The sequence below is a fragment of the Erigeron canadensis genome, chromosome 9 (genome assembly GCF_010389155.1).
Source record: "Erigeron canadensis isolate Cc75 chromosome 9, C_canadensis_v1, whole genome shotgun sequence".
Classification (NCBI taxonomy): domain Eukaryota; kingdom Viridiplantae; phylum Streptophyta; class Magnoliopsida; order Asterales; family Asteraceae; genus Erigeron; species Erigeron canadensis.
The window spans coordinates 9,973,670-10,117,848 of NC_057769.1; the positions used below are offsets into that span (position 1 = coordinate 9,973,670).

Sequence of the window (144,179 nt, forward strand, 5' to 3'; positions counted from 1 at the left end):
TTCTATTGGTATAGTAAGGAAAATCATTTCTTAAAGCAACTGTTTAAGGTCTGATTCACTCATCAAGAAAGCTAGCAGCTTGTAGGAAGCTTTTGATCGATGTACTTTGGCCCGTGACTGTTTTAGCTTAACCATTCCTTCTTCAACTCCCCACGATCCCCGAATTGTTTGGCACGTTCATTTGTGAAGAGAGATTATTAATGGCTTGACTACTAATTAACCTAAAATCAGCCGCTAACCTCAAATCATATTGACCACAAAACGAGGTTCTAAACATTGGGCAGATTAATGACGTTGGTTCTGAAATTTGTCATCAGACTATTAATGATTGAGAACAAATGAACCAATGCAAGGATGTGACTGAGAACTTAGAAAGAGTTGCATCTACGGGTCTGGGCATTGAGTACCCGGACATCTTGTGTTTCCTACGTGTGCATATATATATATATATATATATAGGCCTCCCATCCAATAGAAACACCTTAGAAATGAGAATATGTGAGAACAATCATGAGCCTTTGATCTTTTTCATCTACGGTTAAGGGAAAACTGCCTAATTTTAAATTAAAAAAAATTAACAAAGGGTACTATTGGAATAAAAAAACACACGGATCCCATAAATCTAAATCATTGTTACCTCGTTTCCTAATTACTTCCCCAGTTGCATCTCTCTTTTCTTCATGAAACCACTTTATTTTCTTTTTATCTCCCTTTCTGATCCAATCAACTTTGTTGCTGCGGTGGTTATATTTATCGAAATCGAAGTTAATGTGTTCTGGCGACTACAATTTTTTGGGCATTAGAAAGTGCATCTACAAAAAAACTATTTTTTTCAGCAACCGGATGCACCATTCTTTTTTCTTATGCATCAAAATTCCTTTCTTTTTACAGCAACACGATGCATCAAATCTCATTTTTCTTTTATAACAATAATAGGATGCACACAATCTTTTTCTCTTTTGGGACAGCAAAAGGATACACAAAAATTCTTATATTTTTCGGATAATAATTGGATGCACAAAAAATCTTTATAAAACAACAGTTGGATGCAAGACACTACAAAGTGGATGCAAAAAACATCTTTTTTTTTATATAAAGCAGCAATGGGATGTGAGAGACTACAAAGTGGATGCACAAAAAATCTCATATCCCATCATGGGTCAAGCCATCCTAATCGGTGCATTTAAGTCAACACCGGGTATAGCCAATTTTTATTTCACCTAACTACTTCTCTTTCTCTTCCCTATGATTTTCAATGTTGATAGGCTAGAAAAATGGTCTTGGATGCTCAATTTTTATATTATTGTATTTTTATTTTTTTAATCTTTTTATATCCATTGTTTTATTTTAATTTTCTCATTTATATTGACAAGCATTGTAATTCTCTTTAATATGTATTAGATGAAGAAATTATTTGGTGGCCAATTTTTTTTATATGGATGCAATAATATGTATAAATTTGTGCATCCATTTCAATTTTTCTCGAATGTTAACGAAACGGTAATCGAATTAAAGAGCATCAAAACCTGAGTTTGATGATGAATTTTATTAAAATTAACATGCATCCATTTTTGTGATATGTTCAATTAAAATTATCTGGTGTAAAAGTTTTTTAAGTGATAAATTCGTGACAGAAGAAAGAGAAAAAAAGAAAGGAACGAAAATTACTGTTGTACCCCTGGTTCGTACTGTTTGTATTTTAACCCTGTTATATACGTATAGTATCAATAGATAGATGGCAGCAGAAGGATCAATGATTAAGATACAATATTTAGTAGTAATTAATGGTGTAACTAGAAACGACGACAGCATTAAGCATTAAATTAAGCTCCAAAATAACATGAAAAGTATGGTAATTAAGTAGCTAGGTCCAACAACATGCATGGATGATCAAAGTTTGACACAAGATTACTAAAAAAACACACGAGCAAGCAATTAAGCAGTAGTTATAATCAGCCTACTTATGTTTCTTAATAATAATACTCGTAATTATTAAGAACCAATTAATGATTTCAAACTGCAGGCTTATATGTTATAGACCATCCTCCTTCTGCTCATAGGGGTCCTCATTGGGGTCGGGTTTCATGTACTTGAACATTTTTTGATAACCTTCATCCAAGAGCCATCCTGCGCCGACGGGTGGGCGCTGCACCTCCTCCTCAGAGGACCAACCAAGCCATGCATTAATCTCAGCCACCCGCTTCTTCTCCTCCTCTATCCGCTTCTGCCTCTCCTTGTCCTCCTTGTCCTTCCTCTTGGCTATGTTCTCCCTAACTTTGGGCATATTTTCTTTCCAATTAGGGGGTAGACCTAATGCCTTCCTTAATTCTTCAAGACTTTCAGGGGTGAAGGTTCTCTCCACCTTGCCCAGCTTCTTCTCGCCATCCACCTCATAATATCGGTTCCTGTTATAATTATTATACTTGTCGATAATACGAAGAGCCTCCTCCTTGGTGACTTTCCTACCATCAACGTCTCTCCCTTCGTTTTCAAGCAAATCATAAAAGGTTCCCTCTTTCATCTTCTCCAGTGAAACCCTATGTCACATCATCCAACACTCGGTGCTTCAAACATTAGCCAGCCACAATGATATACACCTGTTTAACCAAGTACATCACTCTTTACTTTTGAGTTTAATAGTGAAGTAAACGGAGAACATAAGTTGCCAATTCTTCATCACACCTAGTCACTCTCCTCAAAAGAAGAGCTGATACAATGTAAGAAAGATGACCCGAATATAAGTCATCTGACGCATTTCGGCAGTTATATTCATCATAAAGTGAATACAAGCATTTCCAAAAAATGACTAGGCTCGAGGTGAACATAAGTCAAAGGCATGTTTGACAATTTATTCTTCTGGAAGATTCATTCTATAGGGAATCTCATTCATTTTAACATTAGCATATCTAAAAGTACTGGTTTAAAAAATAATTTTGTAATCCATTTCTAATATTTGCAGAAACCTACACCTGCTTAGAACTAGTATTTGCTTATCTAGGACTCAAATAATCAGGTTTCACCTTTAAGTTACCCTTACTTTATCAATCTACTACCACTTAGTATAAGCAGAACTAACTTGCCAAACAACTACCTGACATCGCAGCAAAATATCCACCCTTAAGTTACCACATCTTATCACAAACAATTATATTATTCTTATTATCCAAGATCGCAGCATATCCAAATAACTACCTGGCATCGCGGGATTTCAATTTTACTCTAGAACTCCTTATTAAAGTTTAGTCCACATAAGGTGTCATATGCAGTAAGCCATTCCATGGTGGACCTGCAATAAAAGTGTGCGGGACAGTTTCTTCATGATTTAGGTATCTCTTCTCTGTAATATAGATAAATTTGTAAATTCTGGTTCATAAGAATAGAAGAACATTCTTGGCAGGACAGTTTCCTTTTCTAAAGAAGACGAAGACGTAAAGTGAAGAATATATGTATTGTAGTTAATAGCTACTATATTTAAAAAAAATTTGGAACATTTAAAAAATCATATTCATAGCTACTATATCGCTTACAAAATTCTGTTAGCTGAACTTGTCTTTTAAAAACAATTCTTGTCCGGCTTTTAAAAAGATTGACATGAAAATGCAGAAAAAAAAAACAACCACAGAAAATACTGCCAAACAGTGCCCTGGTTTTTCAAGTATTTCCCCTGGCACGACAATAAGCAATTGGTGTGGAAAAACTTATTGTATCACAACGACATGCTATCACAAAGAATGACAAAGTCATGCATTGTCACTCCCTCAGATGACCAGAACAATGATAGATATTTGACCAACAAGCAGTTATTACCTCCGTACAGGGTGTCGTGGATCCCCGTAAGTGTTTATGGGAAAAACACGGTATAGGTCACCCCATGCACAGCGCGTTCATAGACCTCAACAACTTTGATATATCCAAGCCGCGCTTCATGATCAGCATTTTCTTCCAATAGCCGCAACACAGGAAATTCGGGTGAAAAGGGCATAGTAAAACTTTTCAGATCTTCAAAATGAGCTGTTAAAAGAACAAGACCTAATTAATGCCCAAAAAAATCAACAGCACCAGCAGGCAGTCCATTTAATCAATTTGGAATAAGCCTACCTCACCTCGGGTGTTTTTTTTTCAGTCTCGTATATTAGAAATCTGATGTAAAAATTGGTATTTAATTGCTATGCTCCAGAGTCGCTCTTCTTCAGGAGGTAAAGGGCCGCCATACAAAAGACACGGTAATCATATGAAATCATTTCCCTAGAGATCAATATTACAACGAAATAAAAGTGACAAGAATAAACCAGGACCAAATCCATTCTCACTAACACCAGCATCATCTGTAAGTACCCGGTTTCAATTTGTTGAGATTGATCCCACCCTTAATCAAACTCTCAACCATCAATTCCCTGGTTCCCATCCAACCGTAAACTCCTTCCCCCATTGCTTATCTTAATTTAATAAATTTCGATCTAGGGTTTCAGATTTCCTTTTTCCATCCATCGTATCGTATCTATATATATACACACACCTAATATAATATTACACTCATCATCCCCCTGCTTTGTGCGGATTCCATTATCCCCCCTCCCTGGTCGTCCAACATATTTTCTCTTTTTTTTTACTTCTTTTTACGGGATAACTTATACCATTTGTCTTAACCTGTTTCAAGCCCGCTTCACGCAACAGTAACTCATTATCCCAAACCATTTCCAAAGTCAATTTAGCATCCACGTAACATGCCTTCGATTCTTTTTTCCTTTTCCTTTTATGGTAGTGCGACATAGATGGCAACTGCAAGAGTATAAACCAACCGACACAATCTTATGTTTAAATAGCACACCATAATATCCATGTTATCTATCTACCAACCTTTTAAAGTCATCAATCTCTAACTCATGACTCCAAACATAATACGCTCTTGCCACATGATTTCTTCCAGTTTATCAAGAAAAATTCGACTCATAATCAACCCAGTTATCCATTATTTACCATCACAACCATCTTGTCCTTTGTAAAATCCCAATCATTATTATATATAATATAATATGGACAAAAATACAAAATTTAATCAACCATTCGAGGTTTTGAAAAAGCGTTGGAAAATTATTAGTTTTTCCTCACGGTTTTGAGACAAAGAAAATATGCATGACATGATATATATGTGTATTATTTTACACTGAACAACTTGATATTGTTAGATGAAGGTAAAACCGTTTATCAAGACTTCAACGATGAATACCCAGCCCTATACCCGAAATATTGGTAACAAGAGACGCCAATGGAGCAACGGATCGCAAAAACTTTTGGAGACGACAAATGTCGTCTCCAAATCTTGGTCACCTAATGTTTTTCGAGACCACTTTGCGACGACATAAAGTGGGTCCCACGAACAAAAAAAGAAAACTGGAAAAGGAAATTAAAAACATTTGGGGACGACATTTGTCGTCTCTAAAAGTTTTTCAAAAAAAAAAATTAATATACAATATACATACAATATGTAAAGATATATATATATATATTGTATTTATATTGTATATATACCGTATATGTATCTTTGTATATATCTATTTTATAAAAAAATATACATATACTTTTTTAAATACATAAATTCATATTAAAAATATATACTAATATTACATAAATTTCATCCAAAATATACCTAAAACTAAAAATATAGCCAAAAATTCAATAAAATTTCATAAATTCAAATATAAAATATACAAGCAAAAATAAAATCATACAATTATAATAAATTCCATAAAAAAAAAAAAAAAAGTTAACAAACTACACAAATATAATTCTAATTAAAATTATATAAATATTACCATACCCAAAATTAAAATAACAAATTTCATACTAACGTATACATAGTTAAATAAACTATATATCTACATATACAAAAACAGAAAGAAAAAAGGAAGGTGGGAAAGAAAAAAAATGAAAAGAAAGAAAAAGCGGCAATGGATGGTGGCCGGCGGCAGTGGATGGTGGCCGGTGAGAGCATAGTCGCTGGTGGATCTTGAAACCTGTGACCAAGGACGGTTTGTACCCCAAAAAGAAGGGCTTTTCTCGCAGCCAACCGCTTGTTAATTTTCCGGCGAGATATTGCGGCTTTGTCCCCAGTTTCCGACGAGCAAGAAAGGAAGAAAAAACGATAAGAGGGGAAGAATAAACTAGATCTAGAGATATTTATGTGTGTGTTTGTTTGAGATGTGTGATAGAGGGTGGTTATTCCGTTGAAGAGATGTTCACGGCGAGAATTCAGGCAACCCACGTGGTGGGTTTTCCGGCGATAGGATCCACGTGGTGGAGTTTTCCAGGCGGGGGTACCGGCGGCCGTATGGTTTTCAGGCGGGATTGGGTTTTCCGATGGGTGTGGGTTTGAGAAAGGAGAGAGAAGAGAGGAAGAGTTTGCTGCTTTTTTTGTTTGGTTTCATCTATATGTATATGTATTTAATAGTATGTATGTATTCTATGTGTGTTCAAAATTTTGGGGATGGAAATGGAGGGTATTTTAAAAATTTTGGGATTAGAATAGAGGGTGGGTTGGAAATGGAAGGGATTCCAAAAAATTTGGGATAAAAATGGAAGGGGGTAAAAATGGATGTATTTATAATTTTGTTATTTCAACAAATAAAAAAGGGTCTTATTATTTTTATTATTTATTAAAAATTTTAATTGTTCAATCAATTAAATTTTGTTTAATAAATATATCAATATATTTATATTTGATTATTTAAAAATAAATTTAAGCATAATTTATTTAATGCATTTTCACGATGAAAACTTAATAAAATAAATGGATCATATAAGTATCGATAGAAATCATGATTGATGATGATATCATTTTAATGTTTTACAATGTTTTTTTTGGATGATTACATTTTTATTTGTTATTTATTTTAGTATTTTAGTAGAGAGTTAATTTCTTGTAAGCATGTTTGTATTTATTTATAAAACATGACATGGAAAATTATATACTAAAAAAATAACAAATAACAATAAGAGAAAGTATACATAATTTATTATAATAAAAAGTAATTCTTACATTTTCTTTTATTAACAATAAGAGAAAATATACATAATTTACTAACCTTTTCATTAATCTATGTATATGTGCATCATTCGTGTATATGGCCATATATGTTCGTATTTTTTTCAAATGCGCTTATTAGGTATTAAACTTCGTTTTATTGTCCCATGTGGGTTGGAGTCAAAATCTTGTCTTATTTGTTTTTACTTTAATACTTGTTTTACAATACCTAACCATATAATTATATGTATAAAGTATTAACTTATTATAATTATATATGACATGTGTATATCTGACGTCTCTCTTAGTTTCACAAGTTTCATTGTAGTGTTCGTTTAATTATTGGTACTAGTGGGCCCAGTATTGGTACTAGTTGGCCTAACGGACCAAGTATGTATATAACTTGTCTATTTGGGCATAACGGGCCAAGTATGTATATAATTTGTGTATTTGGGCTGATTGGGGCAAATACGTTCATCAATTTTTTTAAAATGGGCCAAATATGTGGAACACTCACATATTTGTTTTTTAAACCATAAAATTCATGGGGGCCAAACGTTTATTTATTAAAAAAAAATTATTAAAAAATTAGTATGTGAGGGTTCCACATCTAAGTTTAGATATCGGACAGCCTTATATTCACTTTTCCATATATAAATACCACATACACATTTAATACATACGAGTATATTGTATGTGTATTCATGATTGGTATATGTTAAATCATATATCACTCATACATATGAACGTATTGTACGTGTGTAGCGCATATGTATTGATGTATACACCGAAACATGCATATATACTATATTCACACATTTAATATAGGTTCTATATGCATATATATCTAAACTATTTTATTAAAAAAAATACAATTCATTTTTGGAAGTATTGAAAAATATAAAACATCTTAATTTAGCATTGTTAAAGTAATTTCACATACATTATCCTTTAAGATTAATTATTAAGTTAAATCTAAAAAAGTTATAAAAGGTATATGATATCAGCATTTTATCTAATGGTTATAATTAAAAGTTGAGTTCATCTAAGGGTCCAAACTTTTACCTTTGAAATTAAGGTTTCTCTTTTATATATATTTAGACCTGAATCGCCCCATCTATCTTCCTGAGGAGAACTTTGGTTTCAAACCCCGGTTCGAACAGGAGGAGTACATCATGCTAATGTGCCTTTTTATATATATTTAGAGACTAGAGATATTAATAATATTGTTTAAATGAAACTAATGTGTATATATATATATATATATATATATATATATATATATATTAATACATAATGCATTAGTAAATATTATTTTAAATAAAAATCTACATAAATTGTTGTAATATATTATATATTAATAAAATCATATTATAATTATAAGAAATACATACTTTTTAACTTTTGGAGACAACATTCCCCAAATGTTTTTTCCATGATTTTTTTATAATTTCTGTGGGATTTTTTTTCATTAAGAAGGAATTAAAAAACGCATTCTTTTCTTGAAAATCATTTGGTGACGACATTGTCGTCTCCAAATGTTTTTTATTTTTTTATATTTATGGAGGGGATATTTTTCTATTTGGAGGTAATTAAAAAAATACGTATATTTAAAAAAAAGATTTGGAGACGACAATATCGTCTTCAAAATTTTGGTGGGAAAATATTTTTGCTTGTAGGGGATAACAAAAAGTCAAATATTTCATGAAAAATGTCGTCTCCAAAAGTTTGGAGGGAAAATTTTTTCACTTGGTGGGAACAAAAAAAATGTTAAATATTTTCCGAAAAACATTTGGAGACGACATTGTCGTCTCCGAAACTTTAATACTTTTTTATTTTTTATTTGTCTTTAAAATAAATCCAATTGAAATTATATATTTTCTTTGGAGACGACATAGGGACGACAATGTCGTCTCGAAAACTTTTTTGACTAAAAAAGTCAAAAAGCAAATTTTTTTTGTCGTTTAGCGACTTTTGGGGACGACAAAATGTCGTCTCCAAAAGTCGGTGGTCTCCTAAAGTCAAATTTCTTGTAGTGTCTATGTCAAAATTTATATATTTTTAAAAATGTATAAAAATAAAAGCAGTAAAAAACACATTAATCTTTTGTTTTTCATATTTGATGAAAAAAATCAAGAGAAATAAAGCGACCTCCATAATCAATCTTCGGCCACCACCTCAGCCTCATCATCCTTTGGGGAGATGGGGCAATTTCTTCTTCACCAGTAATACCATGTTGCCGCTCATAGTCTTCTCAAATTTAAAGTATCAGAGTTGTGTTCTATTTACTATCTAACTCGCAACTTGATTTTTTATAGTCGTGCTCGGGTCGAGAATTTTGATCTTTAGGCCGAACCGCCAACACTATATCTTTTTAAATAAACTCTACTATAAAATATGACATCCCTTTTTATCCCTATCAAGTAACTCTTTAAATTCTTACAACTCTTTCTTTCTAACATTTTGCAAACATAACGATGGAAACTGTATCACTTGTATTTACTTTCATTTAATGATAATAAAAAAATGAGTGGTGTAGATTGATTATAATTACTTTGTTATGATTATTATTAATAATGATCTAATTTGCAATTTTACAAGTAGGTGTATTATTAACTTATTAGTAACATTGTTTTTTAAATCTTTATACTAAACTTACTTCAACCAAAACCAACCCGTTGACCCGAAAACCCATTAATCGGATTGATTTGGGTCGAGTTTAAGTTGAGAATCCTGACTTGGATTTTTTATGGCCCGGCTTAGGATTAGAAATTTTCAACTTGTCAATCTGACGACACAAGTCGACCCAATTGATAACCCTGTTAAATATATGGGACTCTGGTCCGAGGAAGATCGTAAACTAGTAGATTTGTACAAAAAAAACTCCAGAATACGATTTTAATTGCTATATATCTATGAGGATGTAGTTGCGACCCTTCAGGATGCCAAATCCATTAAGGGTAACTACTGACCCAATATGAAGGAACTAATAAAACAATTGTCACTAAGAAGGTTGCACTAAAGAAAAGATATGAGTCATTTACACTACCCAATCAGTCCCTCCCAGTATCGGACTCACCGATGTTGTGAATCACCTTAAGGCTCTGGTGTGGAAAACGATCCTGAAATTTTACTACTGTTTTTTTTTATTATTATTATTTTGACACCTTAGTAAATGGAAAACTATGATTTTAGTTTCAAGTCAAAGCAAAACCTTGAATAGCCATATTTCCTGACTAAGCATGCCAAGATTAAATAGTCAAATTGAGTTGTACTTATAACAAAAAATGTTAGTTTTATCCAATGATGCATTTAAACTTATCAGTTTATTCTATTATGAGCTCAAAGAGGAATATACAAATTCTTGGGAGTGCATTTTGAAAAAAAGGAAGACAGGAAGCAAATGAAGTAATGGATCTTAAACACAACTTGAAAAATGTAAACGATTGTAGATAAATACAGTAGTTGACATCCAAACGAAAGTGTTGGTTCATACTGCAATACAGAAACTTTAAATTGTGCACGAAAGAGTATTAGTGTAGAATTTGACAATGTAAATAGATCATAAAGCAAGCTTGGAGTAAGCCGTGATACCCAAAGGCAATATTAGCACACTGGGCTGTGTCTCTGGAGAAAAGAGGCCGCTGGCTTGACATATGTAAAACCCTGAAAGAGGTTGGATGACCCATTTGGGCTAGAAGCAGGCGAGTCCAATAGTGGCATGTCGGTCCATCTTTTATCAAAGTTAGCAATGCATTGGTTTCCAGCAACTTCAGGACGAAAGCTAGGCTGGATTCCCCTAGCATCTAGTTTCTTCCAGTTGATTGGCTTGAACCACTTGTGATGCTTTATTTCATCACTTCCCGTTAACCCATTACCAAGCCGCTTGCTTGGATCCTTTTGCAACAACTACATAGTGGCCAAACAATTGAAAACTAAATCACTGGACCATAAAAGTCAAAGATCTTTTATTAAAATGCCAATAGTAAAAAGAACATTAGAAGTGGCAATGTCGATCCGTTTATTTAGCAATGGATCAACTTTAATGTCAAACAGGTAAATGAGCCAAATAAAAAATGATTCGCTAAAAATAGAACCAGTCAAAAGGACCTAACAGGTCAAACAAGTTAAAAATTGCGACAAATGTAGATAAATTACTTTAAAATGAACAAAAAGTGATTCCATGTCGGCAACAAAGGGCCAAATTTAGATCCAAACCTGTGTTTGAACAGTCACCAACCCAACCAACACAGGAATTTCATGGCGATCAAAGATTAGAAATGAGTTAAATGGTAAAACAGATGCACTAACCCCTTTCAGTAGACAGTGTGCTTCGCTCGTCAAAAACGCAGGCATCTTCAATTTATCCTTCACTATTTTTTTCTGTATTTTTTCACGATTCCCTCCATGAAATGGTGGCTGTTCCAAAAGAAAGACCATTGAGTAAGTTAAAGACAGACTTAACAATGTGATTGAAACACTGAATGATGAAACTTGCTAAGTGAAAAACTGTGATCTACTAAGAACTTATTGTAAAGAGAAACAAATCATTGTAGGTGGACATAGTTATGGCACACATAAATAAAAAGAAGTTAATTACATGTATTCCTATCTAGTGTATCAGATATTATTATTACTAAAAATATAGTAGTTGACTTTCTTTTATAAATATATAAATTTAGGAAATTTTTACAATTTCACATATTTAGAGACCTTGGGGCCATTTGACCTGTTCTTTTAAAGCTATATGTTACATCTATCAGTTTAAGCAGTGAGAGACAAAACATTTCATTATACTGACCTACTCATAAGCTTGGTTTTAAAGGCGCACAAAAGCGATAGGGTCCATTTCCGAAGCGCAAAGCGGTGAGCTTTTCGTACGCGATGCGCATACTTATGAAAGAAATTTATAAATTATTAGTATAGTATTTACAAGTTATAACACATAAATACCAAAACACCATCAGTAAGAGCCTTGTTTAAGTACGACTTTGATCAAATTGGGTGTTTGGAAAGAAACCCCCAAAAGTTTGTTGGTCGCGTTGAGGCAGAAGAAAGAAGAGATCAATCTTGTTGAGAAGGAAAAGCTAAGGAAAACTTTTTTTTTTACTTATCTATGAAAAAAATCCTGTTGTGTACAAAAAGCTCACGCTTTTTAACCTGGGCTCACTAAAAAGCCCAAAAAGCGAGCTCTTTTTGTACACCCTACACCTTGGGTACCAAAAAGCTCTAAGGCTTGCGCCTAGCGCTTAAGCGCTTCTTAAAATCAAGCTCACAAGTAAATGAAAAAAAATTGCTATCTCTAAACAGTACTCAAAACATTACACAAATATAATGTGTATCACCTGTCCTGTGAGCATCTCAAACAGCAAAACTCCAACACTCCACCAGTCTGCAGCCTTGTCATGTCCCTTGCCAAGAATAATTTCAGGAGACATGTATTCTACTGTTCCACATAAAGAATTTGATCTTGCATTCTCATCAAATTCTTTTGCTAGCCCAAAGTCGGTAAGCAAAGCCTAGAAATAGGAATACATGTTATTGTGTCATACTACGAGGCATCAGTGGCAAAATCAGAGGGTCAGAAAGTCGGATGCTTGGCTGACATGTCAAAAAGATTAAAGTCGAGATAGGTGCTTTTTTGGTATTAATAAAAACAAGTACGCCGAGCCATTGACCTGAAACACTTAATTGTCCAAAAATAATGAGTGTGATATTCAGGACTATATAAAGTATATTATTTCAACATAAACTTTAAATAAAAAGGCTTGAAGGTTATATGCATTAAAAACACATGTTCGCAACTTTCAACCCCTTTGACCCATTCTTAATTAGATTATTTGATTTGACCGGTTAAAGATTAAAACCCATTCATAGGTCAACGGGTCAAAATTGCCACCTCTATAAAAGGGTGAGGCTGTGAAAAAAAGAACAAAAGAGTACATGGCCATCCACATCAAGTAGTATATTTTCAGGCTTAAGATCCCTGTGCATTATGCCATTTGCATGAAGGTGCGAAACAGCCGAAACAATCTCTGCAGCATATATACGGGCCAGATCCTCTCTGAAAGCATGAACGACGTTAACCTTAATCAGTTTACAACTTTAAACTTAAACGATTTTCAGAACACTACACAAAAATCAGGAAACTTACCGAAATAGCCCATGGTGATATAGCTGGAAGAAAAGATGTCCTCCGTTCACAAAGTCCAAAACAAGATAAAGTCTATATTTAGTCTGCAAACATAAAGATAGATATATGGTTAGAGCTCCCATTGATGTGTTGTGGATAAAAACATGTGTATGTTGTTATACTGCATACAGCTAGGCACCACAGGGCTAACTGTTTCAATGTGCATTTTGAAACTATGTGATACTGAACAATCAAATCAGTTATGATTAAAAAATGTTGCAAGAGATGGTGTTTGGAAGAAGTAATGCTATATCCTCCTAAATTATGTACCTAACTCGTCCTCCTACACATATAAACAATGACAACTGTCTATACTTATTTCACTCGCCTCATCCTATCCATTTATTTTGTCATGTGTCAAGAATCAAGATCACAAGAGTAGGATTAATTGTACACACAAATTGTAGGACTGAGTTTCATTTTTCCTTTTATAAACATGTTACTTGCAATTTCAATAGCCTTTTGACCTTATAGTAGTTTCAATAATATAGGGTGCAAAGTGCTTATAAAAGGGTTAAAGGTGGTGTGAATAGGTAACTTATGTTTTTCTTAAATAACCAATTTTGTTGCAGCTGGTAGTGAACTAGGTAAAAAAACCTGACATCAAAAAACCATGATCAATTTATCTTTCTCCAAGTGCTAAAACTTGATATAGTCAGTTGTTGGTATACCAAAAAAAAGGAAATCTACCTGAAAAGAGTATCGAAGTTGGACAATAAAAGGATGATCAATCTTTGTTAAGATATCCCTCTCAGCTTTCATATACTCTGCATGATTTTTCTCCACAATCTTATCCTTCCTCACAACCTTCATTGCATAAATATCCGAAGTGTCTCTTTTCCTCACTTGATATACTTTCCCAAACGCTCCTTGCCCCACAACTTTCATCACCTCAAAATTTTCAAGCCCGATACTCTCAACCTTCACACACTTCTCATCAGTTTCTGAACCTTCCTCAGCTCCTTCAGCTATAACATCACTAAAATCCTCCATGAGCTCCAATGATTCTTCCGTTTCACATATGGTTAGTTTCCTTAGATTTAACAATTGGCTAACTCTTGGTGTGGGACCAACTAAAGAATGTGATCGGTTGTAAATGACCACTGGGTCATCATAAGAGGTATCGATTGAAATTTCTGAATTTCTGTGAGTCGGAAGAGGACCAAATGTATCAGAAAAGTCGAGTTCAACATTATCCGATATTGTTCCATCGGGGGGGTTCAAAGGGAAGTGTAAATAATTTTTAGAGGATTTGCACGTCTGGTTTTCCATTAGAGTGGTTAACTGAGAAGCAACCATAATGGAAAGTCGAAAGCAAGGCCTGAAGTGCTCGTTTAATATTAGCCTGAAAAAGTATACTATGGATGGAAAGACACTAAGATTCGAGCTGATGAAAGACTTCTACCAATGGCCTTAATTAGAAGGAAGTTCAAGTAAACAGTTGGATTCTTAAAGAAAGTTGAGAAAATGCAAACGGAAGTTGAGTAAGTAGAGTTGTTCTTGTTTCCCGAGTTACAGGAAACGCTAGATGCCACGTTGATTCTTGAATTCATGAAGGTCTGGTTGTCAATTCTGTTCAAAGAACATGCAAGTTAGATAACAATTCAAAGTCTAACTAAGATTAATTTCTTTCATGCTGCCAATAGCTCAACATTCATTCATTTAATATACTTGTTAGATTCATAAGTTTCATTGATTGGTTCTTGTTTCATAGATAACTTCATTTAAGACTAAAAATCTGTGGCCCATAATTAATCAGAGTAAGCTACTTTCAAAATGATTATCTCAAGAATGCGATATTCACTCTAAAGTAAGTATATACTCATATTGTATGAATACGAACACTCATAAATGATTACCAAAAATACAATAATCACATAATCTATCTCAAAACCCAATCCAAAACACCAGCTAACAGATTAAATCTTGTATAAGGCTGCATTTCTGATGAATGAAAAATTGACAAATCCATAATGGAAAATTAATGTTCACAATGTGTAACCACAGTCACATCTGAAAATTGTGACGGAGTCGACTCGACTCCTGTTATCAGTTTGACAATTTATTTCATAATATATAAAATGTTCTATAAATGAAAAAATAATAAAAAAACAAATATGTAACTCATTTGATTGTCAAAGGTAAATGACAAATTATAGGACTTAAACAAAACAATTCCACTCTACGAAAACCACAAACTTCCAACATAGTCAATTATGCATATTTTGCTAAAAGTCCAAAATTTTTTTATCTATATAACTACTCGTATTTAAATTAATAATGGATAATCAACCTACTATCCCAACGAACCAGTCCACTACCAACACGAAGGTATATCACGTAACACTGTAGTTTATGGAGCGGAGGACGGGATTTGAAGACCTGAACCTGACCTCCGCCGTTATCTTACATGTCCCCTACAGCTAAGCCACCATTGCGGGGACTTTTTATTTAATATTATTATCATATTAACCATTAATCCCACAAACTATTAACAAAAATATTACAAAAACCCTACAACAACAACCAGATCCAAACCCTAAACCCTAAACAACCCAATCATAGTTACATGTTTATAAGACCATAAAAATGTCAAAACCATTATTTTAAAAATAAAAAAAAAAAATTTCAATCAACATTTTTATGATTTTTTGTTAGTCAAACTTGACAATTATGTAAAAAATCAATCAATACTGCCATGAATCTATCACTAATATCAAAAAAAAAAAAAAAAAAACAATTAAATGTTAATCTTGTTAATAAACAGTGATCCACATTAGGGTCAACGAGATCTTAGATCTTTAATTAAAAAGTTTTAAGCTTTATCAAAAAAACAAAAACAAAACCCAATTTCGCAATTTTATAAAACAATTATTGTTTTTTCAACAACAAAAACAAATTAATTAAAAAGTTTTAAGCTTTTACATTTTGAAAACAATTATTTTCAAATTTCAATTTTTATAACAAGGGAATAAAATCAAGAGATCACAATAACAATTAAGAACAATATTGTGCATAATTAAACATGAGATTGTATACGTAACAGAATTTATGTATAATAATTAAAATAATAAAAATATATAAGAAGAATAAATTGGGTATACCTTTTTTTTGGAGGGATTCAATTTTTCAGAGATGAGATGGAAATTTTTTTTGGGAGATTATTTGAGAATCGAAATACTTGGTCCGCCGCGTAAAGTAATGAAGGATAGTTGCTGAGAATATGCTTTTTGTTACGTGTTGGGTTTTGATTGGATACACTTGTACTTAACGCAAATCTCTTTTATTTTTTGAAACTTATTTAAAAAAGTGGTGGCTAAAGTTGTATATGTAGATGCGTGTTGCTTTTCTCTTTTACTTTTTTAATAAAACCACACCTCCGTGATATAACCATAGTGCCGGTCGTGATGACGACAGGCGGCAGTAGTTACGTGTGGTGGCAATGACAAAGTAAATATAAAAATAATTGATGTAAAATAAGATAATGAAGGTTCTTACATTACATATATCATCCGAATATGTCACTACATTAAATAATCATTTTGCTATAAATGGTTACATTCATATATCATTATCCATAGTTTATTTGTTGAAATGTGTTTTTTAGTTTATTTGTTACATAGTATGATTTTCTTTCAAATATAATTTTTTTTTAAAAAATAAAAAACAAAAAACAATCATTAAAAGTGTCACATAGCGCGGGTCGTCTCACTCTTAAAAATCCACTTATTTTCACTTTTTTGAAGGGCAACTATTCCTACCGCATATGTCACAAGACGCAAATCGTCTCTCCTTCCACCAACCTCCGCTCCTCTTAATCTTATGTTTTTTTCGTTAGTTTTTTATGTCTACAATTGATTTTAAGTTATCCAACAAAATGTGATTTAACATCTTCATAAACAAAATTTATTTAACAAAATGTAACTTTTTAAATATAAAATTATTAACATTAATAAATAAAAATTATTAAATTAATTAGTTTATTATTATTATATTAAAAAGTATTGTAACTTAATATTTTAATATGATGTATTTTATTAATTTTAATATTCATCTCTATATATATATAATAATTGAAAAATAATACTCTCTCCGTCTCATTTTAATTGTTCAATTTTGACTTGTCAAGTCTTTTTCTTCCGACTTTGACCGTAAATATCTTTGTTTGTGTTATATATTAGTGGATGAAAGTTATATCAATGAAAAATACATGTGAAATTCAATTAATTCATATATGTTATATCAAGTGTTATATAGCACAAACAAAAATACTTACGATCAAATTTAAAACAAAAAAACTCAAAAAATCAAAAAAGAACACTTAATATAGGACGGAAGGAGTAATATATATATAGGACAGAAGGATTAATATACATACAGGAGCGGATTAGTTAAATATAACCGGGGGTAGTGTCCCCTATTTTTCCAAAGTGACATCTAAATTATAATATCTTGTCGTATTAAAAAAACGTGATCCTTCAATAACTTACTAGATGTCACCTATTATAAATTATGGATATTAATGATAAGCTGGTTTAGTGGTTTGAAGTTCCACTGATAATTTATAGGTTTTAGGTTCGAATCTTCATTACATCAACTATGAGATATAAGGTAGTCCTTCTATGAGTGTTTGGCTTGGGTATACCTGAGTTTAAGTCTGAGGGGGCAGGTTTAGCTCTATTAATCGTCGTGCTTTCGGGCAGATTAGTATGGGGTTTTCGCCATAGGGTATTTGAAATAGACATTTCTACTTCGAGAGAGCTATTTAGCACGGACCCGGTTAAGACAACGTATGTTAGATCTCTCGTTGTCGAATCGCGACACAGAGTTTTAAGCGAAATTCACCTTTAAAAAAAAGGAGATGACATTTGTACCAATGGTATTTATTAATCTACCAAAGTTATGCATAAGTTACTTATACTGTATGTTATAAAATTTGTACAATTTGATAAATTTATCAAAATGTTTGGTACGGATATCAATAAAAAAATAAAATTATGGATGCCTCTTTCATCCTTAACTTTTGACGAGACCTTCTCCTCGAGTTTATCACCAAAATGGTGTATTTGGAAAAAAAATATTTATAAAAATGATGTACTTTTAACACTATTTACCTTTTTAAGTGTTTTCATCAATTTTTATTTTAATGGCTTAATTTCTTGAACACCAACACCAAACCCACCAAATGAACCCTTTTCAATCTATTCATTCATGTTTCTAAACATATAGCATCTTCTAAAACACCCAAAAATAATTCAAATACAAAAATCATGCTTCATCTTATCAAGCAATAATATAGGAGTATTTTCGAATTAAAAAATAATACCTTTATTATTAACACAAGATAACAAAATTTGAGATTGAAACTATATTATACACATATATATATCAAGATAGATATAGAAATATTGACATACATGATTCCTCGTAAAACATTAATTTGTACGTATCATAGGTATCATATTTAAATGAACCGCATTGAATTCGTAAATCAATCCAAACACCCTGATCAACTCCCGAATCAGATCCGAATCAGATCCAAACACCCATTGTTCAATATGATCCAAAGTCCCCTGGTCAACCCACCACCATTTCTGATCATATCAACAACAAAAGAAATGATTTTCATTGTCCTCATTTGTAATTCGGAAAAATCAGTAAATGGGCAACATGATGATGATGATGATGTATTACTGTTATTTTTTATATTATTCCCACTACTTTATCAACTGCTTCTTTCTTTTGTAATTTTAATTTTGGGTAACCATGAATGATTTTTGTGATCTTGAAGTGGATGTTAAAATTTTAATGGTGAATAAAGTTTAATGAGAATGTTGCAGTAACAGTAGTAGTAGTAGAGACTAGAAAGAGACTCTTTTCTTTATTAATAACTAGAGTGGTGCCCGCGCGTTGCAGCGACGACAGCCTATAACGTTTTAGACACAGTAACAGTTTAGAGCGTTCAGTTTATTTTCATGAGATGCGCCAATGTAGAATCTAACCGTATATGTCATTCTAAAAATAAGTCGCGTATTGGGTGCAAAAAATAATGAAATGCAAACATTAACCATGAAAAATAACCATTTACAATTGTAGGGGAGGAGACCAAGACAATTAAAAAGATAAATAGTCAAAGATTAAAATTTAATACGAATATACAAAGGACATAATTGGTTCGTAATTTCGTGAGTTATAAAAAGGTAATTATTGTTTAAACTTTGTAATATAATCTATGACAATTAAGATATTTTTTCTTATCTGTAACAATATTTTCAGCAATAATTTTAGAGTTAATGAAGATTTTATAACAATAGAGGATTTTTTCTTATCTGTAAGGTAAGTTAACTTACACATGATTTTCCAGTGAACCCGTCCCCGGAAAGTCTCAGTGATTTTACAAAAAAATCTTGTATATCGTAGTAGATAATGGTGGTGGTGTGTAAATTACAAAAAACACTAGTCCCTAATGGTCCCTAAAATAACTCACCCCTATATATATATATATATATATATGGGTGAGTTATTTTAGGACCATTTAAGACATGCGTTTTTTGTAACTTACACACCACCATCATCATCTACTACGATATACAAGACTTTTTTTGTAAATACACTAAGACTTTCTGACGACGGACCCACCGGAAAATCATGTGTAAGTTAACTTACACATGATTTTTCAGCGACGCGGTGGCCGAAAAATCATGGTGGTGGTCAGAGATGATCATGGTGGTGTGTAAGTTAAAAAAAACACATATCCTAAAATTGGTTCTAAAATAAGTGGTCCTAAAATAACTTATATAAGTTTCTATTTTAAAAATTAAAAATCTATACAAACAATCATAATAGTTATTGTTTACTTAAGATACAATTGTTTCAGTTTGTTGCTTAATTTTTTTCTTTCTTTTTCTTTACATAAAATACAAGTTAGTTTTGTGCCAATAAATTGTTTTTGTTATAATTTTTCGCTCGAATATTTGTACTCATATAGATTAGTTTTTTCGATAATGTACACACATAAATATTTGCAATCTGTTTTACTTTTATTTGATATAGCTAAATAATAATAACAATAAATAAGTAATCATGTTGATCAGATTGAACGCTTAATATGTATCTGACTGCTCCGGTTGATGTTGCCAAGAATATGTATCAAAATAACCCCTTTTTTTTATCAAAATAAGTAATCATATTGATCAGATTGTACGCTTACTTTTCTCTCTCCCCCTTACCTTGTTTTATATTTCAGTGACCGTTGGTACTTTTGGGCCGGGAAACGCCCTGCTTTCGAAGAAATCCGGTCACGCTCAACGGAAATTCAATTACTCCAAAACAACACTCCCCCAAATTGAAAGCATCACCTCACCTACTTCACCGCCCACTCGATTCTAAGACCAAGTATTATTATAACAACTGCTAACATTTTCTTGTTCTAGTTCCTGGCAAATCTTTTTATGTTATATATATATATATATATATATATATATATATTATTAGATTACTTTTGTGTTACTATAATCATTTGTAGATTATTTTCTTAGTTAAAGCTGTCTCTTACAAATGGCTACGTGAGGTCTTGTCCTTCGGATTTAGGGGCGGGCAAGCACATGAAGGTTAATGCTTGAGTAAAGAGAACCTTTAAGCTTAGATTCGGGAGCTGGAATGTGGGTACCCTTACTTGTAAGTTTTTATAGTGTAGCAACCCTCAAATTTTCAGGTCAACATTTTATATAAAAATCATTTAGTAAATTATATTGAGTTGTGATTCGCAAATTTCTCATGTTTATATATATATAAATGTATATGTTTATATGCCTTTCTATTAAAAATGCAAAGTCCATTTCCCTTGTTATCCAAATCGACCATATGGTCTTAACCATAGTAAAATACTCACAAAAGGCATAAAATAAGTCAAGGGAATTTACTTTAATATGATATCCAAATGAAGAAACTAGTCAAGAAACTTTTATGACTATATACAAGGTTCTATCTAGTTTGATACAAACACTTATTCTCATCTTTCTAACTCACTATATTTGTAAACTAGTGGTACATGAAACAACAAAAACTCTTCAATTTCTTGGTTAAGAAACGAGATGGAGAAAAGAAAGAATATACACTTTTGACTAGTTTACAACCAAGCTCCTCCATCCTTGGAGATATAGATTCTTCCATTTTTGTATAAGTATCTAACCCTCATTAGGGAACAAGAGTGTTGAGACAAATGACATTTATGAGCTATAGACAAAAGACATGACACCAATATTTCTCTTCATCTTCCTAACCGTGCATGTGGAAGGGAACAAATAAGATAGGCAAACTTCATGAAGGTTTCCCAATTATAGGTAACTAAGATCTTTCTTTTCTTGTGATAGTTATAGTCCATCAGCATAGTCTAGATAGAGGTAGTATGACACAATCTAGGAACTAGAGAATTAGTGATAGGAGACAAGCAAAAGATGACAAAACTCTCCTTACACCCCTGATCGATCAGCTCCTTTCCCCCATCAAGACACTATATTTCATCTATAAATAGTCTTATTCATTTAGCCACATCTTCTTGTACCGATATATTATCTATCTATTTGAACACATTTAAATAAGTCATAATTTTTATCTTCTTACTAGTTTGAGATCAGAATAACCACATCCCCAAAACACTATTAAATCATCATCACTATGGCCATAATAATTAGCTAATCTAAGGGTGTTGCTCTTTGTCGCGTAGCTGCGGTTTCGGGTTGTAATCTAGAGGTTTAATAGCACTAAACTTATGTAAGTAAACTCATGCTCTGCATCCTTCAAATTCTCGCATGTTCTTAGTGTGTTTTTAAACTCGAACCTCTTTCTCTTGTTCACTAGTAGTACCATTTCGAACATCACTGTTCAGGAGCTTGACTCGTCACCCTCGCGCTTTTCGACTCTTCTTACTGTAAGTACTGCAAACTTCACTTGATAACCTGATCCTCAAAGTCGATCGTGTCACAATATTGTCATTTCAACACCTTAAGCGAGCTAGAGAAAACTAAATGAAATAATGTCTAAGGGTTAGTTTTGACATACAATCAGTAACTAAATGAAGTAAAGCTCTTTAAAACCTCCTTATGGATTTTCAGACATGGGGTCACTTTGCTACTTCTATTATAGATTCTAGATGAATAAATATATGATATGCATAATGTAGTATCGATCTGTATGTCATATAAAACCACTGAACATGTATATATTTTCATACATATATCATGTGGCATCTATATATATAAATATACTTACACTAAGAAGCATGAAGTATATGTGGTGGTAAACTCTCTCAAAAGAAAGAATAATAAAATGCAAGTAATTGGGACTTCTTAGTTAATGCTAATCTTATGATTCTATATGTATATTCTGTCGTAAATTTGTATAAATAGACACCATCCAATTTAACATAAAAAGTGTATGAAAGAAGTAGAATCTAGACAAAGTGGCAGTCGACCTATAATCTATAAATCTTAAACGATCTAGCATGGCAAGTTGTCAAGTAAATATTATAATTAATAAAAACTGTATGGTTTATTTAGGAAGCTCGTAACTCGGATACCGTCATAATCTCATTACCACTCTAAGGTGATTTAAGAATACATGCATTGTTTTTACTTGATTTAAGATTGGACACAAGTACTTTGTTATTATATATTGCCTGAGTTATTTCTCATCCTATAAATCCCCTATTTCAATATCGTTAATTATGGACTTAAGCGCGAGTAGTTGTAAATAGATCTATTGGGTTTGACACCCCCACCCGAGTTAGTAGCACTAACTTGATCGGCATGATCAAACGGGTGTACAATTATTTGATCCATAGTACTTGAGGATGAAAGTACTACGCATGGGGTAACTTTATCATTGTTAAGCTTCGGTATTGGGAGCTCAGTGCTATAGTATATATATATATATATATATTATGGAAACCTTGTGATCCATAAACTATGTTGATATGATAAACCTATGACTCACCAACTTTATGTTGACGTTTTAGCATGTATTTCTCAGGTAACTAGTATGTTGGATTATCATGGAGCAAAGTAGGAAACTCGTATGGATCGTTCAAGAGTCTGGCACTAGTTAATAAAAATAAGCTCCTATGTAATTTGAAATTACCATTATTGTAGAAGTTACGATTTAAAGACATTATTATGTTTAATAAATAAAAACGACACGCTTAGTGGTCGTTCTCTTGTACAATTTGTGTTATGATTCCGCATTAGTCATAACTCGCCAAAATGATTTGGCGGGGTGTGACATATAGCTAGGAGATGCTTTGACTACATGTAAAATAGACATTGCATGCTTTCAAGAAACTAGGTGGATAAGGAAAGGCACTAAAGAGGAAAATGGTTAGAGCTAGGAGATCCTTTTATAATTTTACACTTATATGTTTGATATGTTCAATATGTTTGCTACTGTCATGGACGGAGACAACATGGGGGCAGTGGTGTCACCTGCTCCCACTCTAATTTTAGTACAATGCAATTTTTTTATAATTTAAATGGTATATTTGTAATTATTTTTTAAAATTAAAAAAAAATAGGGAAATAAATACAAATATTACTTTCGTTGTTATAAACTTATTCTTTGAAAGTCCACTTATCATCGAAATATTAATTTTGAGATAGATTTTTTCATTGGGGAATAAAGATTTTTATTAAAAGAATAAAGAAAGGTTTAAAAAAAAGTTTTCTCCATTTGAATATGTAAATGTGTAATACATTAATAGTGTAACTATTTATGAAAAAATTACTTTTTTTCAAATATTATATATATTTATCATAAACAACTAATAATGATAATCATAATAGTTATGTAGAAAAGATATTTTACAAGCTAATCATTTCCTAAAAAGTATATTTTTTGGGTTTCATATATTATGATTGAATATGTTTTCATTTAATAGGACCTTGTTTGACAATGGTTTTTATTTATTAAAAAAAAATTGATATTTTTAAATATGAGTGTTACACCCAGTGTGATGAATAATTTATTTGAGGGTCCATTTTTTATTCTCAAGTTAGGGTCCATATTTTTCTTTACATTACTAAATATGTTTCTTCTAAGTATGACAAACAAACTTTAAAATTGCCCCCTCACATAATAATTCCTGGCTCCGTCCCTGGCTATTGTATTTGTATTGTTGAACCTGTGCAGGGTATGCTAGGTTGCATTTTTGGGTCCTTACATCACATAACCATATTGTTATAGGTGGTTACATTCATATGCCATTAAATAAAGGTACACGTGAAATTATACGTTGCATAACCGGTTACTTTTTATAAGTTACCGGTAGCATACAAGACATAGCCCGAAAAATGAAGGTTCTTACATTACATAATCACCTGAATAGGTCACTACATCACATAACCATTGTGTTTTTTAGCTTATTTGTTACATAGTATGATTTTGTTTTAAATATAAAAAAGTGAAAAAAATAAAAAAACTAAAAAAAATCATTAGAATTGCTGCATGGTGTAAGTCGCCACACCCTATCCATCCATTTTCACATTTTTTGAAGGGCAACTCTTTCTACTGCATATGTCATATGACGCAAGTCGACCCTCCTTCCACCAAACTTCGCTCGTCTTAGTCTTATTCTTATGTCTACAATAATTGTTTTTTCGTTAGTTTTTTATGTATACAATTGTTTTTAAGTTATCTAACAAAATGTAATTTAACATTTTCATAAACAAAATTTATTTGACAAAAAAGTAACTTTTTTAATATAAAGTTTTTATTATTAACATAAACAGACCTTCCCCTCCACACCAATCACGAGTTTTTCTATAAGAGAAGAAAGATCGAAAAGTCGAAACTTTCGAAGATAAAAAGTTATTAAACTAATTAGTTTTTTATTATTTAATTAAAAAGTATTGTATTTTAATATTTTAATATGACGTAGTTTACTCATTATTTTCCAACATGGTGTAGTCGCTCATCGCTCAGTCATTCATTCTCTCATCGGTGATCATTTCTTCCTTCCGTCCTTCTTCTCCAAATGGCGGATAATGGTAGTACCACTCTTTCTATTCATCTCTCTCTATATATATTAATTGAAAAATAATACTAATATGTTATATATATAATATACACACATATATATTTGCAATCTGTTTTACTTTAATTTGATATATAGTTAAATTATAATAACAATAAATAAGTAATCATGTCGACAGATTATACGCTGAATGAGTATCTAACGGCTGCAGTTGATGCTGCTAAGAAAGCTGGAGAGGTAGTCTAACCTCACTTCAGAATATATTGTTTTTTTTTTTTTTTTTTATAATAGTGGGTTTACAACTTACTTCACTTCATTAATTGAATAATTTCTAATGATACTGAAGGTTATTCGGAAAGGATTTTATCAGACTAAGCATGTGGAGCATAAAGGATCGGTATAACCTAAATATATTCCTTTTATCATCTTTATTATTCTCATTATTAACTTTTACTTTTTGTCACCTCTTCCTTATTTAATATCTAGTATCATCTAATCGTATATTACTCATATATATTATGATTATTATATTATGCCTTATTGTCATTCGTGGTGTTAAATACCGGTATTTTAGTAGTACCGGTGTGTTACCGGTATTACCGGCCGGTATTGCTAGTATAGGCGGAAGACTTTCTCCTCTCGCTGCAAGAAAATTAAGCTTTTATTTTAATTTTTTATAAAAATGCTACAAAATTTGTTATAGTTCAACGAAAATAGTCGAAATACAATTATAATCCACTCAAATATAATACTAAATAAGTATTTCATAACAAAATATAAGTTTTAAAGTTTACAAACAACAATAAAAATAACATTTATATAACAACACCGGAAGGTTTTTTTAGCTATCATACTTTCTATCAATTATTAACTTTGAAAATCATACATGTGAGTCATTTTCAAGCAAGGATGTGAGATTATATCCTTTTAGGTAAATGCTTTGGATACAAATTGTTGTAAACTCTGATTATCATTACTACTCTCTACAGTTTAAGAAATTTGGATTAGTTAATGAATACGAATTACCAATAACATTGTACTCCCTTACTTCTCATACCTTCAGACCACCTTACCACTAGCCACTAGGCCACCTTGGAATGAAGTATTATACTCATATAATACTTCATTCCAAGGTGGCCTAGTGGCTAGTGGTAAGGTGGTACGGAGGTTTAGTGAGCACCATGCCGAATTTCTCTACCATTTTCTTCTTTTTCACTTTGGCCAATATGAGTTTACCTGTTACTAGCAGCTTTATCGGGGAATTTCTCATCTTAGTTGAAGGTCTCAGAAGATACATAAGGTTCAGAACCTCCCTGGGTAAACACCCTGGGATGGCTAGGGGATTGTCCAAAATGGTCTGCAGGAATACTGGTTAGGCCATGTACATTAGAGTCAAATGCTTGATCATACCTGGGTATTCTAAACATGGATCCTCTAAACATGTATCTCTTTCTGTTTTGTATAATACATCATTCCAAATTACTTGAACCAAGATGTTGACTGGCTGTTTTTTAACATTGGTTGAAAGCATACTAAATTATCTTCATTCTCGTTTGTTTTCAATGCAGGTAGATTTGGTCACAGAAACCGACAAAGCTTGTGAAGATCTCATATTTAATCATCTTAAGCAGCATTTTCCCAACCATAAGGTTAAAGATCATACCCCTTAATTTGAATTATTCTATCAAAGTTGAGGATTATAACTGTTTCCACTGCTTGTTATCTTAGTTCATTGGTGAAGAAACCACTGCTGCCAATGGTGTAACTCAACTGACGGACGAACCGACTTGGATAGTTGATCCTCTTGATGGAACAACCAACTTTGTGCACGCGTACTTTTTGAGATATTAAGTTGAAACCACTTCCTGCTAAAAGAGTTTCTGGTTCAAAGTTTAGTCACTTTTCTGATTAATATGCCTACTTTCAGGTTTCCCTTTGTCTGTGTTTCTATTGGTCTTACCATTGGAAAGGTCCCTGCAGTTGGGGTTGTTTACAATCCAATCATGAATGAGGTAAAGACATATTTTGCCATAATAATTTAAATAAGCAACATGTTTTTATATCAAAAATCTAATCTTTATCCCATCTGCAAATTGAAGTGAGAATTATATGTTGAATGACTTATGAGTTTGTCATCTGAATTGTAGCTTTTCACTGCAATTGATGGAAAAGGTGCTTTTCTTAACGGAAATCCAATCAAAGGTAATTATACTTCCTAAGTTCTTTGGATTTTCTTGATAGTATTATCATGCCCAAAGCTTCTAACAGTTGTTTCCTTTCTTACCACGTACTGCAGTATCTTGTCAGTCTGAATTGATCACATGCCTCCTTACCACGGAGGTAAATTTTAACTTGCTTGTTGCATGCAAATTATGTTTCCTATTGTATATCATTTGCAACCATGCCTTTAGATTCCAATAACAATGCTATCTGCTTTAGATACCAGCACCTTGTCTTTGAACTAAGATGAACTTAATATTTTATATTATTTCCTACTGTTGACATGTTTTAGTAAATAAGATATCAGTTGGAACACAAGTTGAACAAGCAATAATGACATATAGCTTATACATTCGGAGTTCCTTTTGGAAGGTAATTAACTTGGTCTAACATCAATGGCCAGGCTGGAACCAAGCGTGATAAAGCCACTGTGGATGCCACTACAAATAGATTGAATAGCCTACTTTACAAGGTAAACCCGCAACTTTTGCATTAGTTTGAGATTTGAATCGTTGACAATTGAGTCCTAAGTATGTAATTTTTTATTTATTCAGGTAAGATCACTCAGGATGGGTGGCTCGTGTGCATTGGGTCTTTGTGGTGTTGCATGTGGAAGGATTGATCTATTTTATGAGCTTGGATTTGGAGGTCCTTGGTATGGAAGTTCCCTTTTGTCCTCTTTAATTACATGCGAACATATGAAAATAAATAATTTTCTGCATGACGTGAAACAACTTGAATTAGGTTGAGGCGAAACACTTTTTGTCCACTTAAATTACATACATATATACTCAGCGTGCCAACAATGATTATGAAAGTTATATTTTCAAGACTAGGTTTTTCGAACAAATATTTCAGGAGATTTCTGCTTTAAAAAATACAGTTTAGGAGATTTTCGACTCGTTGAGCCCTTAGAGATAAATATCCGCCAATGTGTCCATAAATAGGTAAATGGGTCCAAATTGCCACCTCTAGACAAGTTTAACCAATGTTTCTTGAGTTTACATTTACTTCTATGATTTTGTTCTTCGTAGGGATGTAGCAGCAGGGGTTGTAATTGTTAGAGAAGCTGGTGGAGTCATCTTTGATCCGTAAGCATATAATTCTGTTTTGTGATTTAAATCGTCTGTTTACTTACAGATTGTGCCGTTTATGTGAAATAGTTTACTTGTGTGACAGATCTGGTAATGATTTTGACATTACTGCTCAGCGCATTGCAGCTTCAAACAGACTGGTGAAAGATGCATTTGTTGAGGCATTACAACAGTCGGCTTAAACGACCATCTCATGGGCCTCAAGAGCTTGACTTTTGCAGTTAGGTTCTCTTGTTTCTTCTTTACCAGATTAAACTGAGATTTTGCTGACTCCCAACATACGTTTTATTTAGAGTTATATGCATTATAAATGTCATATATATTTCTGATGATTCTTGGCACCACAAAGTGCCCAACATACGTATTATTTAGAGTTATATGCATTATAAATATCATATATATTTCTGATGATTCTTGGCACCACAAAGTACGACATCTCTTGGAAACTTGTATTTCAAACATATTTTATGCACTCGCAAATAAGAATCTTTAGTTTCTTCATTGTAATCACATAAAATCTCCTTTCTAGTTTAATCAAATGCAATTCCATTTTACTATGAGCGGACAATTTAGAAGAAATCGTAAGATATGCGCAAGAGTTCTCGTTATGGACGTTAACATGCTTCTGTACTTTAATATTCTATTCACCCTGGCTTGTGTAGGTTATGATTTTAAAGTTCATAGCCCAAAACTTTGTGATGTATTTTTATTATAGTCTGGATAAAAATAATAATAATAAGAAAGGGAATATAGCCGTTGCAACGGCTAGTTACATGGGAAAGATTGAATGTTCAAGGCGTTCAAACTGGAACCCGGGGGGGGGGACAACTTTTTGGCCCGGAACGCCCTTGGGGGCGGTGTAGTCAGCGTTCCACGCGCTTTTTAGGCGTCCTTGGAGAAGAGAACCCCTCACTCCGTTCGGTCCAAGTGTACCCAATATTACTCCACAAAGCTGTGTTATAAGTACTACTAAAATTGATCATGTAATCTGGACCCATACGCTTATATTTGGAAAGATGCACAACAATAACATAAATGAAAGCACTCAAAGCGCATAAAACCCCAGAAGGCGGAAGTTGTAACACACCAAGTTGTCATGAATTGGAGGCTGCCTGTTTCAGCCATGATTCAGTAGTTGCTGACATGATGTTGCTTTAGCTGCTCAACAATTAGTTCTCCTGGTTGTTGAATCGCTAGATCCTCAATGCTATTTCATGACCTGCTCGATATGTCACTTCTAAATTCTAATATTTGTTTGGACTTTAGAGTCGTTCAACTTGAAGATATGTGTATTATGAACAACACGAGTAACATAGCGGCATAAGTGACTGCTATTAACCTATTGTAAAACCAAAGTACTACATGAACCAATTCGCTATCACCCTGACTCCTTGAACAAAGTATATTACATCAAACTCTTATAGAACATATACCTCCAACTTCTTTTTTATTATAAGTTGATAAATAGCTAACTACTTAGATATGCCAATCAGTTAGGCCCACTGAAAAGATTAGACGTTGGATCTTTTGTAACTGATCGAACAGTTTGAAGCCCAGCCCAGCCCAACCCAACCCTATTTTAAGTATACACTGCGGATGATATATATATTCACCAATCAAGGGCGTGTGTAAGTGATGGCAGAGGCAGAGGCCCCGGAACTCCCCCCTGATATCCTGGAGCGGATATTGATAGATTATGATGTCAAGAATCTGACTCGGTTCAAGGGCGTGTGTAAGTCATGGCATTCTTTCATTTCCGGTTCTCGTTTTGTTAATGCTCATTTGTTACGTAGTCAAAATGATGATCAAAACAATAACAATTTTGGACATAGGAAGATTGTTATGTCTATCTATCGCTATCCGGATAAGTTTTTTAATGACAATGATCACCGCAAAGACTTTTACCGTAATGATTGTCCTCTTATTGGTTCTTCTAATGGCCTAGTATGTATCTATGCTTCCTGGACTAGATTATATGTAGCCAATCCCTTAACTAAAGCCTCGGTAAAACTTGAAAGTCCTCGAAGGGGTGATATGACAAGTTTATCTTATTCGGTTTGTTGGGGTTTTGGTTATGATCAATCTATAAATGATTACAAAGTTGTATTCGGTTTTCATAAGATTGGTAAGTATGCGACATTTTTTCAAATTTTAAGCTTGAAATCAAATGTTTGGAATTACTATGGAGAAGTGAACTATAAGTTCCATACTAGATCTTCTATCTTATGCAATGGGGCACTTCACTGGTTTATGTATGATCGAAATAAAAAGCCAGTAATTGTTTCGTTTGATTTATCCAAAGAGGAGTTTAATGAAGTTGCCCAACCAGAAGATCCCGAGTACAAGTACTGGCCGGATAATAGGTTGGGGATTATCAAAGATTGTCTATGCATATTTCAAAGCTATAAATCTCGGAAATGGATGATGAAAAGTTACAACGTGAAACAGTCTTGGGAACTGCTTTCGGATTCTGATAAAATGCAAGAGGACATTGCACATCACTTGAGAAGTCTGAGTGTATATAATAATCGAATGGCCAAATCATTCGTTCATAATGATATAAGGAGCTCCAGGAAATTAGCCCGAATAACTCCTATATATGATGTTATTTCATGGCCATTTCTTTGTATTCCTAACCCGAATAACTCCTATACATTTATGGGTCGTTCGTTTTAATAATTTTTAATGAAATTTGAGATTTCTTAATCTAAACTATCACGACAAGGAAGGAAATCCAAATTCCTTTCCATCAGATTTCATTGAAACCTTTGAACCAAAGGGCCCCTTAGTCCAGATCATGTCACCATATATAAGGGGAATGGTGTTTTCTCGGGCAACTTAAATCCAAATTTATCTGAATTTCTGAATTAGTTGGATATCATTAATATCAAACAGCTTCTTTGTTTGCTTAAAGACAATGTTTTGTTATCTGAATTTACATACCACCAAGTTAATTTTTTCTTAAACTTTTTGGTACTAATTGGCATTCATTCACTTATTCCCATTCATTTCAAGGGTGTTACTTCAGGATCCAATGCTCAAGGTTGTTGAAGTTGAAGGCTGACGGAGTCAACATTTCGCTGTGCGAGCTTTTCTTTTTCTTTAATTAGTATCTTGCATTAAAGATTCATGTTTCTGTTACGGATCAAGCTTCTAAACGTTTATGGTACCTTATATATGTTTGATTAACTTTAATATTTCTTTTTGCTGCTTTCTAACTTCTAAGTTATAACCTGCTACTATGGTTCTAATATAATATCGTGTTCTATACTGCATATCAATTCTTTATATATATTATCACTCCTTTGGACTGTTTTGTAATTTGTATATAGACGTTTTGTTCTCTACTTCACTTGACATACCCGTGTGACTAAAAACGTTTAGAAGAGGCTACATTTATATGATAGCGGGTCATGCATATGGACATATTAGACGCCAGCTTTTAAATGTCTTGGGTTTGCAATATCGTTTTTCTTTTCTAAAAACAAAAGGAAGCCCACCTTTCGGTTTGGTCTTGCTTTATGGTTTTTCTTAAACATGCTAGAGTAAAAGTTTGTAAAGATATTATACGTGTTATATAATATTCTTTTCAACCTACATGCATTCATCAATCTGCAGACATATTATCTAACTCTCCTTGGTAAATTATTAGTGATAAGTGATTATCGCATATATGTTAAATGTATCAGAAAATAATTAGATAGAATATGACCTGAATTGTGCAGGGGTGGAGTTATGTAGGGGAAGATGGCCCACCCCAACACCCCCACATCTATATTATCTTATAATAATTATTACTTTTTCTCTCATAAAAGTGTTAGATGCAAAATTACCACTTTAACCTTGATAAATTAATTTACATCATCAATTCTTTATCTTTTTAAATATATCCGTTACCTCTTTACATCAATTACATTAAATCAATTACTTACACCCACCACCAACAGTTCGTCACCACCACGACCGCCGTCACCACCACCAGTCGTCGTCACCACCAAACGGCCGCCGCATCGCGCGGGTACAATGCTATTGATACACAGTTTTTTTTAAAGATGAATTTCGTTTGAAACTACGTGTTGTGATTCGACAGCGAGAGGTCTAGCATATGTTGTTTTAAACGGGTCTGCGCTATAAAGCTCCCTCGAAGTAGAAATGCCTATTTTAAATACCCAATGGGGAAAACCCCCTACTGATCCGCCCGAAGGCACGGCGATTAATAGGGGTAAACCCTGCCCCCTCAGACTTGAATCTTGGTATACCCAAACTAAGCCTTCATAGAAGGACTACCTATATCTCAAAGCTGGTGGAATGTGGATTCGAACCTGAGACCTATAGCCAACAGAGGCGGAGCCATATTGAAACCAAGGGTGGCCAAGGCCCATTCCAAAATCCAACCGGCCATATGTTTTACGTATAGTTTTTTGGGTTATTTAGTTTTGGCCCACCATATGATACGAGTACATGTGTGTTTGATTCCCATTAATTTAACTATAATGAATACTATTTTAAAACATGCATTTCGTTGTACAAAACTTTAAATAATATCTCATAATACCAAAAAGTATAATACCACACAATTACTTTTTGGGGAGAATAAATGGCGTTTGGCGGTGGTTTTTGTACAATATTAAACTTTTTAGCAGTTATTTGTGTTTAAAAAATTATTTGGCACACCTTTACCTAAAAATCTGGCTTCGTCATTGCCTATTAATCACCAGGGAAACTCCAGACCACTACACCAACTCATCATTGATTTATTGATACACAGTTTAATACGTTTATATGATGGTTTCTTACTTTCTTATAAAAATTACTATGGGCTATGTTGTTAATAACGATGTTATAACGGTGGTATAATGGTTATCGGTTCTTCCCCAAAATAACGGTCAAAATAACGGTTCCGTTATTAATGGTGGTATTTACCATTATTTTACCGATATTTAGCTTTTGATATTTCGGTTGTAACGGGGTTATAACAGATTTTTTTCTTCCCCCTTTTTTTTGGTTCCAAAACTAATAAATACCTTATTTTTTAATAGTCCATACTACTAACTAAATAAAAGCTCAAATCCATCAATTATTTTAATACAAGATAAAAAAGAAAAACATGTCCCAACCCTAATTTTCAATCAATCAATCGACCTACATCAGCTCCCATCAGCAGCTTCCATCAGGTACACAATAGCCCTTTCCTTTTCCTTCAAACTCTTTCCTTTTTCTTTTTCTTTCAATCAATCGATCCATCAAATGTTCTTTATTATGATAACCGCTATAACCGATATATCAAATACTGGTGGCCGACCGTTACAACCGTTATTCGACCATTAACAACATAGACCATGGGGTTGTCCTTTACACTGTGAAAGAGATGAAATAAAACCATTTTTTTTATGATATTGATCCTTGTTATTATTAAAGTATACAATTTAGTCCTTGGTAAAATAGTATAATCTGTTCATTAATTTAGCCCCTTTAAGTTATAAGTATTTACATATTTTGCCATAAATTTATTTATAATACAAAGTTTGTTTTGTCAAATACTTTTCAGTTGTGACGTATAGATTACTTACAAATGTGACATCTGGGCTTTATATAATTAAACCTCCTTAGATCATTTTTTTATAACATAGCATAATAGAGGAGTTCGATGACTATGACATAGTAAAATGATTGATGTGTTTGGCACAAGTTTTGGCCCGTAAATATTTACAGTTATTAATCTTGGTCATCTTTGTTCTGTCTCTGCTCATGATTATGTGTACTTTAGGTTTTAGTTAAAACGTACATACATAGCTTAAAGTGATTAACTGAAGTGATATTTTTCTGAGTATTGTTGGTGATAAATACATGGCATGCTCAACAAGTCGCAGAAGTTAACACCACGACTCAAGGAAGATTTATTTACTCATTTGTATAGGGATGAGCCAAAAATCCCAAATCCCGATCCCGTCCCAGTACCGTCCCGATCCTGGTACCGGGAAGTGGTACCGAATCCCGAGCGGGATCGGGATCGGTACCCACTTTTCAAAGTTTACGGGATCGATACTAGTCGGTACCGGTATCGGGAAAATCCTGCGAATCCCACTTAGTCCCAACTTCACTTAGTTCATATTTAAACCTGAGTTTTTTGGCCCAATGTTTACTCCAGTAGTCCAATTCTTTAGCCTAATGAAATCTTATTATGCATTTTGGTAATAAACTTTATGGTAATAAATGTTAATATTGAAAACAAACTTTATAATGAACATATGCTACCTCTACTAAACTTTAAATATGTGATCAGTTAGTTTCTATATGATTAATATTAACTTCTAGTATAGCATCGGTTTGTTTCCTAGGCGCGATATGATCAGATGGTTGATTATTATGTATGTGCATTAGCTAGTTAGTTATTATGTCATGTTTGTATGTTAGTAACTTAGTTTTTCGTTTTGTTTCGGGACTAGTCGGGATTTGGTACCGATATCCCGGTCCCGTACCGCTACGGTATCGGTACCGGTACCGATTCAAATGGGACCGGGACCGGGACCGGTACCTAGATATCGTGAATTTCGGGATCGGTACCGTCGGTACCGAGACCGGTACAGGACGTTACCAGTCTCATGCCCATCCTTACATTTGTATGGTGAAGCTTTGCACGTGGCCACGTGGGAAAAAGGCAACAAGAAGTCAATACTTTTCATTTAATGATTAGACTTTTGTGTTGGTATTTTTCATTTGGGCCGTGGAGCACTAACCAGCCCAACATCCTAACTTCCTGACTAGTGACTAGTGTTCCTGTTATTTTGGAGCGAGAATCAAAGAAGAATGACCATGAGCCCATCTCAATTTAATGTGTTTCGGACTTTCGGCTAAAAATCTTTCCGTGGGCATTAAGAAAGCAAGGTTTATTTTTACAATCTTTGACCGGATATCACATATTCTATTCGACACATAATGATGCATATGCTGTAGCCGTAAGCTGGTAGTTGAAGCTTTTTTGATATATTTAGATGTTGGCAAAGTAATGATAGCTCAAGAATAAACATAAACTAAAAATACTTAGTATATATATACATATATAAGTTTTTTTAGTTAATTAATACATAAAGAGAAGTAAAAGTCTATTTGTGTTTTTAATCATTAAGTGATTGAATTGATAAAATTACTGAATGAATAAATAATGTTAACTTAATACAGTTGATTTTGTTTAATAAGTCAATAAACATACACTTTTTTTTTTTTATCGATTTAATGTATTAAGTATTTTTTATTTATTTCATTAAGTCTTAACAAACAGAACCTTACGGCTATACTTGCTTTTTATGTAAATTTTTTGAAGAAAAAAATACTCAAAATGACGTGTATTTTCCTATAAGTTGGTAATAGTTGGCTACACTTGATTTTTATATATAAATATATGAAGTTCATATAAAACAAAAACTATAATACTATGTAATGTTGTATCTCATTTCATTTGACAACCATCAGGACGCATGTTTTAATTAACATGGCTATTCATGTAATTTCCTCACTTAAACGTTTCTAGCTAGTCTCTAACGCTTGTCATCATAGCGTTTTACATAGAGGCTTTTTAACCTAAATAAAAGCTTGAAGCTTCTTTCACCAAACGAAGCTTTTTGTTGAACATGAGCTTTCTCCTAAAAGCTCCAAGCGTGAAGCTCTTAGAAGCTCCCAAAAGCTGCCTATGAAACACACCCAATATCTTCGGCATACATATTCTTTGGTTGCGGACATTAGGAGACAAACGGAATTAGGAGCCGAGTAAGAACATTCATGCAACAAAGGTTTTCTCCATAAATCATTGATGATTTACAAATAATTATATCCGTTAAGATTTTTGTTATTTTTCTCAATGAGTAATTGTTAATTTATTTTATTTGATGAACTTTACTTTTAGTCGTATAAACATTAATCCTCTTAGACTATGATTCATGCGACTGATTTAGTTATTATTCACTATTATTTGGTTTGAATTTTCGTAAGACAATTTATTGTGAACTGATAATTTGTTTCAAGTTCACTTAGCAGTAGGGATTAAGACAAATCCGTTCGATTAACATATATTGTGCCCAAGATTGTGCATGTCAATTAATAGATTTGTGTCTATGTAATTTATAATAAATATTCGGTAAAGTTTATTAGGTAAATTAATATGAATTAAGTTTTACTATCATCATATTAGGTTTTAAATTCATATCATTACCAATATCAAAATTAGATATTGACCAATACTTTTATAATAGGGGAAATGTTATGTTCATGCAGTACCTATCCTAAGTAAAGCGGTTGGGGGGGTTTATGTAAAATTCAGGGGGGTTATGTGTGATTATCAAATTTAAAGGTTTAATCTGTGACTTTTTTTAATGTGACAGTACCTACGCTTAGATAAAGTCTACAGTATGGATCATTTTCCCTTTTATAGTATATGTTTTTCAACATAAAGCTATCATCACAAACACTAAATGGATGCAATAAAGAATGTTCAGATTTTTTCCCCATAGATACATATATTATACTGGTATTAATTTATACTAAAAGTATGAGGTTTTTTATAATTTTGAGTTACATCTCAATCATTCGGAATAACTTAAGAGTATGTATATCCTTGGAAAAAAAAAACTATTACTAATAATGATAATATATAACAGGTTTAACTTTATTTGAAAGGATGTCTTATCTTAGGGGGTGCTTGGTTCAAGTCAAGTAATGGTAATGGATAAGGTAAAGGAAGTATCTATAAATTTATGAATATTAGGGGACTAGGAGTGGATGGCGGGTTGGTGGTTTCATGGTCTCAACCCGGCGGTAACACCGCCGCCACCCTCAAATTTATGGCTCAACGGGTTAAGTGATAGTATGGGAGCCCGCTATTCATAAAATCAAAAGTGAACGTTGCATATTGAATGTGTGGGACCAATATTTAAAAAACTAGCCGTTTTTAAAAAAAAAACTGGTTTTTTTATTTGAACAAAACTAGCCGTTGCTAGGCTATATCACCCTCCTTCTTCTTCATTTCCAAACATCACACATTCACAACCCTCAATCATCACCCACAATTTCATCATGGAACGTAGAAAGCAAAAAAAAGTTGCAGCCGGATTGAATAGAGGGCGAGGCTATGTCGAGACTAATCGAGGTCGTGGTCGTATCGGGTTGACCTGGCAGCATGTGTTTGTGCCTCAACAAACAATGTACCACCCTCAATCATCGAATCCTCCACAAAGTGTGTCTCAACCCTCTGTCCATCATTGTCAATCTACACCTCAACCTTACTACCCTCAACCGGCTACTTCCCAACCGACGTATGGGTATAGTTCACAGCCGTTGAATATCCGGGATTATGAATCCGTTAAAACGGAGGAATTCGAACCTTTTTTACATGGCTATCGTGACAAGTTGCCGAGTGACGACGATGAAGAAACTATCCCCGAAACACAAGAAGTTCCAACCGGTATTCCTTTTATCAATTAATTTCGGCCATGTTTTTAAATTTTTTATGCCATATCAAATTAAAATTTTTTGGGGAGGGTTGAAGATTTTAATGAATGCCAATGAATTAGGTTTAGAGGGTTGGTTGGAAGGGTTAAAAAGTGGAAATGAGATGGATGAATTGTATTGGTTAATTTTGAGAGGGTTGATAAAATTGTGTTCACCACTCCTAGTCCCCTTAGGTATATTACATCACAGTTAATATATTTAATTAATTATGATTATAACTAATCTATATTATATACACACTATATTCTAAAAAGGGAAGCGATCTGTACACCACCAGATTTTGACCGTACACCACCAAACATGTTATAAAGTATTGTACTGTACAACACTCTAAAACACATTTGGTGGTGTACTGTCAAAAACAGGTGGTGCACAAATCATCTCCTTTCTAAAAATATCTTAAATATGCAATTTTAGTCATGGGAAATTTAAATGCTGTCGTATTATATTAATATTCATCTATATTATATTATAAAAGAAATAGCCCTTTTTATTTATGGAAATGTTGAAAAGATGTAATATTTTTCACTTAACACCCCTTAAAATATTTTAACATACACTACCCCATAACATTAATGATTAATTTACACTACCAATCCTTTATTATTTAATATATATTCATTAACCATTTACATCAATTATCCACACCACTCGACGCCGTCTCCACCACCAACACTCGGCCCCCCACTACAACGGCATTGTCACGACCGCCGCCGCATTGCGCGGGTAACGTTCTAGTATAAGTAAAAGATATTATCTTCTATATGTAACTGAACGAGAGGTTGCCAAAAGTTTCGGAAGTAACATAAATATGGTTAATGAGTGGGTTATTGATTACCTAGTTTCATTACCCTCAAATTAATAGGTAATGGTGTATTACCCAATAATGAATAATGATCTACCAATATACTAAACAAGGATTGAGATATTGTTTGATCGACACATGATGTATTACTTGAATGACAAATGTCCTTTTTAGTATACTTAACTAAATCAAATTAAAACTCCTAATTATTTTTTACTTACCTTATAATTATTAAATATATTATATAATTATACGGATGCCACTTACTATATATTATATTTGATTAATTCTACTACCAAATAGATGAATTTGCCGATTAAAAGTTTTTTTTGCCAAATCCTCTCCAAAAATCAAATATATACACTTTTTTAACTAAAACATATATTGTTTATATCTATTTAATTTCCAATAGATATCTATTGCAAAAAAGTCATATTTATATAACTTTGGAACTATAATCAATACCATATATATGAAAACTTTTTGTGCCATAAGTTTTTTTTTTCCCAAAGTTCAAATTATTTCATCACTTATTAACTCAATGTAAAATTAAATCACACATATAAAAACATAACAAAAAAAAAATGCTAATATGCTAACTTATCACCTAATTTGTATGATAAATACAAATGAAGAATACATGAAATTAAAGATATAAATATTATAAATAGAATATTATTAATCCGTACAACGTACGAGTATTAGGACTAGTTACTCAATATACAACAAACCAAGCATCATTAATAACAATCATTCCTATTACTCACCTCATAATACCTTCAACCAAGCACCCACTTAATATCGAAATGATCCCTACACAACATACATTTACTATACACAACAATATATGCATTAAATAATTGTACATTACAACTGTCTGATGTATATATTGTTGTGTATAGTAAGTTTGTGTTGTGTAGAGATCACCTCCTTAATTAACTAGCCTTGTACCTGCGCGATGCGGCGGAGCATAAGAACAAACGCTGGTTAGTTAGCGATATCCGTGCGATTACCGGATCACCGTATCTATGGCTATGTGTTTTAGACGGTGGAGACGACGGCGGTTTTGGGGGCAGCGGCTATGTGTGTTTTAGAGGGAGGCGGTTCTGAAAGGATGTATGTGCGTAACAAAAGTTTATGGGCGTGTTTTTTGGTATAATATGTAAGCAGCTTCAGGGGAAGGGAAGGGAAAGGAGACAAATTGGGGGTAAGATTTTTTTAAGGGTATTTTCGATATTTTAGGATTAAAATGTTTGGTGGTAATGTAAATTAAAAGGGTAAAATAATAAATTTAAAGGTAGAGTGTTTAATTTGGTGAGGGGTAGTTTGTTTATATAGGGAGTAAAGATGTAAGTGGCACACTACGGCACTAACTAATAAATTTATTCATGGTATGGAATCTAATCTCTGAAATCAAAATAACTGTTTAACTTAAGAATATTATATATTTTTAATTTCAATATTCTGATTCTTTTATTAAAAAACATCGCTTATGTTTAGAGATCTAAGTTAAAATTTTTAATATTATCTTAACGATAAGGCTCAAATTCAAGTATTATGGTTATCATATACCATAACAACTCACAAGTAAGTTTTATAAATTTCACTATCATTCCATAAATTATATTATATTTGGTATATGTGGGCTGACAAATTAAATTTTAAGCGTGTTATGTTAAAATTGGTATGAACGGAGATAGCCGTTATCCCCGCTTCGATACTTTCAAATTCAAAATACATCCTTCCTTTTAGCTTTGTCTTTTTTCATTCCTTTTTTTTTTTATAACTTAAGACACACATTTCTCACACTCATACACACACACACACAGAAACATATTCCTTTCCATTCATTGAAACCTTAAAAAAAAAAAAAAACATGTTAACACTTCAATCACCAGTCACCCAAACCAACCTCGTCCGGCCAAAAACCGGCCGCCGTCCTCTCCAGCCAATCAAATCTCAAACCAACATCCCACAAATCGAACCCACATATCGAAAAGCAAGCCAAATAATCGAGATCACCAACGACGATTCCAATAAAGAAAACCCGGGTCAGAAACAAACCGAAAAACAAAATGTGGGTTCTGTTGTTGAAGATCCGGTTGTCCGAATCGAGCAGTTTGAAGTGTCGTTGGCGGATGAGCTGATTGCGATTCGCGAGAAAATGGAGAGGTTAAGATTGGATAAAGAAAAGACGGAAAATATGTTGAAGGAAAGGGAATTAATGATGGATTTGAAAATGAAGGAAATCGAACAGAGAGGGGAGATTCAGAAGGTGTTTGAGATTGAAGTCGATCGTCTTTATCGATTAAATGAGCTCAGATCATTATGTAATGTAAGTCTAATTCACTTAATTAATGTTGTAAATAATAAGTTTAATTAAGTTGATTAATTTAATAAATAAATTGAATTCAAGTTGTTTTTTAATTAACTGTTTGTTTGTAGAGGATACTTCCTATTAGATCGTTGCGAGAAAAGGAACAAGAAAAGATTAAACCAGATAAATCAGAGGTAATTAAATAATTAGCTGTTAGTATTTTTGCTGTCTGTATTGATTAATTACTGAATGAAGAAAAATTGATTTGTTTTAGGGGGAAAAGGCAGAAGAAATTAAAGAAGAAGAAAAGGCAAAGAAGAATCCTTGTGGGGTAGTTGATTTAAAGAAATGAAATGATTAGTGATGTTTTGGGTTTTTTGAATTTTTGGTGTGTTGTTTGGGTCAACAAAGAAGAAAATTATATAGTGGGTATAATAGCTTGTTGTATTCATGACTTTGAAGAAAAGAGTAGTATTTGTGTTGTGTGATCATTGCATAGATATCTGCAGTTCTTCACAATGATTTTGTTTTTCATTTATAATTATATTTACTTTTAATTTAAGTATTATATACGAGTATTAGTTTGACAATGTATACATTATGTGATAGAATGTTTTTGAAGGATTGGAATCTGTCAATGGAATTGAAATGTTATGGAATTGTAATCTGAAAGTTTTAAAATTTCTGTTGTGTTCTAATTGTGAGAGGGTATTTTGGTAATCATGATTGAATTCCTTGGAATGTTTAAACATTTCATCAAGTTATTGAAGGAATTGTGAATTCCATGATTTAAGGAATTTGTTGGAATTTTTTAAATTACAATTCCATCTTTTTCCTAACCAAACAAGTGAATGAATGGAATTTAAATTCCAATTCCAAGCAATTTCATGGGATTCCAATGAACCAAACACCTCATAATATTATTAAGTACAGTAAACCTGATGTGAAAAAACTATAGATTATGATCCATTAATCCAGATTTAACCCACAATCATTTGGTGTGGAAGAAATAGAAAAAGGAAGACCAACATTAGTTGACTAACGGATCATATTCGTCTAACTTATTGCCTTTTGGGCATGATATCATTTGAATTTTCAGGACTCCACGGAGTGACGAAAGCTCCCATTAATCCGTCAAACAACACGACTGTTATAAGGAGTAAACTTTGCCCTCATGATTTGAACCTGGGTCCCCAAACCCTCCTATAAGAACTGGAATAATCCTGAGGTTTTTCCCTCGATAATAAAGTGAGAATTATTAAAGTAAAGTTTCACATAATTAAATTTACCACAACTATTCATTAAATGTAGATTTTGTAGATTATGATAAATATTTTAAAAAAATATAGCATGAAAATATGAATATCATCTCTTTTTTCAGTGACGGAGCTAGGTGGAGTTCTTTTTAAAATAGTTTGTTTTATTAAACATTAAAATAAAACATATACATTCACGGGTCGGGAATAGATGGATTCAGGGGAAGTAAACAAAGTGCGCAAACCCAGTTGATATCAACTAGAACGTATAAAAACTAAGTAGATACATATACATATTAAATTAAACAAGACATTGTAGTTAGTACAAATGTACAATCAAATTTCAGTTATTGTAAGCTCTAACAAATAGGACAACTTGGATTTCGTCCCAACCACTTCGTTTTGCAAGACCCATGAAACGAATGACATTATTGTGCAACTCTGATTATTGTCACACATTGATACTCGTCATTCTTGCCAATGCTACTATTGTTCACATATATTTGCTCGTTCACATTCGCCACCAGTCGAACTATCGTTGGTTTTGGTGCTTGAACTGGTAAAGCTATCGTTGTGCTTGAACCAGTCAAATAAATGTAGTTGGTTCTTGAACTGATAATCCACGTTCTTGATAATATACATCCTTCTCGCTTGTCCAATTAACTATGTCATGAAATAAACAAAAAGAAATACCATTATAAAAAAATAAATAAATTACGATAGTCATACCCATGAACTCGTTCCTTGCATATTCTTATATTAGCTTCTTCCATTAATAACCTCTTGTTCCATTTTGACATACCAACTGACATGTCTTTGCTATTAGCAAATCTCCACTTTCTTCATTAGTTATACCTTTTTTTTTTTAAATTTTTATATTAAAAATGAGATTTATCTAACGTACATTTGTGGTAGTTCACAAGGTTCCAAATGTCTTTGATTAGAGCGTTGTGAAAACAATGGTGCCCCCTAGCATCACGCAATTCCTTGTTGATCCGCATTTGTGTTTTAACCTTTTCACTCGAACATGGAGATAAGAGGGGTCACCAAATAGCATGATCGTTGTCATTGGTGATTATGTTGTGTCAAATCACACAAATGTACATGATCGATCAGTCGTCTTTTATTGAGCCTATATAGGGGTGACGGAATTTTAGTGATTCTCTAACAACCTTGAAACACCCCAGAGCTCGTTCAATATCGTTTTTTCAACTCATACCAAAGATATCTCTAAACCAACAACGTAATGAGCAAACTGACATTAACTTATGTATTCTTTGCTCATTTGTCAAAATGATATCAATCACACACCAAATAATATATGACAAAACAATTTGAATGAAAAGCATATAAAAATATTACTCGTAAATGGTTACCAACTCTTTTTATAAATGCTCAAACGACTCATATTAGATAGGCTTTTTTTTTTTTTTTCAAAAATAGAAAGCACCGATATATAGAGTAATAATTATAATTATACACGATCTCGTCTTTCATAAGATATTATGTATGGAGAAGATGAGATATATGCAAACCTTATTATCCTAAATTCAAGAAGCGGCTTTTAAAAAGACATCAAGGAGTGCGAATTTACTCGATCTAAAAATTTAATTTGATGCAAATCTTGTGCCGTGGGTTTTGAGCCCCAATACCTCGACGGTGTATGGGGGAGGTTAAGATGTAGGCAAACCTTACCTCTACCTAAGTAGAGAGACTGCTTCCAGTTTCTACCTAAATGGTAAAAAGGCCCTCCAAACTTTGCATGTGATGAAGATCGAACCCATGACCTCTGTCTCCAGAAACAAGAATATTTACTATTGATCCAATATGGAATATAATAGATACATGTAATAGATAAAATAGAAAAGGTTTTGTTTTATCAGAATTATAAAGTGAAAGAAGGGGGGAAAATAGAGAGATAGAGAAAACTGAAAGTAAAAAGGTAAAATTGAATTAAAGATGACAAAGATAGGTAACTGTTTATATAGACAGTCCAACACAATCAATCAATTATATTAAAAACGTGAAAATTAAAAGCCAAAAATCACTTACATTTGCAGGCAGAAAGACTCTTCATTATCATCATCATTATCAATCATCACTTTAAAGCAAAAAAGAGTCAGGAAAAAGTACCCACATTTGTGCACATCCACTCATACATACATACATTTATTATATCTACATCTATATCTTTCTCTCCAACATTACATTTAGCATTTCATTTACTCTTTCACCCATCACTTCTTTTTCTTTTATTATCCCTTTTTCACCTTAACACTCTAGATCTATTTCTTTCTGGGTAAGGATTATTTTGATGTGGGTATGTTTCATAATCCATAAAGTTTTAATCTTTTTGTGTTTGCATATGTTAAAATTGATGGGGGTTTGTTGTATTTGTGTTTTTCAATTTGGCTCACAATGTGTTTGTGTAAATGTCTGAATGAGTTTTTTTTTTATTTTTTATTTTCACAGCTGAAGAAGATATCGTTATTGTGGCATCAGGGTTTCTCATCTTCAATCCTGAACTGTTAAAAAGGTGTGTTTTTTACACTCACAGGATAAAGAATTTAGATTAGTGTATATATTTCCAGTGCATTGAACATAACTGTGTTGGCTGCCCAAATAGTCGTTCTTTTCGAATGACATTGAAGGTCTATCGTGCACTTTGTGACTGAATGCCAAAAAAATTATGCTTCGGGCAGTAGTCAGTCTTGCTATATAACCTCCTCTTGGCCCAAAATTTTGAGAAGATGTCGGATGTTATGTGTCGTTTGTGGTTTTTTCCGAAATGGTGATCAATGTGCATTTGTATCTACAAGTGGCATCTTCTCGTGAGGTGTCATTTCCTCGAGGTTTAGCTGTATAAGATTGGTTATAAAAGTATGCAGTTTGATAATAATCCAGTACATGATAATTCTAGGCTGATATATATTAATAACCCTCAAAGAACCAATGAAGAGTATGACTTTACTGGAAACGAGATCACCACTAGCAAATATACCATCATTAATTTCTTACCCAAAAATCTTTTCATTCAATTTCATCGGGTGGCATACTTGTATTTTTTAGTTATTGCCGCCCTTAATCAGCTTCCACCTCTAGCAGTATTTGGTAGAACTGTGTCTCTTTTCCCCCTGCTTTTTGTTCTCACTGTGACCGCCATTAAAGATGGTTATGAGGATTGGAGAAGACACCGATCTGACAGGAATGAGAATAATAAAGAGTCTTTAGTGCTTCAAGTTGGTAAATTCCGGTTGAAAAGATGGAGAGATATCAGGGTAGGTGAGGTGGTCAAAGTTTGTGCCGACGAGGCGATTCCTTGTGATATTGTGCTTCTAAGGACGAGTGATCCTAGTGGGGTTGCTTATATACAAACCATGAATTTAGATGGTGAGTCAAACTTAAAGACACGGTATGCTCGACAGGAAACATCTTTAATGGAATTTGAAGGAGATTTGATATCAGGGGTTATCAGATGTGAACCACCGAACAGAAATATATATGAATTCACCGCTAATATGGAACTAAACTCACAGAAAATCTCACTTAGCCAGTCAAATATTATTTTACGTGGGTGTCAGGTAAAAAACACGGAATGGGTGGTGGGTGTGGTGGTTTATGGTGGTCAAGAGACAAAAGCGATGTTAAATAGTGCAATTTCTCCATCAAAAAGAAGCAGGTTAGAACAAGCAATGAACAAAGAGACCATTTGGTTATCTGTTTTTCTTTTTGTATTATGTTTGGTTGTGGCCATTGGGATGTGTTTGTGGTTGATGCGTCACCAAGAGCAAATTGATACATTGCCTTATTACAGAAAGAGTTATTTAGTAAATGGAAAGTTTCCAGGGAAACCATATAAGTATTATGGGATTCCTATGGAGACGTTTTTTGCGTTTTTGAGTTCGATTATCGTGTTTCAGATTATGATACCGATATCTCTGTATATTACCATGGAGTTAGTTAGAATAGGACAATCATATTTCATGATTGAAGATAAACACATGCATGACATCAGCACCAACACAAGGTTTCAGTGTAGATCTTTGAATATAAATGAAGATTTAGGGCAAATACGGTATGTGTTTTCTGATAAGACTGGTACACTTACTGAGAATAAAATGGAATTTCGAAGAGCTTCTGTGTTTGGAAAGCAGTACTGTAATTCTTCTATGGTGGGTGGTGCCTCACAAGATAGAGAGATATCAGGTTTGGTTCTTTACATGCTTTACTATTGCAGTTGTTTAATGCTTCTCTACTTCACGAGCATGATTTAATATAGAGGGAAAAAATATTTCTATGTATGTCTATTTGTATATGCTTATATTTACGCATGTATACTAATATCTACCCATGACACTCATGTGTATTGACCCACACAAATATATCTAGTTGAGACATGCATAAACATATACACGCAGATACAGTATACATGCACATAAAGTACAAACTTGCATACACAGACAAACAGGTTATCTATACACATACATTGAAGTTGATGCCAACATCTGTACACATTGAAGTTCATGTAGACAATATATTATAGTTGACAAAGAGATAAAAACCCATATGCGTTGAAGTCGACACAGACATACGAACTCGTATACATGTCAGAATATATATATATATATATATATATATATAAGTATATCTATAATATACTCCCTTTGTTTCAATATAAATGTCCATGTTTCTATTGGGATGTCGCAAGATAAATCTTCACTTTCATTTCTAACCAATGGGTGTACATGAGATATTATTGGTGGAGAATGTAATGATTAAACATTTCTGAAACTATGTGCATTTTCAAAGTAGGCGCTTATTTTGGGATGAAGAAAGTATATATATAGCGTGAGGTTCATTTCATAACCTCTTTTTTGCAAGAACTTTTAGAGTTTGTGTTAGATCACGTATATTTTAAGTTCATTCACATGTGAAAATTCATTAAAATTCTTGTGGTAACAAAAAGATTTTAAACCATAAAGTTAGCTTTCTATTTACATGTATATGAATTTGTTCACATGTACCATTCACATGTGAACATATGAAATTATATGCAAGTTATATGTTTGTGACAAATTTATTTTTTTGTTCTCATATGATCTATTATCATGTTTTACATGTGAATGAACTCAATTACATGTGATCTAACCCGTAATTTAAGAGTTCTCCTGGTAATGACTAAAAACCGGTTTCGTAATGAATACCCTTGGCCTTTAGTGTGAGGCTCGTTATAGAACCCCTTTTTTGGAAGCACTGTGAGAACTTCCAGAGTTTGTGCACGTGTATTTTAAGTTCATTCACATGTGAAAAGCCATAAAAGTTCATATATATATATATATATACACACTAGTGCTTAGACCCCGTGCGATGCACGGACAACCTAAATAATTTTTGTTTAAACTTTATTTTAAGATTGTATCAATGAATAAATATAATTGAGTTGGACATAATAAAAATATTCTTATGAGTTGATTAATTTAAAGAAGAAGAATGCTAGATATACCTTGGGATTTATTAATGATACACGAGGGCTTAAAATGCGTACATTGCACGCCGGAGAGAAATTATAAAATTGATTGCCCATAGTAGACGCATATAAGAAGGATTATGTTGGTTACCTGGATGTTATAAGTATTATGAATTTTCCCCCACTTTGATATATAGACCCACGTGGATGCGCTATAACCTTAAATAATTTCTTTAACACCGGTTCAAGCATGCATGTAGCGAAGTAAATGTACTCCTATTACAACTAATGACCATTTTAAAACAAAACTAATGACCTAAAATGCATAAAAAAGTCTTATTTAGCACTAAAATAAACCAAATATACCTCATAATTTTCATCACAAATTTGACAGACTGTTCTTTGTATAAGATTTGAAATTTGTTGATCATTCATTTTAACTCCAATAGCACCAGTTGCATCTACAATCCTAACTTGCACATTAAACCTACAAAAAAAAAAAAAACAGATATTCAATTTTACCACACAACTTAATGATTATAGAGTTTTAATATGAAATATAAATATATACCTAGGATTGATGAGAACTCCTTCCTTGTTACATGAACAACAAATCCACATTTTGTTGTCCCTTAAAGCATCAATAATGTCGAATGCATCCATGTAGAGACCAGTCAACTTAACTTCTTGAGAACAGTTTACACATTCCATTGAATACCATAACTGGTCGGTTGGAATAAAACCGATTGTTGCAACAACAACCACTTTATCAAACTGTCAAAATGAAAATGTTTATACATTAGAATGTTAAAAAGCTAGTTATAAATTCGAAAGAAAGTTATGTTAAAAAGTAATCTAATCAAAAAAAGAAAAATTCACAAACAATGAATACTTACATGTTCGTCCATCAGGATCATCTCAATACTACCTATGTTATTAACATCTCCATATAGAGGTTGCTTCCATAGCCGCATATTCTAACCGTTATCGTACATGGCTTATTATTTGGACGCAAATTTCTAATTGAAATATGGTTTAGTGAAGCCATGCTAAAATTGATCTGTTATGTGTTTACGTTTTGAAATGCCTTAAAACTGAATGGAAGTGGCCTTATATAGACATAGACATGCAAGGAAGTAACCGCCACAAGCAATACACGAACGGTTACATATTCAAATTTTCGAAAATTTGAACTTCTTGAAAGCATAACTAATCCGTTTTCAAAAATTTGAACTTCTTATAAAAAGAACTAATCCGTAGACCTTCCAAGGAGCAATATTGTAATGATTTTTGGGCTTTCTTGCATTTTTAAGCATGCCACATAGGCAATTACTAACAAATTCTGAAGTGAGATTTATATAATGTAGGGATATATATATATGCATTCGTATATGTAAAAAAGTAATTTTTTCTTTCTGTGATTGCAATATGATCAGTTGGGATGTACCAATTAACTTGAGATGTCTGAATTCAAAACACATTTTCATGCTGACAACCCCAAATGATAGTATCTATATGCATATGCGGTATATACAGGTAGCCCATGACCAAATTTTCAGGAATTCTTACGATGATGTGATTGGGAGTTTAACTTAATATATTATTGCATGATATGTATATGGTTCTTAGGCTAACTGTGATCTTCTTTGACATGAAAAAAGAAATCTTAGAAATATTCAAATGACGAGTATGGCAATTTATTTGCTTTTTATAGAAACACTTATTCTTGTGGTACGTGGAATTCCCGAGGAATCATATCACTAGTGAATAAAAATGATACTTTTAATCTATGTTATCAATTTCGGTGAACTTTCGGTTTTCGGTGGTGGGACATAATTTCGGTATTGAATTTCGGTTTATATATCGTTTCCGAAATTTTCGGTGGTTTTGACCGAAATACCACTGAAATTACCGAAATTTGACCAAAATTTCTGAAATTTCGGTGAATTCTATTTCAGCACTTCCAGGTTTTATCTTTTACTCTTATTTATGTATATATATATATAAATACATATATAATATTAGAATTACCGGAATACCACCGAAATACCACCGAAAAAAACGATATTTCGTATACCAGTCCGTGACCGAAACACCGAAATTTATGTCCTTGACTACTTAGCTTTTAATGGAATATTTGAGAAATTTATAAATATTCGATGCCCATATAATACAAAGAGGACTGATGATTTGCAAAACTTCCCCAAATTTTTAAACTCGCTTGATATTCTTTCATACCCAAGTAATTTGCAACATTATATTTCCGCAGAAACAATGAACCCGGCCTCATCGTCCACAAAAGGAAAGAAGCTAAAGTCTGATGTTACCGTGGATCCCCAGCTCATGGAACTGCTTCATAAAGACCTACATGGAACTGAAAGGATTTATGCTCATGAATTCTTTCTTTCATTGGCAGCATGTAACACTGTGATTCCCATTCTTAATCAAGTGTCTTACTTGGGTACTGAAATTAATCAAGATCTCGACTCTATCGAGTATCAAGGAGAATCTCCTGATGAACAAAGTCTTGTAGCAGCCGCATGTGCTTATGGCTATATTCTCTTTGAGAGGACATCTGGTCATATTGCACTTGACGTCAATGGTGAGAAACTAAGGTAGATAACTCCGTCATTACTATTTAGTTACAGTTCAAAAAAGAACCATTTCAGATATAGGTGCCTAAATGGGTGGTTGGGTTAATGGCAAATGGAGTATTTATAAACAGGTTTGTTGACTCGAAACACTTTGTGTTCCTAATTTTCAAGTTATTTTTTATAATTATTACTATATAAACACTTGTTGTGTCAAATATGATTAAAGAAAGTATATAATTTTAACGATAATCTTAGTTTATTATAAGATGATTAATAAGGTACATTAAGTAAGGGTGACTGTCAACCAGTTTGACTTATTTGACCCGATTCATTTTCTAGTTCTTTTATCTGATGAATCAAATGTAACCCAAACCGACTAAATGAATCAAAACTGCCATCCATATTCTCAAATCAAAACTATGCTTTGTTATGAATTTAGGTTGGATGTATTAGGGCTGCATGAGTTCGATAGTGTGCGGAAAAGAATGTCGGTTGTTATCAGATTCCCAAACAACGATGTGAAGGTATTAGTAAAAGGAGCAGATACGTCAATGCTCACCATTTTGAGAAAAGATCCTGAAAACGATGATGTCAGTGTCATAACTCGACGCCATTTGATCGAATATTCATCAGAAGGTCTACGCACACTTGTGCTTGCTGCTAAAGATCTTACATGTGAAGAGCTTGAGAAGTGGCAGTTGATGTATCAAGATGCAACAACGTCATTGGCTGACCGATCCTTGAAGTTAAGGGAAACCGCCTCCTTTGTTGAATCTAATTTGCATCTGCTTGGTGCAACGGGAATTGAAGATAAACTTCAAGTTGGTGTACCAGAAACTATTGAGTGTCTACGTCAAGCAGGTATTAAGGTTTGGGTTCTGACTGGAGATAAGCAGGAGACCGCCATTTCCATTGGTCTTTCTTGCAAGCTATTGACACCTGATATGCATCAGATTATCATAAATGGAACTTCAGAAAGTGAATGCAAAATGCTTTTATCTGAGGCAAAAGTTCAAAGACTAACAATGGTGGGGCCATTAGCACTGATAATCGATGGAAATAGTTTAGTTTACATCTTGGAGAGAGATCTGGAATCTGAGGTATGTAACAGTTTCTTGTCTTTTATTATTGAATTTTACGTTCTTTCTTTATAAATCTGTGGTATTTCTTAGAGGTGGCAAAATGGGCAGATTGGGTAATTGGTCAAAATGGGTGTTCTGTATGGGTCCAGATGTGTCAAATTGGGTTGACAAAAGACACTCTGTTAGTCTGTTGTCCAAACAATGCAATCTTATATATAAATAAATAGTTAGTTCTTAAATTTCGATAATGTTCTAACATTTTGAATAAATTAATTTAGGAGGTTTTATGAATTGAGAATACATTTTGGGTGACTTTCGACCTGTTTGGTCTGTTTGGTTTATTTGAGTTGGTTCCTGTAAGCTATTCTATATTTTACTTGATTGTCATGTTTGTAATTAAATGAGTAAAAACAAGTTTTTTATTTTTGCCTGCACTTTGCAGCAGGGAGAATGGATAAGAAGAAAGTGAAACATAGTTCCAGGTTAAAGACCAAAATAACAGAAGTTGATGGTGAAAGAATAATATACCTAAGGATTAGGAAACTGGAAATAAGAAAGAGTAAAGAGTGTAAACTGAAAGTATTTGGTTGGGCCCTACATGTTTACTGTTGGCTTCATTTATTTGGTGATTGATATACAATACATTGTATAAAAATAGAATTAGAAATTGTGATGCCCAGTAAATATTGTGTGCATTTCTTGTGAATTTCTGTAGCTGCTTTTTAAATAAAATAAAAATTAATTGAGGCGTCAAGTATACCTGCAGCATATGTTTACTTGTATAATAATATAATATAATAAAATATAACATAATGGCTCAAGTTTTATTCTCCGATTATGACATTTGTGTTTCTTCGGACAGCTGTTCGATCTTGCAACGTCATGTAGCGTTGTTTTGTGCTGTCGTGTTGCACCCTTACAAAAGGCGGGAGTTGTTGATTTGATAAAGAGTCGTAGTCATGATATGACACTGGCAATAGGCGATGGTAAGCTGGATAGTATAATGAATATCTTACTCTGATGGAAATATATGTTGTAAACTGGTTTTTTGTTTAATAGGTTAGTTGCCTTGCAAAGTTACAAGGTAACTAACTTTAGTCCAATTTCTGTATCAAGTAACCAACTTTTCTTCACTCATCCCGACAAATATCTAACTTTCAACTTAAGTTAGTTTTTCACCTTGTAACAAAAAACGTTTTCATAGGTGCAGTCATATCATCTTCCATGACAACATTTCTAACTAACGGATGAGCTTACATCTAAATTTCTGAAGTTTCAGGGTTTTTATCGGTTACCTAAAAAGAAGTTACGTCCAGTTTTTTTTTTTTTTTACCTTTTTATGCAATTAACCCTTCTTTATATGCCACGTCTTGATTGCATCATTTTGATTTTCCCAAAAAAGTTTGCATGATTTTGAGATAGCTGCTCATACGGAAGTCGTTATGATTGTTGGAATTTAGCATATATTTACTTAATGACAAAAATGCATATTAGGTGCTAATGATGTTTCAATGATCCAAATGGCGGATGTTGGGGTTGGCATATGTGGGCAAGAAGGACGTCAAGCTGTCATGGCTTCAGATTTTGCTATGGGGCAGTTCAGGTTCTTAAAAAGGCTACTTTTGGTGCACGGTCATTGGAATTATCAACGTATGGGTTATTTGGTTCTCTACAACTTCTACCGCAATGCTGTCTTTGTATTTATGCTTTTCTGGTATGCACGACTTCTGCTTTGGTATATATACTCTTATAATTATGCATCCTTCTCTAGATGTAAGTTGCATTTACACCCTTTGGGTAAAGACTAGAGGTGGCAAAATGAAAGGGTCACACAGGCCGGGTAAGAGGGGAATTGGGTTTAGGCTACATGGGCAATTTTTTGGTATGGATGCCTGGGCTTGGGATACTACGAATAGTATGTCTATATTTTCTATTAATGATTAGTGTGTCATGTATGTTTCAAAAAAGTTGTAATATTTCTGTGATAGTTTGGGTCCTTGATTAATGGTCTATTTTTTTGCTATAGGCTACACTTTGGGGACTTTTACCTTTCAGCTAATTGTTCTTTACTTTTTTTCGGGTAGAGATATAAATTACCCGAATCAGACCATACATTATAAATGGGTAAAATTGCCACCTGTGCTAAATATACTCAACAATTGTAGGTTTTGCTTCCTGTGGTGTTGTCTAGTTACATTGGTTGAATGATTTAAACTATATACATTTTCTTGTATCAGATACAATAATCTAGTATCATTATGTTGGCTTCAGGTACATTTTATGTGCGGCTTTTTCAACCGCATCTGCTCTTACAGATTGGAGTAGTGTATTATACTCAGTTATTTATACTTCAGCCCCTACAATTGTTGTTGGAGTTCTGGACAAGGACCTAAGTCATAAGACACTTCTCCAGTATCCGAAGCTATATGAAGCTGGCCATAGGCAAGAAAGTTACAACAGTGCTCTTTTTTGGATCATGATGGCTGACACCATATGGCAAAGTCTCGTACTATTTTATGTACCTAGATTTGTCTTTAAGGAAAGCACAATCGACATTTGGAGTATGGGTAGCTTGTGGACTGTTGCTGTAGTGATCCTTGTCAATATACATTTGGCCATGGATGTTCAGCGATGGGTACTATATACTCATATCTCTATTTGGGGTTCTGTAGCAATCACATATGCATGTGTAGTGGTCTTGGATTCCATACCCATCTTTCCTAATTACGGGTTAGTTTTCTCTAACTTGGCAGGATAGCAGGTTAGGCGGTTGGGTTAAAGGGTCCTAATGGGCAATTATAAAGTATGGTTCAGGTTTGGTTGACCCAAAAAACAATGTGGAAAAAAAATTGAATGCCTAAACTGTATTCAAGAGGTTTTATGCATTCAAAATACATCTGAGGAACTTTCAAACAGTTTTGACTCATTTCCTTTATGGAAGAGGTCATCGAGTAAGTAATTAATGGTATTTTAATATTGTCAGGACAATTTACGAGTTGGCAAAGCAACCTTCATATTGGCTCTCAATATGGCTTATAATAGTGGCAGCACTACTTCCTCGGTTTATAATCAAAATTATGCACAGATTGTTTTGGGCATCAGATATCCAGATAGCAAGAGAGGCTGAGATACTAAGAAAAAAACGTTTCTTTTATGGGCCAAGGAGATCCAGCTAGCATGTATACTGATCACTTCAATTAATTCCATTTTATGGTTCATCTGTATGTGATTCCCCCATGGTTTACATATCTTGAGGATAATAGTAAGTGAAGTGCTCTTCTCTGTTTTTTGTATCTATTTTCTTGTGTTATTGTTGTGCATTTGACTCATTATTTCTTCCCTGCAGATGAACCTGAATTTATTTTGGCTAATAGCTGGTGCTGGGCCACGGAAATCACCGGAGACATTTTAAGAACTTAAAATTGTGGTACATCTTCGGTTGGGTGTTCGGAAAGAGGTACATTGTGGGACATCAGTGTGGCATTCGGGGAAATAGAAAACAGTGGAGACCAGATACAATGAGGTAGGTAACAGCTATGTAAGTAATATGTTTTTTAGGCTTACTCTTGTAACAGATCAAAGGTGCATAGTAAGTAAGTTGAAGCGTGTAATTACCAAGGACACACCCTTTGTGGGGGACATAAGATTATCATTAAAGTGAAGCATGTATTGAATGCTTGGGATCCAATAGTTACATCTGACTACCAAAAATGAATGAAGGATAAGTAAAGAGTCGATTTCAACCCACTTACTTTTAAACAGACGCCCAAGCTTTATTGGTAAAACAAAAAAGCTTTTGTAAGTGAACAAAATGGGTCAAATGGGTTGACCGTCCGTTGGGCAACTGTGCAAGTAATCAAGTACACCCACCTTCTAAATATTCAAGAACCAAGCATTTGTGGTCTGGAACAATCATACTTGAGGTTGTCGACCCAAACTATTTAAATAATTTACTTGTCCTCTTTTTGACCCATTACCTAACTCGTCCAACCTGCTCAGTTTGCCATATGATTCATGTAGACCATTACAATAATCTAGAACCCTTGACAGCTTAAGCCTTCCCCAAACCTACCTTCACGAATTCTGATGTCTAAGGGTATAGCTATAGGCTACGGTCGCCCTTAGAACACTCTGATACGACGTTCCATAACTTGAGTGACTTATGATTCGTAAGTACGTACACTCAGAAGATGTCTTTGTGGAGAATGCCGTCCGCCCCAGATGTCCTGCTATTGGTCGACGGGGGCCTGGGCAGGAAACCCATCACTCACTAAAGCTGCTTTGATAGAGCGTTCCCTTATCAATTGAGCGTTGATAGCACATTGTGAAAAAGGTTGCGCAAGGGTTGGGAAGGTCAAGTTCTTTTCTCATTTTATTGTATTTCAAAGAGCTCAATATTCTCTTTGTTAATTCTATCATTTCGAATTTCTAGAATGCAGTTATATATATATTTAATTATTTATCACCTGTGAACTGTGAAGTATAATATGCTGCAAAAGAATGGCCTATTGATCATGTCTAAAAGCTTGATATGCAGTCTAATTTAGTTTCTGGTACGATATAAAAGTTGTAAATTGCAAATACTAGAAATTTTGTTTAACATGCGATATAAGATTTGTATTCATAAAAACAATATTAGTCCTAGGCTTCTTACAATATTTGAATAATATGACGTTCTTCGTTCTAATAGTTTAAAAATACTCGAATATCCAATCTTCGAATCATATGAAAGGAAACATGTTTTTGTAAATTCGTTTAAATTTCTTACCATAAATAATTACAGACATAATACAGTAAAGGTAATTGTTTTGTGAGTGTCGGGGTAAATGTCTTAAAAAGAAAGAAAGAAAAGAAAAGTGATCGTTAAAATAAAGACTAGAAAGTTAACGTATAAAACTCGATAACTTGTCTTTAATAACTTCATCTGTTCTAGTAAATTAACGTTCAGCCTTCAATATCGATGTTCTTAATTTTATTGCTTCCAAGTTTTTTGTAAATCATTACCAGAACTTGGTCGATTCCCATATTTAGTACACTGTACTCTGTACACCGTCGTAGGTATTCAATTTCCCCATTTTTTTTTATTTAAAACCATATTACCTATAAAAGCAATATGCTTTTTACCACATCTGATGCATAAACTACTAACAAAAAATATTTTTTCAGTTTCCACAATTTTGTTGCATGGCAAGGGTGTAGTCGGCAAAAAGTATCGGCTTATTGGCAACCCTATAGCACATGCATTGGCTTCTTTTGGCAAGTTTAATCGGCAAGCAACATCGGCTAGTTTTGGCCGATGCTACTGAACGTTGAGAACGTATGAAGTGACTTTCTTTTTTTTTTGTGAATTTCGAACGTTAGGAGCGGTGGTGACTATTTTTTTTTTCTTTTTCCAACTTCTATATATACATACACATATTATCACATATTTATCAAACAACCATACTCACATACAATCAAACACCAAACATACTATCACATATTATCAAATTTCATAAGGTAAAATGTCTGACGACGAACTACTCGTATATATAATCCCTGAATTCGGAAGTTCCGATTTCTCGTCGTCGTCGTCGTCTTCTGGCAGCTTCGAGTTTTTAGCTTCTGCTGCTCTTGCAGCCTTAGAAGAAGACACTGCATCTTCTTCTTCTGCACACTCACGAAGATTTATTTGGAGAGATCAGCACTCAGCTCATGAAAGATTGATGTCCATGTACTTTGTGGATGAGCCGATTTTGAGGACGATGTCTTCCGTACGAGATATCGTATGTCGAAGAGGTTGTTTTTGAAAATCGTGGAAGATATCACTACATCATTTTCATGGTTTCGGTCTTTAGCGAATGCGGCGGGTATTAGAGGGTTCTCGGCAATTCAAAGTGCACGTGCGCGCTACGTAGCGTACTGCAACCTCGCCGACAACTATAATGAGGGGTTGTTGTTCTCTACTAGAACTGCACGTGAGTGTCTAGACAACTTTTGCATCGCCATAAAGCATCTTTATGGTGAAGAGTATTTGCGTTCTCCGACTAGGCACGATGTTGCGCGTTTATATGAGGCGCATGAAGCTAGACATCATTTTCCTAGCATGATCGGTAGCATCGACTGTACCCACTGGACTTGGAGAAATTGTCCACATAGTTTGCATGGGCAATACCACCGGGGTGATCATGAACGCCCGACTATCATACTTAAGGTCGTTGCTACCTATGATTTATGGTTTTGACATGCGTATTTAGGTGTTGCAGGGTCAAACAACGACATCAATGTTTTGAAGCAATCGCCATTCTTTATTCCCGAAGTGAATGAGAAGTCTCCTGAGTACGGGTTTACAGTAAATGGTCACCGTTACAACAGAGGATACTATCTAGGGGATGGTATTTACCCACCTTGGTCTTGTTTTGTGAAGGCGTATGCATACCCGGTCGCTCGTAAGGAGAAGATAATGAAGAAACTCTAAGAGTCCGCGACAAAAGACGTTGAGCGAGCATTCGGGCTTCTGAAGAACAAGTGGGCTATCATTGATTGACCGGCACGGATGAGGGACAAAGAAAAGATCACTAACGCGATGTATGTGTATGTTATTTTACATAACATGATACTCAAGGACGATGACAACGCGATATCACCGGTGTACATCTGGGATCCTCCTAACGATCTTCGTGCTACCGACCTTAATTTTCTCTCTAGCTTACGTAACGAATAGACGGATTACATGTTACGTCGTGAAATTACTGAGCACGTGGGAGATCTAGATATCGATGTTTAGTAATCTTGTTTTTAATTTTTAAGTATTTGTTAGTTTTATGTTTTAAATAAATGTAATGTTTAGTTGTATTGTGTTTTTTAAGTTTAATAAAAGTTTAAGGTTTATTTTGTAAACTTTTTCCAATTGGCAAAGTGGTAAAAATTGACAAGAATTGGCACTATAGCATGTAGTTTGACAAGTTTTGGCTAGTTTTTGACAAGTTTTGGCTTGGACACATAGCTCTTTCTCATTGGCGTAAAGTTTGCCAAACTTACCAATTTGCCAAACTATTGGCACTACACCCTTGCCCCTTAGACTTGAAGACTTGATGTGTGGCAACGTATAATAGGCAACACCTCTTAATTAAACATTTTACTTTTCTATTCCGAATTTTTTGTTTATTATTTGTATTAGCTAAACCTACTATATGTATGTTTCACAATTAGTAATAGTATATATAAACTATTTAATGGTACTACCAATAGTTGATGTAAATTAATAATTACATTATTTGTTATATATATTCAGATTTTCCTTTTAAATTTGATAATCATAAGTATTGTAACAAATCATATCGGAATTAGTTTTTTAAATCCTATTGTAACAAATCATCATCATGTACAAACAGCACCAAACAATATTCGATACGTCAAAGCCTTTAAACAACTTATTTAAACTCAGTCCCAACGTGAACTAAAAGTGCTTTTGTAATGTACTTATATATGGTTATTTTTCTCGGGCAACGCCGGCTTGTATAACTAGTATAATACTCCGTACTATAATAGATAGTGCTTTTTCTTCTCTCCAGAAAATAATGTCACGCGCGTGTACAACTTAGAGACTTTCAATGTGTGCACCATATAATCAACCCACGTATGTATATATATCAGCCTACTATATATATTAGCCTACTAACATAATATGGGAAATAATATTCGTACCACGATTTTTGATGTATGTACCACAACGTACAAGTTTTACAGCTGACTGTACAAGCCAGTATTGTTCAATTGTGGTAAATCTATCAAAATGAGTGGTACTAATATCACTTCCCAACATAATATATCTATATACTATATTATAAAGCAGATTTCTCCTATATTTTCAACATTAAACTTGAAATTTTCAATATTGATTTTAAGTGCTTCCCCAAAATTCCCCTCCTATCTATTATATATTTACCTAAAATAACTTCCTCAAATCTCAACCCATTATTTATTTTCTCTCTCCTCCATAAATCATTTATTCCTCCAATTCATTCAAAATCTTTTATCTCAAAAACCGTACATCGATAAATTATAAAAATTATATGGGTGTTCTTAAAATTTCATGCTCTTTCATTAGCGATGTCATTCGATATACTTTCGACGAATTTTTAAATTCGAGGGCGGAGCCCGTACGGCTAAGGCATTTGGCTATCACACTCTCTGACCTATCACCCCATCATCTCACTGCCGCTACGCACGGGTACTTGCTCTCGTAGCATTATAAAACAATATTGATATATACATCATATATAGAATCAACCCTATAGATTCAACAAAACACTAAAACAGGTTTCTAAATTATAGATTTAACTTACCAGCACCAATGAATTGAAAGTGTTTTTATTGAGGAGTGGTTTGCTACTAATTAACCAGTATAGATTTACCAAGATTCATATTTAATACACAATATATTGGGAAGGTGAAGGTTACACTCCTTTTTCCGCCCAAATAACGTTTAAAAGTCTGCGTTGGGGAGCCAAAACGGCAATGGTTCGCCGTACCACTTCAAGTGAGTCGTTTTCTTTTTAGATTTAGTTCGCCGTATCAGTGGGAATGGGACGCGATTCGGTTCACCGTACCACCGGCGATCGGAACGCTAACGTATTGCGTTTCGGTACACTTGGTACCAATACGCGGCTAGTTGAGCGTTTTAATTATGTGACTATGGTTCAGTTAAGGTAATGTTGAATGTCTTTTCCAAGTTAACTAAATATAGTATTATGTAATGTTTGAGATCAAAGTGGTTGTTGGTTTGATCGTTAGTATGTAACAACTTGATTATTTTGCGAATGCTGAGGTGGTGACTAAGGTCTGTTCGAAGATTGGAAAGGTGATCTCACCGTCAAATGCCAACGAGGAAGACAACAATAAGTCAGTTGAGTGCGTAGGTTTATTAGTCGGGGAAGGGAAGGGAAGGAAGTTAATCAGGTGGTTTTACGGTGGCAAAAGAAAAAGTATAGGGTATGGGTGAGTGAGAAATTAAATATTTTGGAAGACGTTTGGAATAATATTGGGATTATTAGGCCTCTATGCTTATATGCAGCCGTCCTCAGCATTTCTTGTCTGCCACGTCAGCACACGTTTTTCAGGACTCTCCCCAGGACACACACTGCCTATAAGGACAACTTCTTCAGAACTTCTTCACCACATTATCAATTCTTTTAATATTTTTTATAACTATATATATATATTTAACATTAAAACACACTTAATTAATTGAAAAAACACATTTTATTATAAAACTACAATTATTCATAACGACAACAACACGATAACATAAATAAAAAAAACACATTACAACATTTATTTAAAAAGTTACGATCCTAGACATAATAAAAACATTAATAAAACATCATCAACGTTGACAGTAATTTTCCGGGAGGTTCCAAACATGTTCCACTAGAGCATTGCGAAGTCGATGGTGCGTCCTTCTATCACGTAACTCCCCGAAGGCCCGCATTTGCATTGCAACCTTTCATCCCACGTACGTGTTGGCACATTAGTTAGATCGGACAAATAATCTCCCACAAAGTCGGATATTGCGTTACCGTTGTCTTGAACAATCATGTTGTGTAGAATAACACAAGCATACATAATACGTTTTTTTTTGTTCACCGAAAACGGGCGGGCATTATGTTTAAGGATTGCCCAACGACCTTGAAGCACCCCGAAAGCTCGTTCGACATCATTTCTTGCAGCCTCTTGATAGCGCTTGAACTTTCCAGTCTTTGGATCCATCAGGCATTTAAAAGACTTGACTAGTGTCGCCCATTCCGGATAAATACCGTCAGCTAGATAATATCCCTTGGCAAACTTTTCACCGTTAACAGTATATTGGAGTGCAGGAGCCCTATCTTGGAGCAAATCTTTGAACAAATCTGATTTATTAAGGACGTTGATGTCGTTGTTGAACCTACGGGGCCATAGTAAGCATGCCAAATCCACAAATCATACGAAGCTACTGCTTCAAGCATGATCGTTGGATGTCCTTTGTCGCATCATGTGTACTACCCTTGCCAAGCCACCGGACAATTTCTCCAACCCTAATGCATACAATCAATACTACCAAGCATACCAGAAAAACCATGTATCTGTTCATGCTTGCTTACCAAACGTTGGACATCTTCACTTGCCGGCTTTCTCAAGTACTCATTCTGATATAAATAATAAACACACTTACAAAAGTTATTTGAACATTGCATTGAAGTCGCACGACCCATATGCAAGTACTCATCTAGTTGGTCGGGATTAGCACCATACACCAGTTGACGTATGGCGGATGTACATTTTTTGAAAATGTTGAAACCATGCCTACCAGTGCAATCGGTTTGATTTTTTTGAAAAAACTGAAAGTGTTTGGGTAGGGGTTCGATGGCGCTAAATCCGTGTATAGCTTGGCATATGCGGATAAACATTGTAACAACCCTCAATCTCAAATTAGGACTACTTACTTATATTTATCTAGGTTTCGATCCCTAGAGGTTTATTAAGAGAAATTGCCTCCTAGATATTCAAGCATAGTGATAATTGCCCCATAGTACAGTGAAATGCCTTAGAAATGCCCTAAACAATAACTATAATCATTCAATACGATCTCAAGCTATAAATTAGTTCTAATCAAACTTTGTGAAATGTCAATGAACCAAAAATTTTATTTCGAGAAGTTGAGTTACATAAATAATTGTACAAGACTCACAAGTTGTGATAATAACCAAAAATCTCTATAAATGTCCAACAATTCAAACACAAAGCTAATTAAAGTACATTTGAACACAAAAATATAATGACCATCTTGAAAATAGATTTATAAACTATTATGTACATAATAGTAAGCTTGAATAATAATAAGTACATAAATATATTGCAATATTTGAATAAGTCTTCCAATTAAAAGATATGCATACAACTTAAACTTATTATAAATATAAACTCTTATAAAATCCACCAATCAACATACAACTAACCCACTTATTCTTACACTCACACACCCATAATACATACATATACTTATTTGCATGTCTTAACACTAGTTGGGAACTAACCCAACACCTCACCCCATGAGTTAACCAACCCATGTCTTCCCACCACACCTCTTAACCAATAAACTCACTCCATACCCTTTATTTTCTGCCATAGCCACGTTTTTTATGCCCCAAGACCAGGCCACTCTCTCTTTTCACACTCAAACACAACACACACACATGCAATGGGTCTCTCTCAACTCTCGCAACTTTCCTTCTTTCTTCTTCACCATTTTCAGATTCTCCAAGGCAAAATGGAGCTTAAAACTAACTAATCTAATGTAATAATAAGTCATATGGATCATCTATCACCTAGAGTCATGTATGGTGAAAGCTTGGAGGTGATTTGGAGGCAATAACCAAACGAAATCAGCCCTTTAAGGGGGCTACTTGGCAGCAGCAAATATGGGCCAAGAACAACCCATAAACTCATGATTTAATCATCAAACAATCAATAACTAACAATAATATTGTATGGGGTTAAGCTAAAATCAATGGGAGCATGGATAGGAAGCATCAGTAGCTCTCAAACGGCCATATATGTCAAGGTTTTCATCATCTAAGGTTGTTCTCTCAAAACCGATTTCAATACATCTTTATCTATAAATTTTTCAATGATCCATTAATGCTTTTGAGTTTGATTATCAGTAAATATGTGTTTTACAAGTAAATAATGCATTTTATGTTGAGAAAATACAAGATCTTTACATGCATGTTGTTTTTAGGATGATCAAAAGATGTTTTGGCAAGAATCATGATTATCAATTATGTTTTGTATAAGTTCAGTTGAAAATGATGATGAATGATCTTGAAATTTGTTTGAAATCTGTATATTTGATGTTAAGAGATACAAAATTAAGTAATAATCTTGTTGGTGGTAATTTAGAGGTTAAAACAAGCAACCAACACCATTGGTGGGATGCATTAACCAATAAACATTCTGACAGAATTGGTTTTCTGTATTGTACTGAATAAACTGAGTATGTGAGGTCCATTTCAAGCAAAACTTTCAAAATAAAAGTTGTAGATAAATGAGTTAAGTTTAATCTTCAACTGGAAGAACTCAAATATCTTGAACCAAATGAAAGATATGATTTTTCTACTGAAACTGGTCAGAACTGTAATTTGGTATGAATATTTTATAAACTTTAACAATTTTTATCTCCTAATCCATAAGGTTCCAGGAGGTCATACTTGGTGGAAAGTAATTTCATTGTTTTTTGAACTTAAAATAAAATCATGGGATTTTTCTAACAATCAGAACATTGAGAACTTTTTTAAAACTTCTGATGTCGCAACCAGTGCCAATTTGGGACAGTTTGTGTTTGGATAATTTTTAAGGACATCAAACATTATCTAAAAATTCACCAAAAATTCACAAAAATACTAGACACATATAAGTCGCTTTGTAAAAATCATGAAGGTCCAAATAATTCATCTTGACCCCAAAATAGTAGCCAACATTTCATAAAAATCTGAATTAAAAAGATGAAATTTGGAAGGAAACTAACCACTTGTATAATGGGCTAAAAGATGCACTAAAGACCATAATGGGCTATCCCGGCCCAAATACTAAACCCATTGAACCATAAATCAGTAGGCCCACTTGGCCCAACAAACCATAAAGTCCAATAATCAATACAACCCATTAAGCACATAACCCAAATAAGGTTAAGCCCAATAACTAAATTAAGCCCAAGTCACTTAAAAACCCATCACATTTTGGCCCAAATGATAATGACCCATAACACTTAAACGAATTTCATGAGATAAGTGTAATCAAAATAAAACAAAGATAATTAAGTGAGATAGACATAAGTAATTATGTTAATCAAGCTATATATTGATTATACAAATGCTAATTCGCGCTAAAATCGGTTACACAACAAATGATGAATAAGGATAACATAACTTAATATGATATTTCTATATGATAACCTAAGATGCCAAGTGAAACCACAAATGAAACCAAGTTACCAAAAATCTAACAACTTATAACTACGCATGTAATTAAAGTAACCTTTTACACCATCAATCTCTACAACCAAAACAATGCGAATGTTAGCAATATACTTGGATTCCACAATTGATAGCAACATAATGAAAGTGACATTTCTAAGTGATGACTTAAGATAGGAACTTACGTGTATTAGTCCTATCGTAAGGATAGTCTTGGCTTTGAAATGTGATTGAAAAACGTGACGGATGTATGATGGAGCGATTGATGGGAAGTACCCATTTTGGATAAGTGAATATAATATGCGGCATATCAAGGTGAGTCATAGCCTCCTTTCAAACTATTTTATGTGTTTTACTTCGGGGTGAAAAGCATGATAATTAAAATTACTTTCTATACATGAAATGATTCTTGATAATATGATTATGAAATGGAATTGTCTTGTATGTTCAATTTGATAAATGTTTTATGATGAGCTTGAGTTCTATCAACCCGTTTTCTTTCGGTACACTGCTATTTACTCCGAATATGGAGGCCTGTAGTTAGATAGTTGCGCAACTAGGATTTGTCCACCCACCCAACGTGTAACGGTGGGATGTTTGGTTGCCTTTGTGATGGCCATCATTCCTAGTCCGACCACGCGGTGTTCTAGCTACCTTAAATTTGAATGGTCGTCTCCATGGCACGACCCTATTATTATTAATACGGCACTTGATTGACAGCTTGTGCCATGAAATGAATTATATATATATTGTTGGACTTGATAAAATGGTAGTAGTAGTGGCTCAAGCATTTACTCATCAAAATTATGTAAATTATGCCTTTGTGGCTAAATGAAATTGATATTGAATTATGCCCCTGTGGCTAAGTGAAATTGATATTAATATTGTTGATAATTGGAAATTGTTTGAACATACAGATTGGGTATCGTCCCCCATATGATATCTTGAAAAGACGTTGAAATTGGTGACGTTGAAATGATTTTGGTATGATATACGATTAATCGATTTATATGCTTTTTCTCTCATGATGATTTGACAAATGAGAACCTGAAGTTTTACTATGGACTTTTCCAAGTCTTGAAATGACATTATGGTATCTGGAAAAAAACTGATAATTTGGAGATGAGAATTTTTGTCGGTCGTATGGTTTGAGTATTTTGAAATATACCAATAATATGTTTTTCTAATGGTTATGTACCAAGATTTTTATAAAAACCTATGCACTCACCAACTACGTTTTTGTAGTTGACACTTTTTGTTCATGCTTTTCAGGATATAAGCTTAAGCATTGAGGATTTATATGCTTCATGATTATTTGCATTGCACCTTGGAGTCAAAGATCAAACCTTGTGATGGGCAATGGAATCCGCCTTGATCATTGTAGTTTACTATTTCATGTGCTTGTTATTTGTTTCGTGGACTTAATATCCAAGTATGGTGGACGCATTTGTACTTGGAAATTGGTTCACATGCTTGTACATTTGTAAATTATTTTTATCAAATAAAGCTATGGTGAATGTTATTTATAATCCTTTGTTTTGAATACTTGACTTTCTATACATCTCATTGTTTCCGCCTTAGTTGGGGTGTTACAAACATATGTTTGCGCATTCGAAATCTTCGTCGGAAATAATCGGCCGGGAACGTTGGTGCATCGGAAAAGTAATCATTCCATACACGTACCGCGGATCCGGCATGATCTCGTGATAAAACCCTTCTGGTTCTAGGAACACGTGAACCAGACGCGTTATCATTTGATTCTTCTTCGTTACAGAGATCAAAAACGACGCCTGCGATCTCTGGATTACATAGCGTGTTCATTTGCGTAGCGGTGTTGGAAAGGAAATTGAATTCATCACTTGCTGATGATGAACTAGACATAATTTGGGTGGTGTTTGAAATGAAATGTTTATGTAAAATGAAATGAGAAGTTTGTTGGATGAATTGTTTGTGTGATAAAATGAGAATAAGGTTAGTGTTTAAATAGGAAAAAAAAAGTTTACCGTTAAAGAAAAAAAAAAAAAAGCCAAACGGCTAGTTTTGGTCCCACAACGGTCGTCCTTCAACTTCTCCGCAAAGAACAACCACAAGGACGCTAACGCAAGGACGATCGATGCCTATAGCTTGTGTTTGTACACTACTCCGTGATTGGATTAAGGATGGGATGATGGAGGTTTTGTGGTTGTTTGTTGGCGATTCCCCGAAGGTAGGGTTCTAGCCTCTTTACGCCAATCGAACGGTATATGAATGTATATATTTAAGATGAATGATCTTTCTTGTGAGAAATGATCGAGAGTTTTTTATGATATCGTGTGTTGATCCTCCCTCGGGACTTTTCTTGCTTTATATAGAGATTTATGCTTGGAGGAGCCGTCTAGGGTTTTTTCCTCATTTCGTGGTATCTTTCTAACTTCCCTTTTTGGCCGTCTTGATTGATAGGAACAGATCTCGTATATATAGGAAGTTGATTTTGTGGTTTTATTCTTCTAGGTGCCTTCGCTACGGACGACTCTTCGGGTCATAGGATGGTTCTGCAGGGCGGGTACACCATCAGCTTGGCTGCGTCTTGGAGTACCTAGGACGCTCGGGAGGACGGTTATAAGCACCGCCCTTAACAAACCTAGGAAAAGAAAGAGGGGGTCTGAACCTTTTTTTGTGTAGGATGTCATGGGCCCAGATGCTAGGCTCATCACGGAAAATGGGATACTTCAAAAGGAGCATGATGATTCTAATGGGCTTGTAGTCAATATGCGGCCCAACCTAACTCTGATGAAAAGGATAAACAGGTCTCGGGTAATATTTACCCCGATTTTATTGGGGATCCAAAATCAGCAATAAATAACCCCAATAGTACAGATATTTCTAATAAGGGGTCGGTGAACGCTTATAGTTCTCTTTCTTCTTCTTCTCCTACAGAACCAGATTCTAATGGGGAAGAGGTTTTGGTTGGTGACCGGATGGAAGGTTCGGTGGATGATGGGATGGAGATAGAAGCTCAAAAAACCATCGACATGGGAAAAGTGATAGGCTCGAAGCTCGAGAGGGCTATTGGCGAGGTCAAACAGGCTATTGAGGAGGAAGGTATTAATGTGTTTTTACAATGAATTTTCTGTCTATTAACATTAGAAGTATTTGGGGGGTGGTAAGGCGATGGGAATTACTGAAGATGTTATTGCTTTTCAAGGAAAAGGTTTCTTTTATTGCTTTTCAAGAAACACAAACAATGGGAATTACTAAAGATGTTATTCAAGGTTTTTGCCTTTTTGGGGTAGGAAGGAAATGGAAAGTGAGGTCCTTGAACCTAATGGAAGGTCGGGTGGGTTAGTTTGTGCTTGGGATCCAGGCACGTTCAAGAAGATGGATTGCATTAAACAAGACAATTTCATGTTGTTAAAAGGCACAATTAAAGGTTGTGACAAAGTGGTATACATTGTTAATGTGTATGCGCCACAAAAATGTAGGGAGAAAAAAAGACGTGGAATGTAATTGCTGGTCATATACAAGGGGCGGATGGGTTCTGGTTTTTGCTTGGGGATTTCAATATTGTTAGGGAAGCCGGAGAGAGAAAGGGATCCAAGTTTAAAGCGTGTTGTGCGAGGGTTTTCAACTCTTTCATTTTCTCATCTGATTTGCACGACTATGAGATGAAAGGAAACAAGTTCACTTTCTTTTTGGAAAACAAAAAGGGGAAGAAATTTAGTAAGATCGATAGATGTTTGGTGGGTAGGGAGGTGATCGATAAGTGGCCAGAGGCGTGTTTCAGGTGTCTACCAAAGATTTTCTCCGACCATAGCCCAATTCTTTTGTCTTTGGTAGAGTTGAACTTGGGTTCGAAACCCTTTCGGTGTCTCAATTCGTGGTTTGATAGACACAATTTTGAAGAGACGGTGAATGAGGGTCTTGACTCCTTCCGTGGATTTGGGCCTCCTGATGTGGTTTTTTCACAGAAACTTAAATGGGTTCGGGAAAAGCTGAAAGCGTGGAAGGAAAAGGTGAGTGAAAGAGAAGGGGAGGAGGCTGTGAAGTGTAAAAAAGAATTGGAAGAAATTGATTTGAAAATGGAGGAAGGGGAGCTGTCAGAGGAAGTGAGTTGGGTAAGGATGGAATGCTTGAAAACGATTGCTGAGCTCGAAAAGAATAAGGCGCAAGACTTGAAACAATTCTCTCGGTGTAAGTAAGTGATTTAGGGAGACGAGAACTCGAGTTTCTTTCATAGCATGATTAATAACAGGAAAGTTAGTAATGGAATTCCGGGTCTCATGGTTGGGGATCAGTAGGTGTCGAAACCAAAAATTCGAGTCTCTTGGCTTTTTTCAGAAACAATTTCAAAAAAGAACGGAGAGTCAGACCGCCTTTTGAGTGTAATGGTATATCTAGATTGTCTGAATAGGAGGCACAGGGGCTTGTGGTGAGGTTTTCAGATGAGGAGATTAAAGATGCGGTTTTAGCCTGCGGTGATGACCGTGTGCCGGGCCCCGACGGTTTCAACTTCAGATTTATGATGTTCTGGAACCGGTTTGAGGGTGATTTCAGAATGATTTTCAACAACTTCTATGAGTCTGGTGAGATAAGTCGAGGTTGTAGTTCATCGTTTATTACCCTAATTTTGAAGGTTAAAGATCCGGTAACTTAAATGATTACAGGCCGATCACACTTGTCGGTATTATTAGCAAAGTTATATCAAAGGTTATTGCAAAGAGGTTAAAGAAGGTACTGGGCTTATTGATTTCAGACACGCAGTCTGCCTTCCTTAGTGACTGATTTTGGATGGACCTCGCATTATAAACGAGGTCATTTCATGGGCTAAAAAGAGTAAGAAAATTTTTTTTTAAGAGCAGACCTTAACAACGCGTATGATAACGTGAATTGGTTGTTTGTTATGGGGATGTTGAGGCAGATGAGCTTTCATGAATGATGGTGCAAGTGGATCTTTGGCATCCTTAAGTCGGCTAGATCGACAATCCTTGTTAACGGATCACCAACTTTTAAATTCCAATGTCAGAAGGGTTTGAGACAAGGAGATCCCCTATCACCGTTCTTGTTCTTGTTGGTGATGGAAGGCCTCTCATATATGGTGAACAGGGCCTGCCAGTACAGATATTTCAAAGGTGTGTCGTTACCTAATAGGGGACCCATGATTTCACACCTGTTTTACGCTGACAACCGCATTTTTATGGGGGAATGGACGGTTGGAAACATTAAAGCAGTGGCAAGAATTTTGAGGTGTTTTTATTTGTGCTCGGGCCTAAGGATCAATTTGTAAAAATCGAACCTGTTTGGGGTTGGTATTGAGGATGGTGATATTAAAAGGACGGTTGGTTGTGTGAATTGTAAAGAAGGAACATTCCCTTTTGACCATTTGGGCATTCGAATTGGAGATAAGATGAACAAGGTTGGGAGTTGGGACTTTTTGGTGGAAGTTTTCGAGAATAGGTTATAAAAGTGGAAGGCTGAACATGTCTCGATGGGCAGAAGGATTACATTGATTAAAGCGGTGTTGGAAAGCATCCTGACTTATTACTTCTCGTTGTTCAAAGTTCCAGATACGGTTATTGAAAAATTGGAGAAAATTAGCAGAAGGTTTCTTTTTTTTTGGTTTTATTTTGGGGGGGGGGGGGGGGGGGGGGGGGGGGGGTACAGTGGATAAAAAAAAAAGATTCAATGGGTGGCGTGGGAATGCGTGGCTTCTCCAATTCAAGCTAGGGGTCTCGGCTTGAGCAGATTAAAGGACTCCAACACAACAATGCTTACTAAGTGGTTGGAACGAGCCTCATGGCTTATGGAGGCGGGTCATAATGGCTCTTCATGACACAAAGAGATGTTGGGCTTCTCTTCCTGTCAGTAACTCGCGACCAGGTATTTGGAAGTCTATTGTTTCTACTATGAATAAGATCAAGGTAGACAGTGGGGGTTAACAGCCTTTTTAGAGGAACCTGCGGTAATGGGAGAGATATAAGGTTCTGGTTAGATAACTGGGCATCGGGGGAGGCGTTGAAGGATTTATTTCCTAGGTTGTTCAAACTTGAAAAGGATAAGAAATGCATGATAATTGATCGGTTCAGTGAAGTGACAAAGGAATTTGGGAGATCTTGTGAATGGGTCCGAGCCCTAAATTCAGATAAAGAGACACTCGAGTGGGAAAATCTGTTATCCTTATTGAATGGGCTTCAATCAGGGGAGGGACGGGATAGCTGGACTTGGACCTGGGGAAACTTGAATGGTTTCGAAGTTAAAGGGGTGAAAGCTTTTCTTAGAAGCAAGGAGGACTATAGTAGCAGGTTCATTTTTAAGTGGTCTAAATGGGTGGCAAAGAAATGCAATGTATTTATGTGGAGATTAGCGATGAACCGTATCCCGACGACTACTGTCCTTGTGGCCAGGGGCTACTCACTGGAATCAAAGGTGTGTAGATTATGTGATCAAGCTGATGAAACGGTGTTGCACTTATTTTGCTCATGTCAAGTGGCGATGGAGGTCTGGCAACGCATTTCTTTGTGGTGCAAAGTTCCTCCCATCTTCCTGTTTGCTGTCACAGATCTTTTTGATGTTTACAAGCAACCAGGGCCTTGAAGGAGGGTGAGAAAAGTTTAGAATGGGATCCTGTTCGTGGCGTGTTGGTGCATCTGGAAGGCTGGAAATGAAAAAAATTTCAAGCAGGCCAAGGTTTGTGCGGATAAGGTGTTTGAGAATATTAGAGCTACAGGCTTTGTGGGGGGACCGGTGTGTTTGTGAATAAAAGTTAATTTTCAAATAAAAAATGGTTCAAATTTCAAAAAAAAAAAAAAATTTAAATAAAATTACTAATATTCACACATTAAATAACAGTTAATCTCATCAAAAACTAAATACACAAATAGCAAAAGAGCGAATATGTTTGAACCATAGAATGACATCAAACCAGAAATACAATATGTTTGTAAGATATAAATTTTGGAAACATAGAATGACATCAAATCTATGTTGTCGTTTGGTTCGTAGGAATCCTTTGGAATTCGTAGGAATTGGAATTCAAATTCCATTCTTTCCTTTGTTTGGTTGGCAAAATGAATGGAATTGGAATTTGAAAATTTTCATCAAATTCCTTAAAACAATGAATTGACAAATCCTTCACTAACATGATGGAATCTACAAACTTTCCAAGGAATTCATTTTCTTTACCAAAATACCCTCTTACAAATTAAATAAAGAAACATAAAAGAGTCTTCCCTTTTTGGATGATGGCTGCAAAACTTTAAAAACCATCACCATCTAACACCATTTATGCCCTGCAGCTGTCGGTTGCCGGATTTTAACAGAATCACTATCCACCACTGTCGGTGTTCTTTTACTGCCAGATTTAATAACAACCATAAAGACTAATAACTGGTGAAAGATTAATAAAGATGAATGATGAATATGGGCAATAGATTAATTGTGTGAAATATGTATAAGGTTGTCGGCGATCAAAATATAGGTTTGGGTTCTTGTGAATAGAGATGGGTGGTGGGTTTTGATAGATATGTTCATATATGGGTGTATATATTATATTATATATTATTATTGTTATTATTAATTTATCAAATGCATATTTATTATTATTAGTATTATTAATCTTATCAAATGTATAAGAATATGTTATTATAATGAAAATGGAAGTATATTATAAAGATGTAACAAAGGTTAATTTTGTCATTTGACATAGTTTATATTTGAATTCCATTAAGACAAATCTTTTGAATTCTGTCAACCAAACACAAAATTAATATAAAAACTTTCAAATTCCAATTACTTTAAATTCCAATTCCTTAGATAGATTCCAATTCCTTCAAAAACATTCCGTGAACCAAACGCCCCCTCAGATACAATATGAAGTTATGCTCTAGATATCTAACTAGAGTTAAAGACCTTATGTTCCGGACCAAGTCAATAGCAGCTAGTGCAAAATCTCGATCCCACAATATAGAAAACATTGCGTGACTTTACTCTTTGAGACACCATGACTGGTTTAAAGTCCAGCAGTTTTGCATACTCGACTATCAAGTGATACATGTAATCATATACCCTATCCATGTTCAAACACTCCATGAAATCCTGCACTGCTTTTCCTATCCCCTCTGCCTGTTAGGTAGAAAGAAAACAAAAATGACTAAACAGATATAAAGAAAGAAACAGGATCTGGCAAGAAGCAATCTGGATGGGTCGAGTTACGGGTCAAATAAACTTCAATTTAAATCTGGCCATCTTCTAATATCGGTTGAAATGAGTCGTGTTGGTAGGATTGACCTGTGAACACTTTTGTTTTTCATTTTCTATATATAATCATTAATCAATGTATTATGAGTGCAAAAACGTAACTGTTACTATAATCTGACTTTTCTGAACAAAATGGTCTGAGCAGTTTTATGCATTAAACGTACATTTTAGAGGACTTTCAACCTGTTTGAAACATTCCCTTTTAGCTAAATCTTTTATATGACCCACTTGACCCGTTAAAGATAAAAAAAAAAAATGTAACCCAAGTAGACTCATCATAAGTAAATGGGTTGGAAATTGCCACCTCTATTAGAAAAGATTGAAACAAATGTATGTGAGAAACTTCACCTCGGATGGATGTGCATTTCCCCACTCAACTGCAGTTTCTTCATCTATAGATGTCATTAGAGAAGAAACTTTTCCTCTTGGAACTTTAAATGACCCTTCAGCTCGTTTTGCAGTTGCAAGAGCATCTAAACCTGATTCATTTTAAATTCGAGTTTAGATTTTTTTTTTTTTTTATGTATCTGGATCGAATAAGCCGAATATTCTTCATTTCTTCATCTATAGATGTCATTATAAATGATGAGGCGAAAGGTCCTTTTTGCCTTCAAGTCCATAAACTTTAGCTTGCAATCATCGTGCACAGCCATCCCTAATGCTGCACTGGCCTACAAGTTTCACAAAATATAAGTCAGGCATGATATAACAATTTAACATGTGTGACTTAACAACTTGATAAGTGATGGGAAATAATTTCTGTCTCATTAGTCTCTTTAGTACACATTAGATATAGAAAAGATGATAGCACAAAATCCATACAAAGAACAATGAACGGAACACAGCACGACAAGAGAAGGTTGTGATAGCACAAGCCATTTTTAAGTACATAATGTTTGTTGTAATGTTGTCCACTCCTCATCTAGCACGACATGAGAAGGTTCCCAAAAACAGTAAAAATAATAAAAGAAACCGTTATTTGTATTATTAACTTTTCGTAATCTGTACAAAATGAGACCTACCGACGATTACGTAACCCAAAACCACCCTTTACATCATTGATTTTGACAAAACCCTTTATTAAACTAACCATAAAGCACCATACGTAGTTTCATACCGTCTTTAAAAGATACGTTTTTCATTCAATCACTACAGTCTGAGAATGTAGCAACTTCATCAGATAGTTCAAATTCTGCAGCCACTTTCTAGACATAACAATGAGCTTATTGATATAAGCATTTTACTTGACAGAATGCTGTTAACTACATGATATACCACAATTCCAAGTTCAAATTTTATTCAATCTGATATTCAAATCGCGTGTATACTACTAAATTTCTTTATAGTTGTCTATCAATATCAACCAAACAGTCAAACTCATCTTAAAGATGACAAATCAATCCTTCCAAAAATACCTAACTAAAGCTTGGTTGTCAGTTAACTTAGCAAACCGTTAATTAACAACTTAATCTTTGCTTCAAAAAATTTCAATAAAATGCAAACTATATACGGTAATCGATAACCACCGCCACCTTCTTCCTACATTAGATATAATATGAAGCTCCAAAAAATCTGTCTTCCAACAAAACAAAAAAAAGATCTAAACCTAAATCAAGGTCAAATTTTCGGCTTATTCATTAACACATGAAAACACAACAACAACAGCTGAATTATATTAAATCCAGCTCTTATCACTTTGACTTTGACCACCAGATCTAATATCTCTAACAAAATTAAACATAAAACTTATCAACAAATTTGAATCATAAACTAAAATTAAGCATCAAAACACTATATATATTCAGCTAACAGATCTGCAAAATGAAGCTTCGTGTATGTATATATATATACACACACACATACATATATAGATATCTAGACACTAACCTGGCTGGTGGATTAGTGGGTATCAAATGGTACATGGATCAAGGGGTTTCCATCCAATTAACACTACATTTTTTTCCATTTCTAATTTATCTCTATTTATATCTCTACCTCTGATACGTTATAAAACATTTGTTTCCGTTAATTTTTTTTCAACTTTTCAGCCATTCATTTTCATCTCTCTTCTTAAATCTCAATCCCTCATTTTTTTTTCTCTCTTATATAAATCATGTTATTCAACTAATTATTCAAAATCGTTTATCTCAAAAACCGTACACCGATAAATTATAAAAGTTATATGGGTGTTCTTAAAATTTCATGCTCTTTCATTAGATAGGTCATTCAATATACTTGCGATGAATTTTTAAATCCGAGGGCGGAGCCCGTACGACTAAGGCATTTGGCTATCACACTCTATGACCTATCACCTCATATGACCTATCACACTTTATGCCTTATCACCCTCACCATCTGACCAACGCAACGCGCGGGTACTTTCTCTCGTAAACAATAAAGGGAAACGTTCCTTGAGAGTATCGTTAGAAACCCAATTGTCCAACCAACCAAAATCTTATGTGTTATTTCCATTCCCTACTGCCCAGTCCTTTCCCCATTACCTTAACCATGTCGATGGATTTGACAATATGTAGAACACCAAACACCAGAAAATCAGAAATGTACCTGTTACACGGCAAGCTGGCTCCCAACTTCTCCTTTTGTTTCGTAAATCGCCTTGATAACCATTCTCCAAACACTGTTGGGTTCTTTCTTGTACCGCCACAGTCCCTTTGACAATTCAATCCTTACGTTCTATTCTGGGACTAACAATAAAAAAAAATAATAATAATAACAATAATAATACGAGTAGTAGTGTAAGAAAGACTATTGATATGTCATTAACTAAACTATAAAACTTGAAAAAGGATTACTTTACAGTTTACAATAACAGAGATCACTGTAAACAGATTTTGCAACTTCTAAACAACTACAGTATCTTTGGGACAGAAAACCAAAAAAGGCACACTACAACACATACAAATAACATAACATATGCATACATAGCCCGACTTTTACTCTTGCGATATTCTTATAACCCAACATCAATGAGACAGAGAGTGACCACACCAATGAAACCTTCATCAAAATTGTATATAGCAAAATGTATTACTGCCAATTTGCCATCACCATAACCCGTGGTTTCATTCAGGAATCTCAGAAGTTTTGCAAAAACAATGGCAAATGTACAACTCCTCGATCGTGAGTTTGTTGGTCGTTCCAGGTTTGTTATTTTTTGTAACATCATCACAATGTTCCCTAAACATATATAAGATCAGGTTCAATAATAAAACAACTATAAGAATAACAAAAAAATTATAGAAAACAAGTTGTGGCTACTTTAATACTAATATATTTAGTCATTTATAAAGTTAATATATAACTATGTACGTAAGAGATTGAGATGACATACCATGATGTTAATAATAAAACAGGGCATATCCCAATACACCTCCAATGCCTTCCTTTTCTACTATCTGACATATACCCTTAAAGATGAAAAGGTTGTTTGCACATCTGTGAGCTTCGGGCATTTAACAATACGAAGTTGTTGAAGGTGAGGGAGGTCTTGTAAGACCTTTGAAATTGACTCCACTTCCTCGAATTTGCGAATTGATAGTTCAGTTAGAGATGATGGAAGAAGAAAACACGCTGAACTCGTATTATTATCATCTTCTTTTTCCATTATTCCAAATGAAACCACTCCCGAATTTTTTCCGTATAAGAATAATTGAACAAGAGAGGATGGGAAATTTTGTAGTCCCCACTCGGACATTGGCTTTTTTAATTCTCCTATTGACAACTTTCTTATGTTAGGAGGCCACGACGAACACGATGGAAATGAGTCATCCATACTTGGACATTTATATATATACATCTCTTCCAACAATGTAAAACTTTGCAAATACTCTTGGGAAATTGACTTTATATTCTTGCAATTATAGATTGTAAGATATGTCAGATTAGAGGATGATGATGATGATGATGATGATGATGATGATGATGATGAGGAGGAGGAGGAGGAGGAGGAGGAGGAGGAGGAGGAGGAGGATGGGAGGTCATCTTGTAACTTAAAGAAGCTCAATGATGTCATTGATGAACAATTCCATATATCCAACCTCTTAACACTATTTGGACATCTATAACTCTCTAGCGAATGACAAGCACTAAGTCTCACTTGTCTAAGAGATCCCATGATGCTACTCTCCACATTAACCACCTCTTTCTCTTCCATTGAATTTATATTCTTGCAATTATAGATTGTAAGAAACTTCAAATTAGAAGATGATGATGATGATGATGATGGGAGGTCCTCTTGCAATCCAGAGAAGCTCAATGATGTCATTAATGAACAGTTCCATATATCCAATTGCTCTACACTATTTGGACAGTCATAACTCTGTAGTGAATGACAGCCCGAAAGAGTCACTTGTCTAAGAGATCCCATGATGTTACTCCCCACATTAACCACCTCTTTCTCTCCCTTAATTGATTCCAGCTTTGAACATCCAATTATTTCCAACTTCCTAAGTGAAGTCAAATGCCCAAGTGTTGCAAATGTTGTACAGTTGTTACATTCATTTAACACAAGCTCTGATAATTGATCAAATGAAGGATCCCCAAGCCAACTAGGAAATGTCACTCCCCCATACCCATTGATACTCAGTGTTTTCAACTTAGAGTGGGGCCTTAGATTTTCAATTATGTCATGTTCATTAGTCGTAGCATCTCCCCATAGCAATTCCAAATTATCAAGGCCATTCTTTTGTTGTAAATTGGCATCCTTTGCTTCGGTTGGATCTATCACTTTCTCCAACCCCTCAATGGAAAGTTCACCTTGAAGATCCTTTAGACCCTTGAGCTCAGATATTTTAAACCCGTTATCTTCTTGGATTACAACCTTGGATAATGTTTGTAGACTCGTCAACCCACCGATCCCTAAAGGCAACTTCTTTAATGATAGTGTCTTCCTCATGTCAAGATGTCTCAGGTTTTTCAGCTTTACTAAACTTGTTGGCAAACTAGATAACTTATGGCAATCACGAACCAACAAGCTTTGTAGATTAAAAAGTTCACTGACTTGTTTTGGCAAGTGTTTGATGTCAGTTGAGGAAAAATTAAGGTATCGTAAATGCTTGAGATTACCAATGGATCTTGGTACCTTTGTTATTGAACTATGAGTTAAGCTCAATACTCTTAGGAACTTTAATTGAGTAAGTAATTTGACAAGAACATTGTCCAATCTATTAAATTTTCCTCTATTATTAAGAGGTAAAATGGTTCGTAAACATCTAGCTCTTTGTAATTCCATAAACTTTCTATATTCAGGATGTCGTTGGCCAATGAATGAAAAGTGACGAAACTTCTCAAAATCTTCGTTCTGGCCATTTGTATCAATCTTATCATCCAACATAAAGAAAAACTTTCCTGCAACGCTTTTCGCCAAGTCATTCATCAAGTCATGCATTATATATCGTGATTTGCCAATCGTTGAAGGCTGAAAAAAGCACCTTAAACACAGCTCTTCAAAATACCCATGACCTAATACCTCCATTGATTTGTCGCCCCTTGTTTGGGACAGAAACCCTTGTGCCATCCACTTGAGGACAAGCTTGTTCTTATCAAACTCGTGGTCCTTTGGATACAAGGAACAATATGCAAACGGTTGCTTTAGATGTGAAGGGAGATGGTAGTAGCTCAGCTTGAGTGCTGGAAGAATACCACTTCCATTGTGTGAACTCCATATCGCACTGTTGAGCAACTCCTCCCATTCAACAACATCATTTCCCTTTGTCTTTAAGACCCTCCCAATTGTTACCAAAGCCAAAGGCAAACCACCACACTTCTTAACGATACCTCGAGCAATCATAGAAAGCGATGGATGTTTATCAAAGTTTTTATCTTCAAGTGCATACCTAGCAAACAAAGACAGAGCAACCTCCTCTTTCAATAACCCCAGATTATGAGTCTGAATCGAGTTCATTATCGATGCAACCAAGGTGTTCCGGGTCGTCACAATAACTTTACTTCCTGTTTCCCCTACAAGAGGTCGTTTGAGGGCTTCCCACTTGTGTTGGTCATCATTCCAAACATCGTCTAGAACAAGTAGGAACCTTCTCTTTGATAGTTCTTCTGTTAGAGCTACATGAAGTAGATCTAGACTGGTAAATGTTTTGTCCTCCCCAACTACAGCTTGATATATTTGCTTGCTAATATTGAATACATCAAACTCGTCAGAAACACAAACCCATGCCTTGAGCTTAAAGTGATCCTCCACTTTTGGGTCATTGTACAAAAGTCTCGCAAGAGTTGTTTTCCCAATCCCACCCATACCAACTATCGACACAATGCTCACATTTTGAGTACTACATGATCCTTCATACTTCAACAATTTCTCCAACAATGCCTCTTTGTCCCCATCCCGACCAAATATTTCAGACACATCAGGCAATAGTGAAGTTTCCTCTAATCGTTTATTAGTTCTAGTTGATGTTTCACCATTCACATTTAAACGCAAAATATTTGTCTGCTCGGAAAGATAATGTAATCTAGTGGTAATTTCATCTAGCTTGGAGCTAATATTACGACTATACATGATGTTATGAGGAGTGTAGGTAGTACAACAAGTTGGAATAATCTTAAGTACCTTACTACTTGTGTTTCCTTTAGATTCTTGGGAATTTCGCTTCATAACTTCAGTGGCCATATCATCAAGTACATCCTCAATGTCATAAGCCAAATCCTGGAGCTCAACTAGCCACAATTCAACAGGTTTTTGTGTTATTTGCTTTTGGGCTGCATCAGCAAGCATAGCTTGGATCATGGGCAAAGTTGTCTTCCACTTTTTTAACTGAGAATCGATTCCTTGAGATTGAGCAAAATTCATCAAGGCACCAGAGTATAGCTTATCAACCAGAACAGTCACGAGAGCACTAACTAGGACTTCAGCCATATTTGTATTTTTGAATATGATTGCAAGATTGGTTTGTTTTTAAGAAGGTTTTGATAATTGGTTTGAAAAGAAAATGAAGGATTGAAATTGGGAGATGAAGCTCTAGCACGACCAAGACTTTATTTTATCTTCATTTCTTACATAACAATAGATTGATGGGTTTCGACTTTCCGTAGGACCTTAAATCCTTGAATAATGGTTTCAATGAATTTGGACAGGTTGAATATTCCAATCATCTCATTACATAGTATTTTCTTTCTTTTGATATATAAATAAAAACTTTTTATTTGATAGCGAAGTAAGATTTCACTTTGCAAGTTGTAACATTAACGTTTTAAAAAATAAATCAATACAAAATGAAAAACAAAATCAAAACAGCGTTTGACTTTTAGTATCTTTCATAATCTATAATATATTATAAATTATTTACTCAATGATGTTGGTCTTAAGATTTTCCATGTTGGGTCATGCATGAGATTTTCTCTCACCCATGGTGGTTTTCTCCTCTGATTTTGGTCACTGGATTATGATCGAATGATACCATTAATAAAATGATGATACTCTAGTGAAGTTAGCCATTAAGAATAATCTACCTTAAAACCAAATATATATAATTAATAAAAGGCTATTCATTGAAGTTTTCCCATTTGGTTTTAATTATGCAATCTCATTTCCTCTTTTAGGAGCTTCACGCTTGTCACTTTGGTAACTACCAAATGTAACATTGACTTCTTCCCATTTATAGATATAGTTCATCATTGTAATACACGACTAATAATTTTGTACATATCAATCATAAACAGTTAACACACGGACCCTTTAAGAATCCTTTTGATCTGTCTTGTTCAAAACCGGCTATACACACTTCTAAATTCGACACCAACAAGGAATGTTTAGTATCACTACAACATTTTAAAAATTCAAGTTTTTCTTGATCATTGTAGTTTTCCCAAGTTCGTATCTCATCGGGCCATATTTGTCAAATTCGAGCTTAACCCGTTAAGATCGTGAAAGAATGAAGGCAGGGAAATTATGGTTTGTGATTTGTGTGTGGTTTTTGTTTTTATGCGAGTCTTGTTTAAGTAAATATGTGATAGAGAACAACTGTTTGAAGGTGTCTTCACCTGAGAATTTGAAAGATACACATTCTTGTGTAATTGATTCGTGTGGTTTTCCTCAACATGAAGGATCATTAACTGGTGTTGTTGTTTATCCAAAAGCTAATCAATATGGATGCAACACTTTTACTCGTGAATTCTCGTTCAAAACCAGCATTCCTGGCAGACTTCCTGTTATTCTTCTTGTTGATCGTGGAGGTAATAATAGCACGACTTTTATAACGTACTTGTGTTTGATAAGATTATACTTATACAAGAAGAAGAAAACTTGATTGTTACCCGAAAATTATGTGATATGAATATGTTTTGATTTTTTTTCTTTTGGTAGATTGTTACTTGATGTTAAAGGCATGGAATGCGCAAAATGCTGGGGCCGTGGCTATTCTAGTTGTAGATGATTGGCCCGAGCCATTGAACAATTTGCCTGAAGTAGAAGAAGGTGAAGATGACTGTTATATGTTAAACAAAACCATCCCTTTAGCGCTTATTAGCCAATCCCTTGGAAATTCAATGAAGAAAGCGTTAGACAACCATGAATTTGTTCGCGTTAATCTTGAATGGACAGAGGCTGTCACTGATCATACTGAAGAGCATGTCGATCATGGGTTGAAGATGGATAATGATGATGAGTACAGTGCGTCTTCATGTTATGATGAAATTGAAGTTGATGAACAATGGAACCCTGTTCCCCAGCCCGACCTTTTGTCGCATTTCATGATTAAAATTACCTCAATGTGGGTTGTTCAAGTTATGCAGAACATACAAAGATGGTCAATATCTTTTTTTTAAGAAATATGTGTTCATATAGAACTTATATACATGGTGCAACCTCTGAGATGAGTGGTAGTGTCTGCAACCCGTAATCCAGAAGGTCCAAACGGGCCAACCATAAGGGCGAAAAATTATGCCACACATTAGTTGGCCCATTTCAGCTTTCTCTAAAATATTGTATCAACTTTCATTGGTTTTCGTTCATTTTCTTCTTTATTTTTAACTTTTAAGCAAGTCATGTGAAATAATTTCCAATATTAGTGAAATATGTTGCTATCTTAACAAGTAAATACAAGTTATATATGTTTCACCTTCCTCTTCACACAACTGCAAAAGCACAAATAATAAATAAAGGAATTTCCTTCAAAACATGAAATGTAATGGTTAATGCTAAAGCTCAAACCAAAAACCAAATATTTGAAGGAATTTCCTTCAAAACGTGAAATGAAATGTTCAACGATTCGGTTTACAGTTTTCCCATTTGGTTTTTATTCGATTTGACAATACTTGAAGGCTAAAGCTCAAACCAAAAACCAAATTAAACGTAGTTAATCAAGAATAAATCAAAAGAAATCTGATTTCTGCTACTGCACATTCGCGTTACAAGTTTGTATAACAGCTTAAAATTACCGTCAAAGATCAAACATAAACAAGAATACACCGGTATCCTTGTAAATACCAGTATTAGACAATTCCCAGTTTAAGGATCACTATCATGATCATGGTAAGTTGTAAACTACAATTTTCATTACCAAGATCCACAAAAAAAAATAAAAAAATACAATGTCAACATGTAGTGTGCTTAATTAAAGTTTATTATTTTAACATCGTTATTTTAACATAATCGAGTGGATACAACTATACAAGACACTCAAATCTAGTAACCTAATTTATAACTCTAATTATCATATAATCCTTAAACTTTTTGTTCCCATGCTATTGGATTTTTATGGCCTGTTTATTACGGGTAAACTACGTTAATTAGTTTAATTTAATTAGCTAAAGACTTCGATTAATTGGCAGTTAGTCATATCTCCTCCTCGTAATCAACTCCCATTAAACTTGTCTCTTCTGTTCATTAAAAAAAAAACATCATCGTAGTCTCCAACGTTGTACATTCCATAATCACTTTTTAGGAAAAAAAATTCTTATCTATAATTTTCTTCAAAAACATTTTGAAAATGTGGTTCGGAAATATAACTTCAAGATCACTTTTATACAACTGGGTTTGCTAAATATTTTGTTTTTACTTATTGGGTTTGTTTTAGTTTCATCAGTTGCAGTAAAAATTTCAAGTGGGTCATTTTCTTGTGTTGAATTTTGATCAAAAAAGCGAAAATGATGAAACATGGGAAATTAAGTGTTGTGATATGTGTTTGGTTTTTGCTTATGTGCAAATCATGTTGGGGTAGATTTGTAGTAGAGAATATAAGTTTAAAAGTGACTAACCCTGAGAAATTGATAGGGAAGTATGAATGTGCACTTGCTAATTTTGGTATTCCTCAATATGGAGGATCATTAAGTGGTCATGTTGTTTATAGAAAGGAGAATCCTAAGGCATGCGACAATTTCACCGATGATATCTCATTCAATTCAAAGACTTCTGGTTCCCTTCCGGTTTTTCTTCTTGCAGACCGTGGTGGTAATACTACTTTGTTTCATTGTTTATGATTGCTTGTGTGTTGAAAATTTGATATACATGTTTTGGTCATGAATTTTGTTTGGTATAATACGTTGCCTCATAGTTTCTTGTAGCCATGTTGGCTCTGATAATATTTAGTCATGTGCCATTGGGGTTGGTGGCCCATTGGTAAGGTCTTTGACCTTGGGGATACACCTGGGTTTGAGTCTCATTTCCCACATTTGTGGGGGTGGATTAATAGGGGTGTTTCGAGAATCTTGGGTTTCATCTCAGGCATGCATATAAATTAGGAGTAGGAGTAGATTATAATGTCGTTCTAAAAAAAAGGAATTTAGTCATGTGCTTAAGAGCTAAACTCAAAGTGTGACACCTCTATCTTGTTGTAAAAAAGCTTTTCTTAATTGATGGAGTGTCTTTATGAATTAAATTTTGTTGAGTTATAACCTGTTTGCCATTTGACTTGTCCATTGACAGCTTATTATCTTAATTTCCCATTTGAGATGTAACATAATTCGAATCAACCATTCATAATTTAATCGGTCAAAATTTGCAACTTCTAATGTATGATCTTGATTTAACTATTCTTGTTGCTCGATTTTGCAGCTTGTTTGTTCACAAGCAAGGCATGGAATGCACAAAACGCCGGTGCATCAGTAATTCTTGTTGCAGATGACCAACCAGAGCATTTAATCACCATGGATTTGCCTGAATATGATATAAAAGACGATTACTTGCAAAATTTAACACTCCCTTCTGCATTCATTAACTACGCACTTGGGGAATCAATAAAAAAAGCTTTAGATGATAAAGAGTTTGTTCTCGTAAATCTTGATTGGTCAGAAGCTCTTCCTCATCCTGATGAACGAGTCGAGTATGAGTTTTGGACCAGTAGCAATGTTGAATGTGGACCCAAATGTGATAGTCAAATAAATTTTGTCAAAAGCTTTAAAGGGGTTGCTCAAACACTTGAACAAAAAGGGCATACTCAATTTACACCACATTACATCACATGGTATTGCCCAGAGGAGTATATTTCATCCGAAAAATGCAAATCTCAGTGTATTAATCATGGGAAATATTGTGCTCCGGATCCAGATGGAGATTTCGGTAAAGGGTATAATGGGAGGCAAGTTGTTTTTCAAAATTTAATTCAGGCCTGCTTTTATAAAGTTGCAAATGAAAGTGGAAAATCATGGCTTTGGTGGGATTATGTGACGGATTTTGATACTCACTGTTCGATGAAAGACGGAAAGTACAACAAAGATTGTGCAGATGAAGTTATTAAGTCACTAGGTGAGTTGTGCAAACATTTTTACGACTTTGAGTATACAAGTGCATTCTATATGATTTTTTTAGTTCATTTTTTCTAGTCCATTATAATTGAAGTTAAAATTTGCATTTTAAAAGAAGATACAATTTCAGAAAGTTGATTTTGGTCACCTGAGTTCTGCACTTTGTCTAATTAGAAGACATGATTGGTATTTTTGTTATGCCAAGAGACTAGTTCAAGTAGATGCTAAGTTACACACTTACACATTGCATTTTCTTGCCAACTAAATGAGTAATAAAAATGTTTGTGTTTTTATCTTAGTTTTGTATTTTCCTGAATCTCAAAATCATATTTCATATACTTCACTTTGTAATTCAATTTATATATATATATTATTTACTGAAGGTGGGTTTTCTGTTTATGTTTTTTATCATGTTTTCGATCAAAGGGAAAATTGTGTGATTAAAGTTTGTTGAAATTGATTTGTCATTTCTCTACTTGGTTTGTGCTTGATTCTTTAGCTGATCTTACCTTATGTGCTATCATTCTTAGGAGTTGATATCAAGAAAATAAATGAATGTGTGGGTAAAACAGAAGAAGATGTCGAAAATGCAGTTCTCAAAGCAGAACAGGATGCACAGGTTTGTAGTTTGTGTTAACAATGGAGGGCGGGTTGGGTAATGGGTCAAAGCAGATAATTTATATCCAAAAACTCTAAAAATGATTACAAAAGTTATGCTATTTAAGTAATAATTTTGTATAGTTAATTAAGATTTTAGGTGTTTTAAATATACCTTGGACGACTAAGGACCTATTTTACCCAAAACATCTGTTCAACACTATTAAATTATATACAGATAGTAAGTACTATGATCTAAAAAGCCACTATTTTTAGCTACGTCTAACTTTTTGAATAAAATTACTTATGAGGTTTTATGCACTAAAAGTACACTTTGAATGGCTTTCGAGCTGTTTGATCCATTTGACCTGTTTCCTTCAAAGCTAATTTCAAGTATAACTTATGTATGATCCATCAAAGATAAATCATTACTGCAATGGATAGGATACATTCACTAGTAAATGGAGTGAAGTTGCCACAATATTCTTATTTATATGCAGATAGGAAAAGGTGACCGAGGGGATGTGACAATACAGCCAACTCTTGTAATAAACAACAGACAATATAGAGGTGCGTGGTCTACAAATAAATCGATAATCGTGTGTGTGGCCTGAGGGCTGGTTCATCTCACCTTTCCTAGAAACGCCTTATAAGAATATTTGGTTTGTACAGGTAAGATTGACAAAAGAGCAGTTTTGAAAGCCATATGTTCAGGATATGAGGAAACCACAGAACCGGCTCTTTGCTTAAGTAACGGTTAGTGTACAAAGCTTGATATTTTTACATCATTTGTAAGCATATATTAAAGTATCTCTTACACTTACAGAGGTAATTTGTAATCCATTCCTATCAATTTGAGCTATCTTATTAATATAGTAGTTTTCGCAGATATAGAAACAAATGAGTGTATGGACAACAATGGTGGCTGTTGGATGGACACCGTTACTAATATAACAGCATGCAAGGTACCAAGATCATCTTTATATGGTCTCACTTTTCAACTATCAGTAAGATTTTTTTATTTCAAGGATATTGGTGTAGGATACTTTCCGGGGAAGAGTCTGTGAATGCCCGATTGTGCAGGGTGTGAAATATGTCGGTGATGGTTATAAACACTGTGAAGGTAATTTGATTGAGAATCTATAAAGAAGTATCTAAATACCCCTCATAAGCCAGGATTTTTTTCGACTGACACCAATGTGAAAATTTGTTCTTGGACTGAAGCTTCTGATGATGTATAATGTTTGTGCTTGCAGCTTCGCTGGCCTTACATTGTCAAGTTAACAATGGAGGCTGTTGGAATAGCACCAAAGAGGGCAGGAACTACTCTGCTTGTATTGTTAGTTCTCTCTCTGTCCCTCAGTCTATACATCTACAAATATGTAATCATTCATATACACATCTAGATATACATGTGTGCATATGTATTAAAATGTGAAGGTCTTAGAGAGTTTCATACAAGAAATGGATATATTTGTACATATGTATGATATGTGTGTGTTTAGCTGCATATACATGTGTCCCCATTTAATGTTTCTATTTCCTCGCTCCTCTTTTTTGAATACATTACTCGTATGCGTATCTATTTTCTAACAAATGTTTAATTTTATGATTAAGGATGGCCATACAAATGGTTGCACTTGTCCGTCAGGATTTAGGGGAGACGGAGTTAGTAGTTGTGAAGGTACAAAGTTATTTTCCTGTCAAGAAGTTTAGTCATATGAATAATGGTTATTTTTGATGCTACATTATGGTCTCCAAAGTCAAATTACGAAAACACATTGTCCGCAGTCCCATAAAACCTTGGTCAGATGTCATTGCTATAGAGTGATTGCAGTGTTTGTATGACACCTTTTTTTTCCACTCAAAACTAAAATTTTGTTATATATGATGTTTACTTAAATTATCTCAGATATTGACGAATGCAAAGAGAAAACGGCATGTCAATGTTCCCAATGCAAATGCAAGAATACGTGGGGAAGTTATGAATGTAGCTGCACTGGCAACTCAATCTACCTTAAAGAAATTGACATATGTATAAGTGAGTATTATGAGCTTGGTCATAATTCGTGAAATTTTTACAGCGATTCTTTATTTCATTTATGAAATCACAACTATCTTATGATAGTAATTCTTGATGGGTAGATACTAAAGAAGGTCATACAAGTAGTGGCTGGGGTTTCGCATGGATCTTTGTTCTTGGTTTGGCAGCTATCGGAGTTGTTGGATATATATTCTACAAGTACAGAGTTCGGGTATGCCTTTATCCCTCTCACCCTCTCATCTATACAGTGTTATTCCATACCCTTTTCGGGTTTTTTGACCCACTTTTGCTTTTACATGGACATTTGAGTGTTTCGGTAACAATAACTATACATTTTTTATCTTGTCTTGATAAGACCAAAGTCCTATACTAACTTTTATTGTGTGATGAATCTTTTGTTATGCAGAGATACATGGATTCAGAGATCAGGGCTATCATGGCGCAGTATATGCCATTGGATAATCCAGTGGAGGTTCCACTCAACCGCTCTTATGGAGATATCTGAGCACCAACAAGACAGCAATGTCACACTTCCTGTTCAGCACTCCTTTCGTTCAGTGGTTATAAATCGGATCATGTCTTATGATTTTAATCCTTACTATTTCATGTATATAATACAGTTGGTTTTGAGAAAGAAAAAAAAAAGATAGGCCAATCTACATGATATATGTTTTCTAGTATTACAAGAGATATTAGTGGCTTATTCATAAGAATAATGCCTCAAAAATCTGTACCCAAAACTGGTTCATTTGATTCTACTTGATATTGTGCGTATATTCGGCCTGTCACTCGGTTTATCGTAACATGCCTTCTACATGAATATGGAGAGGTTAAAAACCATTACCTATGGAATATGGAGAGGCTTATTCATATCACACTTCCACCTTCTACAGGTTCATTTTGTTTTTACTTGATATTGTATCTTGTTTCGAAACAGGAATATGGAGAGGTTAAAAACCACTACCTAGTGTCAACAAACAATTCGATATGCCTTGACTTTTTAGGTGATCAGGACCGAGTCAAATAGCTATGATTTGAAGCACTTGTTTTTACATTATTTCCGAAACCCAATGACTCAACTGTATATGCCAGTATTGACATAGTACAACGGGACTCTATCATTTTTCTTGTCCAATTAAACACCTTGAATTGGTCACTTGAATAAACATGAGTCACCCACACAAGAATGTGTTCTCTGTGATTCAACAGTGTGACATCCTAGATCAGTTATAACTTAACTAAGTCTACATTAAACCAATTAACGAAACCCGAGCTTGCTAGGAACTATTACAAATAAATAAAATGGAACTATTTTAATGATAATATAGTGATCAACAGAAGAAAAAAGAAAAACTTTACACTAGAAATTGGTTGGAGTCCTTTCAAGAAGAAAGGGACTCTCCAAAAATAGGCGTATGCCACTTTATACAACGAGCACACGGTATTCTTTAGTAAAAGGCGAAAGAATAGTTCGCTTTGTGCTCATTGCATGGCTGCGTGCCTTTCAACTTAACACCCAGCCTATCTTTTATAGACCCTCCTTTCCTTTATGCTTTTACTTCCAACCGATGTGGGATCAAAACAACCATCTTTACTTATTATATTCTCTTTGGCTTTGTCCAAGTTACATATAATTTAGAATAGTAGTCTTCTGTCCACGATCCATTTTGGTGGTATTTGAGCTTTGTTTTCTGTTTAGTTAATTTATTTTTAGTTCGTCAAACTTTAAGTAGCTGTGGGAGAATTGCGATCAAAGATATGTTAGCCGTTGGATCGCCCTAAAACTTGTATTGTTGGCTATAGTCATAGACTCATGGTTGTAGCTTTCAACATTTCAGTTTTTCAATTGGAATTTTAAGCAATGCGGAGGAATCAGTCTACGTAGTTGTTGTTTTCAGTTCGTCACTTTCACATAGCCCTGAGAGAATTTAACCGTTAGCCGTTATATTCCGTGGTCTTAGAGTAACAACCAATACCGTCTTCAATATGTTATGGGACCCAATATCATCTTGTAATCGTTTTTGTAATCAAGTTTAGATCATTTTTTTAAGTATATTTTAGTTTCGCTATATTTATTAATGTTAATTTATTTATAGTTGGGACTACTGGACTAGGGAGAAACTCTAACTTTGGATTGGGTTGGGCTGAAAACGATTGTTCGTTAAATGGACCGATGACTTACAAGAAAGGGGTAGATATTTGATTATTTGGGTGATCTTTTGTAATTGAAATATCTTTCATATGTTTGAAATATTTGAATTACCGATGTCTAAGAAAGAAGTTGATATTTCGGTGATTTTTGGAATCAAAGGTAAAAATGATTGCAAACTTGATAATTAACTTTATCAAGATCAAGATTATGGATATCGATATGTTTTTTGAAATTCCAATGTCGCTTGATACATAATTGATTATTTTCTACCTCTTCAATGATAGAATTGAATATTGTTGTCGTATATTAATCCAGAGGAATCTTAGTCCAAAAATATAAAATGATTATACTACTTAAAAGAGTGTAAAAAGAGTAGAGAGCGAAGGAAAAGATAGATTAAAAAAATAATAATAATTAATTTTTCTAAACATACATTAGCCTAAAAAACTTTCTAAAATCATATGAATGTGTAAGTGGATTCAGCTCTTTCTTAATCTTACCTTTAAATTTTCACATGTCATTATCCTATGAATTAGATTAATATTTAGGTTAATAAATTAAAAGGAATCATTTTTCTTTTAAAAAATCTATAAAACCATGGAAAGGATTAGTGCATGGAGTGTATTAAACTTTTGGTTGCTATAGTGTGTATTTAACTTAATTTAATAACTATTAAGTGTATTAAACTCCGCTACTTTATCACGATTTAGGTATTCAACTTGCAATCTCTATTGTGTGTATTAGACTTTAGGAATAAAGACACCAAAGTTTAACCAACTATAACTAAACGGAAGTCGTATAATGATCTACGAGATTGTGTTATCAAATATCAATGTAAGAAACTATGCATTTTGTTTAAACAATGTAAAATATGTAAGGAACTTACATTGATTGATCCAAATAAAATGGTCTTTATATGTTTTGATTAATATATTTAGTTCCTTACACTGATTAAATAATTTGTCACTACACAACATAACTATTCGGTCATAGTTAGTTACACTCCAGTGTCCTTATCAGTAAGCTTTGTATGTTTTCAACTTTGACCATGTTGCTATTATATGTATATAACTTTGCCTTTTGTTATTGTGTTTATCCAGCTTATTCGTTTTATGTATTATGTGTATCTTTTTTTAACCTAGATGATATGTTACCTCATGAAAAAATAATACTTAGAGTTTATACAATAGCTATGAAAACGAGTAAAGATTATTACCTTCTCATGAACATAGCATTAGTAATTAATTAAATGATATGTTGTTGGTTATAAGTAATTACACTAGAAGCGAGCACAATGTAGAGAGTTCAAATGAAACACACATATCATATTACACAATATCGAATGATGATCCTATGATATCAGTCACTAACGAACTACGTACATAGAGAAAGACTTATAAGATCACCTTACATTTAAGTTGATATGATGTACTATATATAAACATTATGTTGGAGTTTGATCATGTTAATTATAAACGTATGTCCGGAAATAATTTAAGCCTACGAGGTCACACGAAATGACATGGTAACTCTATATTATTAATTAGTATATTAAAGATATATATTAATTAACTAGATCACGAAATGATTAATAAACATTTATTAAATGTTAAATAAATAATGTTTATTGATTAAAAAGGAATTAAAAGTTGGAGTTGGACTAGGATTAAGGGGAAGAGGGGGCGAACCATCTAAGGGGTTTTAGGCCCTAAACTAAACTTGTCCACCAAGTTAAGTAACCATAAACCTAAGCCTATAAATAGAAGATTAAAGTTAGGGGTTTTTCATAAGTTCACAAGGGAAAAACCCTAACTAAAAATCTCTCTCTCCCTCTCTTTTTCCGTTTGGCCGAAGCAAAGAAAACCCTAAGGGTTTCGGTTTTAGGGTTTCGACTTCAAGGGTTTAAGCAAAGGGTTGTTTGTTCATGATCGAGGTACTAACATACAATATAAGGGGTGTCTAGTGTGCGATCGTAGAGGGGTTTTATTTTAAACCCTAAGGGTGGAAGGAGTCGAAAGGCTCAGCCTTTTCATCTCCCTTCAAATAACCAATCAAATTACTCCACCTCATTTTAACCCTCCAACCTTTTTTCCAACCTTTTTTCAACCTTTTTTTAGTGGAAACCGAAACTCCCAACCTTTTTTTCACATTTTAATAATTTATCCTTAACATTATAGACTTTACATAACTAACCCTTTTTAATTTAAATCTTTTATTAATAACCATTTGATCATAAATGCCGAAGCAGTTTACGAAAAAAAAAAATAAGTGTTTAATATGTTGTAATATTAAGTACTTTTAAATTAATTTAAGTAGTTTTAATTATGTTGTAATGTACTATTTTAATAAATAAAATGTCATTTTAGAAATTTATATGGAGTGTGTGTTGTGTTTTTGGAAGTTTAAATGGGTAATATAAATTAGAAAATTAAAAAAAAATAACTTTCATCAACTTGTCACTTTAGGTCCCTGGCTCCATCTTTCTTCCACCTTTAGTCCCCCCAACAGTCACTATAGGTTTCAAAATTTGGCACCTTTAGTCCCTGATGACACACGCCTTCTTCAACCTCTCGCGAGCTCCTAGCTCGCGCCCTGCGGCTCGCTTCCATCTCACGCAGGTGGCAACCGGAACTCGCTCGAACCTCCGCAGCTCGCTTCCATCTCGCAGCCATCTCCCTTTCGGCTCCCTCCCCCCTAATTCATCATAATAATAATATCATTATTATTTATCGGAGCTTTGCATAAGATACTCGTCTCAATTCTATTCTTTGTTAATTAATTTGATTGTATATATGTTTCGACTCTTCCGTTGCGCATACTCGTGATTATATGTTTATATATGTCATATTCTAACACATTACATATCAGATATGAGTATGGTAAATATATCTTTATATTGTGAGTATTCATCTCATGTGTATTTAGAAACTAATGATAAGTGAATACTGAAGCAAATTAATTAGTTGCCTGTTGATTAAACAACTTGACTGTTTATGCTAAATGCACTTTGTTTCATGAAATGTGATCAGAGTCTTCACAACACGAATTTAGGTGATGTTATATTTTAGAAAGAGTAACCATAGTTATGCTTAATAAATGTGTTTAAAAGTATGTTTAATCTATTTAATTTTTGATATATAGATTTCATACTTTTCCTTTTTTAATCTTTTATTGTTGATTTTGTTATGTGTCAATCTTTTCTTTTAATGTATATCATTAAGCCTAGCTTTTAGGCACATTAAACATGTTTATTAGAAAATTTTGACTTGGATATATATATAAGAGAAAGGGTTTGTGAAAAAGAAATACTTAACAGTTTTACGTCCAAGTGACATTTTTTAATACAAAACGAACATTCACGCAATGAACCGACGATGATGATAACGACGGCAGCAACACGTGGTGGCGGCGACAACTTGTGGTGATGGTTGTGGTAATGTGATTGATGTAAAATGAAATTGTGTAGTTAATTTAAAAGTTGGGGAATAATTTGTAAATTATTTCATTAAGGATATTTTAGATATATGTGTTAATTATATAGAAAAAGAAAATTTAAAAAAAATATATTTTTGGGTATTTTAAAGATATAAAGCTAAAAGGTAGAAAAAGCTTATTGTTATATAGTAAGAGTAGTATAGTATAGATGGTGGGAAAACAAAAATTTAGATAGCATTAAGTTAGAATATTTCATATTTAGTTGATGATTCACATGTATATTTATATATTTGATTTTTTTACATATATATAACGTAATCTATAAGTTTAAACTAGCTAATAAAATTAGTAAAACTTTGTACTCGTAAAGTTTTTTTTTTGGAAAGGAGAGTTTGGGCGTAATTTGTTTGTAAAACTTTGTAAAGTTGACCATTGGCGAATGCAGAGAGGAGAGAGAGACAGAGAGAGATGTTGACTAAATAAAGTGAGAGAGGGTGTGAAGGTGGGTGGGTCTAATTAAAACCAAATGAACTGCAACGTTACGACGCATTTAATTTGTTTGTATTTGTTGTATTCTGCGTGTCCCCGCCTTTTACGCCCAAACCCTCCCCCAATCTACACTTATCGAGACCCCTACCCCGACTCCCACCAACATTTTTCCAATGTGGAGTATATATTAATCTATATAAACAGTTTACTCCTTTTACTAATCATATAAACCTCAATTTTAAAATGAGTATAAAAGCCTCCGGTGTCATTAAAGGCTTTTCATATTATCACATTTCTGTTATAAAAATTCTGATTAGTTTAGGTGTTATCAGAATATCGTTCATACAAGTCAAATGGTTAAGTCATTCAATAATTTTACACAAAAAAGAAAAAGCACTTTATATGTTGTTTAAGGCTTTAAGCATATTTATTTGAAAATACCCAATTATACGTAAATCTTCTTTTATGAATATTAAAACAGAAACTTGAATAATTCAAGAATGAAGTAATCTTTATTTCATTACTTTATTTTCCCATTTTTATCTTTTTATTTCATTTATTATAGTTTCTGATTCTTTCTTTGCTCTGAAAATCCACTAGATATCCATATGTTACTATTTTCAACATATATATATATAAGTTTTATGTTTAGATAAAAGTAATACAGTGATCGAATGGATGAAAAAGCCAAGGCCATTTGGAAAGATTAAAGAAGGTCAAAATAGTGTGTATACGAGAACAAATAATGTGTCATTTGTTTATGGAAGGTAGATAGATAGATACAAGTACAACAACTACCAAAGAAAAAATGACAAATAAAAACAAAAGCAACATTTATAAGTTTGTAATTTAGCAAAGAACCAAAGTGGTGCAGTGAGATTTTATTTGACTTTAGCTTTGGTAATTTCGTTCCTGTGCTTGTCATTTTACTGTCTTTTACCCCTTTGGAATCATGTTGAACAAAGTGATTTCTTGTTTGATTTTCATTTTCACACGCTAACCAACATTATTATTTATTAATCCCATTTATTACACTACAAATTATTTTTTGTACTACCTGTTTTACTATTTTATAAAGTTTTTTTTATCTGGTAACAATAATTCTGGAAGCTTAAGGTACGATTAATAAATCACCCACGTTACATTATGTAAAAAGCCATATGTAGGTACGTAGTACTCGACTCATCTCAAGTTTAATGCAAATTTTTAATAATTAAGTTGGTACAAATAATTCTGCTAAATGGGATTAATATATCTGAAGTGGCAAGCAGCCACCTAATTGAAAAAAGAGGTTCGGATGGTTAGAGAAATTGAGAAATAAGTTCCTCGTAAACTTAATTAGGCTTCATTAATTATTTCCTCATGTAAGCTTACATGCTGTCATTGTAACTTTGTAAGCTTACATGTTTATATATTTTGGTTGAAAGTCTTTCTGAAAATTATTGTTTTATTCTCAATTCTCAAATAGGATAATCTCTTTATATCTTACCTCGAACATAAAAAATTGAATATTGTTGTTTTTAAATATCTATAAAGTATTTAAATCACGAAAGTACACAGATTTATTTGGGGAAAAAGTGTGAGACCTATTTCGAATTGAACTTGGGTTGACCACCACGTATGAGTATGACTCATATATCTTGCCATTTAAACTTTATAAAATTAGATTACCACCTTGACTGTTTTGTAAATGGAAAATGAAAACAAAACACAACTTTTTGAATCATAGAATACAATTATACAAGCCATGATATGTCTAATGTTTTGACAACATAATGAGGTAGGCAACTAGGCATGAGCATGAGGGTGTAAAGAACTAAAAATTCAATCATATTGTATGTTTTTTGTTGAGTGCTTTTATTTTCACTTTTATTTTTTTTAATTGAGAAATTCAAATTCAAATAATTAAAAATAGAAAACAAGGTAGAGTAAAGTTTTAATCGGATGATGGAGTTAATGCAGCCCCACCAGACACGCCTCATTACTCATTACTCTTTATTTGCTTTCTCCAACCCCTTTACATGCATTCAAGATTCACATAAACAATTCCTTTACCTATTTATTTTTTATTTTTATCATGAATATTTATTTACTGACACTCAAATTCTTACCCACCTTGTGCTATTTTTCTTGTGTTTTATTAAATACTGAGTAATAAATTTCAAGTTCAGATATCGATATTATCTATATAAAAAATAAAAGAACACGATGTCGACACTAAAATATTCATTACATTACATTACATATAGATATATAGAATACCAACAAACCAATTTTTTCGATAATCTTAATTTTTAGTCTAAAACTCACTTATAAAGAGTAAGGGTAACAAACTAAAAATCATAAAATTTAAATGTTATTTTATTTTTCTTTTGATATAGGTAATGTATTTTGTAAAATATCGATCAGTATATGGAGTGTATTTTATGTTTATGTGTGAATATCGACAATCACTAATTTTTCTTCTTGATTGTACACCAAACCGAGATTAGGTTTAGAAAGGGGGATAATGGGTGTTTTTGGTTGTTTATTGGCGATTTTCTGAAGGTAGAGTGAATCTCTTTACGTCAATCAATTATGATTTTAGTTGTTAGCTGATTGAGATCGTGCTATTATGTTTTAGATCTGATTGATCGAATTGAGTATATTATGAATAATAATGCTTTCGTGAGGTCTTATGAATCTCCTTTTATAGGGAGAATTTATCTTGGAGAAAAAGTTAAGCCTTTTTATGGTTTTCCTAAGTCTTAGGCCAGGAATATTATTTTCTTAATTATTGGCTGCAAGTGATAAGATCAAATCTCGGTCTTATAGGGAAACGATTTTTATCCTTTTTACCTTACTGCGGAAGCCTTCGTTACGAACAACCTTCGTGTCGTAACGTGTTACTGTTCCTTCGTGTGGCAGGACCTGCGTACCGCTGAGAGGGTACATCATCAAGCCCCCCAGTCCAAGGTGATAATTTTTACTGAATAAGCATTGCGTTGGACTATTCTTGATCACTTCGTCTTTTCCAGGGGTGTGTTTCCTTGAGGAAATCCATGCGCTACACCTCCAATCTTTCCTAAATCTGGTTCGACGCGTGTTATCATAATGATTTTGAGAAAGTGGATACGGGATTCGAGAGTTCGCATCCCACGGATGGCGCCAAATGATTGTACACCAAACCAAAATTAGGTTTAGAAAGGGGGATGATGGGTGTTTTTGGTTGTTTGTTGGCGATTCCCCAAAGGTAGAGTGAATCTCTTTTCGCCAATCAATTATGATTTTGATTGTTAGTCAATTGAGATCGTGCTATTATGTTTTAGATCTGATTGATCGAATTGAGTATATTATGAATAATAATGCCGTCGTGAGGTCTTATGAATCTCCTTTTATAGGGAGAATTTATCTTGGAGGAAAAGTTAAGCCTCTTTAGGGTTTCTCTAAGTCTTAGGCCATGAATATCATTTCCTTAATTATTGGCTGCAAGTGATAAGATCAAATCCCGGTCTTATAGGGAAACGATTCTTATCCTTTCTACCTTAGTGCTGAAGCCTTCATTACGGACAGCCTTCGTGTCATAACGTGTTACTGTTCTCTCGTGTGGCAGGACCTGCGTACCGCTGCGAGGGTACATCATCACTTCTAGATAAAGTTTTGCGTTATATGACACACATAATATTACCTAGTGAAACAAACTTGAATGTTTTCTTACTTATAACGACACAAGTTTTGAGAGTTTATAATAACTTTGATGGGCTACATATTTGAAATGCACCACCTATAACGATAATACAGATTTTTAAAGTTTAGTATCTTCGAAATCAAGTTATTGTTTGAATCAGCAATAGATTACCATATTACGCATATGGGGACATATTTTGAGAGATTATCACCAATTGATATTTTGTAAAATACGTTACCTACCTTATAATAAAAATGAAAATTCTTTCATATTTTTGGCATTTACTCACAGAGTAACTCTGAATGAAATGTTATAGAAATTAAATAATTAGTAATTAGGATTATATATCAAAGTCATTAGGCTGGGCATGAGAAATTGTCAGCGAGACTTTCTTTTTATACTTGTCGCATGTAACGATAGATTAAGTGATATTTTTAAATATATAAAATTTTGGACTTCAGTTATTTAAATATCTAAAAATGGTTAGATTCAAACACAAGAGTGCAGCTCTTTTGTTATTTTAAATATCAATTTGAGATTGCATTCTCAAATTGTTTAGTCTACTTTTTTTACTTTAGCTTCTTGCAAGAGATGATTAATACAGTAGTTGCTTGTACATTTGTTTAATATGAGTACATAGGGGTGTTTATGATTGAGTTTTGAGTTGATTATCTGATTATTGTGTTTGTATAATGCAAATAATCAAAAAATGTGTTTGACAAAATAAATGATTATCTGCGTTTAATTAGAGAGAAAACGCAGTTTTGAAAAAGCATGTAGCTAGAGACATGCTTTTTCAAAATGCAGTTTTTAAACGAATAATCTATTTTGAAAACGCAAACACAAACATTCTAAACAAGTATACAACTAAGGTTTTTCCCCACCCTTTTTATAAAAGAAAAGGAATCAAGTTATCAATCACATATAGCAATAGAAAATAGATGTAAAACATGTATAAAATGAGAAGGTTTTATATGTTTGAATTATCCAAAATTAGGAGTTTTATTCACACAAACGTACACAACCTAACCTTAAATTTATATATAGCTTTTCCTATCAAAGGGACCTAGAAATAGACTTTAACTATATTTTTGACCCTTATATAATACACAGGGCTTACAACGTTATTAATGTTGGATATTAATATATTATATTTTAAAATTTTAATATACTATTTTGGGTAATTAAAACTTTATCTATATATCAAAACTTTGAGTTTTATCTTGAAATATTTTTTAATATGACATGCTTAACGATTTTTGAATATTACAAAATATAATATATCCATCTAAGTGGTAAAATTTTATTTATTCTTAATTAATTAATATTATAATTATATAAAACATATTATTGGATATATATTAGTTAATTATTATTCTATTGGATAAACATTAGTTATTATTATATTGGATGTCTATTGGCTATTATTATTTATTTATTATATTAAAATTATTGGGTAAAAACCCTAGTACCCAGGGGTGTTTCACTAAACCTGCTATGCGGGGCCCGGGGAGAGTTTACTCCAAGGTGTCAAGTTCGAGCCTTGGTAGGTTCTCCTCGACAGTATTTTCGTTGTGCGATTAGCGTACATCATACGAGTCTGAGGCAAAATTTACTTATAAAAAAAAAATTATTGGGTAAAAAATGTAAATTTATGATGAAAAACAAAAAAGTGTAAATTAAAGTCAAAATTCAAAACCAAAGTTAACATTAAAAAAATCAAGAATTATGATTGATCGGTAAGTTATTATAACGCCGTTTGTCATATAATATAGGTGCTAATCATAAAATATATTTGTTAGAAAATTTATTATCGACCAATAGTAAACTATTATTAAAATAGTGAAACTTAAAAAAATATAAATTTAGGATAAAATCAATAATATTGATGTTTATTACCAAAGACTAAATAAAGTTTTCGATAACTACAATTGTAAAAACAAATGGATAGAAATAGAAAAATAAAAGTGTTGGTGAATGGTGACTGGTTATGTATAAAAAGAAAAGAAATACTCGTAAAAATATAAAGAAAAAGAAAAGAAAAGAAAAAGCAGTTTCTGTCTCCTCAGTCTCTCCGGCATTCATCATCACCAATAATCTCCACCACCACCACCACTCCATTATAACACACACAAAAATACTCTGTCTTTTCCCTCTCTCACTAAATATACCAACTGAACTTTAAAAACCTCATTTCAAATTCTAACACAAACCCATTTTCTATCTCCAAAAACCCACCAAAACCCAGTTTTCCATTTTTCCAAATTCATCTTCAAAATGTTTCCAATCTTCGTTGAGGAATTTCATCAAACACCTTACTTACATATCTAAATCTCACCATTAAAACGTTCACAAAACATACAAAAATGTGGACTAACACGACGTCGTTTCACGTGTTCGTCGTCCTACTTTCACTTTTACTAAAAACATCTTTCTTTACAGTAAATTCAGCAAACATAGCCTTAAACGACGACGTTTTAGGCTTAATGGTATTTAAAGCAGATATACAAGACCCATTTTCCAAACTTTCATCATGGAAAGAAGAAGATGACAGTCCTTGCAAATGGGTCGGAGTTACTTGTGATAAGTACTCGGGTCGGGTCACGGAGCTCCGTTTACCCGGTTTATCACTTTCGGGTCATATAAGCAAAGGCTTATTAAGGTTGCAATATTTGACAACACTTTCTCTTTCTAAAAACAATTTTACTGGATTTATTGATAATCCAATAATAATTCAATTATTTAAAAATAATTTACAAATAATTGATTTAAGTGAAAACGGGTTTACCGGATCCATACCCGAAGACTTGTTTACACAATGTGGGTCAATTAGATCCATTTCATTAAGTCACAATAAGTTAACTGGTCATGTCCCTGATTCAATTTCATCATGTTTGACTTTGACTAATGTTGACTTTAAGTCAAACCAGTTATCAGGTGAGTTGCCTAAAAGTATTTGGTCTTTGACTTGTTTAAGGTCAATTGATTTATCTGATAATTTCTTTGTTGGTGAAATCCCTAGTGAAAAAATAGAAACTTTATTTGATTTAAGAGTTTTTAATTTAAGTTTAAATAATTTTAGTGGTGAATTGCCTTATAAGATTGGTGAGTGTTTGTTGTTGAAAGTTGTTGATGTTAGGGACAATTATTTAGTTGGAAAGATACCTTTAAGTTTACAAAAACTTAGTTTATGTAATGTAGTTAGTTTAAGAGGTAATTATTTTGATGGAGAGATACCCGAATGGATCGGGAATATGAAGAGTTTGGAAACGTTGGATGTGTCCGTAAATAATTTTACGGGGTTGGTTCCTAGCTCGTTGGGTGAGATTGGGTCGTTGCAAAGTTTGAACCTTTCGTTGAATCGGTTTAGTGGGAATTTGCCTGCAACTTTAGGGAGTTGTGGTAATCTTTCGGTTTTAGATGTTAGTAGGAATTTGTTTAGTGGGAGGTTACCTGTGTGGTTGTTTGGGTTGAGGTTGAAACATGTTTTGCTTTCGGGCAATCAGTTCAATGGGGATGTTGAGTTTGGTGGGAATGATGTTGTGGCGTTTGAGAGTCTTGAAACGTTGGATTTGTCGTTGAATTCGTTTTCTGGGAGCATACCTTTGTCTATAGGAAATTTTAGTAGGTTGGTGGTCTTGAATATGTCTCGGAATAGCTTGGTTGGTTCTGTTCCTGCCAGTCTGGGTGCTTTAAAAGGTGTAAATGTTGTTGATTTAAGCCATAATTGGCTTAATGGAAGTATTCCAAATGAGATTGGTGGAGCGGGTTTGTTGGAAGAATTAAGGCTTGAAAGTAATTTCTTTACTGGCTCGATTCCAGACCAGATCCAAAGCTGCTTGATTCTAAACACTTTGTAAGTCTTGAAAATTGCTTCGTATAATTTTCTTTGGTCTGAGTTGTGTCTATGATGTTTGGATGCATTTTGGTCGTATGGAACTAATTACCTGCTTATTTGTTTTCCATCCGCAGGAGCTTATCTCAGAACAACATTACTGGTATGATTCCAGCAGGTATCGCGAACTTAACCGATCTTGAATATGTTGATTTATCATTCAATCACCTCTCTGGGAGCCTACCGAAAGAACTAACAAACCTATCGAATCTCGTTACATTTAATGTCTCCCATAACGACCTTGAAGGCGAACTTCCTCTTGGAGGTTTCTTCAACACCATACCACTTTCATCAGTATATGCTAACCCATCTTTATGCGGGTCAATAGTAAACCAATCATGTCCTGGAGCACACCCGAAGCCAATAGTCTTGAACCCAAACCCATCTCATTCAGACCATGGGGCGTCATCTTTGAACATGAGTCACAAAAGAATCATACTTAGCATCTCAGCTATCATAGCCATCGGTGCAGCTGTGTTCATAGCTTTGGGGGTGATTGTCGTCACAATTCTTAACCTCCATGTTAGGAACTCGATGTCCCGGTCTGCTGCAGTAGCCCTCACGTTTTCTGGTGGAGATGATTTTAGTCATACCCGCTCACCAAGCTCCGACTATGGAAAACTAGTGATGTTTACGGGTGATGCAGAGTTTGCTTCTGGGACCCATGCTTTACTTAACAAAGAGTGTGAGCTTGGGCGTGGCGGGTTTGGAGTCGTTTACTGGACTGCACTCAGAAATGGGCGGTCTGTTGCCATCAAGAAGCTACACGTACCGAGTTTGATCAAATCTCAAGAAGATTTCGACCGTGAGGTGAAGAAACTTGGGATGATCAGACATTCAAATCTTGTGCTACTTGAAGGGTATTACTGGACCCCCTCATTGCAATTATTGATCAATGAATATGTTTCAAGTGGAAGCTTGTATAAGCATCTTCACGAGGGAACATCCGAAAGTACTCTTTCATGGAGAGAAAGGTTTGAGATCATACTCGGTACAGCAAGGGGGTTGTCTCATTTGCACCAGATGAAAGTGATTCACTACAACATAAAGTCGACAAATGTTTTGATTGATTGTTCGGGTGAAGCTAAAGTTGGAGACTTTGGTTTAGCTGCCCTATTGCCTTCCTTAGACCGCCATGTATTAAGCAGCAAGATTCAGAGTGCTCTCGGGTACATGGCTCCTGAGTTCGCGTGTCAAACTGTCAAAATAACTGAAAAATGTGACATTTATGGATTTGGGATCTTGGTACTCGAGATCATTACGGGGAAGAAACCTGTAGAGTATATGGAGGATGATGTGGTCATATTGTGTGATATGGTTAGAGGAGCATTGGACAACGCTCGTGCAGACGAATGCATTGATAGAAAGTTGAATGGTGATTTTCCAGTCGAGGAAGCTATTTCACTTATCAAACTTGGTTTGGTGTGTGCATCTCAAGTGCCATCAAATCGGCCCGACATGGAAGAAGTGATCAAGATTCTTGAGTTGATTCAATGCCCTTCTGAAGGCCAAGAAGAGATAGAATGAAAAAAAAAAAATCGTAAAATGCTGTTGGCAAAGATGACCGGGGCTTGTGTTTGACAATATGCACAACGAGCACAATTACTCGAGGCACCGTCGGATCGAGAATGCAAAAAATGGGATCTTTGGTGGGAGCATTTTGCTGTTAGATTTTGTTTGATATAGCGTTAGGATCTATACATGTGTTTGTTTAAATTGTCTTTGGTTCTTTGATTTTTTATGAAAATTATGTTACTGATGATCTTTGTTGAGCAGAGTTTTTACCCTTTTGTGGATATTTGTTTTAGTTTACAAGAAATTACAAATTTACAGAGCAAATTCGTGTTTGTTATACCGTGTTTGTTTGTTGATTGCATCTTATCGGCTTTTTATCTGACCCAAAAGGTTGCAAAATGCAAAAAGCATCTGTAGACTGTAATCTGTCTAGCAATTTTTACACAATATTTACTATTTGATGAATAAGTTGATTTGTGTTATAACATATAATCCACTATACTTAGATGCATTTACAAGGACTTCAAAATTATGAGGCCGGATTGCAGGTTCAACTTCGAATTAGAAAAAAATAGCTACTGGAATTCACATGTAATATTAGAAAAGTAGAATCCACATGTAATATTCATGTGATATTTAGAGGATTTTTAGTCGTTCCATAAATTTAACATTTTCCGATGTAAATTTTTGTTAAGTATACAATGTTTGATAATAATATTGTTGGGGTTAAATTGATATGTTGATGCATTACTTATTGCATACAAAGATTGTACCTCATGATATCTACCTTATTTGAATTGGTCTACAACCAAATCACACTCATTATTTGATTCTTTAGTATAACATGTTCAAATATTCTCTTGAAGATGAAATTTTTAAGTTTTTGAATCCAATATATTTAATAGATGGAGAAAGGTTAGGTAAGACATGCAGTACCTATCTTAGGTAAAACAGAGGGTGATTATGTAAAATTCAGGGGGTTATGTATGTTTATTAAATTCAAAGGTTTAATATGTAACTTTTTTTAATATGGCAGTACCTAAGCTTAGGTAAAGTCTGCAGTACGGATCATTTTCCCTTAATGGATATCTACATCTATATTTGTTTTCAAGTATTTATTATCATTATTATGATAACTTATCAATATGTAATTTATATATATGAAAACAAGATAATGTAGAAACGACTAAGAGTTGATATATATTTACCAAAACTTTTGTGTTGATCACGACCTGGAGTCCGTGGAAGACAAGAACAACCGAAGGTTTTAAACAAGCTCACTTGAGACCAGAACACACAGTCTAAAAGGTGAAAACAATGCCTTTTATGTGGATCTAGTAGGAAAAATTACTACTACTGTATGATGTATGTAGTCTTTATCTTGCAATATTTATGATTTGTTGAATAAAGTATCACAAATTTAAAGTTCAAAATAAAGAAGATTTATTTATAACAAAACTTCTTATTCTTATTTTTACGAAAAACGCATGTTAGTTGTTTGTAGTTGGCTTTTTTCAAGGTAATAATAAAATGTTAACGCTCAAATCTGAATCAAAGATTTTCAGAGAGACGAAACTTTTTACTTTTTTCTTACATCCGTATGCCAAGAGTTTATTGACATTTGATAATGAAAGTGATTCTGTTGGCCTAATTAAACAAACGTAACTAAAATAATTCTGTTTGGGTTGATAAAATTTCAACCAAGTTATAAACTTTTACTTGATCATTAAAACTCTTATTTCTTGTGCCAAGAAAATTAAAAGTTCGACCATGTTGCATTCATAAATTGTACTATGTTTTTAACACCCAAAATATATAACGTGTAATGACTTTAATCAACTTTAGTTAGTACTTTACCTTATTAATTACTAGTACTGGTGTAATAAGTGATGCTTGAAATTGAAGTCATTGATAAAATCGAATGACAAAAATGGTATTGGAAGCTTAAAAGGAGTGGGGGGCCAAATGAATCAATGAGCACAAGACCACTTCACATGGTGTAGCCTTTATGTTTATATATTTTTAAATAGAAGAAGGTAGGTGTCTTCCCCTATTCAAATTCTTTATGTAGTTCTCGATCTATACAATAATTTTGTTGTTCTAAACTTTTAATTGTCACAATTACTATTTTACTTAGTTTACTAGTGCTTGCAAATTACAATCATATAAAAATGTCTAGTGTAAGGTGTCGGAAAGCCTTGGAAGAAACATGATTCCAACTCTACTCGAAATATTTTGAGATTTACTAGAGAAAATGTTTAACACCCACATAAATATCGATTAGACCATAAAAATCAGATCAAAATACTTAACTTTATATGACCTTTCACCATTTTTTTTAGAGTAAATTACACTTTTCGTCCTTGAAGTTGGCACGTTTTTCACTTTTCATCCCTAAAGTTTAAAAATTACAATTTTGACCCTAAAGTTGGCCAATTTTTTCAATAACCGTCCCTCACCAAACGTCGTTAAGTTTCAGCCGTTAAGTAGGTCACGTGCAAAACACGTGAGGGACTGAAAGTGCAAAAAATTACAAGTTCAGGGACGAAAAATGAAAATTACTTTTCTGTTGTCGGAAAACTTCATCTTCTCCGGCTGAGTGGCCGGAAAATTCGCCGGAAAACTTGGAATGTCGATATCTCACTCGTTTCTTCGAATTAGACCACGAAACCACCACCAAACTTCTCAAAATTCATTTCCGCACGAATCCTAACAATTAAAAAGATAAATGACCACCTTTAACTCACCGTCGGGTCATCACCACCTTCAACTCACCACCTCACGCCACCCCTTTGTAACCATCAAACATCGCGACCACCATATACAAGTAACAGCAGCCGGCCACCACCCCTCAACATCCCTCACGTCTCTCCCTTTCTCTCTCGTTGTTGTTACAACTCACCACCACCTTTATATATAACCAACACAGCTGACCAGTTATAACACGAACAGGTGGTGTCATGGATGTTGTATGAAGGGGGTAGCCGTGGAGTGGTGGTGAACAGTTTGTGGGGTGGTGGTGAACCGTGGGGTGTTGGAAGCTAGGTGGTGGTCGTATGATGAAAATCAAAGGTGGGGATGGTTTGTATGGTGTTTGAAGGTGATCAACTTTTGTTAGGATTCGTGTGGAAATGAATTTTGAGAAGTTTGGTGGTGGTTTCATGGTCTAATTCGAAGAAACGAGTGAGATATCGACATTCCAAGTTTTCTGGCGAATTTTCCGGCCACTCAGCCGGAGAAGATGAAGTTTTCCGACAACAAAAAAGTAATTTTCATTTTTCGTCCCTGAACTTGTAATTTTTTGCACTTTCAGTCCCTCACGTGTCTTGCACGTGACCTACTTAACGGTTGAAACTTAACGACGTTTGGTGAGGGACGGTTATTGAAAAAATTGGCCTACTTTAAGGTCAAAATTGTAATTTTTAAACTTTAGGGATGAAAAGTGAAAAACGTGCCAACTTTAAGGACGAAAAGTGTAATTTATAAAAATTCCTCAATTAAAAGAATTAAACAAACATAAGTTTTAGCATCTCATGGTTGAAATAATAATAACATCTATAGAAAGATTATCCCTTCAAGGGAAAGTTTTTTCATGGACATATTTGAGATTAGCAATGATCGTTATTATTGAATGTTGCTTGAAATGTTTTTTATGTTCGCATCAATCATTTAGTCCACTAACTTTAACTGATTTGTACAATGTACAATATTAATGATTTCATTCCATTTTTATTCACTAGCAACACCAAGTGAAATAGTATTAGGGTAACCACGTACAAGTTTACGATTTATTTTTAATTATATAATTAGCAATAATCTTTACATAAAGTTCCAAATTTAACACTTGCAAAGGATGCGGGGCTCGAAATGTACTCAAATTGTGTTATATTCATACGTAGGGATGGGCAAAAGCTGAATCGGAAAACCAAAATCCGAAAAACCCCGATAAAATCGAACCGAAAAAACTGAAAACCGAATGAAATCCATTGGTTTGGTTTTTGTCTTTCAAAAACCGAACGGATCGGTTCGGGTTTCGGTTTCATATGCCAAAAAACCGATAGAAAACCGAACCGAACCCATTATATTTTAATTTATTTTATACTTATATCATATTCCATTTATATTTATTACTTATAATTTGTAAATATGTTAATATATTTAAACTTTTTGTCTTTTTAGTGTACAAATCTTTATAAATTATATGTTTTAGATGAAAACGTACAATAAAATCAATTCGTTTTATAAAAATTATATCAATTTTAACACGTAAAAAGTATAATTAGTTAATAAAAAAGCATATCTATATTTTAGTTTCTATATCATAGTTTTTTTTGTTAACAATTGAAAATTAAATATATAACATCATAAACAAAAAAATAAAAATTTAAAAAAAAAAAAAAACCGAAACCGATCCGAACAGAAACGAAAAATCAAAAAAACCGAACCGAACAAAAACTGAATCCAACAGTTTTGATTTTCTAAAACCCGAATGGATCGGTTCGGAGATCGGTTTTAGCCAAAAACTGATTCAAGCTGACCCATACTTACCCTTAGATGTGACCCATACTTACCCTTAGATGAGAAGATGAGAAGTAAAAACCAAGTAAACTTCTATAGAAATGGGCCCTAAACTCATCTAACTTAGCATGGATTGAGGACCTCAGATATTAGATATATACTTGCTAGCCCACTCAGATTAAAGGTTTTTCAGGCCCAAATAGTTAAGCGTCTTCAATAATGTTCTTTTTCCTATTTTTTTTATTATAGAAATTTTCACAAATTGGTTTGCTCGATTCGTATTCCTGTGACTGGGACTTTGCAGAGGCAGTGGTGACTTTTGGGAGGTGCTCTAGCCTCTATGTGGGACATTAGCATACATATTTGCTCCTCAGGTAAAAAAATCAACTTTTGCATTATCTAGTTGATTCAACAATTAATGTGTCACATAGCCTTTTTTCTTTCCGAATTCCTACTGCAATTTAGTTTCATTGGTTCGATCCATTTGGACAGATATTGGAAAATTTGAAGTACATAAATAATGAAAAAATAAGAAAAGTCTAAAATATACGGTTGATTTTATTTTAACTAATTTTATTTTTTGAGTGTTAAATTGAATTGCATATTTTTATCAATTGAATTGATCTTGTAGTTTATTTTCACCTAAAGCATACAATTGATTTTTTTGAGTCTTTATTCAATCGTTAAAAGCATGTTCAAACTATAAAAAAAAAAACAAGTTTGGTAGGCTTAGTGAATGGTGATGGTGATGGATGATTAAAGAAACAAAAAAGAGGAGAAAGAAGAAGGGTATTTTGTATAAATATGATTTTATATCATTATCACAAATAGTCCTTGTGGTTACGAAATGGACGATTATACCCTCATGTGCATTGCACATGAGGGGTTTAACTGAGAAAAAATGACGGCTGTTGGTATCAGGGACGACTGAAAATGAAAAATGAAAAGTACATGGATACTTAATGAGAAAAAAACATAGGGATGAAAACAAATCGAACAAACCACAAAGACGATTTGTGATAATTTCTTTTTTTTTTTCATTCAAAATACCTGACAATTATTAAAATACCAAAAAATGAAACTATGTTGTTACATATGACAAACATGAAATTCAATGCTCGATCTTACAACAAAAATGTGTCACATTTAGCCTTTATCAATGCCCTAACATATAGTCGTGATGTACGTGATTAGACAGAACATATGATATGGTTAATCATTATATTTTGTCGAAATTCTATTTCTATTCAGCTATATATTTTGATTTTATTAAATATGTAAATTTTTAAGAAAAATATAAAAAATAAAATATTTGATATTGTCCTATTTACATATTAATTTTTTTTATTTATCATCTTCACAAATAAAACATTTATCTTCAACATTTTATAATTTTAAATTATAACTAATAAATATAAATAACCGTTATGATTTTTTTCCCCCCAAGTTTTAAGTTTATTTTTATTTTTTATTTCCGAGCATTAAAAATACAACAAATAAAGCTAAGCTAAAGCTAAGTTAGTTAATGTTTTGTTATAAGTTTTTAAGTTAAAATATAACACGTTCTTTAAAAATAAAAATACATATAAATACAAAAAATATCCAATCACCATTTGGTGTCGCCATGGTCACTAGCCAAACATGAACTCAACATCTTTACCTCGCCTCCCTCCATCTTCACTTCTTTTCATTTCTCCAAAACCAACCAAATTCACTCTCTTTGCAACAACAACACACACTCTCAAATTCAATTCCTACTTAAAACACAAATCCCCAATTCAAGAAACACAACAACAAAAATCCCAAAATCACCAAGTTTTGACCCAAAACATCAAACTTGGCAACATTAAAACCATATCTCAATTCAACAGTCTCTTCATGGGTTTGGTCTCAAAACATGAATTAGACCTTGCTTATAACTTATATTCAAGTTTGTCAAGTTTTGACTTTTTGCCTAATAGTTTGACTTTTTCCATACTTGTTCATTATTACTGCAAGAAAAATGAACCAATGGAAGGTAAAAAGGTTTTAGAACACATGATTGAAAATGGGTTTGATTTGGATTTTGATAAAGTTAAAATCTTTACACAAATAATCAATTGTTTTTGTAAAAAAGGAAAGTTAAAACAAGCATTTGAAGTGTTGGAAATGATGGATAAGGTTAAATGTGAACCAACTATTAATACTTATAATTGTTTGTTAAAAGGATTGTGTTATGTTGGTAGAGTTGAAGAAGCTTTTGAATTGTTGACAAAAATCAAAAAATCTTGTAATGATGATTATAAAGGTGTGAGCTTTAAGCGTTTGAAGTTGCGTCCCGACGTGTATAGCTATACCGCGGTTATGGATGGTTTTTGTAAAGTAGGTAGGTCTAATGAGGCTTTAGAGTTGCTTAATGAAGCTATTGAGATAGGTTTAAGTCCAAGTATAGTGTGTTATAATACTATCTTTAATGGGTATTTTAAGGAAGGTAGACCAATGGAAGGGTTTAGTTTGTTGAAAGAAATGAAAGAGCGAAATTGTGAGCCGGATTATGTTAGTTATAGTACATTGTTACATGGGTTGTTACAATGGGGAGAGATTAAGGCAGGGGTTAGGGTTTATGATGAGATGATGGATATGGGGTTTGCAGTTGATGAACGAATGATGAATACTTTGTTGAGAGGTGTGTGTAGGAAGTCTAGGAAGGAAAAAGAGTTTTTGAAAGATGCATACCGAATGTTTGATGAAATGTGTAAGAGAGGGTGTGAGATTGATCCTTGTGCTTATGAGTTGATGATTGAAGCTTTTTGTAATGGGAATGAGATGGATAGAGCTTTTGTTAATTTGTATGAGATGTTAAAGATGGGGTTGGCACCAAGAACGTTCACTTTGAATATCGTGGTTAAAGGGCTTTGTGTTGAGGGGAAGATTGAGAAGGCAATGTCGATTTTGGTTTTGGCTTGTCAAGGGAGAAGTGAAATGGTTGATCGAGTTGCATTTGATGCCTTGATTAATGAGATGAATCGACAAGGCATGGTTACAGATGCTAGCTGTGTATATTGCGCTGCGTTGAAAAATGGCGTGACTCCGCTTAGGAAGCCTATTGTCATATGATCTAAGTTTAAATATTTTTTCCCCTTTTGTGTTAAATTCAGAAGTAGGATAAGATACTTTATCATGGTGCTATGATAATTCATTTGTCATACTGCAAGTAGTTTCAGGTTACTATTTTGAGAGTAAGTTGATACAATTTTTTGTGTAACTACTAACAGTGCATCAGTTTTAATCCAAAGGTCTGTTAGAAAAGAAAGTTTCGATGTTCTTGCTCTTTATTAAGTTAATGTAGCGTTGAATTAATTTGGATGTTTGTGTTTAGCAGTATCTAGCTACATAATAGACAGTGATAACAAACAAGTACAGAAAAATGTATGGTCTAATCTATACAAGACTCATGAGACTATTTATATAAAGCGTTATAAACTATATACTCTGTATTTCTTGGTATAGGATGCTTTCCGTGCCCATGGGGAAGTAGTCTGTTCTATGACCTTGTTCTTAGAGCTGGGTACATTCTTGGATGGCGAGTTAGATTAATTATATGCGAGAGACACTGTGTTAGATGAGTAAAACGGTTTCAAATGAAGCTCAGAAGTAAACGTGTAAATCTTATTTTTACCCAATTAGTCAACTTTAAATACACTGGTATACTAGTGATCATTTGACGTCCGTATAATTGGATATTGAGAAGCAAAAAACGATAATTTAAACATTAAGAACTGGCAAATATGACTTCGTATACTAGTAATATCCTTGAAATAATAAGATAAGTTAAAACACAATTTAGAGTTTTAACAAACAATCCAAGTCATGTAAATACACTATTAGGATAAGTATATACACTTAACATCTCATGTATCCCTAAATATACAAATTTAGGGATGTCATTTACATCCTGTCATGTGTATCAGTGTATGCACTATTAGGCTAAGTGATTACATAGTAATCCTACCATCATACCTTTCAAAGAAAAAAAAGAGAGAAAAAGAATAGGCTTGAAGAATGACAAACTATGAAGTCTTTCTGTAATACAAGTTGCTTTCATGTAACTTGAAGAGTATACATTCATGATTCATACAATATGTATATCATACCTCTTTTACACCAAAACTACTAACATGCCTTCTAAAATCTAAAGCTACAATAAAGTCTTGTACAGACATGGTTGATCAAAAATGTACTGCAAAAGACCTGTTTGAAGGCACATTCATGGCGACTCATACACGACTCACGTACTGCCCAGTCCTGGTATCCACTATTATTTCTGAACCTCTCTCTACAAACAAAGGGACATTCACAACAGCACCGGTTTCCACAGTGGCTGGCTTTGTTCCACCTGCCAACACAAATCGGTTTCGAGTTATAATCCATTCTCAAATAGGTTTCTAATTTGCTAATTTCTAGTAATTCATTATTAGACTTTGTTAAAGTGAATTCTATATATTAGATGGATAGTTAAATACAGAGGGTGTATTACGTGAGCTTTTAAATTACCATGTTTTCTGCCAAATAAATGTGTACCGATTTCATCCATTGGCAGCAATATTATTGCTGGGATGTGCAGTAAAGGGTGTGTTTGAATGTGCATTTTAAAAGTGATTATCTATCTAATAGGATTAAGGATGGTGAAGTACTACTTATATAGTTATATTACCTTGAGCCGTGTCACCTTTCAAGCCAGGATCAACGTCTGTGATTTTCACCTTAACTTGTATTGGGAGCTCAAAATCGATAACCTTGCCCTTCCAAAATAGCAAATTGCAATCCATGCCTTCTTTTAGCCATTTCGTTTTATCTCCCATATCTGACTCGTTAAGACGGACTTCCTCATATGAAGTCTACAACATAATATGGCCACATTAAAAACAGATATAGCATATATTATCTCATGATATGCTTCAAAGAGATTGCAATGTTTTCGTCAAGTTGAATGGAACTATAGATACATGGTCTTATAAAAAGTTTTTCGACTATTTGTCAATCAATAACATAACTTTGATTGACGACAAGTTAAAGTCTCCTGGACACAAATCAATAGCATATTGTTTACAATATTGACAATTAGTGGAGTAGAACATAGGAAAAAGATACATGAAAATCTTCAATTATGAAAGAGCATAAAGATACCAACCAGATCCATGAAAACAAACTGTGTACCGTCCTTGTAGGTGAATTGCTTTGTCTCCTTAGATATCTCAGCTTGTTCAATCTGAGAAGAGCATAGCGTAATTTCATTCAGTCAAGGAATTGTTTTGTAGGTACACACTGACTTTACAGGGAAAAAAAACAACTTTTTTAGCTGCACAAAATGACACTGGTTCTTTCAACGGTTTGTAATTCATCTTGGTAGAAATGTCAAGTTTACCACTAATATTGCATATAGAATTGTGTTTTGCGTGTAATTACAGAAAAATCTAGATCAATATTGGATTAGAAAAGCAGCCTTATAACTTGAAAGAGACTGTTTCAATAAAAGAGAACTGGGCAAAGGGTTTCGATCTGCATTGCCTTTAATATATTCAAAACAAATTTTAAGATTATATATTTATATTTACCTTGCTTCCAGCCCGGAAAGTTTTCTCAACAGAGTTTCCTGTGATATGATTCCGTAGTGTAGTCCTCACATAAGCAGCCCCTTTACCAGGCTTCACATGAAGAAACTCTGAACATCAAACAACACAACAAGAGATGGATAAAGAGAAAGGAAAAAAAAAGGATACCCAAAACCATAGGGTTAGAGCAAGTTGGAAAATGTGGGCATTCCATATAACACCTAGGCATTGACAATTTGACATATACCCTTTCTAAAGGAATTCAAAGAAATCCAGTGAATTCAATTCCATAAAAAGGGATAAACTGGTAAACTGTGGAGGATTCATTTCCATCAAAAGATGAAACTAAAGAGTAAAGAGGATATGAAATATGTAAACTTCGATTCCTTTGATTTCCATCGGATTACTGCAAACCATATTCCCCCTATGCGTACATGGTTATGTTTTCGTTTTTGAGAAACTTATGAAAGTAAGGTGTGCATCTTTCAGGATTATCCTAAAGAAAAAAAATTCTTTCTTATAATAGGTAACGCTGTTTAGATAATATTTGTGGATATCTAAAGCATACCTATATTGCAATTCTTGGAAGAACGTCTTCTATACACATTAAATCATCTAAAAATCTTATATTTCTATAGGTCCATTATACACGTATACTTGTTCATTAACAAATAATGTAGTTATTTTGACTTGTTTAGTACACTTTTCAGGTAATCAGGTGAACCAAGGACGTGATGCATGATTTCTACTTGCTTTTGACTCGGGCTTGGACTTATGTGGATCAAGGATTCATTTGCCTATTTTGCATTATGCTTAGGATCCATAGCCATCGTTAGACTATTGTTTTGTAAACTTTGATGGTCGTTTGCTCCTTGTGCATTTTGTATGAATATTTGACTTATTATGTTGGATTCACCGAATTCACTCATTATCATTTAGTTTGCCTACATTAATTCCACCGTGTTCTATATAATTTTCGTAATATTTCGAGCCCTAGCTCGGGGTGTTAAGTTATTTCTAGTTCTATATTCATATTCCAATTTGAGATGCAGAGTTACCAATATGTATTAGTAGGTCTGCAAACCAAAAGTTAAGAATTCATTTAAGGAATTTATGATAACTAAAACAGCACATGTGAACAAACGGGTCTTCATTTCAATAGTAAAAAATAGATTATTTGGGTGTTTGGCTTAGCTTATCTTCAAGTTTATTTGATTATATGAGTTTGTCTTATTTTCTAATAAGCTCCGGTTTTGTGGCTTATTTATGGACATAAGAATTTAATTTGCAATTACATGTCATAATAAGCTCATAAGTTCAAAATTAAGTCATAAAAACAGGCTCATCAATAAGCTAAGCCAAACACCTCTTAAGTATCTATCATAAATGCATCAATACACATGAAACCAAACTAGGGTTGACAACGAAACTTAACTCAACGGGTAAACTTGAACCCAATAAATTGGACCGGTTATTTGGTTTGGGAATACTAGTAAAACATTTCACAGGTTCAGGTGAAATGATAAAGATATAATACATATACCGAGAGTGTCGAACCGCCTGGTTCCGTAACCAGTTTAAAATCATAATTAACTAAACCGGGCCCATTTCCATTCCTAAACCAAACCAGCATTGCACAAAATCATCCAAATATTTACAAAAATTAAACCAAGTGGAAACTAAATTACCTATAACTTTCCAAGGAGTCCCATCAACCTCAATATTGGAACCCACTTTAATATCATTACTAGAAAATGCATATATTCCTGCAAAAAAAAAAAATCATCACTACATCCTCTGTAAATATATCAAACACCCATTAATATATAGATATAGATATAAAGTAAAATATTTTTTACTTGGAAATGTAGGCCTGCGAGGAGAAAACTTCATGGGAAGATATAATTTCTTTGAAGAAAATGAAAGTGTTGGCGCAAAACTGGTTGAGAAAGAAGATAACTTGAATGACATCATGTTTGCCATCATAGATTTCTTGTATGTATGTGTTTTTATGTGTGTGTGTGTAATTATGGTGGGATTTGGTGTGTTTTTTTCTATGTTCTTTGTTTTACCCAGAAACCATAATCAATGGAGGTCCAGATAGGCGATTTCAAGAATATTTTGAAAGATTTTGGGGATAAGAGGTTTTTGTTTTTCCGGTGTTTGGCTGCTTGTTTTATTTTGGTTATGCAAAGTGTCAACGAATATCTTTTAATAAATTGGATTAAAATATGTGTTTGAATATAGAGATAATACGAGTAACATTTTAACCATTTAATTTTGATAAAATAATCATTTTTAATCATTGTTTTTTTAAAGGTTGTCATTAACAACTTATTACATGCATAAAAAGTAGTATTTTACATATAAATAACCGCCTCTGAATTTTCACAAGACAAAGTACAAATTTTAATGCGTCAAATTAATTAATATTATCATTAACAAAACTCTTTTTTAAATGATAGTATAATCTTAAATTCTAAAAATTTTACTTTTAATCATTTTATCACCTAATTTTGAAATCATCATTATTTTGCACTTAACTTCCTTAACTTTATTTTTACCCTCTTAACCTTTTAAGTGAACTAAGACTGAAAATATTTTATTTTGTAATAAGTAATAACCCACAAGGCCATAAGTTCATATGATATATATTTTTTAAAAAATAATTAATATATGTTATATGAGTTTAAAAATGATTATGAACCAATAATACTCAATTAAGATTGACAATATTCAACTCGTAATAATCTACATTCCATTAACTTATGTGACACGTTATTAAAAGCTCATGATTTTTAAAACCAAAATCGAATTGAGTGGCTTAAACACGGGCAACTAAAAAATTAGACCATATTTACAAATATTCATTTCGAAACATTTGATTACGCATAGTCTATGTTATCTTGAAAATGTTTTCATCAAAAAGCAAACGATCAAATTCATTTGTGCACATGCTACGATGATATTTTGATACGTCCTATCTAACTTTTCCTTTTTAGTTCAGTATATTTACAAAGGACGATCGATAAATCTACATTCTACACCAATCTTTGAAATGCTACGTACGTACGGTTCCACTTAGAAAACACTTAACCAAACGTTTTGAATTTTCCTTCAAAATGTTAATTGTTAAACCGCAGCTATACTACCTCGTTCGTACCTACCAGATGTTCGGTCTACACCATCGACAACCTTATTAAGTGGAATCAAAGACCGTCTACAATTTGGGCATGATGTATGTTCCTTTAGCCACTTATCTACACACTTGACATGAAACTCGTGATTACATTCTGGCAACACTCTGATCTTCTCTCCATTTGCAAACTCTCCAAGGCAGATTGTGCACTCAGTGGTGCCAGAAGTGACGCCACTGACTCTCAACTTGAAAACTGACACTGGAATTTTCTTTAATGCGCGTTTCTCAAGCCCATTGGCTTGTTGCGCATTTGTGGTTGCTTCCATGGACTCTCGTCTACGTCTTAAGTATACGTGAATGACTGAATTTAATAAAAGAGCCGATACTAAAGCGCACAACAAAGCAGCCAACATTACCACCATGTCGGCATCGAAATTGGCTTCCTCTGATGCGTCGGAAGAAGAATCGTTTGTGCTATCCCCATTGATTAACGGGTAATCTGTTAAAAGAAGACGACGGTCTAACTTCACCATGGTTTTCGCTTTTTTTTTTTTTGTTAATTCTTCGAGTTAGAAATATAAGAAAATCTGTTTTTCTTTTGAAGAGTTGAAGTTGGGTTCCTAACTTCTTTGTATATAAGTATAGAACAATGAAGGTTCAGCTTACCTAATTGGCTAATAATCACTACCAAATCCAACACCACCGGCCGGCCTACTGAATTTTTTTTTTATAGTTTTCATTAATTTATTTTGCTATTTAATTTTATTCGGGAAAAAAAAATATAATGCTTACATGCTTTTTATACGTTTTTTGAAGCCTAATAATATATCTATCATATATCATATATATCACACATTAACAAGTATAAAAATGTTACTGTATACCTTAAAAAAGTGTTATAGATATACTACTATTCATTCCAATATATTGACATCCCACTACCAATAATACCTCATCATTTTATTTTATTAATTTTACAGACACATTTTATTGATTTTAGACACAAATAAGTAAATTACACAAAATTACATAAATAAAACATAAATATATACTTTTCAAAAAAAAAAAACATAAATATATATAAGGGAACCCACGAGCTTGTCGATTTTGTAATCATTGGTAAATAAATACTACTCGTAATATGCTATTTGATCCAAGCAATGAAGCGAAGTCAAACGGTTAGAGTTTTGAGGCCGCAGTTGAACAAACATTGGTGAAAATGGGAAAAAGGTTAGGTCAATGGTGTGAGGTTTTCCTAATGATTGATGTTGTTAGCGTTAGGCAAACAATTTTTTTACAATAAGTGGTTTTGGTTCATTTCCACATATATTATAGATAACTTTTATGTTTTATATAAACATTAAATATATATGTTGATTTTTTTAGAAAACAAAAGAATAATTATATCAAAAAACCACGTAATTAAGGTTTAATTTGTTAATGATATAAACAAAATACGTATTACTTCAAAGTATGATAATAGAAATCAATCATAAAAACTATTTAAGTCGATGTTAAAAGCTAAGGTGATGATCTAGAACCACTATTTTTCAACGGTGCAAGGCTTGAAAAAAGGTACCACTACAAGAAAAATGACCCCTTGCTGGGACAAATATCGTCGCCATATATGGGAAATGTCGTCGCCAAAACCTACATATGTGGGAAATCATAATCATTGTTTAGCAAATACCCGCATTAGAAATTTAATAAATAATTACGCCCATATAGACCAAAGTCATGGGTAAAAAAATTCGTCGGATCCCATATAACCTGTGCGCGATGCACGGCTCCACAAAGATATTATTTATTAAAAATCACTTTATTAACCTTTTTCACCAAAAAAATATTCATGTTTATAATTCACAAAGGGGTTTGAAAATATACTTTTATCAATTGATGAACAACACAAATAGTTATGTAACTGTTTGGACTAAATAAAAAAAAATAACAAACCTTGGTTTTATTTAATTAGTTTTGTTTTAGGCTAGAAACAAAAGATTAATGATGTGATTTTGTTTGCTTCTATATTATGCGGCTCCAAAGAAAAACCCGAATGACTACATGCATTTATATGTTTAGATTAATGCTATCAAGATAAGCTTTAGAATTTTGATCAAATATGGATTCTAACAAATCGTTATTATAATTTATTATATTATTTTTATTTTTATTTTATATTAGGTAGCTTATTTAATTTAATTATTAAAGTTTTAAAACTAATATAATGATAACACATGTTGTTTAAAGGATGTGCCACATGTCGTCATAAAAAACTACAATCCTGTTTTAGTATATTGGTAGATTAGTATGGGTTTTAGGACGCTTTTATATGTTTAACATGGGAATGGAAAATTGTCGTTATGTCAATGTTGGGTCAACATATTTGGTAGGGAGTTTTATCTCTTAAGATAAAAACATTGGTTCAAGTTTTAACATCTAGTAGATTAATATTAATCTGGTTTAGTTTAAGGATTAACTTTTTTTAAGGTATAGATTACTCGTAGCGAAAGGTCTACATTGTCTTAATCGGGTTCCCGCTAAAGAGTCTCCTCATCTCCAATACCCAACTAGTAGGAGGAGAAACTTCAACTAAACCGTCTGAAGGTACGACATTTAATTGAAATAAAACTCCGCTCCCTCTGTAAGACTCAAACATGCTTCACTGGAGAACATTTTTAATGAAATTTCTTGAAAAAATGTCTTTTTCATGTCTCGAATTCGAGATTTTCAACCTGTAAAACTGGTGCTCAACCAATGAGCTATAATTGGAAGTACAGTTTAAGGATTAACTAAATTTTATCTTTTTAGAAAGGTCGTTACAAATTAATTAGCCACCATGACCAAATGTTGGATCGATAGGTTTTATAGTAGTACGTAATGAGAATGATCAATTGGATTTCATCTTGTGTAATATCGTTGTAGAGGAATCCCGTACATCTTCAATGATTTAGTTAAACAGGAGACTGACTTTTACCCATATGATGAAAATTCGAACTTCATTAAATCCCATTTGAATGAAACTATTTGTGAGGTATTTCCATGAATTCTACTCAATGAAGATGTAAAAGAGCATGTTAAAAGTTAAAATAGTCGATTTTTCTAGTCTATGTGACAGTGTGAGTCTTTACCTTTGAATGTTGAGAGGCGTTTTTTATTCGACATATGCATGTAATCCTGGATACAAGGGTTAATTATAATTAATTAGATGTACACTCACCCACCACGGAAACAAGTAAATGCTTGATCTGTAGTTAACAATTGTTGATTCCCAAATTTGCCGGATTGACTGTGAATAATACAAACAAGTATACGTGAAAGAGGTTTCCAACATTAAAGTTAGACATATAGAACTAGTAAACTTAGATTCAATGCTTAACTTTAGCACTAGACTAACTCTTAATTGAATCTTAACTAACTAAAAATTCGAAATAGCCTTACAATATAACAACTTATAGCCTTACAATATAACAGTTTATGTTAATTGTATAGCTAATTAAGGAAAATACAAACGGTGCCACCAAAAGAAAGAAAAATTGTCTTCACACCAAATGTTTTCTTTAACAAAAGAAAAGGTAGGCAACGTCTTCGAGACTTGGATTATTTTGAGTGAAAATGCGGTTATCAACGTTGCATTGTTGAATACTTTAACATTTAATCCTTCTATTTTGTTGTCTTATTCATTAGTCATTTTGGGTGAAAGAGAATATTGTGTAAAGATTTACATATCTTTGCTTTATCCATAAATGGATAAAGTAAGTCACATGATGTTAAGTGATGTGACTATTTGAGTCCAAGTTTTCTTATTCACTTTACTAGCCTGATTTTGACTTACCGAATAGGTAATGATCAACGAACAATGTATCGTTAACTCATGCTCGTTGAGGCTTGCGACGACTAACATCAGTGACGAGTTCCCAACAAATCGTCATCATAACAACAAAATAAAAAAGACGTGAAATGTTGATTAAGTAATAGTCAATTTATTAAGCTTTCTTGATAATCTTTTATAAGTTGTCCACCAAAATAAGAATTGTTAACTTGTGTATCATATATATATATATATATATATATTGAAAAGTTATTTTGAGAATTTTTTTGCGAGAACCTTTGAGAACTTTTCAAATCAAGCCCAATCGATGATTGTTCTTTACATGAAAATTGTTTTTTGATTGTTTTCTGAATTATAACTTAGGTGTAATTTTGAAGTTTATAATTGTGTGGAGGCATGGATTATCATCCGTTATACAATTATGTGGAGATTTGGATTCTTGATCACATGTGCACGAATATTGCTATGATCACATGTGATCGATTTGCATACATGTGATCATAGCAATATTCGTGCACATGTGATCAAGAATCCAAATCTCCACATAATTGTATAACGGATGATAATCCATGCCTCCACACAATTATAAACTTCAAAATTACACATAAGTTATTCAGAAAACAATCAAAAAACAATTTTCATGTAAAGAACAATCATCGGTTGGGCTTGATTTGAAAAGTTCTCAAAGGTTCTCGCAAAAAAAAGAGTTCTTAAAATAACTTTGTTCATGTGATAACTATTCACATATGAACATAAGTAATTAAAAGTATAATTTAATAGTTTATATGTCAGCGAATATGTTCACACACGAATATCAAGTTATAATATAGAAGTTCTCATGGTTCTTCCAACTCTAAAGGTTCTCACATGAACTTTTTCCTATATTTATAGATGCTTAAGTAATCAATGATTCATCTATACTATCTTATAAAAAGAATAGTCGATCATTCAACTAGTACTGCGGCATGCACACTCAAGAAAGACGGTCTTTCGGTTCATTGGTCTTGTCTTTCGCTTGTAGGTACATTATCTTATTGGTGCTTGGAATAATGTTGAAAGTTATACAGGAGAAAAAATCTAAAATATCCTTAATGATTATATTATACTATCAGTTCTTTATCTTTTAAAATATCTCATTTAACCTTTTACATCAATTATTTTCACATCAATTATTTACACCATTCGCCACCGCCTCTACCATTAACAGTCATTCTCCCACTACACCGCCACCGTCATGAAAACTGCTGCCTTGCGCGAGTACCATGCTAGTCATGGTATGAAGAATACCGTTTTAAAGAGCTTAGGGTGTGTTTGGTTGGGAGAGTTGAGCATAGAGAAATTGAAATGAAATCATTTCACTTGTTTGGTATCCAAGAGAATTAAACATAACGGAGAAATAGATTTCTCGAGATATTGGTTATAGTGTATTTTGATTTCCACCTGATTTGCGAAGAAATTGGATTCCCGTATAAATATTTCTCCGTGTTTTACTTGGAGAATTAGGTTGGGCTTTATAATAAAGAGGGTATAAATTGACTAAATCACGTGCAAGACACATTTGCACACACAATCTTCTAAGCCCTAACACAATAACCCCAATTCCAATTTGGGAGATTTCATTCTGTCAACACCCCACCATCTTATATCGGTTGTTGTTCATCGTCTCCGGTATTAGTAAGCCACCGCCTCTCTTATTTGTTCCTCATCACTCCCTCTTCTCCTTTCAACCATGTTTTTACTCTAAATTCTTTTTATTATTAATTATTATTTTGCTTGAAAACTTTATATTTAGTAAAACTAATTGAATGAATACAAAATTGAATTCAAATTTGCAAAATATATAGTTAGTCATGTCGATTTGTCTCCAAGCTTCCTCCATTACCATCTCACACATACATCGTAACATAGACCAGAAACATTCAACAATGTTTAGCCAAAAGACAAGGAGTGTAGGCGAATATTTGCTCGGCAGTCAAGTCTATTCATAACGAGATTGGAATTTGAATTCAATTATTAAAGGATTAGTGGGTGATGGCACTAACACAATGCTTTGGCTAGATGAGTGGTTCCAGCATGGCTGTCTATACAGCCGCTACAGGAGACTGCTTGCGTTAGAGATAAACAAGGATGCGTTCTTGCTGGAAAGTGAATGGCTCGGAATGGAACTGGTCATGGAGACATAAAGTCAAAGTTGGAGCTCAAGGTTCATAGTTAATAAATCTATGTAATGAACACAACATTGTTGATTAGCCAGTTTCGTGGAAATGGAAATTACTGATGGCGTTATTATTGTAAGTAAAACTAACTATCATTTCTCCATTTTTCTTACCAAACAGTGGAAATGATTTCTCAATGTAACTTCTCAGTTGTTAACCAAACAAGAGAAGTCATTAAATTCTCAGCCAATTTCATTTCTCTGAATTTTATTTCTCTGCCCCATTTCATTTCTCTGAATTTCTCCCTTACATGAATGTGGCTTTTACTTATAATACAAACCATACATTGCGGCCTAACTTTTAGTTCGATATACAAATGTAAACAAAGCATCAAATTCCGCAAGATAACTCGATATATTATGAGAACGATGTTACAATTGTAGGAATGGTGTTTTGTTACAACAAAACCAGCGAGGACACATACATGGATACATATGTGAAACATAAAACTTTATTGGAAATTTCTTCTAGAAAAAAACTTGTTTAAAATATGCGATTGATCCGGTTCTGTCATGTTGGGAAGTGGTAGCAATCAACAGGATGTATATGATATGTTGTTTTCGTTTGTGTATATGTATTATTGAATTGGTAATTAATTGTGTTATATATAATAATTGTATCATTGGCCTCCTATAATCACTTATGGTTTGTTGGTTAACATTTTCAGATTACGAACATGGTACTCGTGTAATGCGGCGGCAGTAGTGGGAAAAACGGTCTGCTTTATTAGGGATTTTGGGTAGTTACGTAAGGAAAAAAAAAACAAAAAAGTCTAAAGGCAAATAAGGTATTTCAAAGATAAAAATATTTAATAGAGGGAAGAGATTTACTTTATTAGGGAGTACAGATGGATAAAAGTCATGTCATTTAATTTAAAAGTAAAAAAACGAAAACCAGAAATAATGGAGCCTTGATTAATAAAGATATCGTTATTTTACACAAATTTCATTTTTCTAGTTTAATTTTCTATATGCAATATCCCAAAGACAAATATTCTAACAGTTTGGAATAATTAATAACTCAATTTAAATGATAAAACGGTCAATTAGTTTAATCTTGTTTTGAATGTCTACATATTTCGTGAATAATAACGTGTTGATATGATGGTAGTAATGCACATCATTGTCTTGTGAATTGAAATTCATATTTATATTAATTAATTTCAAAAGTTTAATTATATATATATGATCGATCTTGATTGAGATATTCGAATGAGCTGATCATCATCACCAAAATATATAAGCTTTGAGTTGATATGGCACTTAAAACTTATGATATGATTATTTTAGGAGGATGATATAAAATGTATCACAAATGCAGAGATGGATAACAAATCAAGCCGAAATTCGATTAAGATAACAAAAGCAAGCACCGATTACATCAACCCGAGAGTAACAAATTAACATATATAGATTATGACATACCCTACTACTACCGAAAGATCGATATGTCAAGACGACTACTACTGGATCGTTCCATCTGCATCCTTATTCACGTACGTACTCAGCTCTTAAACAGTAGGTGCTTGTACATCCATCCTAATAGTTGTTAGATCCACATTTGCATCCTCATTGCACCCTGTAGCATCAAACATATATATTTTCTAATGAGAAATTGGAAACTTAATTTCTTGAGTACAAACAATTAATTAATTAGATCCAAGTAGCTAGCTAGGTACAAAATTTAATTATGAGCTTTCTTGTTTTCAAAGTTAGGAGGTTAATATTTTCTCCTTATGGAACATGGGTATTCTAATTGTTTCATTAAATATATTGTCCTAACTTATCATAGGTGTTTTATTTAAAAGTACAGCATATATATATATATATATATCGTCTTAAAAAACTATTATAAACTCAAATACTCGATGACAAAAGAGTACCCTCTTTTTTATATTTTTATCCTTGAAGTTATGTTAGTATAGTCATATATGTCTAGACGTGTATATATGTACGTCGTTAATTAAATAATTTTCATAACTTGGTACGGTGCATGAAATATGTATATTTTTTACTTGTTGCAATCGGTATCAGGGCTGATTTTGTAAGGGATGTTAACACCGCATTTCCCGGGGAGGCTAGTAGCAGCATCGAGTCTAATCCCTGGGAGCATTCCAGAGGCTTGCTTCATGCACTTGCAAGCCATCTGACGATCAGGAGTCGTTGTAGCCGCACTGTAAAGCGAGTTTATCCCGCTGCAGCATGATGCTGGCACCGGGCCTCCTCTGGTCAAGTAAGAGGCACACGGGGTCAGGCTGCTCACCACCATTTGGCAAGTTACCGCACCGTTGACCCCGTATGGTGCACTTGCCACCATGAAGCAGAGTAGTGCAATCAAAGTCATTTTTCCTACAACAATTGCCATTGTTATTTTTAAAATGTGTTTTTAGTAGTTAAGAGAGATTAATTGAGTGAGTTTTTTTTGTTTTGTTGTTGTTGTAAGGGAGTTGGGATTGGTGTGTGGATTGTGAAGTGTAGTTTGGGGGTGTTTATATAGACACTTGAAGACAAATAAAGTGGTTTAAATTTTTTGAAAGTAAAATATATAATAAATGATGCAAGAGGGAAGCAGGGAAAAACTGTTGCACATTGCCACATTACATGTGTGCTAAGTGGAAAATGAAGTACTGTATATAGGTGCTTCTATTTTTGATAGGTTGGATGAAAGCTTAAAGTAAGAATTGACATCTAGTTAGCTAGATTGTTATAATTCTAGCTAGTCTACATAGAACGACCGAACTTTGAGAGATAGAAAAGTGGAAAATAAAAATGTTTTGAGTTAGAGTTCGATCAACACATGATATAGATTGTAGAAGTTTTAGGAGTGAATCATGTTTAAGGGGTCTCATGTTTATAATTTGTAGTTTTTTTATCATGATGATTTTATCATTTTTATATACGACATTCTAATATGACGAAACTTCAGGCCATGATTAACAAAAAGTACTTATATTTAATGTTTATACAATAAATTTTTACGCTTTTCACATCTTATACGAGTAATATTTTATGTTGCCCCTTAATTAACTTTAGTTTTTTTAGTTTTGGTTGTAATTCTTTTTTTTTTCTGGTTTTTACCATGGATGAGTATGGGATCGGTCCCATCTTGTACCAATTCCGGTACCACCGAAATTGGTCTTGAAAATTACTAATATACTATACCGGTCTTGCTCTCATATAAGGCGGGATCGGGAAGTGTAACACCCCAAAGATTTTAAGCTAAAAGAAATTAACCCTTTTTTATAGTTTTGATATTAAATTAATTTTCTAGTATTTTGTTTTTAGTTATGGGGTTAATTTAGTTGGAACTTTAACGGATAGCGGGTAAAAATACCCACAAAAAGAGAAGAGGGTGTGGCAAGCCCCTGATGTGCCAGTCATCTCACTTGTGATGAATCACTCTTCCACCCATTATCTTCTTCTTCTTTTTCATTTTCTACATGCATTTCATTTCATTCCCTCAAAATCAAGCTAATTCCTTCAAATTTAAGGATAAGAAACATCCATAATAATTATCACCATCAAATAACCTTTATTCAAGAATTAAAAAGTTAGGGTTTATGGGTTGTGGTGGTGGCCGAAAATTTAAGAGGAAAAGGGAAAGAATTTGTGAATTGAAAACCCTAAGTTTCATCTTCCATAGTGAGGTATTGATTTCTGTTTCGTTATTTTATATGTTATTGAGAAATTAGGGTTCATGGATGAATCAAATTGGGGGTTTTGCTAGAAAATGAATTATGGATTAATTTTCCCCAATTCCTTAGTTAACCTAGTTGTCATTGAGTTACATGATGTGTTTGATTATGAAATTTATAAGTTCAAAGCGATAATTTGAGTTTGTAAGAAAAAAGGAATTTTTGCTAGTTATTGAAATGTGGATGAAATGGTAGGATGAACTACCTAATGACATTGATAAAGATGAAAGTAACTCAATGACCAATGGGTTGGGTTTTGGGTTTAGAAAAGGCTAGTGATTTTGAGTATGATTAGGTTGAGCTAGCCAAGTTGTGAATGTAAGCTTATGCATTTTATGATATGATCATAGGTTGAGCTTGTTGAGCATTATCGTTTTAGCATTATCGTCTTTGTTGCGGAGGAGGTGAGTATATTTGCATACCTTTATGTATATGTTGGATCAATTGACCACACATGTTGAAGCCTGTTGTCCATAGTGGTTTCGACCACCATGTTGAAGTTTATTTGTCCATGTGTGGTAATTGATGCGGCGTTAGCCCATGTGGGGCATAGTATTTGGTGAGGCCTAAGAACCCCGATAGTTGATCTATTGAGGCCTAAGAACCTCCGATAGCCTAAGAACCCCGATAGATGATCTTGATTATGTTGTTTAGCTTATATGGATCCATATATGTGATGTTAGTATGCAAGGTGAATATGTAAATGTGACATGAAGATGCTGTAGGTTACATGTGAAAGTCCTTGTACTTTGCCCTCCTTCGTATTCGTAAATGTATGCAAGTATAGTCACTAAGCCTTTGCTTATATTTTAGTTGTTTACCCTTTTATAGGTAGTTCCGGAAGAAGGAACTAATGTGGTTGATTTGAAAGATTTGATAGAGCTTGAAGTTGAATTTTGCAAGACTTGAAGGTATTAGGTCATTCATGGATGAATGGCTAGCTTTGGCTTTTAGAGGCTTAGAAGTCCCTTTCCTTTTGGCTCTTGATACATTTCGTTTTGATGGTCTTGTTTGTTAAAATGTGTAAATGGGCAGGTGTAAGTTTCAACAAATTGTGAAGTTGTATTTGGACGAAAATAGCGTCAAATGGGTAAACGACCCATTTATGGTGTTCATGGGTTTTGAAATTAGACTAAGTTGTAAATATGTCTATAACGTGTTTATAATGTTGTTGGTAATCTCTGAAATGTGTTTTGTGAAGTTCGTTTTGACATTTGAAGGTTATAAGTTCGATTTAATGTCAAAAATGTTTTTAGGGTTGTTGATATGGTGCCCACTGCGGCGCAGTGGGGGTGATTTTACCGACAGCGGCACAGTGGTTTTCCTCGTCCAGAATTTGTGTTCTTCCCACTGCGGCGCAGTGGGAGGGTGTCAAGTCCACTGCGGCGCAGTGGGGCTTTATTCCTTTCGTTGCCGAGGCTTTCCACTGCGGCGCAGTGGTGTGTAAAAAAAAAAAATTCTAATATTTTCGGTTTATCGAGTCGGGTCCTTTCAGGAAGGGAACAAAAAATCCTGTAGTGTGAGATTTCCCGGTCGCGGTCCAATCCCGAAAATCATGAAAAACCAATATTTGTCCTGATCATGCCACTTGAGATTCGGTACGTCCTCCCAATACCGGGATCTGAACAAGACTTAGAATTGGAAATTTGTGCTGATATCTAATTTTACCATGGTGTCTTTCAATTTAAATCTCAATCTGATTTAAATGTTCTTTTTTAACATCACTAGCTAAAAAACCCGGGTTTAACCCAGACATTTTTAATACAAATTTTGCTAGTCAATAATCAATAATGCTTACTAAAAGAATAATTGCAGATTTTCTTATTTTTATGGTAAAATGATCCGTACTGCAGACTTTACCTAAGCTTACGTACTGCCACTTTAAAAAAAAATATAAAGTAAACCTTTGATCTTGATAAACGTACATAGCCCCCTAAATTTTTCATAACCTCCCTTGAATTTTACATAATTCACCAAGTTTTACCTAAGATAGGTACTGCATGCTTTACCTAACCTTTCTCCTATTTTTATATATGAAGAATACTTAATCATATAATGCAATAATAAATGAACATGACACAATAAAGTAGTTTCATATTAACTATATATCACATATATGAGAGAAACTGACACGAGAATGGGAAAAAAATTATAAACATATTAATGTATTTAAAACTCTTAATAGATATCATACAATTAACTTTTCATTTGATTAACACTTTCAAGTTCAAGAAATGAATTTTCTTTATGAAAATTGTTACGATATTGTCTAAGAAGAAAAATTATTATTAAAGCTAAAAATCTTATAAAATACACACAATATCATAATTATATTCTTTTAGTTAAGCTACAATTTAAAAAAAAATTATAATTAAGTTACAAATTAAAATAAACTGTTACTCTATATCACTAATAATAACATTAACATAATGATAATAACTAATAACTATAAAAAAAAATAATTTTGGCTTGAAATTTGTATTACGAAGATTTGCTAGATTTGTCATTTGTGAGAGCTATATTAGTTTGAAAAGCATTTGGTTTCCAAATTAAATTAAATTATAAAAAATCAAAAGAAAAAAAAATCAAAATGAATTACGATATAATGATTTTTTAAAATACTTGTAGGAAACAATATGAATTTGACACATAAGATTTTTATTTAAAAAAACTTCTAAAAACAACTTTCTTTTATTTATATAAGAGAAGAAGAGATTATTGGGCTCATCGACCAGCATTACATTTTCAAATAATCATCTCTAATTCCATAAATCTCTTACTTATTTCCAAAAATACCTAGTTATGAACATACTTTAGCTAGTCATTAACAATACCAAGACGTTTATGAACTATTTTTTCTCAAGACCAGAAAGTATAGTAGTTATTTTTGGGGAAAAAAAAAACTTATCTCTATCCCGGAAAACATTTTATTCATATCCAGTTATACATCTAAAATCTAAAATCTTTCAAGTCTCTTAAAATACCAGTATATGCTTTGTTTAATTTTTGTTTTCCCTTCTTCTTGTTATCGATTATTCCCCATATAAAGAGTATACACTTAAAATCTAATTGTTAGAAGTGTGAATAAAAAAATGTGACTAAGCATGAAAAATGAAACTACATGGTGAAAATCTATTGTGTGAAACCACTACCTTGCCCATAGCTAGTAGTCCTTCATTTAGTGGATGGTACAAAATACAAATAATTCATATAGTTCATCTATCCGGCCAGGACACATGGAAGGGCCCCGATGCAATGTAGGTGTGTTATATTGAATTTGATTATTTGAATATATGTATGTACTTCAATTTGTTCTATGACTCAATGATTCATTACTTTTATGTGAACATGTTCCATGACACGTATGTTCGAAAGCATTAAATATAGATGTACTATATATTGGCTTGTCGAGTTACATTGATCTATTTTCTATTTGAACTTCTATTCTATATTCTATTCCATGTATCAATCAACATCTAAATAGTTAAAAAGAAATACGATGTCGAATGGTGCATTTCCATCTAAATCTTATTTATCCTTTTAACATTACTGTATGTAAATTAATAAATGTAGTTGGTATGTAAGTTCAATGCAAGAGTAAATTATTTATACCAATTATTTATTAACTTTTCAGCAAGTAACACTACTGTGACAACAATACAATCAATCAATGCTTTAATTGTAAGTCACAATGGTAGCCTAGTAGGTATATATATCATCTAATTAACAAAAAACTCTACTGAATATTTTAGTCCAACTTAGACAGAATTATTAAATTTTAGTTTACGACTTTCCATTTTTATATTTTAAATACATATAACATTAATTAATTAAATCACAATTTTCATTTTCTCAAAATTAATTAAATCAACAAGTTTTGGGTTCGACTCTTAGGAGTGACAAGTCTGTGGGTTTTTTTTCCTAAATCACATGTAACGGCTAATGGTCTATATCTCGTAGTCTAGAGTACGTACAGGGCTTCACCCTTATACGGTGAGGTGTTCCCTGATGTCGAATACCAACTAACTGTTCAAAAAAAAAAATTATTTACACATGTCTAAACTAATTTACACTTTTTGGTTTTCTATCACCAATTTACACTATTAATCCAATTTAAAAATAATTAATATTTTATTGCATAATGTCCATTTAATAACAAAATATACCTAATAAATTGGGAGGTTACATATTTATATAAATATTTTATTTTATATTATTAACTGTAATCAAATTAATTGTAATATTGTTATTAGCAATTGTAATCGGATTATAATTAAGATAATCATAATTGTTATTAGTAATTATAAACAAATTATATATAAAATACAAATTATTCTTATATAAACTGAAACCTATAAATATAATCACAACAGACAAATATATTGAAAACCCCATAAACTAGCTGCTACTTTTATTGTTCTTAACAATCATGACTAACAAAAATAAAAGGGTGAATTACACTTTTGGTCCCTTAATTTGACACGTTTTTCACTTTTAGTCACTAAACTTTAAAAATTGCAAATTATACACTAAACTTGTCACTTTTTTTCACTTTTGGTCACCGCGTCAACTTTGTTACTTTTCTTCCGTTAACTTGCCCAGATTCGTTAGTTTTTTTCAATTTTCGTCTTTTTCATTTATTCCATTATTAAAAGTGATAATCGATGAAAAATACATTCAAAACTCAATCCATTTATATGATTTATTATAAATTTATATAACACAAACAAAAATATTTACAGTTAAATCATAAGGCATTATCAATTATTCAGAGAAAAAAATCTAGAACACTTTACTCCGGATAACCGTTACAATATCTTATTTTTATTATAGTTTAGCAATAGTTAATACAATGAATTAAGGAAAACTATATAAATTTATATAATACAAACAAAAATATTTACGGTTAAAGTAGACAAAAGAAGACTATAAAATTCAAACAGAGGCACTAAAAAAATTTGGCTTTATAAATAAAAATTTTAACTAACAATTATTTCATCATCGTTCAAAAAGAAAATCAATTGTTTCATCTAATCAAACTTTTATATAATCAATAAAGTAGTAAACTGTAAACATAAAAAAAACTGTTTCAAAACCCCATCACAAATGAATATGTATTTTCATTTATCGAACAAAACAAAATCTAAGACCTGAAGTTAGGTCGATTATCACTTTTAATAATGGAATAAATGGAAAGGATGAAAAGCGGAAAAAAAAAATTAACAAATCTGGGCAAGTTAACGGAGGAAAGGTAACAAGGTTGACGCAGTAACCAAAAGTAAAAGAAAGTGGCAAGTTTAGTATGTAATTTGTAATTTTTAAAGTTTAGTGACTAAAATGGAAAAACGTGTCAAATTTAGGGAACAAAAGTGTAATTTACTCTTTTCCAAAACATCAATGAGAACTCAATCAATTATATAATCAAATTAAGATATTGTTTATCTGGAAGAGTTTTTATAAAGGTAACTCTGCTACACCATTTAACCTGATTTATCATTCAGTATTTACATTTATATATCTCAATTCCTTTTTAAATATATTTTTACATTTAATGTATAATTATTTATTTTTTTGTTTTTATATACTAATTTTTATATTAATAATGTTATAAACCCCGTGTATATGATACGAGTCTAAAATCTTATAAATAGTATTTGCATCTCAATCTTTATCATATAACAAAAAATTCTAATGGTTAGTGTTTGATTTAGTATTTTTTTTTCGAACGACATGCATGCTTGTGTTTGATTATTTCTTTATAAAAGCTTATGGGTTTTATCTGTTTTTTTTAGGCCTGGCCTGATGGATTTCTAATTCTATTTTAGCGGTTGTTAACTTGCTTTCGTTAACACTTTCTCGTGCCTTCCACGTTAGGGCATTTACGCCTTTTCCCCACTAGTGATATTTTTCCATCATTTTCTTCTCTTTTTCTGAAACAAAATGTTATAGCTCTATAGATAATCAAAACTCAAAAGTTCAAAATTCATTTGAATCAATAAATTCAACTTCTCAATCTTTTTGAATAATATACCTACCCGACATAAAACCCATTTATACTACTATATAAAAATTATATACCCTTTTTAAAAGGTAAAAAAAAAATGCGAAATAACCATTTTATTCTCAATAAATTAATTTATTCCATTAGTCCATTATCTTCTAAAATATCTTCATTACCCTTAAGATTAATTATATTTACATCCATTACCATCTCCCGACACCACCATTTCCGCTCGCTACCATCACCATCGGTCGTCGCCACTATCATATCACTGCCGCATTGCGTGAGTACCGTGTTAGCGCGCGCGCACACACACACACATATATATATATAAACATGTATAGTTGTATACTTTAATCTATATAATAACTAAAATATGTTTTTAGTCAAAAAACTATAATTATTAGTTAGATTATTAATTATAGGAAAAAAAAAGTCTCACTAATTTACATTTTGTTTTTGTTTTCTATCACTAATTTATACATTTTAACTTTTCATAAAAAGAAAAATCTTACAAAATACTTAATTTAAATATAATTAACACTTTTTTTTAGCTTTTTATGATTATTATTAATAAGTTATTAAAGACATATTTCCAAAAAAAAACTTAAAACTTATACAGATTTACATTGATGATGTTAACCTAGTCCACATAATTAATTTATATATACTTTCATTTTAAAATATACAAACTATATTATTGGTATATGAAATATATATATATATATATATATATAAATTCGTTTTTAGTATATATCAAATTATTGATTTGTTTTTTTTATATTTATTTTTAAGTTTTGAATTTGAATATATAAAGCTTTTATTATTGCATTTAGTTAATAATTTATTTTATTTTAAAAACGTAGTTAATTAACTTTTTGAATATTAGAAATCTAGGATTATATCATACAGGTAGATTGCTTATTTTTATTATTATATACTAGCATGATACCCGCACAATGCGGCAATGGATATAGCGGCGACGATGTGGTGGTGGGAACGACTGTTGGTGATAGAGACTGCGTTGAGTGGGTTAGATAATTGATGTAAAAAGTAATTGATTTAAAGACTTAATAAAGATATTTTTTAAAAGATAAAGGATTATTAATATAATTTAATCAATAAAGACATTTTAGACAATCTGTCATATAACTTTCAAAAAAATAGAGTTAATTGCAAGATTAGTCCCTGTGGTTTGTACGTTTTAGTAAAGGGTTCCCTATTCGAGAATCGCTGCAATGTGGGTCCTATTTTGAGAACGTTTTGCAAAATTGGTCCAAATTTGACGGATCCGTTAGAGGTGGCCGTCAAGTGTGCACGTGTGGGGGATATTTATGTACTTTCCACCCCACAAGGACCCAATTTGCTAAAATGGAAAAACCACATGGACCAATCTTTCAACTATCACCTTGATAATTATTTTTTGATTTAATTCAAAAGATTGTAACATACAATATTCTGTTCGTTACGTCTCTAATACTAAATTTATGTGCACTTTAAAATTTTAATAATAGAGATATACCTTATATAAATACTTTTATTTTAGAAAACTGATTTATATATAAACTTTTGTTATTATATAAGCTTAAATAAATAAAAGATTTTATGTTAAGAATTTGATATTTATTAAAAAGAAAAAGGCAAATCTGTCCGAATAATATAAATGTAATATATGGTATTTTAGTGATCTATTCTCGAGTCAAATACACAGAAACTCAACAACATTTTTTGAAATAAATTATTAAATAAATGAAAATAAAAAAAAACTTATAAGTTGTAATTCACAAATATAAGAAAAGACAAACTAGTAATTTATATTTGCCTTAAAAAACAAAATCTTTGATATATAAATGGATACCAGTGCTCAGGCCCGTCCAATGGACGAGTATAATCAAAGTATATCAATTAAAGCTAAAAAATTGGAATTCATATTAAATAGAGACTAGTCATTTATTACTGTAAATAGAATTGTATTCCCACAAACTCATTATATGTATCAAAATCACTATAAGTCAAATTTTATATTTAACCTTAAAATCTTTGACTCTACATGAAGAGACACGTTATTATTTAAACTGATAGGTTCTGATATAAAAGCATACTAAAATTTAGTTATCACATACTTCTGACTTAATCAATACGAAAGCTAAAGAAGAAACATATGAAAATCAACTTCATATAATAATTGATTCAAGTTTACATTTTTTTTTCAACTTTAGTTAAATAAAAAATTTGCAGTTTTTTTATATCTAAAACTTACTACAAACACAAACAATTTTATACTAAACAATTTAGAGTTTAGCTCAACAAAAAAAAGGAACAAAAAAGTTTAACAAAAGGAGATACAAAAAGTGTAGAGTATATAATTTGGAAAATACATACCAATTCATAACAAAGACCATCTCGAGCGTTTTATTTTCTTCGGGTTGTTCCATTCCGCCAAAACAGTCTATACATACACAACACGGAGTCGTAGATGATGGTTAAGATGTGTTGGCTTAAGATATTCATGATGGACTAATGTTGTCTTATTTTTTATTGTTGAAAATGAAGTCATAGCTAAAAGTGTAGCTCCTTACGCTACCTTCTAGCCAATCTATCTCTATATATGACCTGGCTTTCTCCTTTGGACCCTGCAATAGAAAATTCACAACAAAGGCCTACTTTAAATTAACAGGACTTTCATTAAACAATTTGTTATTTGGCGCATTTTATAGTATGAGCTACATAAAGTGGCATTCAATAGCAAGATAAAATTAAAGAAAAGAAAAGGGCATCTAATTAACATTGTCAGAAAAATGGGTTAATGAGCAAGGACGGTTTGAAAGTCTGAAACTTAACACTTCTTGAACTTACAATTGACATTCTAACTAATCATAGTAATCCAATCAATAGTACATTAATTTCTATGTAAAAAGTACCATATTTTTTAACTTAATTTCAGTGAAATAAGTAAACATAAAAATAACACAACCCTACATCCTATCCTTTAGATACAAATACAAATTAGAGTTAATTACACTTTTCGTCCCTGTGGTTTGTACCAACTTTCACATATCATCCTTGAGACCACGAAATTACGTGTTACATCCCTGAGTTTGGAACTCCGTTAACAAGTTTGGTCCGCGACCCAAACGGACGTTAACTTGGCAGTCACGTGAGAGGCACAATATGGGTATAATGGTCATTTTCATTCTCTAAGGAGAAAAAATGTAACTCTATAGTTTTATCAAAACGCTACCCACCAAACCTTATCTTTCATCTCACCCAATCCAACCTCCTACCTTCACTTCAAGATCTAAAACACACTCAACACACATTCTTTTCTTTAATCTTCTTCTTTTATTTTCGGATTAAATTACAAGGAAACACAAATTTTCGTTCCATGGAACATGCGAACATCAATATAGATATATGAATCCATATACATCTAGAACCCACCATTCTATTTGAATTGCTTTCGAGTGATATATTCCGGTTGCTCCACCACCATACCATCGGCCTCCCCATCTCCGACGTCACCATTTATATCCATATAGATATATAAATCCATATATATCTATATATCTAGAACCCACCACCACCGTCCTTCGTTCTCTTCTTGATAATATTAGATCCGGACCTCACTTTCTTCTTTGGCGGAAAACCAACAATCTGGCAGCTCTTCTTCTTCCCCTTGCCGTATCTAGTTCATTTTTTTGTGCAACGGTGGTAATGGGAGGAACGACGACAATAGTAGATGATGACATTTTGAGGATAGTTGGAAGATGAAAAAATGGTGAAGATGAATGGATGGAAATAATGTTGGTGATAGTGGTGGTGGCCGGTTATGGTAGCAGGGAGGTCGAATCTTGGTGGTGACGGTTGAGAGAAGGCCGGATCCGGTGATGAGGAAGTTGGTTCTTGGTGGTGGTTGTCGTGGGTCTTTATGTGTTCCTCGTCATTCCTATTAATCTTAATATCAAGACTTCATCTTTTCCTTGTTTTTACTTTTATTGATCCCTTGTTATCTTGTTGGGATTTGCTGAGCGTGTATTTTGTATTTTTGTAACAATTATTATATAGATTCAGTTCTATTATTCAATTAAGCTTTGAAATTTCAGGGTTTTATAAAAATGTTAAAGTTCAGAACTTGGTTTCAGAAAATGGGGTTTTTTAATTTGGGTTTTTGGAGAAAGATGGTGGTGAATTTGTTGTGGGAATTTGCTATAATTTAGGCCTTAAATCTGCAAATTTACGTTTGGAATGTTTGATGGTGGAGTTACAATTTTCTTCACATTTTATGATGGATACAAATACATACTAAAAAGGTTAATTACAACTTTGGTCCATATGACGTGAAATGATAAGAATGCCCATAGTGTGCGTGTCACGTGACCTCTAATTTAACGTCCATTAGTGGCGTGGACCAAACTTGTTAACAGAATTCCATACTCAGGGATGAAACGTGTAATTTCATGATTTCAGGGATGGTATGTAAAAAGTGGTACAAACCACAGGGACGAAAAGTGTAATTAACCCTACAATCTATGAGGGTTTTTTTTCATCATATTTTATAAAAAAGACAAACATATATATACCAAAACCAAAATATACATAACATAATAGAGCTTTCCTTGATATAATGATACATATGATCAACAATTTTACCGAAATCACAAAATATAAATTAATAACATATTTTGTATTATTAGATAAGTTACATATAAATTAACCCAAACATATTATTTCAGCCTCACTTAAAAAAATTTAACATGGAATTATAAAACTTACATAAAAAAATTGTTGATACATATAACAATGAGATGTTGACTGAGGGAGGCCAGTTGTGTGAGAGTCGAGCGAACCATTCTTCATGATCCGCATACTAATAATATAGATATAACGATCAAAGTCATCAATTATTGATAAAGATAATAAGATATTAAACCCTTTTGGTAGTCGATAGTAGATTTTTGTTTTTGCCCGTATTTTTTTAGGAGGTTTTAGAATATGTCTAGGTTGTATATATATATATATATAATAAAATAGTAATATAAAAAAAGTATAAAGGTAAGCCTTAATAATATTTATAACTATTAAATAAATTTTTAAAAAATAGAAGATTAATAAGGAGGAAGAATTAGGCTAAAGGAAAGGGATTAGGGGTGCCAAGTGTACCCCCAACCTTCTCTTTTAGTTATATTATAGATTAGTGATTATGAGAATTGGAGTTTAATCATAAATTGAAATATTTATAACTTTAGAATTTTTAGTGGAAATATGTTTTTAGTAATTTCGCAATAAATAATTATGAAAAGCTAGAAAGTGTTAAAAATTATAGGGAAAAATTATATTTAAGTTAATTATTTAATAAGATTTATTCTTTTATTGAAAAGTTAAAAAAACTATTTAGTGATGGATTTTTAAAAATTATAAGTTTATAAAACTTTTTCTACAACTGTTAATATAATTATAAGTTTTTAAAAATTATAAGTTTATAAAACTTTTTTATTCCATATTTTTTTATTTATAATTTTAATTATGATACATGTAAATTAAATTTTTAGGGTAATTAAAATTTTTAAATGGATAAGAAGTGGTTACACCAATAGTCTCTTATTAAATATAAAAAAAAGTTAGTTGCAAGATTAGTCCATGTGGTTTTTCCATTTTAGCAATGGGGGTTATTGTGGGGTGGAAAGTACATCAATACCCCCACACGTGCACACTTGACGACTACCTTTAATGGATCCGTCAAATTTGGACTAACTTTGCAAACAATTCTCAAAATAGGGACCCCATTGCAACAATTCTCAAATATGGACCCCTTGCTAAAATGTACAAACCACATGGACCAATTTTGCAATTAACTCAAAAATATAATATAGAAATGTAGATTAGCATCTAATAGTGGTTGGATAAAAATAGAATCAATGTTGAATAGTGCAATCTCTGTCTAGATTTTTCCCATTTTCAACTCTATGTATGTCGTCAAATAAGGCAGAGGGTAAGCCGACCTCAAAAAAAGGTATCCCGACTAGGACAAGTCGCCACGGAAAGTCTAATAAGACAAAAGTCACATCGAATGTCGTAGTCAACAGTAATAGTCGACAGACTGTTTTGTCTTATTGGACTTTCCGCGGCGATGTCGCCGCGGAAAGTCGAATAAGACAAAACAGTCTGTCGACTGTTATAGTCAACAGGAAAAGTCGTTGTCGATGTCGCCGCAGATAGTCCCATAAAGACAAAACCACACTGCAGATCAAACAATGTATTTTCAGTATATAAAGGCTTCTTCCCTTTCATTTTCAACATTCGCTTTCGTTTTCGTCTTCATTTTCAGTATATAAAGGCTTCTTCAAAACCACATTCGCTTTCGTTTTCAAAATACATTAATATATAAAATTACAACATTTTTACAACATTCGCTTCTTCCTGCAAGTCTTGATCTTCAGGTATGTATCTATGCATACATTTTGGTTTCATTTTACAATATATATCCGTACATACACTTATAATATAATTGTTTATATATAGTATAAAACTATTAATAATACATATCTATATTATTAGTAATATATGTCCATACTCTTTTCTACCTTTATATATCTATCTTACGTAAACATATGTATCTATCTTACGTAAACATATATATATTATGGATATAGATATAAATATTATGTCTAGCCAACTAGATACACCAACGCATTAAAAAACATCCATTCCAAGTTAAATACTTTTGAATAACAATAAATCTCTTCTGTTTACTTTGTTGTATTTTCAATCTTTATTATAATGGAGTCATTTTTTACTTCGCTTCCCGCCAAAATATGATTAATGTTACCTGTAAGTCGAAATTGTTTTGTTCTTATTTCAATCCTAGTCATTATGGAGCCAATTTACATCTGATGTACTAATTTTCATTTATGAATGATTGTTTTTTCAATTAAATTAAATCAATCAGATATGTTGGTGTTTTTTTTTTTTTATAAATGACGATAGTAAATCATTAACGAGAGTTATATTAAAATATGAAAAATCAATTGTGAATCATTGTGTATTTTGGACTTAATGTAAACAAAGCAAGAGTTGAAGGTTTACGAAAATCACGCCAAGCCTGTTTTTTAGTTTCTCTTTAAAACCAAATTTATGTTTTTGACCTTAAGTGCAGCCAATAAGTTATAGGTGGGAGCAGCCATGTTAAGCCCAAATCTTATACTTATGTGTAATTATGTACATAGTTATTGTACCGACTATATATATAGTATGGATATCATCAATAGTTACTAAAATAGACGTTGACTTGTTTTACTTGAATTGTTTCAGATAGATAGTTTGGAGGATATTTGGGCAGACCCAGAAAATGTACGTATTGAAGTGCCGGATGATGTGTTTGAGAGCCCTGATGCGGACGGGGAATTTGACTACGAAGATGGAGACTTAGAAACCGAGGAGGTGTTCGCTTATGTCGAAGAACTGACGGAGTGGGCTCAAAGAACAACAATGGGGTTGGGTTATGTTCTAGTCATACGGCAGTCGAACAAAAACAAGTTAAAGGTGGTCAATAAAGTGACACTAATATGTCACCACGGTGGACAACCCGATAAGAGGTCACTTGGGCCACCCAAACGGACCAACAAGATAGGCTGTCCCTTTACTTTGGAAGGCCGCCCCGAGTATGATGGTGGTTGGAGGGTAACTGTAAAGGACTAGAGACACAATCATCATCCAACTACTGATCTGCATGGGAATGCATACGCGAGACGGATGACGGATGAAAAAAAGGAATATGTGGGAAACCAATCGGATCGCGGTTTGTACCCACGTCAGATCCTGGTAAACCTCAAACTTGAATTTCCGGGAAACCTGACTCGAAGATGAGACATTACCAACTTTCTGAAATCGAGACGTAGGTCGGGCCAAGAAGGGCGTACTCCAATGCAGGTACAAACATCAAATTAGTGATTATGTACTACGTTGTTGGAAGTGACATATTTACTATATCTTGTTCACTTTTCGCATGTTATGTTCTCACTGCTGCAGGAGAAAAACTACTTTTACCAGTTTACTACAAATAGTAAAAATGGACGGTTGGAGAACCTCTTTTTCATGCATCCAACATCAATGACCCTATGGCGCGCATTTCCCTGGGTTATTGAAATAGACTCCACGTATAAAACCAACATCTACAACACGCCGCTAGTTGAGATCGTGGGCGTGACTTCAACGGGCAAGAGCTTCAGTTTAGCATATGCGTTTATTGTAAACGAGCAGGAGGCGAATTATCAATGGGTGTTACAATGTATCAAGCCCACCCTTGTTGAAGGCTTTGCCGTTCGTGTCGTTCTAACTGACAGGGAGCTGGCCCTGATGAGAGCATTGAAGGTTGTTATGCCGGGAGCGAAACAGCTGTTGTGTAGGTTCCACATATGGCAAAACATGTCCAAACACTACGAACTGACATTGCGGCTGAAAAATGTTGACATTGAACGGCTTAACGTCTGGTGGAAAAGAATCTATCAATCTCGGACTCTTGACGAGTTTAACTCCTACGAGAAGGAGTTAAAGAATAATCTGGAAGCTTTCCCTAGCGTATACAAGTACCAGAATGATAATTGGTTGTCCCCCGTACCGAGAGCAGTTTGTGTCATGTTGGGTCGATGAACACCTCAACTATCAGAACCACACCACAAACAGAGTCGAGGCCGAGCACCACCTGCTGAAGGAAGAGTTGAGGGGGAAATGCACATTTACTAAAATCCTGCAATGTGTTGAATCTGTCCTGATCGGTCAAGAGACAGAAATAAGGGGGAAACTGGGGTACAGCAAGGGAACCTTGTATAAACATAACTACAACTGTATGAAGGCCCTGTTGAGAGAGGTTTCACATAAAGCTTTGGACATCATGGCTGGTGAAATCGTACGCTTAGACAAACAACTTCAAAGACAGTTAAAAAAAATGCGGGTGCAAGGTTCAGTCTAGTTGTGGGTTACCATGTGCTTGCAAGATTGCCGAGTACATGCAGCGTGGTTAGTATCTTTTATTACCTTTTTTTTTTCATCATAAAGACATAATGTCATATACATATTGATATACAAAAAATGCAGAGACTCGTATTCAGCCGAATGTGATAGACCCGTTTTGGAGAAAGCTTGACTTAACACCGGTGACATGCGTAAAAGACGGAAACGATGTAGAAGCTGTACATGAAGTCGTAGGTAATCTTACCAATTTCTTGGTTGAGCAACCCAAGGCCCAACGGAAACATTGGTTGTCGAAGATAAAGGACATGTTTAAGCCGGGTAAGACACAAGTGAAAGATCCTCTCATTCAGAAGAGTACACGCGGAAGACCAGTCGGGTCGAAACAAAAGCCGCCAAAGGTAGACCAATTACATCATATACTTTATTGGTAATTAAAGAAAAAACTAATAAATACCTGATTTTAAGTAATTCTTTTTTATTAATGGTGTAGGTGCCCGATCTGAACAAAAACCCACCTGGGCTTCGGAAATCCAAGACTAGCCGACTAAGACCTGAAGAGCTCCCCATGACTCCTCCCTTCACCGACCCTTACTCCGAAGCGTCCACATACAGAGACACGCAGCCCGCCAGACAAAGTGAGTATGCGCCCACCCAATCACGGTTCGCGAGCACACCTGACTTTTTGGATGACCCGCAGGGTGTGCGACACAATATGTACGAGCCGTCTCAATCATGTCATGTCCCCGAGACACGAAACTTCTTTGGGGAGCCCTCCCAATCTTCTGGGGTCAACGAGACACAAAATTTCTTTGGGGACCTGTTCCCATCCTTTGGGGACCCGTCTCAAGCCTATGGGGTCCAGTATGAGCAGCCGTATGCCTACTTTGTTGATGACTTGTTCCGGGCACCACCGACACAACCTACGTATGCACCTGTATATTCCCCAATGATGGTGCTAGAGGCAGAGTCAGAGGCTAGTTGGGTTGGGTATGTTGCGGAAGTGAGGAACGCCAGGCTGTCTCAAAATTACGCATGGGCACTAACAGAGTTACCAGCGTACATTCGACCTTACGTTGTAGGCGCACAGAATGTCGATGGAGATGGTAGTTGTGGATTTCGAGCTACCGCTGTTGCTTTGGGGCTAGACGATGGATATGGTTCGGAGTGGGTTCGTACGCATATGCTCGATGAGTTTGAATCTGACCTCGATGGGTACATTCGAATGTATGGGCCCGAGGGCCCACGCATATTAGAGGCGCTACGAACATCTTATTATAAAAATTGACGACCCAAAGACCATTGGATGAGTAAAGTTTTTTTCCATATCCTCCTGGCCAATAAGCTGGGTATAATAATCAACTGCATAAGCCTACGTGACTCCCGCACAGTGTTCCCGATGCAAACTGGCTTGGATCAATTACGGTTGGCTCAACCGATAACTATTGCTCTTGTAAGTCGAGAATCCCATTTTATTGCAGTTGAATTAGCAGGTGAGTACCCAATGGCTTACAAGAATCCAGAATGGAATTACTATGCAACCCCCGCTGCGCGTGCAGTGGCATCAATGTACACACATATTCCCTCCTATTGTTATTTAGGGAATATGTATTTGTAAACACAAGTAAATATTTCATAACAAGTTACCGCATATCGGTCGGCATACTGAGATGCCGACTCCCGACCGTGGGTCCCTGCAAGTTTTTGGAGGGCCCGGTTATCCTTGTTGGTCTTGGCCCTTTTCACACGGTCTTCTCTCTGGTAGTAGCGCAACAAAGCGGACCAGTCCTCCGGCTCCATACCCTCAGGAACAGCTCCCTCTAACTCCGCAATCTTCTCTAAACCCCCCTTATGATCGAAGTGGGTTGATTTGAATCCGCTTTTCCAGTTTCGATACATATGTTGCGCATCAGCCTTGATCATATTGTCAAATGCTCCTTGTATGGGATCATTGGGGTCCAAATCGATGAAGTGATCCAATTTGAACCGTTCCTGCAATTTTTAAGTAATAGTTAGCGATATATCAAGTTTTTACAAAAATATCAATTTAAGAATATAATATTATAGAGATTGTACATTTAAGGCTGGGACTAGGAACGCCTTCTCCTGCGTCGGCACATCTGACCATGAGTCGTAAGTCATAGGGACCCCACTACCACGAATCAATGTCCCTATATAACTCTTAAACATAGACCCCGAATCCCCCACTGCGTGCCACGTCTTAAACCTTTTCGTGTCAAAATCAACTTCAAGCCGACCATGTTCTTGAAACTCTTTCTCCAGGTTTAGTGCCTTGTTCTTCCCCCGACCTTTTTTAGGTGCTACAAAACAAAAAAAATTACCGCATGTCACATGAAGTCCATAAATAATATATATATATGTATATATATATATATATATAAACACAATATTTCTTACCACCGCCCCCGGCACAACCCCAAATTTTTCGCACCCACGATTTACGTGGTGGGTTGTTACCACCATCCCCACCATGAACTGTAGCCATTTATACTGTAAATTACAAAAAATACCCATATTAATAATACATACAACAATACGATAATGGTAAATTGTCACATAATTCTTTATACTATTTACAACATCTGTTTAAACTCAACAATTATACGTATTTTTTGAAAGTTATAATTTCATATACTTATAATTTCATATATTTATTTATACTTATTTCTTATACTTATTTAAACTTTTTTTTTTCGGTACTTAAATTTTGTTATATTTTCTACAAGCAAAATATATATATATATATACATCATGTTATAATTATTTTTATATATACTTTTTATATTTCATTTTTTAAGTACATTTTATACTATTTACAACTTATGTTTTTATTACTTTTATACGTATATTTTTAAAGTTAAAATTTATATATTAGTGTAAGCTTGTTTTATATTTCTTTTTTCGTACTTAAAATGTTACATTTTCTACAACATTTTTATAGTTACTTTTATATATATCTTTTTATAGTTATGTTTATATATACTTTTTATACTTCATTTTTAATATACATTTTTCATAAATTACAACTTAGCTTTTTATTACTTTTATACGTAAAAGTTATAATTTTATATACTTATTCAAACTTGTTTTATACGAGTAATTTTTTTTTCCGTACTTATATTTTGTTATATTTTCTACAAGTATTTTATATTAATTTTTTAATACCTTTTTATACTTAGTTTTATATATATCTTTTTATAGTTATTTTTTATATACACTTTTTATACTTCATTTTTAATATATATTTTATATAAATTACTCTAGTTATATATATATTTTATTTATTTATTTATTTTTATTTTTTTATACCTTGTGTTTTATATATTTTTTTAAGATTGTCAAAACTTGATTTTTATACTTATATAATCAACTTTTATACTTATTTTCATACAAATTATTTCTTTCTATATAATCATTTCTACCTATCTTTTATAACTTTTTTCTACATAATACTTTATTTTTTGTACAAATTTTTTTCTAACAAAGTTTTTCTTAAACTATTGGGGATTTTTGACAACACTAACATATTAACACTAACAATTTGTACCAATAACACAAGAATAACAACAATTACAAACCACAAATCTTAACACATCAATTTACAATACTAATAATCCTAACAAATTTATAAAAAAATCAAACATAAACATATACCAAAACTATAAAAAACAAATTAAAGCAAACAAAAAAGGGTAATGATCAGAAAATACATACCAAAAATTGGTGTACGCCGGAAATAGTCGCCGGAAAAATTGACGACGGCCGGAAAAGTGACGGCCGGTTTTGAAGATAGGGTTTTGGTTTGAGATTTGTTTGGTATTTAAAAGAGAGGTGGGGATGGTGGTAAGCAAAGTCGCTGCGAAAAGTTGGCCGGAATTAATGGAAAATATGGGGTGAA

General features: G+C 33.4%; 13 protein-coding genes, 2 long non-coding RNA genes and 1 other non-coding gene across 22 annotated transcripts; 9 read left to right on the forward strand and 7 right to left on the reverse strand.

Moving 5' to 3' along the window:
• Positions 1-1,869: 1,869 nt before the first annotated feature.
• On the reverse strand, positions 1,870-4,463 carry LOC122583939. The gene is made up of 4 exons (XR_006321354.1): positions 4,104-4,463; positions 3,808-4,011; positions 3,193-3,286; positions 1,870-2,597 (listed from the first exon to the last, which is right to left on the reverse strand). It is a non-coding gene; the product is annotated as an uncharacterized LOC122583939 (long non-coding RNA).
• Positions 4,464-10,450: 5,987 nt separating this feature from the next.
• LOC122581148 (serine/threonine-protein kinase AtPK2/AtPK19-like) lies at positions 10,451-16,478 on the reverse strand. 2 transcript variants are annotated; one of them, XR_006320979.1, is made up of 8 exons: positions 16,319-16,478; positions 13,905-14,786; positions 13,176-13,258; positions 12,965-13,085; positions 12,367-12,540; positions 11,823-11,914; positions 11,333-11,440; positions 10,840-10,930 (listed from the first exon to the last, which is right to left on the reverse strand). XR_006320979.1 is itself a non-coding variant. In XM_043753311.1 (7 exons), the coding sequence occupies exons 2-7, from the start codon at positions 14,511-14,513 to the stop codon at positions 10,628-10,630; spliced, it is 1,398 nt and encodes a 465-aa protein (XP_043609246.1). In that variant the 5' UTR covers positions 14,514-14,786; positions 16,319-16,443; the 3' UTR covers positions 10,451-10,627. The 2 variants fall into 2 exon arrangements, 1 of the variants encoding a protein (XP_043609246.1); XM_043753311.1 differs by lacking the exon at positions 11,823-11,914 and having other exon boundaries at positions 10,451-10,930; positions 16,319-16,443.
• Positions 16,479-20,269: 3,791 nt separating this feature from the next.
• LOC122582940 lies at positions 20,270-23,432 on the forward strand. Of its 3 annotated transcripts, XR_006321290.1 has the most exons (5): positions 20,367-20,891; positions 21,940-21,986; positions 22,077-22,143; positions 22,772-22,817; positions 23,244-23,432. It is a non-coding gene; the product is annotated as an uncharacterized LOC122582940 (long non-coding RNA). The 3 variants fall into 3 exon arrangements; XR_006321289.1 differs by lacking the exons at positions 21,940-21,986; positions 22,077-22,143; positions 22,772-22,817 and adding an exon at positions 20,270-20,360 and having other exon boundaries at positions 20,461-20,891; XR_006321288.1 differs by lacking the exons at positions 21,940-21,986; positions 22,077-22,143; positions 22,772-22,817.
• Positions 23,433-25,148: 1,716 nt separating this feature from the next.
• On the forward strand, positions 25,149-28,879 carry LOC122582030 (inositol-phosphate phosphatase-like). Of its 3 annotated transcripts, XR_006321073.1 has the most exons (13): positions 25,149-25,252; positions 25,418-25,476; positions 25,586-25,636; positions 26,808-26,888; positions 26,968-27,071; positions 27,167-27,251; positions 27,387-27,441; positions 27,536-27,579; positions 27,863-27,931; positions 28,014-28,114; positions 28,318-28,406; positions 28,494-28,550; positions 28,639-28,673. XR_006321073.1 is itself a non-coding variant. In XM_043754375.1 (12 exons), exons 1-12 carry the CDS (start codon positions 25,240-25,242, stop codon positions 28,733-28,735), a joined length of 816 nt encoding a protein of 271 aa, XP_043610310.1. In that variant the 5' UTR covers positions 25,149-25,239; the 3' UTR covers positions 28,736-28,879. The 3 variants fall into 3 exon arrangements, 2 of the variants coding, with proteins under 2 accessions (XP_043610310.1, XP_043610311.1); XM_043754375.1 differs by lacking the exon at positions 28,318-28,406 and having other exon boundaries at positions 28,639-28,879; XM_043754376.1 differs by lacking the exons at positions 25,149-25,252; positions 25,418-25,476; positions 25,586-25,636; positions 28,318-28,406 and adding an exon at positions 26,621-26,653 and having other exon boundaries at positions 28,639-28,879.
• Positions 28,880-30,188: 1,309 nt separating this feature from the next.
• On the forward strand, positions 30,189-31,229 carry LOC122583172 (F-box/kelch-repeat protein At3g23880-like). The gene has a single exon (XM_043755600.1). It carries the CDS (start codon positions 30,189-30,191, stop codon positions 31,227-31,229), a length of 1,041 nt encoding a protein of 346 aa, XP_043611535.1.
• Positions 31,230-40,654: 9,425 nt separating this feature from the next.
• On the forward strand, positions 40,655-41,667 carry LOC122582883 (golgin subfamily A member 6-like protein 1). The gene is made up of 3 exons (XM_043755315.1): positions 40,655-41,194; positions 41,305-41,370; positions 41,451-41,667. Exons 1-3 carry the CDS (start codon positions 40,736-40,738, stop codon positions 41,526-41,528), a joined length of 603 nt encoding a protein of 200 aa, XP_043611250.1. The 5' UTR covers positions 40,655-40,735; the 3' UTR covers positions 41,529-41,667.
• Positions 41,668-44,681: 3,014 nt separating this feature from the next.
• LOC122582861 (phospholipid-transporting ATPase 1-like) lies at positions 44,682-55,286 on the forward strand. Of its 2 annotated transcripts, none has more exons than XM_043755294.1 (9): positions 44,682-44,752; positions 44,905-46,638; positions 50,169-50,514; positions 50,933-51,593; positions 52,438-52,561; positions 53,070-53,289; positions 53,847-54,305; positions 54,559-54,837; positions 54,922-55,286. In XM_043755294.1, the coding sequence occupies exons 2-8, from the start codon at positions 45,315-45,317 to the stop codon at positions 54,749-54,751; spliced, it is 3,327 nt and encodes a 1,108-aa protein (XP_043611229.1). In that variant the 5' UTR covers positions 44,682-44,752; positions 44,905-45,314; the 3' UTR covers positions 54,752-54,837; positions 54,922-55,286. The 2 variants fall into 2 exon arrangements, with proteins under 2 accessions (XP_043611229.1, XP_043611230.1); XM_043755295.1 differs by having other exon boundaries at positions 53,847-54,210.
• A 1,793-nt stretch (positions 55,287-57,079) lies between these two features.
• LOC122583173 lies at positions 57,080-58,032 on the forward strand. The gene is made up of 3 exons (XM_043755601.1): positions 57,080-57,353; positions 57,413-57,679; positions 57,812-58,032. The coding sequence occupies exons 1-3, from the start codon at positions 57,080-57,082 to the stop codon at positions 58,030-58,032; spliced, it is 762 nt and encodes a 253-aa protein (XP_043611536.1).
• A 17,570-nt stretch (positions 58,033-75,602) lies between these two features.
• LOC122582747 (putative disease resistance RPP13-like protein 1) lies at positions 75,603-79,764 on the reverse strand. The gene is made up of 2 exons (XM_043755173.1): positions 76,152-79,764; positions 75,603-75,997 (listed from the first exon to the last, which is right to left on the reverse strand). The coding sequence occupies exon 1, from the start codon at positions 79,689-79,691 to the stop codon at positions 76,212-76,214; it is 3,480 nt and encodes a 1,159-aa protein (XP_043611108.1). The 5' UTR covers positions 79,692-79,764; the 3' UTR covers positions 75,603-75,997; positions 76,152-76,211.
• Positions 79,765-82,921: 3,157 nt separating this feature from the next.
• Positions 82,922-87,660, forward strand: LOC122582817 (vacuolar-sorting receptor 2-like). Its single transcript, XM_043755251.1, has 12 exons — positions 82,922-83,222; positions 83,826-84,515; positions 85,045-85,133; positions 85,612-85,681; positions 85,784-85,867; positions 86,000-86,076; positions 86,153-86,234; positions 86,368-86,450; positions 86,729-86,795; positions 87,024-87,152; positions 87,257-87,366; positions 87,562-87,660. The coding sequence occupies exons 1-12, from the start codon at positions 82,922-82,924 to the stop codon at positions 87,658-87,660; spliced, it is 1,881 nt and encodes a 626-aa protein (XP_043611186.1).
• An 871-nt stretch (positions 87,661-88,531) lies between these two features.
• LOC122584055 lies at positions 88,532-88,650 on the reverse strand. Its single transcript, XR_006321407.1, has one exon. It is a non-coding gene; the product is annotated as a U5 spliceosomal RNA (small nuclear RNA).
• A 10,291-nt stretch (positions 88,651-98,941) lies between these two features.
• LOC122580963 (probable LRR receptor-like serine/threonine-protein kinase IRK) lies at positions 98,942-102,637 on the forward strand. Its single transcript, XM_043753110.1, has 2 exons — positions 98,942-100,754; positions 100,871-102,637. The coding sequence occupies exons 1-2, from the start codon at positions 99,265-99,267 to the stop codon at positions 102,318-102,320; spliced, it is 2,940 nt and encodes a 979-aa protein (XP_043609045.1). The 5' UTR covers positions 98,942-99,264; the 3' UTR covers positions 102,321-102,637.
• A 5,806-nt stretch (positions 102,638-108,443) lies between these two features.
• On the forward strand, positions 108,444-110,118 carry LOC122581876 (pentatricopeptide repeat-containing protein At1g62670, mitochondrial-like). Its single transcript, XM_043754191.1, has one exon. It carries the CDS (start codon positions 108,468-108,470, stop codon positions 109,920-109,922), a length of 1,455 nt encoding a protein of 484 aa, XP_043610126.1. The 5' UTR covers positions 108,444-108,467; the 3' UTR covers positions 109,923-110,118.
• A 767-nt stretch (positions 110,119-110,885) lies between these two features.
• Positions 110,886-114,592, reverse strand: LOC122581877 (elongation factor P). The gene is made up of 6 exons (XM_043754192.1): positions 114,277-114,592; positions 114,106-114,183; positions 112,421-112,527; positions 111,997-112,074; positions 111,520-111,703; positions 110,886-111,201 (listed from the first exon to the last, which is right to left on the reverse strand). Exons 1-6 carry the CDS (start codon positions 114,401-114,403, stop codon positions 111,083-111,085), a joined length of 693 nt encoding a protein of 230 aa, XP_043610127.1. The 5' UTR covers positions 114,404-114,592; the 3' UTR covers positions 110,886-111,082.
• A 957-nt stretch (positions 114,593-115,549) lies between these two features.
• Positions 115,550-116,089, reverse strand: LOC122583174 (RING-H2 finger protein ATL74-like). The gene has a single exon (XM_043755602.1). It carries the CDS (start codon positions 116,087-116,089, stop codon positions 115,550-115,552), a length of 540 nt encoding a protein of 179 aa, XP_043611537.1.
• Positions 116,090-122,924: 6,835 nt separating this feature from the next.
• Positions 122,925-124,044, reverse strand: LOC122582353 (non-specific lipid-transfer protein 1-like). The gene is made up of 2 exons (XM_043754730.1): positions 123,616-124,044; positions 122,925-123,179 (listed from the first exon to the last, which is right to left on the reverse strand). Exons 1-2 carry the CDS (start codon positions 123,963-123,965, stop codon positions 123,170-123,172), a joined length of 360 nt encoding a protein of 119 aa, XP_043610665.1. The 5' UTR covers positions 123,966-124,044; the 3' UTR covers positions 122,925-123,169.
• Positions 124,045-144,179: the final 20,135 nt, after the last annotated feature.

Bases quoted from the DNA above. Each gene is read 5' to 3' on its own strand.
- LOC122582030 (XM_043754375.1), top strand. The intron at 27,580-27,862 runs GTAAATTTTAAC...ATCAATGGCCAG, and splicing joins CATGCCTCCTTACCACGGAG to GCTGGAACCAAGCGTGATAA. The intron at 28,551-28,638 runs GTAAGCATATAA...CTTGTGTGACAG, and splicing joins GGTGGAGTCATCTTTGATCC to ATCTGGTAATGATTTTGACA.
- LOC122581148 (XM_043753311.1), bottom strand. From the start codon at position 14,513: ATGGTTGCTTCTCAGTTAACCACTCTAATGGAAAACCAGACGTGCAAA. The intron at 13,086-13,175 runs GTAAGTTTCCTG...TCATGCTTTCAG, and splicing joins TATCACCATGGGCTATTTCG to AGAGGATCTGGCCCGTATAT. The intron at 10,931-11,332 runs GTTAGTGCATCT...GCCACTATGTAG, and splicing joins CACACTGTCTACTGAAAGGG to TTGTTGCAAAAGGATCCAAG.
- LOC122582883 (XM_043755315.1), top strand. From the start codon at position 40,736: ATGTTAACACTTCAATCACCAGTCACCCAAACCAACCTCGTCCGGCCA. The intron at 41,195-41,304 runs GTAAGTCTAATT...GTTTGTTTGTAG, and splicing joins AGCTCAGATCATTATGTAAT to AGGATACTTCCTATTAGATC. The intron at 41,371-41,450 runs GTAATTAAATAA...GATTTGTTTTAG, and splicing joins TTAAACCAGATAAATCAGAG to GGGGAAAAGGCAGAAGAAAT.
- LOC122582861 (XM_043755294.1), top strand. From the start codon at position 45,315: ATGCAGTTTGATAATAATCCAGTACATGATAATTCTAGGCTGATATAT. The intron at 46,639-50,168 runs GTTTGGTTCTTT...ATATTTCCGCAG, and splicing joins ACAAGATAGAGAGATATCAG to AAACAATGAACCCGGCCTCA. The intron at 50,515-50,932 runs GTAGATAACTCC...TTATGAATTTAG, and splicing joins GTCAATGGTGAGAAACTAAG to GTTGGATGTATTAGGGCTGC.
- LOC122582353 (XM_043754730.1), bottom strand. From the start codon at position 123,965: ATGGCAATTGTTGTAGGAAAAATGACTTTGATTGCACTACTCTGCTTC.
- LOC122582817 (XM_043755251.1), top strand. From the start codon at position 82,922: ATGAAACATGGGAAATTAAGTGTTGTGATATGTGTTTGGTTTTTGCTT. The intron at 84,516-85,044 runs GTGAGTTGTGCA...TATCATTCTTAG, and splicing joins TGAAGTTATTAAGTCACTAG to GAGTTGATATCAAGAAAATA. The intron at 85,134-85,611 runs GTTTGTAGTTTG...ATTTATATGCAG, and splicing joins AAGCAGAACAGGATGCACAG to ATAGGAAAAGGTGACCGAGG.
- LOC122580963 (XM_043753110.1), top strand. From the start codon at position 99,265: ATGTGGACTAACACGACGTCGTTTCACGTGTTCGTCGTCCTACTTTCA. The intron at 100,755-100,870 runs GTAAGTCTTGAA...TTCCATCCGCAG, and splicing joins TGCTTGATTCTAAACACTTT to GAGCTTATCTCAGAACAACA.
- LOC122581876 (XM_043754191.1), top strand. From the start codon at position 108,468: ATGAACTCAACATCTTTACCTCGCCTCCCTCCATCTTCACTTCTTTTC.
- LOC122581877 (XM_043754192.1), bottom strand. From the start codon at position 114,403: ATGATGGCAAACATGATGTCATTCAAGTTATCTTCTTTCTCAACCAGT. The intron at 112,528-114,105 runs GTAATTTAGTTT...TTTGATGTTCAG, and splicing joins GACTCCTTGGAAAGTTATAG to AGTTTCTTCATGTGAAGCCT. The intron at 111,202-111,519 runs GTAATATAACTA...TTGTGTTGGCAG, and splicing joins GAAAGGTGACACGGCTCAAG to GTGGAACAAAGCCAGCCACT.
- LOC122582747 (XM_043755173.1), bottom strand. From the start codon at position 79,691: ATGGCTGAAGTCCTAGTTAGTGCTCTCGTGACTGTTCTGGTTGATAAG.
- LOC122583172 (XM_043755600.1), top strand. From the start codon at position 30,189: ATGGCAGAGGCAGAGGCCCCGGAACTCCCCCCTGATATCCTGGAGCGG.
- LOC122583173 (XM_043755601.1), top strand. From the start codon at position 57,080: ATGTCTGACGACGAACTACTCGTATATATAATCCCTGAATTCGGAAGT. The intron at 57,354-57,412 runs GTTGTTTTTGAA...TTCGGTCTTTAG, and splicing joins AGATATCGTATGTCGAAGAG to CGAATGCGGCGGGTATTAGA. The intron at 57,680-57,811 runs GTACCCACTGGA...ATGCGTATTTAG, and splicing joins CATGATCGGTAGCATCGACT to GTGTTGCAGGGTCAAACAAC.
- LOC122583174 (XM_043755602.1), bottom strand. From the start codon at position 116,089: ATGGTGAAGTTAGACCGTCGTCTTCTTTTAACAGATTACCCGTTAATC.